Source organism: Hyaena hyaena, unplaced genomic scaffold (genome assembly GCF_003009895.1).
Source record: "Hyaena hyaena isolate Hyena2069 unplaced genomic scaffold, ASM300989v1 scaffold_25, whole genome shotgun sequence".
NCBI lineage: Eukaryota > Metazoa > Chordata > Mammalia > Carnivora > Hyaenidae > Hyaena > Hyaena hyaena.
This window is the reverse complement of record NW_024080657.1, coordinates 2,640,995-2,757,532: the sequence shown is the minus strand read 5'-3', so window position 1 is coordinate 2,757,532 and position 116,538 is coordinate 2,640,995. Positions and strand designations below refer to the sequence as shown.

The following is a 116,538-nucleotide window of genomic DNA, read 5'->3' as shown; positions in this document are numbered from 1 at the left end:
TCCCCTGACCTTCCTCCAGAGTTTCTCCTCCATTTCTCTGCTTATTTTTATAGTATAAAACCTGAAACCAGCTGTCTACACTTGCTGTCTCCAGTTTTCCTCCCATTCTTTCTTGAACGGGTCTGAAGAGGCTGTGCCTCCACTGCTCAACCAAAATCTCTTGTCAAGGTCAGGAGGAGCTCCATGGCACTAAATCCAATAGTCAACTTTCAGGCCACATTCTCTTTGTGTAAACGAGAAAGGAAATATACAACTGTAAAGTGCTTCTTGATAAATGCGATCCAGAAGGGTCCAAGAGAGCACGGTTCTCCAGCCTCTTCAAGACACCAACAAACTTCTGTATATGACAAAGACGAGGACCACAGTCTGGGGCTGTGTGGCCACATAGCTTGTCAATGCCCCTATTGCTGGAAATAAAAAGTGAGAATAAAAAGTGACAGTAAGGGTCTTATCTGCCTAGTGTTGTAGTAATGTGAAGTAGTATAGAGTATTTTACCAGTAGAAGGACTGGGGTAGCGGGGTGGAAGACAGTAAGGCAGGTCGGTGCACTCCAAAAATAGAAGGGCAGCCCTGTTAGTTATACATGTTACCGGATAAACCCTTGAAAGTGGGGGGGGGGGGGGACTCATATACTTATGAGTTATTACAGAGTTCCATGTTATTCTAAAGGGAACATTTGACAAAGTGAAGGTCATTCCCAACCACCCTTCTTTTCTTGAATGTACTGGATTTCACCATCCCCCAATCTAGAAAGACATCCGCTCCGTGTCTGAGCCCTCGGAGCTCCCTCTGCTTTAGGGGCCTCCCAGGAGAGCCTTCTGTGGTGGGGACAGAAACCAGGAGCCCTCCCCTGCCCTCTATTCCGGGGATCATCTCTGTGTGAACTGGACCCAGCATAATGCAAGTGAAGCTCACAGCAATGACCACAGCCACACTAGCAGGTGTTATTAAAAGGAATTTAATAATCTTAATTAAAAACTCTCAACAGTGAATTCTGTCACAGGCCTTGGCAGCTGGAAGCAACCCCAGGGGCATGCCCCTTGGGGGTGTGGTCGAGCCACGGTCTTGGATCGAGGCCCACCACTGCCACGTGGCAAGGAGCTACCTGGAAGTTACTTCAATACAATATCAAAGATCCGCGAGGATTTTTTTTAAAAAAGTTTTAAATATATTAGACTCTCTTGATTGCCATTTTTACACAAAGCTGCTGATACAGTATACAGAGTTTTAACTTTTTTTTCACATAAAATACATTTTTCTTAAGTATTCTCTGTACATCAGTGGCTTCTGGTCTGGTGAATTATTGCGGAGGGCCGGGAGTCTGCGGACTTTTCCTCGGTGCACAGAGCCAGGCCCCACGCTGTGGCACTTGCAATGCCCATGGGAAGCAGGCCCTCTGGCCAACTGGCCAACAAGAGACTCCTGTCAAGGAGAGGTTTACGACTTCTGGCAAAGGGGGTTCACTTCTGCAGCATCAACCACTGACCACATGACCCTTTGCTCTTACATGCACTGGGATGCGGGAGGCTGTCCCCAGGCCACAATAGCAAGAGTTAAATACAGTCCCTCTGAGCATCTCGTAAGAACTGCCCTTCTGGAAAGTGCCCCGGTAACCTACTCTGGGAAGGCAAGTGGGAGAGAGCGCTCAAGACTGAAAGGTATCTGACACCAATTGCCAAAATGGTCTTGTTATGACAAAGTCAGGAAACTGTGGTGGTCTGGGCCAGGGTATGCCCCCTTGTTAGCTTTCCTCAGCCCACTGACACTGGCCAAACAGTGTGGAGCAGTTTGATCACAGCTGCATATTGGATGGAGAATTATGTCCTGAACTCTCCAGCAGACCTGAGCCTAGGGTGTATTCAACTTCCCTGAGCTCCTGGCCAGGAACTATCTGGTGGGAGCCACAATGTTCAGTGGTTTGAAGCAGCCTCCTTTAATCAGCCAGGCCAGACCCAGGTCTCAGAGTGAGCTGAGCATCTGGTATATCTTGCTAGCTTTCTCCTAGATCCTCGAACCACACCTGCCAGAGGGAGAGGCAGGTGCATGAGGAAAGGCTTCAGAGTTAGAGAAGTTCCTCACCTCCCATGATCCATTGGTGGGGCAGGAGGACTCCATAACAAAGGAGCAAAACTGAGCAAGAGGCAATGAGTTTCAGAACCTGAGATAGCAAATTCCAGACTCTTTGTTCTTCTACAAACTGCTCTTATACAATGCCCCAAAGATGCTGGCCTGAAGGCAGCTATCCCTGAAAGTTCCAGACAGATTTTCAATGCTGTCTCCACGGAACTCAAGATCCAGCATCTGCATTTAGTGGCAAAGTTATCCAGGGATGGCTGGGACGGCAGTTTCGCTGCGGGTTTCCTTACTCTAGAAATGCCAGAGCTAGAAACCAAGGTGAAGCTAGACCAGGATGGGGTCACTCTGTCGCAGGTGAATTCGGTGGGGCTCCTGATAACCTCAAGGTATCGGATGCTGGTCTGCAAGGGATCAAAACTGTAAAGCGCAGTCTCCTCACCCTGTTTTGCTCTTCCTTTATCCCCAGAGCCTAACCTAGTGCCTGGTATGTCTCAGCTACTCCGCGAATGACATGAGTGAATAAATGAACGACCCTGACCCCACCATGTCCCTCGACACCAAGGAGACCCATAGGTTGAGTTCTAAAGTACTCGAAGCCCTAACAAGGAAAGGCTTACCCTGACTGGAAACATGAGCTAAAATGCCCGTGAGTCTGCAGTTGGCTCCTGTCGGGAATCAGCTGGGATTTCCGGCCTTCTTTCCGGCTGGGAGATGAATGGCCCAGGAGGCAGGAAGTGAGGGGAAAGAGGGAGTGGCCAGAAGGGCTCAGAGTGGGCAACAAATGCCTTCAGTCTCTGAGCCCTAAGCCTACAGATCCGAAAACCTGCACAGCCCTCTCCTGGGAGCGTATGGCTTCCCTTGGCACTCTTCTGTTTGCAACTTAAGTTGGCTCAAGAGAAGTTCAGGGTCAGTCGAATCTGAACACTATTTTAAAGCCAAAGGTGTGTGTGTTCTGATCATTCCTGCCCCGCTCCAGCCATGGGCCGACACAATGGAGAGCCTGCCCCAGAGGCCAGGGGCGTGGGAGGCACCACGCGTCCCTGCCTGTGGTCTCCTGAGCTGCCCCTCCACCCTATGCTGGATCTGCCCTGGGGTGGGGCTGGCCCACGGCTGTGACCCTTGCTGCTCCCAGGAGCCAGCCACCAGGTGCACAGTGGCTCTGCTGAGCCCTCTACTCTCTGGTCCAGATGCCTTGCTCCTGGGAAAGCATCAGCCAGGCCCCTGGGGTCCAGCTCCCTCTCTGGGTTATGGGGCCATGGAGGCCACACTGGGGACTGGGGCTGATAAGCGGCAGATCCCATTACTGGAATTGTGGCACAAGGGGACTCCTCCAACCCCAGCTCCCCGGCCCAGGTGCCCCTCAGGGAGAATTTCTCATAGGCTCAGAAAGAAGATTAAAGGGAACCCAGATTTGTCCCCCAAGTCCCAGAATCTGGACCTGGGGGGGGTGGCCCTTCAGAGCTCCAAGGAGGTAGTTTTAGGACGAATAAAAGGCGCACAGAGCAGGGAACGACCCTGCAGCTTATTAAGTACACCAGTAGGTTTGGGCTGAGCCTGTGGACAGTACCCAACTCACGGGCAGCAACTTTGAAGGGGCTCTTGAGAAAATGCAGTCGAGAGATGACGGGCAGCTTGGTTTTCCTTCCCCAGCACCAGGAAGGTCAGGGCTATGAGACTGCTGGGCTGCAGTGAGGCCCAACTCTAGCCCCATCACCTCTCTTCTGACTGCAATGCAGGGTGTTGGCCATGGGCACCTTGGATCCACAGCCCTGGGATGTCACCACTCCCGCGAGAGCAGGCCGGGAGCCCCCGGACCAGGCAGGATCTCACAAGGGTCAACTGGCTGACTTGTTTCAGAGAAGGCAAAAGCTGGGCTGGGGGTCCTGAGCATTTCCCCCGGGAGAGGTGGGGGCTCCCAGCAGTCTCTCACTGCTCACTCTGATAGCTCAGTCCGAGGAAGTCTGGCTGACATAGGCTGGATGGAAACCACCTGGATATTCACAAGAATTGGCCAGGGCGCTGGGCTCTGTCAGGTCACCAGAGATGCCTACAGAAATTAACAACACAAACCCACTCCTCACCCTGGAAAACCCTTCCAACCACAGCTCCTCACTTAGCTTCATTTCCCCAACACCTGTCAGTAAAACCTAGTGATCATGATGCTATCCACAAAAGAACGCAAGAAAGCAAATTCTGTTATCTCCCACCGGCAGTTTTATGGCCTAAAAGAATTATTTTATCAAATGCGCTTTTGGAAACACTACCTTTATTCCCCCTCACCTCCAATTTTTGCTAACTTCCATCCAAAAGTAAAATATGATTTGGATTATTCCAGGAATGGAATAGCCTGGTTTCCTACTCAGCCTCTGGGTAGTCACACAGCTGGCCTCTGGCTCGGGCAAGGCCGTGGGAAGGAGGCCATTGCCCATCTCGTTGACCCTATGTGGGTCCCGAGCTTCCTCTGAACAACGAGTGGACCTCCTCTCCTGCCAGATGTGGACGGTGGCCCAGACCCCTGTGTGACCCTGGGCAGGACTGTGGGTCTCAGCTTCACAGGCCCCTCCCTCCCCTGCTACCACCACACTGGCAGTGGGGATGAAACGGAGTCTTAGCCTCAATCCTCTTGGGAAGAGCTCACAAATTCTCAGCCCCACCTGCTTCCCATGAGCCAAGCTGTGTCATTCCTACACATGGTTGAGCGTGTGTGTGTGTGTGTATGTGCATGTGCACGCCGATATGTGATATGCAAGTCCTAGTAGACTTCCAGAGAAGCCTAAACCGACAAGAGAACTGGAATCGAATCCCAGCGCCCCCCCCCCAAAATCTGACAGCAGGGTGAGTTAGGAAGCCACGATGGGCCTTGTTTCTGATGGCAGACAATGCAGCAGGAAGCAAAGCCGTGGGAAGTGGCGACGCTATGGGCCTCTGGGTGAGAGGTGGGCTCGGCATTCCTCTGGAAAGCCGAGCCCACCTCCCCGCCGGCTGCCCTCTGATGTCTCCCCAGCCAAGGGCTGCGGGGTGGGCCTGGATTCCAGAGATCCATCCCTGAAGCATCCCTCTCCTCTGTCACACAGAGACTAGGAGATGCGGCAGCAGCCATGGACCTTCTCCTCCATCTCCTCCATGGGGGCCTTGAACTTCAAGAGCGGGGGATCTCCGCTGGTCACCGTGTAATATACCGAGGTTCCGTTGCTGCTGTAGGGTGAAGTTCTGCCTCCGATCAAGGGGGCCTTGCCTTCACTGCTGCTCTCACCCGTCCTGGCCATGCTGCTGCCCAGGTGGGTGCTCAGGAAGGGATGACTGAGCAGCTTGGCTGCAGCCCGCTGCCGCTTCAGCTCCAGAAGGGTCTGGGGACTCTGTTCCTTGTAGCCACCCCAGGGCGAGGGGGCATTGGCCACGCCGGGGCTGCCATAGGCTATGTTGTAGTCAGGTACCTCATGCACTTTCCAGACATCCCCGTTGGACAGTGCATACTGGTAGGTGCTGACTGGAGCCCGGAGTCCATTCTCCACAGGCCCATCCATTTCACTTCGTGGGATCTTGGTAGAAAATTCGGAGAGCAGCACGGGCTTCTCCAGCCGGGGGTTCTGAGGGGGAGAAGGACAACATTACCAGCTGGTCAGAGGGTCCGAACACACTACCCACTTGCACCTCTCCCGAGGGCCTTGGCGTCTGGACCTGTGCTCCCTCCATTTTCCCAACCGGGCTCACGGGACCCCCCCCCCCCTTCTGCTTCGGACTCGCCGATCTATGCATTTTGGCAGAGCTGGCCAATCCCCATCCTTGCTGCAGGGACTGGAACACGACCCCTGGCATGGCCAGGTGGCAGATTCACTGCAGGAGGTGGTTCCTGGCACACCTGGGAAAGTGAAGTTCCATGTATGCAGAACTCGAGGGAGGCGATGGGGATGGAAGCTGGGGGCTGGGGGGATGGAGTGTCAAAGGGTCTGCTCGATGGTGCCACTAACATAAAGGGAGACTGAAGGGGTGCATCTTGAGCCCCAGCGTCCAGTCGACCTCAGACTTCGCAGTGACATGACCCAATAAATTCTTATTTTGTGTAAGCTGTTTCTAGTTGAGTTTTTGGCCACTCGTAATCTTTTGTCTGTATTCCCAGCAAATATCCACTCCAAACAGCAGAAATTCCAACCCAGAAATCCCAGGGTAACAAGAGCTTTAAAAGGAGCTTCTGCTTAAACACTGGACACTAAAAGGTGGCTGTATTTGGTGACAACAAAAATGTAAGGCATGGCAAAATTCACCATAAATAAAAGTCAAAAGGCACATAAAAGATATTTGCAACATGTATGAGAGAAATGGGATGAATTTCCCAAATATATAAGAACTCTTAAAAGTCCATTTTAAAAAGCCCAACTGCCCAGGGGCACCTGGGTGGCTTAGTTGGTTAAGAGTCCAATTCTTGATTCCGGCTCAGGTCACGATCTCATAGTTTGTGAGTTCAAGCCCTGCATCTGCTGGTCAGGGCAGAGACTGCTTGGGATTCTCTCTCTCTCTCTCTCTCTCTCTGCCCCTCCCCCACTTGCCCTCTATCTCTCTCTCAAAATAAATAAAAACTTTTATTAAAACTTTAAAAATTAAATAAAAAATAAAAGCCCACTACCCAACAGAAAACAACAACAGACACTAATGTGTGGCTCACAGCAATAATAATAATATACACAGCATATAAACACAAGAGAAGATATTCAGTCTCACTAATAACTAATGACATAAAAATTAAAGCAATAAAATATTTTTACCTATCGCACTGACAAATATTTTAAAATTGTGTTATGCCTCCGCATTGGCAAGACTGTGGGAAAACAGGCAGATATATAAACTGCCATAATCTCTTTGGGGGACAATAACCCCCCCCATCAAACAAAAATTGGTTTTATGAATGCTGTGCAGACTGCACCAGCAAGCCCATTTCTAGGACTTCATTTCACAGATATATGTTCCCTTAGGGGAGAAAAGCCTGGAAGTCACCATCAGGCAAAAAGAATGAAGGCAATCTTCATGCGCTGTCTTGATTCCAAGAATCTCCATTTCTTGGAAAGATCTCTAAGAAATATACAATTGGGCTAAAACATGGTACGGTGAGGGGCCCCTTTCCACAGGAAGCTTCTGTGTATGTGTGTATATTCTTTTTGTTTTTAATGGCTCCTTCTGAACAACACAGGCAGATTGAAGCCACATTTGGGGCTTTTTTTTTTGTTTTTTTGTTTTGTTTTTTGCAGCTTGAATTTTTGTGTCTATTGTCTTTACTCCCAGAATAGTCCTGGAAAAAGACCGTTCTTCATTGTCTAAATACGTGCTTCTCTAACTCCATGTGCATATGGGTCACCTGGTGCTCTTGTTAAAATGCACGCTCTGAATCACCAGGTCTGTGTTGGACTTGAATTTTGGTGTTTTTCTAAGAAATTCCCGACTGACGCTTTGAGTAGCAGGGATCTAAAACACGAGTTCTCAGTTACAGGTGCACAATGGAATCACCTGCAGGCTACATAATGTGATTCCAGTTTTAGGACATTCTGGAAAAGGCAAACCACGGAGATGGTCAAAAGATCAGTGGTCGCCAGGGGCTGGGGGAGGGATGAACAGGTGCACCAGGGATTTTTAGGGCAGTGAGAGTATTCTGTATGAAAGATATGACACTGCACATTTGTCAAAATCCATAGAATGCACCCCGTCCAGAGTAAACCCTTATGTAAACTATAGACTTTAGTCAATAATCATATATCCATATTGGCTCATCAATGATAACGTACCTAACTCCACTAATGTAAGATGTTAATCCCAATGGAAACGGGGACATGATGGGGGGGTGTGAAAACTGTGTGTACCTTCTACATGTGTTTTCTATAAACTACAACTTCTCCAAAACATCAAGTCTATTCATTTCTTTTTAAATATATCAGTACAATGCCTGGCCACCAAGCACAAAGACTCAGATTTCATTTGTCTGGGTTGCAACCTAGGCATCAGAATTTTTTAAAAACAAAACCAAAAACACCACCCCAGGTGATTTTCTTTTACAGGTAAGTTTGTGAGCTACTGGTTTGGAGATGGGCTTGTTAACCGTCACTCAGCTCCACCAAAAGTGTGTGGCAAAGCCAGCCTGGGGGCTAACCAGATTGAGTCTTGGCAGAAACCTGACTTGCGGGTCAAGCTGAGCAAATACTCCCCCAGATACACGGTCCTCAAACTCCTGTGTGCATCATAATCCTCTGGAGGGCTAGTTAAAACACAGATTGCTAGTTAAACCCAGAGCCCAGGGTCTGTGATTCAGTACCTCTGGGGCGAGGCCAGAGAATCTGCATTTCTAAATTCATTTTTATTTCTTTATTTGTTTTAGTTTTTTAATGTTTGGTTTGTTTTTTTTTTATTTTTGAGAGAGATAGAGAGCTGGGGAGGAGCAGGGAGAGAGGGAGACACAAAATGTGAAGCAGGCTTTAGGCTCTGAGCTGTCAGCACAGAACCTGACACGGGGCTCGAATTCACAGACTGCAAGATCACGACCTAAGCCGAAGTCAGATGCTTAACCGACGGAGCCCCCCAGGCGCCCCTGAGAAGCTGCGTTTCTAACAAAATCCCAGGTGATGCTGCTGCTGCTGGTCCCGGGGCCACACCTGGAGAACGTCTACCGCAGACACCATCACAGCCTTGTCAGTATCTAATGCCTTCAAGGGGGGTGGGGGGTAAGTAAAAGGAAGGAGCTGTGGGCTTTATAGCTGCACCCTGCCATCTCCCTGGGTTGCCCCGGGGCTGGGACAGGGATCTGGGGCCCTGGGCCCCAACAATTGCCCTTGGGACTAGACGGCTGGGCAACTGGCAGGAAGACAGTCTGCTTCTGAACAATCTCTTTCCAGGACCATTCTGGAAGTCAAGAAAACAGATACAAAACTTCAAGCTGCTGTCTCTCCCCAGGCCTGAAACCCCAGCCCCAGAGACAAAGCAGCCCATTGTTTTGCCTTCAACTAACCCCCCGCCCCCAATAAACTGCAACTGCCTGACCAGGAAGCCAGGAAGCCGTAGAAATTATCAACAGACGCGGGCCACCCCCTCCCATCCTATTCCCTGCAGGGCTAAGGATTTATAGGACGCCGCACCAGCTGAGCACTTGCGGCAGAGTCCTGGGCCTGTGAGATCTGAGCAAACGCAGGGACACATGTGAAGGAGGAAGAGCTACTTCCACAAGTCTTTGAGAGTCTCAGTCTCTCACCCACCAATCAGTAAGGAAAAGATAAGCAGCCCAACAAAAAGGGGCAGAAGAACAGACTTGGCCCAGAAGGAGATAACCAGATGGCCAATAAGCACATGGAAACGTGTTCACCACCATCCGCCGTCAGGGAAATACACATTTAAAATGCGAGGGGCGCCTGGGGGGCTCAGTCGGTTAAGCATCCAACCCTTGATTTCAGCCCAGGTCATGATCTCACGGTTCTTGAGTTCAAGCCCCACATCAGGCTCTGCACTGGCAGAGTGAAGCCTGTTTGGGATTCTCTCTCTCTCTCCCTCTCTCCCACTCTCTCTGTATCTTTCAAAATAAACACTTGAAATGAAATAAAATGAAATGAAATGAAAATATAAAATAAAATGCGAGCTACCACAGCAACCCCACCAGGATGGCTCGGATGGAAAGGAATGAGTACATCAAGAACCAGCAAAAAGCACCCACATTTCTTGAGCACCGCTCAGGGAGTAGATAGGTACTAGCACTCTGGAAAAGTGCTTGGCGGTATGTTTCGTAACCTCCCCATGACTCATTCTGCATTCCTGGGTATAGAGCCTACAGAAAATTGTGCTTGTACCCACCAACAGACATGGATAAGAATGTTTTGAGCAGCTTAATCAAAATAGCCCCGAACTTGAAACAACCCAAACGTCCACCCGCAGGAGAACAGACATGTGCGTTGTAGCCTAGTTAAACAACAGAACTTTCCGGAGCAATGAAAAAGAATGAACTGCCACTACGCGCCTGTACACGGATGAATCTCATAGTCGAGAATGAAGTCAGATGCCAAAGACTATCTGCTAATTGGATCTGTTTGTAGGCAGATGCGGACACAAAACTAACTTTCACCGCTCAAAGTTAGGTAGCGTCTCTCTTTGGGGAGGGAGGACCACAGGAGCAGAGGACATGGGAGCTTTCTGGGGTGATCGAAATGCTCTATGCATTCACCTGAGGGTACACATTTGTAAAAGTCCACTGAAAAACCCATTTAAGATTTGTGCACTTTACCGTACATAAATCCAGCTCACGAAAGGAAAAAGAAATACTGCATAGCTGAAAGACATCTGAAATGTGATTTGATTTCAGTCTACAGCTCTTTTCTCCCCAACCCCCAAGCTTATGGACTAGGCAGAACAAAGCCTCCGAGGTGCCTTCTCTGTCCCCAGCCACGGCCTCAACGGGATTCCCTTCAGTGGGCACCGTCACCTGCTGGTGAGACAAGCCTGCATGTGACCTCTCTGGTCCGGCTGGGAAGCAGGGACCCGCTGAGACAGGCGGGTACCCTGGGCAGCTAATCGTTTCGCATTCCGCCAAAGGCATGCTCTCTAGAAATGTTTCCCGCTGCTCGTGGTTGGTAAAAGAACTAAAAAGGTGGACTGCTGCTGGGACGGTCAGCCTCTCCCTTTTTTGTCCCCAGCAATTCTGCTCTGGCCCCAAACTTGCTGGCCCCACGCAGCGAGACAGCAGCCATGCGTGAGACCTGGGCACATCAGTACTGAGGCAAGTATTGTCCTCCCAAAAGTCATGGCCAGCCCACAGCTCTGAGTGTGACCTTAGCTGGAGGTGGGGTCTTTGCAGAGGTAATACATTAAAATAAGATGAAGTCATACTGAATCAGGGCGGGCCCTAATCCAGCAACTGCTGTCTTTCTACAAAGAGAAAACAGAGACACACACACACAAGAAGACATGGAGACGGCAGCAGAGACTAGAGTCATGGAATGCCTGAGCCCCCGGAAGCTGGGAGAGATGTACGGAAAGACCCCCTTTCAGAATCCCCCAGAGAAAGCAACCCTGTGGTCACTTTGATTGTAGACTTCTGGCCTCCAGAACCGTGAGACGATAAATGTCTACTGTTCTGAACCACCGAGTTTCTGGTAATGTGACACATACAGCGGTCCCAGGAAACCAACAGAGCATCATCCCTTTAATGCCCATCGGGTGCCAGGGTGGCTCAGTTGGCTAGGTGTCCAGCTTCAGCTCAGGTCATGATCTCACGGCTCCTGAGTTCGAAACCCGCGTTGGGATCTCTGCTGTCAACACAGAGCCCACTTCGGATCCTGTTTCCCTCTCTCTCTGCTCCTCCCTCCACCCCCCCCACACTCTTTCAGTAAATAAACAAACAAACATAAATAAAAAAGAAAGAAAGAAAGTTTAATGCCCAGACCACTGGTTATTCCTGGAGCAGGCTTCTTAGAGGTCCTACTAGTACCCTACTTAGTTTTTCAAAAAAATATCTTCCAACCGGATGTGTTCTGCAAACACCATGGTCAACATCTTGTTATTTTTCTCCGCTAAAAAGCTTTAGTGCCTTTAGTTACTTAGGGTTGTTGCTGTACCGAACCTCTCTTCTGGGAAGCCCAGAACTAGGTCAGCTGGAGCATAAGCAAGCACGTGACAATTACTTCCTGTCTGTTATGAGAGCCTACTGTGTGCCAGAGCTCCCGGCTCTGACCCTCACACACACAGCACCCCCCCCCGCCCCCCGGCATCGCCTCACTAACCACAGGAGCCACCAGCATCAGATGGGATCCGGCTGGTTGAAGGGCACTGCCCAGCTGCCCTCCCTCTGAAGGCTCCGAGATGAAGAGGCAAGACCAGGCTGGGGTCCTGGCCACCTCCCAAGTCAGTGGCTGACACCGAGGCAGGGCATGAAGCCACTCACCGGGTCCTTATTCTCTTGGTCTGTCCTGGTCTCCCTGATGTCCCCGTTGTAGGCAGAGGTCCGCTGCTCCTCGGCCGCACTCCGCTGCTGCCACAGTATGGCCTCTCCCTCATACTCCTTCCGGTACAGGTTGGTCCTGTCCGACAGGCTGGCTCGCCGCACCACCTTCCTGAGGGGCGAGAGGAGGTGCTAGAAGGCCATGCCCAGGTGCCACAAGCAGGGGCATCCCGAGGGGGCCCCGGCTGGCCGGCCCTGACTCACCCACGGCTCCCCGCGCTGGATGTCCTCCGGCTCAAGGAAGATTTGTGTCTCAGCTGTGACTTCATGATCACATCATGCTTGTGTTTTAGCTCCAGCAGCAGGACTTTGAACTCCTCCTCCTCACACAGGTCTGAAGGGGCAGAGAAGGCTGCTGTGGGGAGCAGCGCAGGGGCTGGTGGCCCCCAAGGGCCCTTCAGGCCACAGTAGCTGCCACCCCGACACACTGAGAACTCCCAGCATCTTTTGGGGCATCCCGGGAGGAAAGAAAATAATGCCAGCCTTACTTTCTGGGCTACACCCCAATCCTTAGAGGCTAAGAACAGGAACCCCAGGATCTGTACAGTCACAACTCCTAATGTTCCCAGCTATGGGAAGATCCATCCCCCTTGTAGTTTCCAACAGGACTCATCAACTCTCCAGTGATACAAGAAGTATGAAGAGAAACAAGCAAGTACTCTACGTAGCCCAAGCCCAAAATTATATGTCTATCAAATCACATATACCTACCCATTCAATCCACCTAATCATTTCATTCATCTATCTTCTTGTTCACTGACCCATCCATCCATCAAGAGATTCATCTCTACCCACCCATCCACTTATTCATCCATCTATCCAACCATCCAGCCGTCCGTTCATCCATCCAGCCGTCCGTTCATCCATCCAGCCATCCGTTCATCCATCCAGCCGTCCGTTCATCCATCCATCCATCCATCCATCCAACCTTCCATCCATACATTCAACCACTTATCCATACATGTATCTATCCATCCATCCTGCTGTCCATCAGCACATTAATCCACCCTTCATTAATTTATTCATTCATCTTATCCATCCACACACCAATCCATCATCTAGCCAACTGTATATTTATCCAATTATCCCACTATCCATCAAAGAATTAATGAGTACCTATGTGTGTACTAGCTTTTATGCTGAACTTACCTATTGGCATCTCATCCATGGATGTCCTCGCGCTGAGACTGGCCCCATGGGACACCAATAGCTCTGCCATCTGCATCTGAAACACAGGAAGAAGCCCATGTTCCCCTTGGGCTCAAAAAGCCTAGAAGGTACAGGAGTGACCAATGTTTCTCAGGATATGACATAAAGAATGATGGGGCAGAGTGGGTTCCCAGGAAAGGCTCTGCACCCTGGAGCCAGGAATCCTGGCCACACAATGGGCTTGACACCTCCCCCAGCATGTCTGGGCCATGCCAAGGGAGAGAAGGAGTCAGCTATAAATCGAGAGCTGCCAGGTATCTAAGGAGGGATGGCAAAAGTTATAATCAGAGTTTTGTATCTGGGAGTCAAAGGGAGTAATTACTCACATCAGAAATGTAAGGAATTTTCTAATTTGGCAAACTTGATGGTCACCTTCTTAGGACACAACTTGTCAAAGGTTTTTGTAAACCCTCAAGGTCCTTTCCTATCCCACAAACTAGCCGTAGTCAATACCTTAGGTGGGTCTTGTGAACCAGCTGCCAACCCAAAGGACAGTGTGCTGGTCCTGTGTACCCCCACTCCCAGCCCAATGGCAGAGAGCTACCTGTCCCCAGAAGGCAGCTGCGTGCAGGGGCTCCCAGCCATCCCAGTCCTTCACGTCCACACGCACTCCATGGTCCAGTAGGAGCTCGGCCGCCCGCAGGTACCCGTTGGCTCCAGCTATGTGCAGCTGAAGGAGAGGAGGAAAGTGAGCATTCCCTATGGGCACCAGTCCCACTTCTTCCCAAATCCCAGCTCATTCCTGGGGGATGGTGAATGGAATAGAATGAATTGGAAATCCAGGCCCATTACAAAGTATTATTGAGACCACCTTTCATCCCGTGGTGGGGTTGAGAGCCCCTGTGGTTAAGGCAAAAGTACTTACTGAGTCCCTACCATTTGCAGAGCTCTGAGAAAGGGGTTTCAGAGGCCCAACATGGTGGTTTTAAAATGCTTACAAACTCGTTGACACACCTCCCTGAAGAGATGAAGTTTAATTCCTCTCCCCTTGAATGTGGGCCAGAACAAGTGACTCGCTTCTAATAACACATTGTGAAGTCATGGTGTGTGAGTTGTGAGGTGAGGTCATACGAGGCATTGCTGGTTCTACCTTATGCTCTCTTGGCTCAATCACTCTAGGAGAAATCAGCCATCATGAGTGCAGACCCTTAAGCAGCCCTGAGGAGAGGTTGTACAGAGGTGAAAAACCAAATCCTCCTGCTAACAGCACTAACTTGTGAGCCATGTGAGTGTGCCATCTTGGAAGTGGATCTTCCAGCCCCAGTCAAGTCCTCAGATGCCTGCAATGTCATCAGAGGCCCTAACCAGAGCTACCCAGCGAAGCTTTTCCCAATTCCCTACCCACAGAAACCATGTGAGATAACAAATACTTATTGTTGTTCTAAGATGCTAAGTGTTGGGTCGTTTGTTACACAGCAATAGGTAACCAATACATCCAACAAGGGAAAGCCTCATGCTGAGACCACACTTGTATACCCAGCACCATTCAAGGCCTCTGGGGATGGACACCACCTTGCAGACCTCAAATATCCCATCTGCTTGATCTCCAGAAAATATATATAGTGCTTAGCACATGACAAACACTCAGTAAGTGATGTTCTTGGAGGGCCATGAGTGATGGTAAGGTGCATCATGGGAGGAGAAGGAGTAAGGAGATGAGGGGAAGAGAAACCAACTGCCCAGCCAAGGTGGGAGATAGAGGTAAGATGCTAAGGACGCCAGAAGAAGACTGCTAGGAGGAAACCAGAGAGCTTGGTGGGGGGGGCGGGGGGGAGGGGGGATTCAGGTCTGGGGCCACCGAGCTCCAGTCGGTGGGACAGAAAAGGCATGGTCCCAGGAAGTGGCCCTTCAGAACACAGCCCTGATGGCCAGATGCTGCCTCACCTCAGGGTACGGTTGCTTTGAGGTTTGGCAAATAGAGGTTTTGCTTCATTTTTTAATTTGCAGAAGAAACCCAGGGTGCGATCTGGTACAGGCATACATGAAAATTAGAATCATCTGATTTATAAATGTGTGATGTTCACCAGTTGTGGAGAATGACACCAAGCAGGCCAGCCAGACATTATAAATTGTGGGGCCTTGTACTCGGCTGGGGACAAAAAGGGTTAGTGATATAGCTAGTAATAGCAATAGCACTGGGGCACCTGTTAGTTAGTTAGGCATCGGACTCTTGGTTTCAGCTCAAGATCTCACAGTTCGTGGGTTTGAGCCCCGCATCAGGCTCTGTGCTGACACCACAGACCTACTTCGGATTCTCTCTCCCTCTCTCTGCCCCTTCCCTGAGTGCTCTCATTTTCTCTCTCTCTCTCTCTCTCTCTCTCTCTTTCTCTCTCTCTCAGACACAGACACACACACACAGACACACACACACACAAATAAATAAACTTTAAAAAATAATGTTAATCACTAACATCTATGGCGAGTTTAGACTCTGTGCTAAGCACCTATATGCAGAATCTCCCAACCTGGTGAGGAAGGTGCTAGTAGTATCCCCACTTTACTGGGAAGACCCGAGCCCTAGTAGGGGCCCGGCCCATGTGGTCTGGGCCACCCTGAGGCCAGCCTCAGCCCAAGAGGAGAAGGGCCCAGTCACACACCCAAAGGAGCTCCAGCCAGGGTGGGCCATGCCCTGGGGCAGCTTGGCTTTGATTTCATACTGCAGTGTTTGGTCTCACTGCCTGACTCTATCTTTTAGTGCTGGGCTGAGCAGGGACCCAGTTAGCAGGAAAAGTCATGAGGCAGAGGGTGGGGCTCAGGAACCAGGTAGGAGAAGCCCAGTAACCACACCTGGGCCACCAGGTCAGGCCTGAGGGGCAGTGAGGGGTCTAGCTGGTGAGCCCCAGCTGGTGAGCTCAGGATTCTGAGAGCCCTGAGTACTCATGACCAGCACGGACCCCAAGCCTAGGCCAGAGTTCAGCCATCAGCAAGTGGCAGGGGAGAAGAGGGGATGGGTTTCCAAGGCTATGCTCTTGTTTTCAGTTTAGAGCCTCAGAAGCAGGCCCTCCCCAGTACTCGGGTGCATTGTCCTATGAAAGCCTATGAAGAGAGGTCAAGGTTTCCAACCACTGACACAAGCTGAAAGGATGAATGGAGCCCATCAGGCAGATCTGAGAGAGAAGGTTCATCGTTCTAGTTCTGCAAACTCTAGTAAAGCATGTGGCACAGGGGCGTGTGTTGACTGGATGGATGAATGATGGATGGATGAATGAACCAATGGACAGATGGATGAGTGGGGGCTGTGGACTCAAAGGTCAAAGAACCCGGAAGAGAGGCTGTTAGCAGAGAGATTAGGGAGGGCTGATGAGGCAAGCCAGAGGGGCAGGAGAGGAGACCCTCGGGCAGGGGAACGGACGGTGCAAAGCAGGATGGCAGGGCAAGTGGATGAATAACGGACAGTCTCTGAGTGGGAGATACTCCTGGAGGAAGGGGACATAATGAGCTCAGGATGGACACGTGGAGCTTGAGGTAAAGGAGGAAAGTGGACACAGAGCAGCAGGTGGTCAGGAGGGCCCCTGACTTCCAGCCCCAGCTGAAGTGGTCAGATTCTTGAAGGGGCTGCGCCCTGCTCTGCTGACTACATATTCGAGGGCCATCTCTGGCCCCAGAGCAGGTCTGGAGGAGGTTCAAGGCCACGGACAGGCCCCAACTGTATAAGCTTAACCTCCACAGTGGCTGGTCCACTTCAGCCACAGCTGGTCTTGGTTCTGGCACTGACTCCCCCCTCCCTGCCCCCTGCCCAAACCTGGCCCATCTGCTCACCAGTGTGGCCCCCTGGGCATCAATCCAGTCAAGGTCCTGGCCCGCTGCGATCATGCAGTGGATGTCCGCAATCATCTGCTGCTCAGGGGCTGCCCGCATCTCGTTGATTTTCTCTTGGGTGATGCCTGTATAGGGAAGGGGGCACTGAGTCAGCAGCCGGGCCTAGGCCCCAAGGGAGGGTGGGGTGGCCGGGCCGATGGGCGAGGCATAGCTACTGCTCTCCGGGGTCTGCCAGGCAAGGGAGTAGACAGACATGCCCACAGGTCATCGTGTTCCAGGCCCAGTGAACACACACACTGAGCACTGGCCCAAAGACTGAGGGCCATTCCTGCCTGGAGCCCAGCAGGCACTAACATCGGAGTGGTTACTGCTACATATTCTGTTCCTCCACACGGGAGCTCCCTTCCATCCACCTGTCTGCCTGCAACCGCTTGGTCGCCTGGCTCTGTCTTTTCCTGTGGGTCTGGCCGGGATCACCTCCCTTGCTGACGCCCCCCTGCCCAGGCCACCTGTTGGTGGCTCTCTGTTGGTTTCCCTCATCTCTTCCATGGCCGTGCTTGCAGCACAGGGCTCAATGCTTAAGGAATCTGTAACGGGCATGAATGCTTAACGAATATATGCTTTTAAATGGCAAGTGGAGCAAACTGAGGGGGAAGGACCCAGACATTCTATAGCCTGAACCTCTGACTAAAAGTCTAAGTGTTACTGACAATTACTTAACGGTGTTTAAAAAGGCTACAGTGACATGTTCTATAGAATGTCCATTAGATCAAACACTCTTGGGCAGAACTGGGGGGGAGGTCCATAAACTTGAAAGGAGGAAAAAAATTACGTTTCTTCTCACCAACCTTGAAATGAAACACAGCATTACCTTCTATGGGGGACATGGGGAAAATCCACAGGAGAATTAGCAGGTGCCTATGACTCAGTCACCAATAAAAACTGCAGGTATTTTTTTTTTTTTTACTGTTTCACGAATTAATGAAGTTTCTACATAACATGTTTAAAAATATTTTGGTTAGAGGCGCCTGGGTGGCTCAGTCGGTTGAGTGTCCGACTTCGGCTCAGGTCATGATCTCTCAGTCTGTGGGCTCGAGCCCCGGCTTCAGGCTCTGTGCTGACAGCTCGGAACCTGGACCCTGCTTCAGATTCTGTGGCTCCCTCTCTGTCTCCCCCTCCCCTGCTCACTCTCTGCCTCTGTCTCTCAAAATCAAATAAAGACATTAAAAAATGGTTTTTGGTAGCCATGTTTTAACATAACTGGATTCCTTTATAATGCTGGGATTTTGAAAACCACATTTAAAGACACTAACCTGAAGAGGAGCCCCCAGATTTACCAAATTGGTACAGAAAGGAAGCTCCCCTGCAGGAGATGAATAGGGAGAGCCCGGGGCCAGCGACCACATCGGTGGCTACCGCACCAACCGGGAAAGAGACTCAACGGCAGGGTCCCAGGAGGACCCCGGACTGCAGTGGAGGGTCTGGATTTGAGACTTCTTTCCCAGGACGCCTTCGGAAACACGCATTGGTGGTGGCGGGGGTGGGCAGGTCTCTGATTGCTACATTTGTTTCCTCTCTGAAGCTCATTTGTGAGCTGAGAACAGCCCACATCTTGTTTATCCCAGGCCCCTGGCAGCCAGCGTGGTGCCTGGCGCCGAGCGGGCACCCGCCAATGTTCTTGACTCTCGATTATTTTTCCAAATGGGAACGCATCTTTATTGTGAATGTTGACTGAAGTGTCACAGCTGACGAAGAGGAGACGAGGCCAGCTGAGGCCGCCCGCGCACGTGGGTGAGGACATTGCCTCCCCCTGCACCGCACGTTTTCCAGGGGCCTTTTGTGTCCTCGTCTTGCTAAGCACCCGGATCAGAGTAACGCCGAGGACCCGTCCCGCTTCCCGCGCGCTGAGCATGAGGCGGGTGTGCAGCCGGCTGGCGTGGTCGCCGGTGCCCGCGACACAGTGTGCGGCCCCGCCCTTACCCTGGTACGCCATGCATGTCTCGATGACATCCAGGGTGGGCTCATCCTCACAGAGGTCATAGGGCATGTTCCCATCTGAGTTGACAGCGAGTAAGTCGGCCCCACTGCAGAGAAAGAGAGAGTGTAAGGGCCGAGGGAGGGGGTGGCTAGGGTTGGTCTGGCTGCCTCTCCTCCCCCCTCCCCCAGCCTCTCACCCGCAACCCCACTGTGCGCCCCAGCACCCACTACGCCAGCACCTCGCTGGGGCACCCCAGCCAGGACAGCAGCCTCAGGATCCCCGGGGTCCTCGGATGGGAACTCTCAGGGAAGCTGTCCCTAGCAGACCCCCTCCAGCTTCCTGCTCTGTTGGGCCAGCAGGCAGGCACTTGAGGACAAATGTCAAGGTCCTCCTTGGCGCCAATAACACAAATAACACTAATGGCACCACTTAGCATGCATCTGCTTAGAGCCGGGCTTGCTCCAGGCCGTGCACACACACCGTCTTCGTGAATCTCCGTGCTAGTCCTTCTGGGTTGTTATTGTTGACCCATCTCACTCAAGGGGAAACGAAGACTCAGGTAAGTGCAGTCACTTGTCCAAGGTTACCCAGCAAGGATGTGGGAGGGTCAAGGTTGAAACCCCGGCTCTATTTCAGTCCTTGTCCGCCGGCTCTCCCCAACCTTCTCTAAGTCCCGGCCCCAAAGGCTGACAAGACAGGGGCAGGACAGGGCCTTGGGGCTCTGGAAGAACCTGGTTTTTGGCCCAGGGGTTCCCACGCGGGTCCTGAGAGGGATGCCCTGCAGAGGCACCCGGGAATCGCGGAAATACACTGCAGCTTCCTGGGCTCCGCTCAGACCTCCTAAAACACAGTCTCCAGGGGCGGGGCTTCGGATTATGTATTCTGAACCCACGCCCCACATGACTCTGGTACACATCAGAGCTGGGGACCCACCATCCTTGGCTGGCACTCCCCTTCCCTCTGGGCACCATCGCTGATCAGGCTGTGGCCTCTCGATGCCCCTGGCCGACCGAGCACAGCCAGGTTCTCATCAGAGGTGCGGCACAGGCCAAGGACAGTGTTCAGACCTCTCTGAGCTCCTGTGTGCCCTTGGGCAAGCTAATCCACCTCTCTGAGCCAGGGCACCAGCACTGTCACCTCCGTCGCCCCCACGGCCACCTGATGGGCTCCTGCTGCTTTGCCGAGGCTCCTGCAAAAGGTCACCTGCCCTTGGCCACTCTTCCCAACTCCCTGCTTGCCGCGGCCTCCCGGGACCCACTCTGCCCCTGCCCCACCACTGCAAGTGCCACTTTTCCTGCCTGGTTCCTTAGGACCCCTGCACCCGAGTGCCCAGTGCCCAGCTCACGCGCCCGCCAACTGTCAGATGAATTCAACCGAATACACCTGAAACTGAATGTTGTCTTTTCTGTGTGTTTACAGAACCTGAGCGGACTGGAAAGCATCCCAGGGCAGGAAAGGACCATCAGAAGAGCATAGGCATGGCCGAATTCCTAGGAAAAACACTGCCACGTGGTACCCCTCAAGGTAGGTTCTATCCCAAAGAAAAGCACATAAATAACATTTGAGGGGCAGGGCCAAGGAAGTATGCTTTTTTTTTTTTTAAATAGCAAAAAACAAACAAAACTGGCAACGAGACCCAAAGAGAGAAGAGGTGAAGGATATAAATAAATTCATGGACCCACAGAGACCGAGAAAACGAGATTTTAAAAAAAGAGAATGCTGCCCTGATACAAAGCCAGACCAAGACCCTACAGGAAATGAAAACTACAGACCCATATCCATTATGAACACGGATGCAAAAACCCTCAATAAAATACTAGCAAACCCCACTCAGCAGCAGAATGAAAGGATTACACACCAAGACTGATCAGGGTTATTCCTGCAAGGCAAGGACGGTGAAGCTTATGTTGTGTGTAGTATTTTGGGGAAGCAGCAGGGAGAGACAGAATGGGGAGAGACAAGAGTGGGAAAGGAACACAGAGATGGAGGGAGGAAGGAAACCGGGGGCCAGAGGAAGAGAGAGAGAAACAGACACAGAGGTGAGGGGAGGGTGTGGGGAGAAAGACACGAGGCACCACGAGAGGCAGAGAAAGTGGTGCCGCCGGAGGAAAAGGAGGGAGGGGATGCGGATGGAAGGCAGAAACAAGACAAACAGAAAACCACCAAAGGCAGAGGGGAAGCTGTCCCTGGGGAAGAGGGGGTCACGTACTACTGAACGAGGATTTTCACCAGGTTGATGTGGCCGCAGGTGGCCGCGGCATGCAGGGGTGTCCACAGCTCGTTGTCCTTGGCATTCACGTTGGCACCATGGGAAAGGAGCAGCTTGACAATTTCCTCAAAGTTGTCGATGCAGCACTGTGGGGGGTGAGGGGGGATACAGGGTCAACTTCAACAGGGTCCAGGCCTTTGGGGTCGGGGGAGGACACACCAGGTTCCCCTCGAGGCACCACGGAAAGGACAGTGCAGCCAAACTGTCTGAGTTTGGATCAAGCTGCATTTCTCACATGCTGTGTGACCTTGGGCAAGCCACATAGCCTCTCTGAGCCTGTTTCCCCACAAGGAAGTTAATAACACTCAAGAGAAAAATATAAGTGAAATATAAAAAATACAAGGGGCAGCAAGAAAATACTTTGTGAGTGGTGGAAACCAAAGAAAATTCTGAAGCAGGTTTCAAAATCTTATTCTTTTTTAAGCCCCAAGTAACCAAGCCTCCCCCCAATGAACTCTCCTCCACATCAGGGCTCTGGGGACCCGGACAGAGTCCCTGAAAGGACACAGCCATGTGTATGCTCCTGCACATTTAGGTCAGCCCTGGGGAGAGGGAAGGCTCGGGAACCTGTAGCCCCCCAGGGAGACAGAGGCCTGACAGCCACCAGAGCCCCCAAACTCTAGGGACAGAGGGTGAACGATTCCAAGGGGACAGGGCGGGGGGGGGGGGGGGGGGGGGGGGGGGGGGGGGGGGGGGGGGGGGGGGGGGGGGGGGGGGCCTCAAGCCAGGGCCATGAGCAGACAGAGGTGAGGACAGAGGAGGAAGAAGACAGGGAGTCACTTTATAGACCAGGATGGAAAAGCCAGCAGGGGACAAAGCAGGCGTCTATGCTCAGTACTGCCCATCCAGGTAAGGGCTTGGTGCCCGGGCAATGGGAGACATCGCAGAGTTATACTCAGAGGACCAACATAAGCACATTTGTCTTTTTTTTAATCCTTCCTCTGGGTGCATGTGAAGAATAGGCTGCGTGTGAGCACTTTTTGAGGAAGAGAAGGACAGTGAGAAGCTATGTTGAAATCATCCAATTAAGAGATGATGGTGGCCAGGCCTGTAGGACTATCTCTGGCCATGGGGAGAAGTGACTGGATGCCAGCAGAAGGATCAGGGGCACTTTGGGGAGCCCATAGCCCTAGGGGGGATGGGGATGGGGATAGGGTGGTACCATGGCCCCCCACCCCATCCCCAGCAGAGCCAGGGTTCAGTGCCAGGAGGACATGTGGGAAAGGGGCAACCATTTGCACAAATGCCAGAGATCCCGGTTCTCCTTCCAGCCGGTCTAGAGTTGGCCGGGTCTGAGGCCATCGCTCCGGACAGGTGGGGCACTGGTGTGACGCCAGGAGGGGTGTGCCTCGGGTGGTTGAGAACCATGCAATGGCACAGCATGGCCAGCAGAGGGTGCCAAAGGCACCAGAGGGAGGCGGTGGGGACCTGCAAGGGGCCCCTGTCCCTGGGAGGTGAGTCTGGGGAGTCCCTGTCCGCAGGAGGAGCAGGTCAGCCTCTGTTGTCAGGGGGCAGCAGGACCAGAGAACCCACCCTTAGGGCTGCAGAGGATGGGGTAGCGGAGGAGCTCAGGTTGAAAGGGAAGGGGGCTGTGCACCCAGAATTGCAGCCTTACGAGAGGGATGCCCAGGGACTGGACCAGCCTGCACCTGGAAGGCTCAGCCAGAGCAAGGGTGGGGTTTGGGGTGCACGTTGGGGGGGAAGGTGGCGGGGCGGGCAGGCCTCCTCCCCTACATTCCCCAAGGTGGGAAATGGCACCTACAGTTGGATGACTCCTCCCGCCCCCTCGCTTCCCACATCCAGACTCTCATGGGGTGTGGATGCATCTAAGTGGCTGCCCCCAGCCCCACAGCCCTGGTGCGGCTTCGTCATCTCTCCCTGCCTCCCCGTCGCTCCCTTTCCCACACCCTCAGCTCATAGAGCTCCTCGTCAATCCATCAGTCCCAGTTTACAAGCCCCAGAGGTTCCCTGTTGCCAAGGGGAGAAAAGCCACACTCCTTTGCCAGGCATGCAAAGGCGCTTCCAGCATTTGTTGGATGGAGCAGCAGTGACAACAGTAATGACAGCCCGGCAGTAGAGGTAACAGCCTGTCACATTATCAAATAACCCCGGCTAGCGCTTTCTGAGGTGCTCCTAGGGCCACCTTGCTAACTTTTGGCCACGAATCGCCTCTTTCAATGCTCAGAAGAATATTCTGAGTGCCCCACAGCCCCATGAGCCTGCATGGGACATCCCATCAGCCTAGAAAATTCTACCAGACAGAGCTGGCCCTGAGCCTCAGTTTCTTGAGCTACATAATGGGGATAATAATATTTCAAAGGGCTGTTGAGAGGATCAACCTATACTTCACGTAAGTGGCTCTGCACAGAAATGAACAAGGTGACAAATTTCAATAATGACAATGCTGTCTAATATTTATGCAGTGTCAGGAGATGCTTGAAGGGCTGTTATGTGTATTCGTTTAATCCTCACAACAACCCGGTGAGGTGGGTACTTATTATTTTACAGATGAGGAGAGTGAGGCACAGAGAGCTTAAGTAACTCGCCCAAGGTCACACAGCTAGAATCAGTGGATGCATGAAGCCCTGTGGACAGGAAGAGGAGCCAAAAGGACAGATAGGAAGCCACTGGGCTGATGGCTGGGGGTGGGGCTTGCTCCTGGGGCTCATGGTGGGGCAGGAGCCAGTCTCTGGCCATCCCTTCCTGCCCTCATGAGGACATGGAGAGGCTCTCCCAAGCTCGGGGTTCAGGCAGCCTGGGCTGCATTCAAGTCCATCTGCTCAGAAACTTGGGCCAGGGCACCGGGAGGCTTCCGTGCGTTCAAGTCAGCATGCACATATCGAGCACCTACTGTATGCCAGCATGGGGAAAGATGGTAGGACATACCAACGGGCAAGAGGCATGGGCTCTGCCCTCACGAGGCTGTCTGGATAGAGGGAGGCCGCCATCAAATGGCTAAAATGGCTACCGGAGCAGGGGCCCAGAAGGAAGGGACAGTGTGTAACAGGGCAGCTCTCAGGCGCTTGCTGCAGACTGGGGCTAACCAGGGCGCATCCCCACATGCCGTGCGACGTGTGTGCAAGGGACAGGAAAGCCACATGGCTGGAGCCTGGAGAGGCGGGAGGCATGGTCAGGGGCCAGGCCGCGAGGCGCATGGTGGGAGGACGCCAGGGTGGCCCGAGCACCCGAGGGCACTGCGTGAAGGATGAAACACGGCAGGGCAACTGAAGGCCGGGGACCCGCCAGGAGGCTCTCGCAGCGGCCGGCTGGGCGATGACAGCCAGAACAGCCCCTCTCCGGCCAGCGGTGGGGGGCTGGCCCACCGCGCTGCCCTGGAAAGGGAGTGTGCTACCGTGGCACCCGGCTCAGGGCCACAGACCACGGCTGTGTGACCCCAGGCGGGTCACGTGGCCTCCTGTCACTCACCCTTCCCACCAGGGTGGATGGATGCCTGGGTGGGCGGGAGCAAACGTGCCTTGCAAACTTCACGCTCCGAACAAACTTGCCTTGTGTGTCGAGCCCTCTGCTGGGCGGAGGGGATGCCGCGGACAAGGGCTCCCTGTGCGGGAGGCCATGTGTGCGCCGCACGTGCGCGTGCACGGGGGCTGCAGGGGCGTGCTTGTAACAGACACGCGCATCTCCGGAGTAGACAGGTGCCTTTCAGCTGCGGCGGCTCCCCTTCCTCCCTCCTCCCTGAGGGCTCTGGGCAGGACGAAGGCGGGAGGCGGTGGAACCGTTCAGGTGGGGGCGCAGGGATGCCGGGACCCCCGCGGGCCCGCCTTACCTGGTGCAGGGCTGTGAGTCCATCCTCGTTGCACAGATCAGGGCTGACCTTATTCTTCAGGAAGTAGCGCACTGCAACAGAGGGCACGGGAGTGAGCAGGTGTGCGAGGGGCCCAGGTAAGACCCACCTGTCCCCAAGTCTCGATGCTAACGTCCTCTTCACCCTTTACAGCCGGCGCAGGAGACAAGCGGGAACAGCTCCCCACCAGGCAGGTGAGGAGGCTGCTGTGGGGAAACCAGGGGTGACCTGGGAAGGGCAGGGAGAAGGCGGCCGCTTCTGCAGGACGAGTATGGGGTCAGCACCCCCAGGTGGTGGGGGCGGGGGAAAAGACGAGGTCACAGGTGCAGTGGGGCCTGTGGCCTCCGTGGCCCAATGCGAACTGAGTCCACAGGAAGGGAGTCAGAGGCTCCCACCCAGCCTTCTGGCAAGCGGTGGTGTCTCCAGCAGACGGGGGTTAGGACGGGCAGGGGTCTAGGGGGGATATGGTCTCATTCTCTGGAGCTCCCTGTCCACCATGGAACCACCAGCCACATCTGGCTATTACAGCTTTTTAAACTTACATTCATAAGGATTCACAATTCACGTCCTTGGTCACGCTGGCCACATTTGAAGTGCTCAAAAGCCACACGTGGCTACCATATTAGCAAGTGCAGAAAGAGAACATTTCCATCGTCACAGAATGTTCCATTGGACAGCGCCGCTTTGGGGCACTATGAATGGAAATGAGCTCCATCGCCAACTGTTAAAAGCCTTCCGTGGCTCCCCAGTGCTCTGGGAAGAAAGTCCTTCCTCAGACATACAATGTCCGCATGATGGGAGCCCTCCTGCAGGCCTCTGTCTTGCACACTCCAGGGGTCCATTCACACTGCCACCTGTAAGACCGGCACCCCCTGGAGCAGTGCGCAACTTGCTCAGAGGTACATGGTGCTCCTACCTCTCCAGTCTCACTTCTTAAATTCCAAACACTTTCCACAATGGTCTTCCTCAGTCAGAGTCACCTTGCATCCTCTGGTCTCTGAGCTTTCGCATAGCCTGTTCCTACTGCCTGGAAGACTCAATCGTCCATCCATGCGTCCCTGCATTCATCCACACATCCACCATCCGTCCATCCAGCTTCATTCATACATCCACCCCTAACACACACGAGCGCGCGCGTGCGCGCACACACACACACACACACACACACACACCTGCCTCACTCCTCAACCTTCAGGTGCAGCTCAAGCTCCCCAGATGAGGGCGCTCCCCCTGCTACGTACACCCACAGCTCCTCTGCATCTAGTTTATAGCCTTTCACAACCACAATTACATAACTGTCTGGGCCATTAGGGGCGTTGGGTCTGTCTGCCTAGGTGACCTGGCACTTACTGCTCTTTCCCTAAGGCCTGGCACACGGTAAGCTCTCAGCCACTCTTGCTGGACCCTGACCTAATCAGCAGCCCCCTAGCTCAGCCCCAGGACACAGCCTGTCCAGCTCTGAGCAAACCAGATGGCGCTGCAGTCGTGACTCCATGGTGTGCATCTGTCATATGCAGTGCTGCCCACAGGTCCCTCCCAGGATGACCTGGTAGCTGGGCCCAAGAAGACTGACGGCAAGGCCACTGATCACCGAGGCCCAGCCTGCTGGTCCCTGGGCCAGTAGAGATGCCGTGAGGCTGGCAGGTGGCCTTGGGGAGAGTAGGAGCGGCCATTGTGTCCCTGGACAGGATGGATTCTGGGAAGGTTCTGCTCATATGAGGCAAGGGTTCAAATCCCATGGGCAGTGGGGGGTGGGGGGAAGACTAGGTTTCCTGTCCAGAAGACATTCCTGGAGCCAGGAATTAAACACCAGCAGCCAAAAGCACCATCTGTGTGCAGTAATTATTGGGGAGCTCTCTGTGCTGCGCGGGAACCCAAGATGAGGAATGACTCCCATGGCTGGCAGTCATTTTGAGCCCAAGAGGTACGAAGAACTGCCCCATCGCTACAGAGCCCTTCGCATGCACAAGCCAAGGTGCCCTTGGAAGCATGCTCTGCTCCAGCCAGGAGCCTAGCTCCGGGCACGATCACTGGCGCAAAGAGCCCACTACGGGCACCCGGGACACAGCCGGGCCTCTTTGCCTCCGGCTCAGCAAGGAAAAGGATTCTTAATCTACAGTGTCTTCTTCCTGAGCCCTTCCTGTGCCTCCAGGTCTGTCTAGAACCACCCTCTTTCATGGGTTCTTGTCTGTAACTATTCCCCTCATGGAGAAGAGGAGACAAAGGGTCCTAGTCACAGGAAACCAAGCAGAGGAAATGAGACCCCCTGACTCTGAAGCCCTGACTGTTGACTGTGGGGCTGCTCCACTCGGCCCCTGAGGCCTTGTGCAGACAGATGGCGTGGGGAGGAGGGGGACAGGTGAGTGACAGCAGTGGGCTCTGCTTCTGCCAGCACCGGAGGCCCCTGGGTCCCCGGCCAGGCCTCTTCTCCGGCCTCAGGGACCTACACACGGGACAGAGGAAACACTGCAGTTCCGGGGGCACAGTCTGGTCCTTCAGAATCATGTTAAATGTGACTTCGCACCTCTCACTTCCTGTTTAAACCCTCTCGTGGCTCCCCATTGCTCTTAGGATGACGTTCAACAAACTGAGGGCTGATGGGGGTGGGGGGGAGGGGAGGGGGGAGATGGGCATGGAGGAGGGCACTTGTGGGGATGAGCACTGGGTGTTATATGGAAACCAACTTGACAATAAACTATTTGTAAAAAACTGAAAAAATAAATAAAAAATAAAAGAGAAAAAAAAAAGAATGATGTTCAAAATCCTTTTGTGGCCTTCACTGGGGTGGGCAAACTATGGCACACGGGCCAAATCTGGCAGGTACGCTGTTTCTGTAGATTAGGCTGCTTATTGGAACAATAAACATTTCATTTATTTACGTATCACCTATGACTGCTTCCACCCTATAACAGCCCAGTCAAGTAGGGGAACAGAGACCGTATGGCTCACACAGTCTAAAACACTTACTATCTGGCCTTCTACAGAATAGGATTGTACACGCTGGTCTTCGAGGTCCTGCATGGTGGGGTCCCGCCTACAGGGCTGCCACCTCGCACAACTCCAGGGGTACATTCCTCTCATCACAGTCTATGTGCATGGCTTCCTCTGGAGTTGTGCAGTATACAGCTTGCTAAGCTGTACACCTATTCACCCATCTATTTATTAACCAACCTATTCATCCATCCCTTCTCCCTACCTCCCCAGGTTCTCCAAGCACCTTGCACAGTGGAGGAAGCTGGCTTGAGGGTGTCTAAAGGGTTGACTGTGGCTCGGGGAACACAAACACGGGAGGGACATGCTGTCCTCTTTAGCCAGGGGTGTCCACACTTGGTTGCCAACACTTAGGTCGGCTCCCCGCCCCCAAGCTTGACCATCAGTTCGTCAAAGTGGGCCACCTGTTCTTGCACATTTGTTTGGCTGGGGTTTTAAAAGCAAATTATCCCTCCCCTCTGTGCCCTGTGTCCTCAACTGTAAAATGGCCCCTTTGCTGTGAGGATTAAGTAAGAAAATACCTGAAAGTTACTACCACTATTTATTTTTTTTATACTTTATTGTCAAGTTGGTTTCCATATGACCCCCAGTGCTCATCCCAACAAGTGCCCTCCTCCATGCCCATCTACCCCCTTCCCCTCTCCCTCACCCCCATCAGCCCTCAGTTTGTTCTCAGTATTTAAGAGTCTCTTATGGTTTGCCTCCCTCCTTCTCCCCAACTATTTTTCCCCTTCCCCTCCCCCATGGTCCTCTGCTAAGTTTCTCCTAATCCTCCTATACGTGCAAACATATGGTATCTGTCCCTCTCTGCCTGACTTATTTCACTTAGCATAACACCCTCGAGTTCTATCTACGTTGCTACACATGGCCAGATTTCATTCTTTCTCATTGCCATGTAGTAGTCCATTGTATAGATGAACCACATCTTCTTGATCCATTCATCCGTTGATGGACACTTAGGCTCTTTCCATGTTTTGGCTGTTGTTGAGAGTGCTGCTATGAACATTGGGGTACATGTGCCCCTATGCATCAGCACTCCTGTATCCCTTGGGTAAATTCCTAGCAGTGCTATTGCTGGGTCATAGGCGAGTTCTGTTGTTAATTTTTTGAGGAACCTCCACACTGTTTTCCAGAGCGGCTGCACCAGTTTGCATTCCCACCAGCAGTGTAGGAGGGTGCCCATTTCTCCACATCCTCGCCAGCATCTACAGTCTCCTGATTTGTTCATTTTAGCCACTCTGATAGGCGTGAGGTGGTATCTCAGTGTCCCACCATTTATTTTTAAAATACAAATAAAAAACAACCACTAAGTCCTGCCTGATCCTGCCAGGTGCTGGGCGCTGGGGATGTAACTGTCAACATCTTGCATTTCTCAAAAGCTCCCAACCCGGCTGTAAAAGACAGAAGCATCTCTCTCGAGGCAGCTCCATGCATCTGCTGCTTCGAGGACCACAGTGAGGTGGTCCCCACCGCCCCCCATGCAAGCAAGGTCCCACTGAGACGGCAAGGAGGTGGCTCCCGCCCTCCTCTCCTGTATCCCTGCTCCTGGCACCAGCCCTGTCGCTCCGCCCACACCTCCCTGGCAATCTGGCTGGAATCTGGGCCAAGCAGGGCCATCTGCTCCCCTCCATCTCCAGCTGCAGCGAGCGGGGCTGAACCGACCCGTCTCGGCAGGAAGCTGGTGGCGGCTGCCTCTGCAGGGAGAAATTGCTGCTGATAAGTTTGTGACACCCCCCCCCCCCAACACACAGAGCAGACTGCCAGACCTCTAGCGGGTCAGCGGCATGCCACCACAGGTGTGGTGCCTGCTCCCGGCCCAGGATGGAAGGACAGAGGTGTCTGCCCACTGGAGACAGACCTTGGGCAATCCATACTGGCGGAGGAGGGGGGCAGGGGGGCGCTCTGGGGCTGAGGGGCCGCCGCCTGGCCATGTGACTCACACAGTCATGTGTGTGGGGTACACACTCACCGGCCCTCCTCCCCTCCCATCTCACCTCCTTCCCCACCGAGCACCCAGGAACAGGCCACATCCTTCCACTGCCCGAGGCACCACCACCACCGCAAGATGCAGGCTCTGCCCCTCCCAGAAACCCCTCAGTGACTGATTCGGTCAAGCTGGCTTCTTTCATTTCCCAAATCAAAATGAAACAAAACAAAAACAGAGCTCCTCCGGGCTTTTACACACGCAGTTTCCTGTGCCTGGAGCCCTCCTTCTCCTCCCTCTTGGGCCAGCAAACTCTTCTTCAAACTTCAGATTCCAGCTGAAATGGTCACCTCCTCTGAGAGGCCTTCCCTGATCACCCCAGTCTCGGTCAAGTTGCCTGAGGTACCCTCTCCCATGGTACCTTGCATTTCTGCATTTCAGCTATACAGGAGCGCCTATCCCAATCTGTAAATACAGGCTGATTAGTCTACATTATGTTAGTAGACTAACATGTTAGTCTAATGTTAGTCTACATTAATTACATAATTCTTTGTTTCATTTTTTTGGGCTCCATGAGGGAACCTGGCTCCTGGCAGGAGCTCCAGAAATTATTGTAGGAAAAGCACCAGAAATCTACTCTCTCCGTAAATTTCTGGGTCTCAATACAGTGTTATTATTCTTTTTAAAATATTTACTTATTTAAGAGAGGGAGAGAGGTGGGGCGCCTGGGTGGCTCAGTCGGTTAAGCGGTCGACTTCGGCTCAGGTCATGATCTTACGGTTCGTGAGTTTGAGCCCCAGGTCGGGCGCTGTGCTGACAGCTCAGAGCCTGGAGCCTGCTTCAGATTCTGTGTCTCCCTCTCTCTCTGACCCTCCCCTGCTCGTGCTCGGTCTCTGTATACTGAATAAAATTTTAAAAAAGAGAGAGAGAGAGCAGGGGAGAGGCAGAGAGAAAGGGACACAGAGAGAATCCCAAGCAGGCTCCACACTGTCAGCCCAGAGCCCAACAAGGGGCTCAGTCTCATGAACTATGAGATCATGACCTGAGCCAAAATAAAGAATCGGACACTCAACCAACAGAGCCACCAGGTGCCCCAATAAAGTATTAACTGTTGTCGCCATGCTGTGAATTAGATGCCTTTATAACTACAATTTTGTGTCCTTTGACCAATATCTCAAAAAAAAAAAAAAAAACAGGTAACTATATAAGAAGATGGGTATGGGAATTAGCTTGACTATATTAATCATTTCTCTCTATATACCAACATCCTGTTGTACACCTTGCATATATTCAATTTTTATTTAAGAATAAGAATTTTAAAAAGCAAATCTATTGTGTGAATGAACAAAGGAAGGAAGGGAGGGAGGGAGACTTCTTGGGGGGGACCCCACAGAGCTGCTTGCTCCTGGGACCGTGGGACCTTGGGGACATGCGTGTAGCCACACAGACACACCACAGGGACTGAAAAGCCACAGTATGGAATGTGCACAGAAATGAAGCAGCAGATATCCCTCCTTGGGCCCCCACGGCAATACAGGCAGGCCTGGTGGCTGAGTGGAGGAGTCCTTGAGCCCACCCCCAGGCTGTCGTTCCCCCTGCCCAGGATCCCAGCCCTCACTCCCTCCGACCCCTCGGGTGCTCCTTGTGCTTCGCAGCACTAACTGTTTCGGGCACTGTATTAAGCACTTTGTCTATCAATCCATTAGTCTCCTGACCCAGTATGAGGATTAATGACTTGCTGTTATCACCTGCCCGCTATTATTGCCCTCAATGCACAGATGGGGAAACTGAGGCTCAGTCTTGAGCAAGTGAGACAACTTGCCTGAGGGCACGTGTCTGGGAATGTCAGAGCTAGGATTTCTAACCGCAGCTGGCTGTCTTCAAAACTGAACACTTCACTGCTTGGCTAGAATTGTGGCCAAACAAGGGCCCAGGAAGGAATGCAGGCGGCAGAAGGAGGCATGGGGTGAATGCAGGAGACAGTTACAGAAAGGACAAAAAGCTAGAAGGGTCGGGACCATCGCTGATTGTCCAGTGTTCAGTACTTGTTAATAAAGACAGTGATTCCTCATAGTCATCACAGTGACCTTATTAGTACAGTTTACAGACAAGGATGTGGGGGCACCGAGGGCAACACTTAGCCTGAGGTCCGGTGACAGGTGAGTGACAGCTCTGGGGCAGACACACAAGCCCGAGCTCCAGTGCATCCTCTGTCCATCTCCCTGCCGCGCCTCCTTTCTAGGCGCATCCTCCCCACCCAGTGCCAGGCACGCAGTAGGCCCGCAGCCAGCTGTGAAGCCCACATACTGGGCTGCTCCCCTCCTACCGTTTCCTGGGGTCCAGCACATGCAGCCTGGTCACACCAGCTCCCCCTCCCCAGGGCGCTGTCAGGGTGCCAGGGCGCCCAGTCTGCTGCTCAGACAACGCCAGGGGGGCCAGAGCTCTCAGAACAGTTGTCCCGGGCCCCCGATGCACCGCACCTCCAGAATCCCTCCACCAAGGGACTGCAACCTCTCCACCCACCACTGCCCCTCCCTGGAGCAGAAACAACCAGATATAGCTGCTCCCAGGGAGGCCTGGCTGCCCTGAGGCTGGGGATAGAGATCCGGTGAAGTCTAATGGGGGCTTCTGGAGGGGCTGGTGCGGCCCATCCTGCTGCTGGCCCGTTCACCCTGGGAAGCAGGGCGATGACTCAGCCGCGGTGGAGGGCGGGCAAGCCAGACTCGGGCTTCCCTCAAAGTCACAGCCCCAAGTGCAAGCCCCGAGCCAGGCCTTGCTCTTCCCCAGAAAGCCTTTCTCCAGGGCCCATCTGGGGAGAAAAAAGGGCAGACAATAACTGGGCTGGCAAGGAGGAAGGGATTCCAGAACCCTTGTACGTCACTGGTGGGAATGTGAACTGGAGCGGCCACGAAGGGAAAGTCTGGTGGTGGCTCAAAAAGTAAATACAGAGTCACCAAGTGACCCAGGGATTCTGATCCTAGGTACAGACCCAAGAGGAATAAACACAAACTCCCACACAAAAACTCATACACAAAGGTTTATTAGGAGCCGTATTTATAATGGCCCTAAAGTGAGGACACCCAGCTGTCCAGCAATGGATGAGTAAATAAGTCCAATGGGGTTAATTCACAGTGGAATATTACACAGCTATAAAAAAGAACAAAATGCTGACACATGCCCTAACGTGGATGAACCTTGAGAACATCACACTAAGTGAAGGAAGCCAAGTGCAAAAGGCCATGTATTCTATGAGGCCATTTGTATGAAATTTTCAGAATAGGCAAACCATAGAAAGTGGATCAGTGGCTGCCAGGGGCTGAGGGGAAGGGGCCCTGGGGTGTGACAGCTAATGGTACAGGGTTTCATTTGGTGATAAAAATTTTCTGGAATTAGACAGTGGTAATGGTTGTACAACCTTATGAATATGTCAACGACCACAAATTGCACACTTTGATGTTTGTTTGTTTGTTTGTTTGTTTGTTTGTTTTGAAGGGGGATAGCGTGAGCAGGGGAGGAGAAGAGACAGGGGGAGAGAGAGAGAAACCCAAGACCCAAGTTATCACCACAGAGCCTGACATGGGGCTCGATCTCACGAACCACAAGATCATGACCTGAGCCAAAATCAAGAATCAGACACTTCGCTGATGAGCCGCCCAGGCACCCCTTGCACACTGAACAGGTAAATTTTCTGGTATGTGAGTGATATTTCAATTTAAAAAAATAGGGAGGTGCCTGGGTGGCTCAGTCAGTTAAGTGCCTGACTTCAACTCAGGTTATGATCTCATGGTTTGTGGGTTCGAGCCCCACGTTGGGCTCTATGCTGACAGCTCGGAACCTGGAGCCTGCTTCAGATTCTGTGTCTCCTTCTCTCTCTGTCCCTCCCCTGCTGATGCTCTGTCTCTCTCTGTCTCAAAAATAAATAAACATTAAAAAAAAAAAGAGGAAGGGGCTCTAAGGTGGCTTTGAGTGACCGGCTGAGAGCTCATTCCCCTGCCAGCCCGGGGGTTCCATGAGGTCAGGACAGTATCTGTCTCATCCATTACTGTACCCAGGTGTCTAGGACAGTACCTGGTACAATGGGTGTTCGATTCTTACTTAAAATAAGGCAAAGGAAGAAGGAGGCCGCTGGCCACTCAACTCCTTCAGGGCCCTGCATGATTGGGCTTCTGCCCACCTTTCCCGACATCTTCCCTCCTCACCACCCGGACCCTTCCAGGACCACCACGCACCACCCTCTCCCCTGACTCTCACGGCCTACTCACGCACTATCCCTCTGCCTTTCTCAGCCTTCACTTCACAGTTAATTCTTAACCAGGTGTCAGGTTAGATGTCTCAGCTTGAATGTCGCTTTCTTCATAAGGCTGACACCGAGGCTGGGGGAGGGACCCTTCTCAGGCGCTTTCTGTTCCTTCTCCAAAATGCTTAACACAATGATGTATTTGTGTATGGATTTGTCTGTGCCTTTACTAGACCAGGAGGTCTAAGACATGCCCATGCCTAAGATATGTAGTCATGCTGGACAAAAGTTGTTGACAGGGACTCACATCAGCTACCCACAAGCCTCTGCACATGTGTAACTTCTATCTAGTATTAGATGTGTTCAGGAAAAGGGACTGTAGACCCTTTAGAAGGCCAACTCTATGTAGGCAAATCTTGTCTGTCTTCTTCTCTGGAATATCCAGCACCTAGAGTGAGAGCTCAACAAATATTTGTTGAGAGAATGAACAAAAAAAAATTTCTTCTAAGAAAATAAGACTAAAGATACCATGGGGGCGCCTGGGTGGCTTAGTCGGTTAAGCGTCCGGCTTTCGCTTAGGTCATGATCTCGCGGTTCGTGGGTTCGAGCCCCGCGTCGGGCTCTGTGCTGACTGCCAGCTCAGAGCCTGGAGCCTGTTTCAGTCTGTGACTCCCTCTCTCTCTGACCCTCCCCTGCTCACGCTGTCTCTCTCTCTCTCCTATAAATAAATAAAAAAAAAAAAAAACATTTAAAAAGATACCATGAAAATCTAAGAAAAATATGTATATGATCTATATGAGCAAAACTACAAAACTCTAATGAATGAAATCAAAGAAAAATAAACAGAAACATTCTATGTTCATGGATAGGAAGATTTGATATTGTCAAAATGTTAGTTCTTTCCAACTTGATCTATAGATTCAGTGCAATCCCAATCAAAATCTCAGACATTGATTTTATTAACACTGACACAATGATTCTGAGGTTTATAGGAAAAGGCAAAAGGCCCAACACTATATAGAAGAAGAACAAAGTTGGTGGACTGACACCATCTGACCTCAAGACTTACTATAAAGCTACAGTAATAAAGAGAGTGTGGTATTGGTGAAAGAAGAGACAGACAGATCAATGGAACAGAATAGAGGGCCCAGAAATAGACCCACATAAATATAGTCAACGTTCACCCATTGGTGGTGGGAATACAAAATGGTACAGCAACTTTTGATGGCTTCTTGCAAAACTAAACATACTCTTACCACATAATCCAGGAGTCATCCTCCCTCGTATCTACTCAAAGAGGTTGAGACCTATATCCATAGAAGCCTGCACACAAATGTTTATTCATAATAATGCTTTATTCATAATCATAAACACTTGGAAGTAACCAAGATGTCCTTCAGCAGGCAAATGGACAAAGCATGGTACATTCAGACAATGGAATATTTATCTGGTGCTAAAAAGAAATGAGCTATCAGGTCATGAAAAGACATGGAAGAACCTTAAGTGAAAGAAGCCAGTGTGAAAAGGCTGCATATTGTATGATTCCAACTATATGATGTTCCAGAAAAGACAAGATTATGGAACAGTAAAAAAAAAAAAAAAAAAAAAAATCAGTGTTGTCAGGATTTGGGGACAGGGGAGTGGATAACAGGCAAGGAACAGGGGATTTTTAGGACCCTGAAAACACTCTGTATGATACAATAATGATGGATACACATCATTATACATTTGTCCAAATCCACAGAATGTACACCACCACAAGTGAACCCTAATGTAAACTGAGGTTTTTGTAGATTATGATACATCGATGTAGGTTCATCGATGGTAACCAAAGTAGCACACTGGTAGGGGCTCTTGCTGATGGAGTAGACTTCGCATGTGTGGTGCCAGGGGGTGTATGGAAAATCTCCGTACCTACTCTCATTTTTGCTGTGAGCCTACAACTTACAACTGTCCTCAAAAACTCAAGTCTAAATAAATAAATAAACAAACAGAAAGAAACTAGAGAAACCGTGATACAAAAGAAGCTGCAGCCAATGCTCATGAAAAATGCACATTTCTTTCTGAAATGTGGGGGTGGGAGAGGAATAACTTCCTAATGTAGCAGTGGATATTTGTACTAGATTTCCTCAAAGGGAGGAAGAACCACATTTAACTCATCTAATAAGAGAAGACGTGAGTCTGTAAGGCTTCTCCACCAAAGCTTCAGAGGCTGTGCCTGTTTACTTTTTTTAAATGTGGATTTACTTTTTATTTATTCTGAGAGAAAGCGAGCAAGCATGGGATGGAGCAGAGAGAAAGATTGGATAGAGAATCCCAAGCCGGCTCTGCAGCTTAAAGCACAGAGCCCAGTGCAGGGCTCGAACTCAAAAAGCCGCAAGATCATGACCTGAGCTGAAATTAAGAGTTGGATGCATAACTGGCTGAGCCACCCAGGCGCCCCTGTGCCTATTTACACTTCAGACTCAAGGTGAGGGTACTGCCGGTCCAGAAGTATGACCCTGGAACTTCCCTCATTCCATTCATGAACATACTGGACTCCAACTGTGCCAGGTCCTGTTCTTCACTAATTCTGCTTCCAGAATTTTCCCAATATCTCTCTCTGCAGCTTCTCTGGAGATCCAGGAACCAAATCTCCCGTCTGCCCTGCAGTCTTGGCCTCCTGGGAACTCTCCAAGGTACCTGCCCTTTTTACCCAACTGCCCTCTCTCCCCAGTCACCCTGCACTCCTCTTCAGGAGTTCCTCTGGTTGCTTCTCCAACTCTGTCGCTCTCTCACCTCTCTTCCCTGTCTACTTACCTTTCCCCAATTTTTTTTTTTAAAAAACTGTCTAATTATTTCATACCCCCAGGCAAATAACAGATAAAACTATTCCCCACTCTCCAGTCAGGAGCTGCATACACATAACAACTAAAACAGCGTCACAGCCATCATAACAATATCTAACGTTTACTGAATATTTTCCAAGCGTGAAGCACTATGCCCAGATGCTACACGTCTCATCTCAGTTAAGCAGGACAACAATCCTATAACTGAGGTGCTACTATCAACCCATTCAACAGGGAACTTCCATGATTCGCTCAAGCTCACTTAGCTAATAAGAGTTGAGAATCAATACTAGTGTGGTTGATGTCAGGCAGGCACAACTGGTGTGTCAGGCATAACTGGTGACAGGAGGTCCTCACCCAGAGAGCAGTAAGAATAAAACCATCCCTATCAATATTTAGTAAGAGGAAACAAGTTGCCTACAAAGGGGGAAATTCCTCTAGCTCCCACCTGTCCACCCAGAAACTTCTGTCTGTTTTCCCTGGTTCCACTCTACTGTCCCATAACCACATACTATCCCCCTCCCCCGTCTGTCTGGCTGGCTCTCAATTTTCTCCTAAAGACGCTGTGTCTTGCTTCTCTCCCTCAGTGATGTGTCACACAGGACAGCAGCAAATCCCACTCTGGGCTTCCACCTGTCTGGCTGAGGAAATTAAACAAGAGTTTTGAAAATTTTTAAAGTAGCCACTGGAGAAAGTGACATCAGGATTTTGTCTTCTATACCAATCAGAAAGATAAAAGAAAACATAGTATTCATTAAAGTCACAGAATGAAAGAACATAGAAACGTAAGTGTCACAAGGCCTAAGGCAAGATGACCAGAAACCAAGTGTCTACTACAATGAATGAAATCATCTAGCCTCCCCTACAAAGCAGTGAAGATTTGGTTGTCTAAAGAAAAACCAAAAACCATTCAACTCTGAGTTGCTTACAAGAGATATGTCTCAACAAAATAACAGAGAGCATAAAAATAAAGGAATGCCCCAAAATAAAGCAGTCAAATGCAAACACAAAGAAAGTGGGGGTGACAACATTACTATGATGCAGAATATTTTTTTTTAATTTTAGTGTATTTATTTTTCTTGAGAGAGAGCGAGCAGGGGAGGGGAGGAGCAGAGAGACAGGGAGAGAGACAATCCCAAGCAGGCTCTGCAGTGTCAGTGACTGATGCAGGGCTTGAACTCATGAGCTGTAAGATCATGGACCTGAGTTGGTCCATAAAACCACAAGTTGGTCGCTTAACCAACTGAGCCACCCATGCACCCCCTTAGGTTGATTTTTAAAAAAGACATGTCAGGGGCGCCTGGGTGGCTTAGTCGGTTAATCGTCCGACTTTCGCTTGGGTCATGATCTCGCGGTTCATGGGTTCGAGCCCCGCGTGAGGCTCTGTGCTGACAGCCAGCTCAGAGCCTGGAGCCTGTTTCAGAGTCTGTGTCTCCCTCTCTCTCTGACCCTCCCCTGCTCGCGCTGTCTCTCTCTCTCCTAGAAATAAATAAAACATTAAAAAATTTAAAAAAAAAATAAATAAAAAAAAAATAAAATAAAAAAGACATGTCAAAGTGAAATCATAAACAGAAAGCAGATCTGTGGTTGTTTGGGGTCAGTGGTGGGGTGGGGAGAACGAAGTAATTATCAGTCAAGAAACCCCGTGGATCACATAATCCACAAAGCAAAATCCAGTAAAACAAAAACTGTCCACATATAAATCAAAAATATAGTTTTTCTGAGGAATCTCCAGCATATACACATGCTAAAGATAAGAGGAGGGGTGGGGGGAAACGATTTATGACAAAGACGTTCACAGCAGCACTGTTTATATACATTGTTTATAACTGAGAATTACCAGAAGCAACCCAAACATCTAAACAATTGGAGACTGAGTAGGTAAATTATGGAACATTCATAGGATGGAATATTCTGCAGCCTGTACCTCTGAGGAATTTTTAATGATGTAGGAAATTGCTTGATACATAGTGTAGAATGGAAAACAAGCGATCAAAACCGTACATTCAATGCAATCTCAATTAGAAAGGAAAAATGCATTGCACACAGGCACATGCTGCTCATTAGAAAAACAATTTAGATATGAACTGTGCTTATCAGTGATTTTTAGTTTATAGTGGTCAGAATTTTCCAAGCATTTAAAACTATGTGTGCACTGCTTTCATAACCAGAATTTTCTTTAAAAAAATTTTTTTAATGTTTATTTTTGAGACAGAGAGAGACACAGCATAAACGGGAGAGGAGCAGAGGGGGACACAGAATCCAATGCAGGTTCCAGGCTCTGAGCTGTCAGCACCCAGCCTGAACCCACGTGGCTCGAACCCATGAAGTGTGAGATCATGACCTGAGCCGAGGTCAGACTCAACCAACTGAGCTGTCCCAGTGCCCCAGGAACCAGAATTTTCTAATTTCACGAAAAAACAAAATGATACATTCCACACACAATGAGAGCCCAGTGGTTAAGAACTACATCTCTGCAAAATTTCTAGGGCAGAAATGAGGTCTCATGATGGCTGACCCGTTGAAGCAAATGCTAAAGCTGAAGTTCCTTGGTTGGGGAGGATGTGAAATAGAAACAATAATAATAATAGCCTCTTTGTTTGTATTGTGCAGGGATTGGCAAACTATGGTCCAATGGCTAACGCCTTCTAATTCTGAACTGCTTGCAACTTAAGAATGGTTTATATATATTTATATATATGGTTTATGTATATACATATATATATATAGGCAGTTGGAGGAAGAAAGTCAAAGAAAAATCATATTTCATGACACATGAAAATTCTAGAAAAGCCAAAAAGTCAGCGTCCATAAGTGAAGTTTAATTGGTACCCAAGCTCGTTGGTTTATGTACTGCTTTTGCTTGCCTCCTGTCAGAACACAGACTGGATGGCCCACACGGCCAACAGTGTTTCTTACCTGGCCCTTTGCAGAAAAAGTTTGCAGGCTGGTCCCTGGTGCAGTGTTTTTTAGCTAACAAAGCATGTTGAAAACCACAATCATTTCCCTCCCACAACAAAAGCCTCATGGTCCCAGGTAGGAGAGGAGGAAATCAACACACAGCCAAGACAGACCGTCGCATCCTGGCCAGGAGGCGGGCATGGGCAGATGGGGCTCAATGTCTTCACCACTGAGAAACGCGGGGGCACGAAGCCCCAAGAGCCTGCTGTTGCTCCTCACCTCTCCCCTCCCTGGAGCCCCAACTCAGCCACGCAGAGCAGTTTCCTGTCAAGAGCATGACCTTCCAAAACCGGTGTGGTGGAGGCTGCAGTTGCAGGAAGAAGGGTATTTTTATCTGGGCCCGGCTTCCTGTTTGATGGCTGGGGGGTTTCGTGTGCTGCTGTTTGGTTTTGTCACTTCTGGTACAGACGCAGCAGCCTTGCCACCACAGAACAGAGCTGTCTTCTAACAAGGTAGCTGCCTGCCACCCAGGCCCACTGCCCAAGGCCCCTGTCCCATTTCGACACAGGTCTTGGAGCTAAACTGGACCCCAGGTCTCCAGAGCCAGGAGATCTGCAGCCCAGAACCTTCCTGTTTCCTGTTCTGTCAGCACGTCTGGCACCAGGCTCTGAGCCAGGGGCATGAAAGGGCTAGTCTGACCTTTGCTACAGTCATTCCCACCCTGGAGAGAGGACACCAGAATGCACCGTCAGGGGCCAGGCAAGCCACCTAAGTGTGGCACCTGGCAGGCAAACATAGGTGTGGTGGCTAAGAATTCAGACACCTTTAGCCAGTGACCTGATCCCAAGCATGTCATCTCCTCTATCTGGGTCTCAGTTTCCCCCATCTGTAAAAGAGGAGTTATAACCTCATCAGGTTATCTGAGAGAAGAAGTATATCAGTGATGATGATAGTAATAACAGCAATGACAACATGACCTAGGTGGCCCTCCCCACACACCAGCTGCCCCCAGGAATGTGGATCCCAGTGTTCACGCTCGAAGCCACCCAATGGTAGCTCCAGACAGTAAGCACCTCCAGCAGTCTTGTGGGGTGATGGCAAGACAGAGGCAAAGGGCAGTCTGGGTGTGGCAGCCCATCTCCAAACACTGCCCACACCTCCCCTCCTCCCAGGCTTCACACTGACCAGAGCTGACTGGCGTGTGGCACCATGGGAAGGAATGTGGCTTCCAAGGCTGGGTCAGAAAAGATACGATGGGCTCGGTCTTCCTCCTCCGATCACTCACTCTCAGGGAAGCAGCTGCCATGGCGGGATGGCGCATAGGCAGCCCTGTGGAAAGACCACGTCGTGAGGAACTGAGATTTCCTGCTGCCAGCTGTGTGACAGAGCCAGGGTGGGAGAGAAACAGTGAGCCCGGTGAGAGCCACGGTTGGAGAGCCACGGTCAGAGAGCCACGGTCAGAGAGCCACGGTCAGAGCCACAGTCAGAGAGCCACAGTGGAGTGAGAACCTCCACCCCCACTCACACTCTCAGATGACAGGAGCCCTGGTGACATATCAACTACAACTTCCCAAGAAACCCTGAGCCAGGACCAGCCAGCTACCAGCCCAGGCCTTCAGTGCCCCAAGATGAGCCCGCCCCCCAGACAGTCAGATCTCTGTTGACCAGGGAAAGTCTGCACTGAGCCCTGCAGCCGACTGAGGGCTTCTGTTCCCCACCGCCCTCAGTGCTGAAAACAAGTCAGGCATCGCCTGGGTCTCTTTCTTGTTGGAGGGACAAAACCCAGGCGTCCCTACTGTTGAGAATGGAATGGGTCCTGAGGCACCTTCCTGAGCTAAGTACCTGGCTAGAGACAAGTGGGGAGGACACTGCCATGCCCTGCCCCCAGCGGCCACCCCACAGTTTCCTAAATCGCAGACCTGAAGGAGCTTCTCTCCTGTTCAAAAACCTCTCATGGCTCCCCATTGCCTTCACACTGTCCATGGGAAAGCCCCAAGGTCCTCACAGTGTGTATCAGCAGCAACAGCAGGACCGGGGAATTTGCTAGAAACATAAACCCTGTGGCTCTCCCTCAACTGAATCAGGAACCTCAGGGGAGGGTCCGGCGATCTGCAGTTTGACAAGCCTGCCTGGTGATTCGGATGCTCCAGACTCCTCTGTCCTCATTCTTTCCTGTGTCTCCTGGGCTCTAGAAACACCTGACTCCTCCACCCCCGCCTCCCCTCCACAAATATTCACCAGGCACCAACTCTGTGCCAGGTGTGGGCTCCAGCAGTGAACAAGACAGACACCAGCTCCGCCCTCTTCCAGCAATCTGGGCTCCCCTCAGTCTGGAATATTCTTCCCTTCTGCCCACCAGCCAAATCCCTGTGCAGCCTTCACATCACTGTAGGAACATTCAATAATCACAAGATGAAGATTAAATGAGTGAATGAATACAAGACTCAATGTACCACCTCAGTTGAGTCTTCCTTGACCTTGATTCAGGTGTCTACAGTGGACAGTGGGCATCTCATCCGGGGCACCTGTCACCCTGCACCATGGCCCCTAAGGTGCCGTGAGCCCCTTGGGGCTGGGGGGCACTTAATATGTAAATAACCCAGACTGAGATCCACTGTAAGTGTAAAAGGCACTGGACATGGGAGATTTATACCAAAAAAAGATATGGAAAATGTCTCAGTAACTTTTTGTACTGATTACATGTTGAAAGGATATATTGAGTTAAAGAAAATACATTATACAAGCTAATTTCACCTATTTCTTTTCCACTTGAATGTGGCTACTACAAAATTTAAAATTAAGTATGTGGCTCACATTATGCTTCTATTGACCAGCACTGAGCTAGAATGTACTTACTCCCATGACTATGGGCACAGATGTGAGCACCACGATGGTATTTCTGTCCATCTATCCTTCCCTTCCCTCCTTCCTTCCTTCCTCCTTCCCTCCGTCCCTCCCTTGCTGGCTGTCTCCCTCTTTGCCCCTCCCCTCCTTTTCCCCCCAAGCATTTATTGGCCATCTGCTCTTGCACTCCCACCATGAGGCCGGACACAAGTAGGTGCCAGCACCATGTGCTGAATGAATAAACCAACACTCAGAAGCACACTGACCCAGGGACGACCCTAAGGGAGTTTCCCTCCTATTGAATTCCCATACCTGCTTGTTTGAGTGTAGTCTTCCCATTTCATTTCAAAGGAAGCCAAATTCCAAAGATGTCCTTATGTAACTCAGAGCTGGTACAAGCTTCCTCTTGTAAACGGGGCTCAGGTACACTCAGGTCCTGGGGTCAGGACTCTGTGTGCAGGACAAATTCTTCTCGAGGCTCCAGAAGGCTGGCCAGGGCTCTCTAGTGCCAAGCTCACCAGGGAGAGTAGAGCACCGGGCTGAGCCCTACACTGCTCTCCTACCTTGTCCCCCATGAAATTGAAACAATGAGGGTGCTGGTGGGTTAGCATGACTCAAGCTTACAAGTCTTGGGGACTGCACAAGGGTCTCTGTCGGGGTTACAGGCCTGCGTGCTGGAATCTCGGACTCGGTGCCCCTGACAGCGTCCCTCCCTTTCCCCGCCACCTAGCCCTCCAGTTTGAGAGGCTGCAAGACACTGGGATGAGCCACAGTATCTCAGACGAGCTGCCCCTTGGGGCTGGGAAGGCAGCAGGAAGGCCCCTGGGACCCACTCAGAGCTGACGCAAGGTTTTGGCCCCCACACCACGGCCCGTCACCAGCAGTAACATCCCTTATGCTCCCACTGATTCTCCACCTTTCCCAACTTAGCGCTGAACCCCCTTTCCCTGCCTCAGGGCCCTTGCTTATGTGACTGTTTCTGCTAGAACACTCGCCTCTAGCCTAACCTCCTCTAACTTTCTACACAGCTGGCTCCTTCTCATCCTTCAGGTCTCCTCAAGTCCTTGGAAAGAACTTCCCCAACTGGCCTCCCTAAGTACCCACCATGCTCTTGTCCCGACCAAAGTCCATCAGGCAGTTTCAGGGGAGAGGGAGTGAGTGCCACCTAAGCCTTAAAGAGTCATCTCTTCCCCTTTAAAGTCTTCCATGGGCCATGACACAGTGCTTCTGGCATTCAACCATACACCAAATATCTTCATGTGCAGGCTGGAAGAAGCCCCACACACAAGAGTCAATGCTCTTATTCTTTTTTTTTTTTTTTAATTTTTTAAATGTTTATTTTTGAGAGATACAGAGCATGAGTGGGGTAGGGGCAGGGAAAGAAGGAGACACAGAATCTGAAGCAGGCTCTAGGCTCTGAGCTGTCAGCACAGAGCCTGACACAGGGCTCAAACCCATGAACTGTGAGATTATGACTTGAGCCAAAGACAGACACTCAACCAACTGAGCCACCCAGGCACCCCATGCTGTTACTCCTTTTGAATGTGTTCTAGAACAAGCATAACTAACCGTACACTTCACACCCACTAGGGTGGCTATAATCAAAAAAGCAAACTAAACAAACAAGTGTTGGCAAGGATGTGGAGAAATTGGAACGCTCCTGTACTGCTGGTGGGAATGTGATACAGTGCGGCTGTTTTGGAAAACAATCTGACAGTTCCCTAAACACTAAAACACAATTCCCAGATGAGCCAGCAATTCCGCTCCTAAGTGCATGCTCCCAAATCATTGGAAACAGGAACTCAAACAAGTGCACCCTCATGTTCATAGCAGCATTATTCACAATAGTCACAAAATAGCCCAAGAATGAAATAATCCAAGTGTGTACACATCTTTAGTCTTAAAAGGGAATGAAGTACTAATTCATTCTACAATCGGGATGAACCTTGAAAATGTTATGCTAAGTGAGAGAAGCCACACTCAGAAGGTTACATGTCACAGGACTCCATTTAGAGGCCAACATAGACAAGGTCACAGAGACAGAAAACAGGTTGGTGCTTGCCAGGGGCTGGAAGGAGGGGAGAATGGGAAGTGACTGCTTCATGGGTACAGAATTTCCTTTTAAGGGTGTGAAAATGTTTTGGAACCTGACGGAAGTGGTGGTTGCAAAACACTGTAAATGTACTAAATGCCACTGACTTGTGTACTTAAAAATGGGTTCATTTTATGTTATGTGAATTTCACCCCAAACAGACAAACAAACATCTAACCTGTAGTGGTTAAAAAAAAAGAACCATCAGAACAGTACTTGCCAGGGAGCGGGTAGAGGACAGGCTGGGAAGGTGCACAAGAGAACTTTCTGGAGGGTTGGTAATGTTCAAGACTGGCACTGTTCAACAGACATATCATGTGAGCCACATCTGTATATATTTTTAAATTTTCTGGTAGCAACATTAAAAATTAAATAGGTTTTAATAATATATACTTTAACATCTTAAAAATTAAATAGGTTTTAATAATATATACTTTAACATCTTTTTAAATGTTTATTTCTTTATTTTGAGGGGAGCGGGAAGAGAGATAGAGAGAAAACCCCAAGAAGGCTCCACTGTCAGTGTAGAGCCCAGTGCAGGACTCGATCTCACAAACCTCGAGATCATGACATGAGCTGAAATGGAGAGTTAGATGCTTTAACCAACTGAGATACCCGGGTGCCTCTTAATAATAGTATACTTTAATCTTAATACTATATTTTAATCTTAAAATTATTTTAATTTTAATAATATATTTTATTTAACCCACTATATCCAAATTACTATTATTTCAATATGTTATGAATATTGTTAAATTCAGTATCTTGGGGCACCTGGGTGATTTAGTCAGTTGAGCATCCGACTTTGGCTCAGGTCATGATCTCATGGTCTGTGAGTTCAAGTCCTACATTGGGCTCTGGGCTGACAGCTCAGAGCCTGGAGCTGCTTCAGATTCTGTGTCACCCTCTGTCTCTGTCCCTTCTCTGCTCATGCTCTGTCTCTCTCTCTCTCTTTCAAAAATAAACATTTAAAAAAATTCTGTATCTTGGGGCACCTGGGTGGCTCAGTCGGTTAAGCATCCGACTTCGGCTCAAGTCCTCAAGTCAAGATCTCGCAGTTCGTGGGTTTGAGCCCCGCGTCGGGCTCTGTGCTGACTGCCAGCTCAGAGCCTGGAGCCTATTTCAGTCTGTGTCTCCCTCTCTCTCTGACCCTCCCCTGCCCATGCTGTCTCTCTCTCTCAGAAATAAATAAAAAACATTAAAAAAAAATTCTGTATTGGGGCGCCTGGGTGGCTTAGTCGGTTAAGCGTCCGGCTTTCGCTTGGGTCATGATCTCGTGGTTTGTGGGTTCGAGCCCCGCGTCGGGCTCTGTGCTGACTGCCGGCTCAGAGCCTGAAGCCTGTTTCAGTCTGTGACTCCCTCTCTCTCTGACCCTCCCCTGCTCACTCTCTCTCTCTCTCTCTCCTAGAAATAAATAAAACATTAAAAATTAAAAAAAAAAAAAAATTCTGTATCTTGACTGTGGCATTGGTCACACAAATCTCTATCTACATTTGAAACACTGCAGAGCTAAATACACACCACACACACACACACACACACACACACACAGGAAAATTGGCCAAAAAGAAAAAAAAAAAAAGAGTAGGGTTGATGGATTGTATCAATGTCAATTTCCTGGTTGAGATACTACACTATAGTTCTGTAAGATGCTGATAGGACATTATAGTTTTGTAAGATGTTATCACTGGAGTAAACTGAGCAAAGGGTAAAAGGGATATCTCTATCATTTTTTTTCTCTGAAAGGAATCTAAAATTATCTCAAAATAAAAAGGCATGAGGTTTGCTCAAGGGGGCAGGAACTTGAACTCCTGACAAGGAAGGCAGAAGCGGTGTGGGTGTGCAGCCTTCATACAGCTTTCCCAGGCAGATACACTGGGCTGAGCCAAACCAGACTCAGCCCCTGCCTTGGGAGGGGCGGGGTGGTGTCACAGGGATGCATGGTAACAACACGACAGGACAACAAACAGATGGAACCATGTTATGAGGATGCCGGGCAGGGACCAGACCCCGTCAGGGGCTCAGCACCTGCCACAAGCCTGCAACTGTACAGCTACACGCCAACTCACACAGTCAAAGAGTAAGGACAGCTGATGGCTAACGTGCCTTGCAAACTTCCTCTAGGCTGGACACTGTGCTGAATAAAGCAAGGCTTCATCTAGTCCTTGGTACATCCGTTTTGAGAAGGTGATCATATTTTGATTTGGCCAAAAGAGAAACTGAAGCACAGAGAGGTTGAGCGATGTGAATTACCCAAGACTACCCAACAAGCAGCAGAGGTGAGATCTGAGCCCGTACGGTTCCACTCCAAAGCCCCGGGGCTGGCCCGTGTGTTCTGCTGCCTGACTCCCAGGCTGGGCACCTGGTGGATCTTTAACCTTCCCCACCCCCCGGAGCCACCGCCCTCCGTCACTCCCATCAGCACCAGCTTGAATATTTGAGCAGTAATGCGCTGACGTGGCCGGAGGAACCCTGACCGCAGTGCCCTTTGCCCGTCACTGTAGGGGGTGGGCCTTCTGGTGGGCTGCAGAGTGTGTGTGTGTGTGTGTGTATCCCTCTGGGCCCAGCCGTGCCCTCTCCTCAAGCCCCCTTTGAAAAACAGCAGTTTTAGGGGAGCCTGAGTGGTTCAGTCAGTCCATCTCTTGATTTCGGCTCAGGTCATGATCTCACAGATCGTGGGTTCGAGCCTTGCATTGGGCTCTGTGCTAACAGCACAGAGTTTGCTTGGGATTCTCTCCCTGGCTCTCCCTGCCCCTCTCCTGCTTACTTTCTCTCAAAATAAATAAACTTAAAAACACCAGCAGTTTTTTTAAAAAAAGCAATTTCAAATAAAAAAAATAGCAGTTCTCCATCAACCAATGAATAGATAGACAAAATGTGGCCTATCTACTCAAAGGACTATTATCCAACCATAAAAAGGAAAGAAATGTTGATACATGCTACGACATGGATACACCTTGAAAAGATTATTCTAAGCCAGTGAAGTCAGACACCTAAGTCATGTACTGTACGATTCCATTTACATGGAATGTCCGCAGTAGGTAAACCCACGGATTAAGAAAGCAGGTCCTGCTTACCAGGGGCTGAGGGGAGGGAGCTGGGGAGTGACCGCTAATGAGAACAAGGTTTCCTTTGGGGAAGATGAAAAAGTTCTGGAAGAAGGTAGGGGTGATGTTTCCACAACACCATGAATATACTAAATACCAGTGACTTGTCTGCTTTGAAATAGCTAATTTCATGTTATGTGAATTGCACTTCAAATTTTTGTTTATTTTTTTAATTTAAATTCAAGGTAGTTAACATGCAGTGTAACACGGATTTCAGGAGCAGAATCCAGGGATTCATCTCTTATATACAACACCCAGTGCTCATGCTGACAAGTGTCCTCCTTAACATCCATCACCCATCTAGCCCAGACCCACCACCTCCCCTCGATCAGTTTGCTCTCTGTATTTAATAGTCTCTTTTGGTTTGCCTCCCTCTCTGTTTTTATCTTATTTTTCCTTCCCATCCCCTATGTTCAGCTGTTTTGTTTCTTAAATTTCACATATGAGTGAAATCATATGATATTTGTCTTTCTTTGACTGACTTATTTTGCTTCGCATGAATACACTCTAGCTCCATCTGCATTTCAAATTTAAAAAAAAAACAGTAGTTTCCAGACTGCGGGCACTTTAACTCCATGGGCATACCCCGATTTCTGACATAGCCACAGAGAGCAGTGTCCGGGTCAGGGAGGCCTGTCCAGCTGTGCCCTCACTGTGGGAAAGGACCTTCTAGGCCCCACACCCCAGACCCACAGCATAAAGCAAGCAGCCTCCCGTGTGCCGGGCTCCGAGGAGCTAACCACAATAGGAGAGCTGCTGGGAAACTCACTAGGTGGCAAGCGGTTTGCATGGCGTCCTGTTTCATCCTCAGGACAACCGTGAGATACATGATGCTGTTACTGCCATTTCACAGACAAGGCAAAGAGGCTCTGAGATCAAGTTCACCGCTGAAGTTCACCTAACAAGCCCACAGTAGAACTCACAGGCGCCTCCTCTTCCAGCTACACACAGGCTCAGCCGACAGAAGACCGCACACCTAGGGTGTGGGGGCCCCTCTGTTCCACAGCCGTGTGGTGACTCTCCCTCCAAAACCAGAGGCAGGGATCGAACCTCACACACTTCTGAAACACAGGTGCTGAATGCTGTCCTCAAATTAGAGACAGGCTCTGCACGGGGCTGACCAAGGTCGCATGGAAGCCAGAGTACAGACACAGGATGGTGGCAGACCTGGACGGAATCCTGCTCTGCTACTTCCTGCCTGTGCAAATTTGGGCAAGCGACAACTTCTCTGAGCCTGTCTCCTCATCTGTGAAGTCAAGCCCATGTTACAGGCATACAGGTGACGCACAAAAGGGTCCTGGCCCCTTGCAGGGAGTAGTCAGGGCTGGGGCAGAAAAGCACAGGGAGGCAGAGTGTGCCGAGGGGAAGCCCCTCCTTCTCCTCCTTCTCCTCCCTGCACACCCCAGGGCCATCTTGACCTTGCCATGTTGGAGCCAGGTGCTTCCCGGGCTTGGACAAGAGTCATACTTGTCTCACACTCCAAATTGGAAACTCGGGCCATTCTGAATCCAGCCTGGCTAAGGGGACAGAGCCCAAGGGACAGAGAGGCCGATGCAACTAGGGCTGGGGCCACGGGCATGATTTCAGGCCAGCCCAGCCCACTTAATGGTGTTCTCCCCGCCAGAAGGAGGCCACGCTAATTAAGTGGAGTGTGCCCGTCTGCAAATCAATTTCTGCAGCTCCAACTCTGAGAGGGGCCAGCAGCTCCCAAACTGGGTCAGAGACCACTAGTCCCTCAGGGTCCCTGAGAAGCACTGACTTCTTACCTGCACCTCTGCTGGTGCATGTAGGCCCCACACACCCCCACCCTGGTGCCTACGTCCAAGTCACTGACCAAGGTCTTAACCTCCAACTGCCTTGCCAACCCTAATGGGCACTGCACTCCTCTCTGGAGAGGCGGGTTCCTCAGCTACCCAACAATGCTGGGCTCAGAGATCTAGAGTGAACTTGAAGTCATACCTGGGGGTAAGGAGCGTTGGAGGGGGGGATGGAGTGAGGACACAGCCAGGCATCACGGCTGGTTCAGGGTCAAGGTCTCTGGGACTGCAAGCCCAGCTCATGGGCAGGGCCTAACAGAACTCGCTGAGTTCATCAATGAGAACAGAAGGAATCAGCCCAAACAAAGTCCAAACAAAGGCAAAAGGGGCATCTTGGGGGTTAAAGATTACCAGCTGGAAGGCCCAGACAGCAGAGCTCTGACAAGCCCTTCAACAGAAGCCGTCAGCCATGACCCAGATGCATGCTGTGGGTATCCTAACAGTAATGAGAGATTTTATCAGGGGCTTGCTACGTGCCAGGAAGAATGCCCATGCAGGTGATACATTTCTTTATTTAAACCTTGCAGCATCCTGTCGGTGTCCCCATTTTACAGATGGTCAAACTGAGGCTCAGAAACATGGAGTGACTTGCCCAAGGCCAGAACAGACCCCAGGCCTGGCTGACCGCCGAGTCCCTGCTCTCCACTCTTTGCTAATATACTTCTTGACTCATGGGAAAATCTCCCAGCACATCCGTGGTGGCCCACCAGGCTGCTGGGGTCTCACCGAGACTTAGATTCAGACGTGACTCAATCACACTGGCCTATGAGCTCCCTGGGTCAGTGCCCAACACTGTCATGCTGCCAGAGCTGGCTATGTGTGTCCTATGGACACTCCCAAGGCTCGAAGGGGATGCTGTGAGGGTGAGCCTCACAGATGTGTCCGTAGGAGATGAAAGGAGTCAGGTCAGAGGAACCCGGCCAAAGGAACCTGGAGCTTTCGGGGAAGGGTAACCGAGACGCCGGGGGTGGTAGCTGCTGTCCGGCCAAGCCTCCATTTTGCTGAGGGACTTGCAAACTGAGGCTGGGCCTGGTTCCCCGTGGACAGCTGGGGAGATGGGAAAAGGCTGTCAGTGCAGAGGGAGTGTGAAAACGGCGGCTGACAGAAGGCCGGGAGACTGACCCAGGAACCACGCTGGATAACAGGGCGCCCTGTGTTACCACCCTCTCCCCCGTCCCCCCACAGAGCCATCAGTGCCATCTTCCCACAGAGAAACCACAGAGCAGCGGTGCCCCTGACACCGCTCTGGGGCCACAGCCCACCAGGTCCCGGGAGATCTCCTATGACAGGTGCAGGAGGTCCTTATAGGCTGAGGAAGTCCCATGACCCCCTCTGTCACACATACAGTGTGACCCCTGATCGCTACAATGGGGGGCAGCTTAGTGTTGAGACTGAGCATAAGCCAGAATGCCTGAGTTCAGTTCCCTGGTCTGCCACTAACTAGCTGTGTGACTTCGGGCAAGTTACTTTACCTCTCTGTGCAGATGTCTCCACAACCGCAGAGATGAGGTAATAACAGAACCTCTCATAAGGCTGTCAGGAGGAATCAATGGGTGAATCTCTTTGAAGCACTTGTAGTGCCTGGCACATAGCAAGTGCTAGCAAGCTGGATGCCAAGTTAAGCTGTATGAACGAGCCAAGGGCAAAGAGTATATAAAGCAAAGCTTCCTCCCACCTATGCCAGCCCTAAGCAAAGCATACTGACCAGGCCCACCTGCACATAGTAGGTGCTCCAAAACTTGTTTACTGCCAGCGCAGACTCTGCTGCATGTTCCCTAAACTCTGTTTCCTTCCCTTCCCGAGCACACGGCCAGAGGGTCTGCCTCCATCTCCCCTGTAAAGGCGGGACCACACTGGTCCTGGTCAACGGCAGGTGGGCAGGAATGGCATCAGTAGAACCCTGCAGAACCGGACCTGGTCATCCCCACACTCTCTACTCCTGGCCTGAATGGACGGGACCTGCGGGCCTACAGCTGTACCGCCCCATACGGTGCCACACGCCATATGTGGTCATGAACACTCGAAATGTGTCCAATCTGAACTGATGAATGGTGTCAACATACACCAGATTTCAAAGACTTCTATTAAAAAACAAAACCCCGAATGGGGGCTCCTGGTGGCTCAGTCAGTGAAGCGACCGACTTTGGCTCAGGTCACGATCTCACGGTTTGTGAGTTCGAGCCCCATGTCGGGCTCTGTGCTGACAGCTCAGAGACTGGAGCCTGCTTTGGATCCTGTGTCTCCCTCTCTTTCTGCCCCTCCCCGACTTGTGTGTGTACACACACTCTCTCTCTCTCTCTCTATCTCGCCCCCTCTATCAAAAATCAATAAAAACATTAAAACATTTTATGGGGCGCCTGGCTCAGTCAGTTGAGCCTCTGACTTCGGCTCAGGTCATGATCTCGCGGTTTGTGAGTTCAAGCCCCGTGTTGGGCTCTGTGCTGACAGCTCAGAGACTGGAGCCTGCTTCGGATTCTGTGTCTCCCTCTCTCTCTCTGACCCTCCCCTGTTCACGCTGTCTCTCTCTCTCTCTCAGAAATAAATAAAAACATTAAAAAATAAATAAAACATTTTTAAAAAACAGAATGTAAGGTATCTCATTAGTAAGTTTTTATATTGATTGCGTGTTGAGATACTATTTTGGATATACTGGGTTGAAGAAAATACATTAATAAATCTCATAATTTATTAAAATTAATTTCACCTGTTTATCTTCGCCTTTTTGAACGTGGCTACTCTGACAGTTACCATGACACATGTAGCTTGCGTTCTATTTCTCCTGGATGGTGTGGATCCTGAGGGCAGAGCCTCAGGCGGAAGGACCCTGTACAAGGTCACGGCATGGAGGAGGGTTACCTAAAAGGGCCTTTCAGAGTGGGACAACCATCGCCACAATCCATTTTAGAACATTCTAGCACCCCAGGAAGAAACCCTAGGCCCATCAGCAGTCATTCCCCATTCCCTAGGCAACTCCAGCCCTCGGTAACCCATGAACATTCCCATTGGATGGTTACGTGAGAAACACATAAACTTCAAAATGTCACAGCCATTAGCACCTTGTTGCAGATGCAAAGATGGCCACAGACTGTGCGCATCAAACTCCTGTCATCAGGAGGTGAGGTCTTCATCCCTTGTCCGCAAATCCGGGTGGGCTTTGTAACTGTTCCAGGCCTCAAGACAGAGGCAGCTCTGACTTCCTGGGTCTTAGATCACATGCTCTGGGAGCCCTGAGCTACAGTCTGAGCTATAGTCTGACTATACCAAGGCCAACACGCTGGACAGGCCACGTGGAGAAGCCCTCGGACCACATGGAGAGAGAGGGGGCGGGGGGGAAAGAGAGAGAGAGAGATGCCTCAGCAGCTGCACGATGCCCCAGCCCCCACTACGTCAGTCATCCTAGCTAAGGTCTCAGGGAGGATGACATTTCCCTGCTGTGCTCCATCTGAATTCCTGACCCGTGGGAGATCATGATAAAATGGTGGTTGTTTCACACCACTAAGTTGTGGGGGGCACCTGGCTGGCTCAGTCAGTTAAGCATCCGACTTCAGCTCAGGTCATCATCTCTCAGGGTTCGTGAGTTTGAGCCCCGCATAGGGCTCTGTGCTGACAGCTCAGAGCATGGAGCCTGCTTCACATTCTGTGTCTCCATCTCTTTCTGCCCCTCCCCCACTTGCATTCTCTCTCTCTCTCTCTCTCTCAAAAATAAAATAAATATAAAAATAAATAAATAAGGTAAACCACAAAGTTTTGGAGTGTTTTTTTATGTGACAATGGAGAATCAGAACCCCTCGCTGGTAATACAGCTCCCTTCCACATCCCTTCTTCCGTACACCTTGCTGGGTAACTTCAGGGAATTGATCAATAAGTACATTGCCCCCTGCATGGTTTTGCAGCCCTGAATCATAGCCCTGTGCTCAAATCTTATGGTGCAAACAGGGTGTCAACTAGCAGGTCCATTCATTTACCCAGCAAATCAGGTTTGATCTTTCCCTCTGCCTCCCTTTCTTTCCCGCCCCCTGTCGCACCTGACAGTTTTCTTAGACCAGGATTCTCTTCCAAAAATGATACACTCTAATCTGGGGACCCCAGAGCTCTGCCAATCAACCGTGCACTTCCCTTGGGAAGCGTAACCAGCCCTTGGGAATAACCTCTCAGCCTCAGGCTGCCTCTGTGTCCTCCTTGGAAACTCCCTGCCAGCTTCTCCCATTGCAAGGAACCCTCCACAACATCAAAGAAGTTGGCCCTCTGGCCTCACAGCACAAAGTGACTGTGTTCTTCTCAAATTTACACGTTGAAGCCCTAACCCCCAATGCAATAGCATTTGGAGATGGTGCCTTTGGGAATTAGGCATGAAGCTGCCTTTGTGATGGGATTAGTCGCCTTATAGAAAGCACTGGAGGGGCGCCTGGGTGGGTCAGTCAGTTAGGTGTCCAACTTCAGTTCAGGTTATGATCTCACCATTCGTGGGTTCGAGCCCCACATCGGGCTCTGTGCTGACAGCTAGCTCAGAGACTGGAGCCTGTTTCAGATTCTGTGTCTCCCTCTCTCTCTGACCCTCCCCTGCTCATGCTGTCTCCCTCTTTCTCTCTCTCAGAAATAAGTTTAAAAAATTAAAAAATTAATTTTAAAAAAGGCACCGGAGTCCTCTCTCTCTCTTTCTCTCTCTCCCTCTCTCTCTCTCTCTCTCTCTCTCTCTCTCTCTCTATATATATATATATATATATATATATATATATATATATATATATATGTATATAGGACACAGTGAGAAGACATCCATCTCTAAACCAGGAAGATGAGTCTCACCAGAAACTGCCACCTTGATCTTGGACTTTCAGCCTCCAGAAATATGAGAAAATACATTTTCATTGTTTAAGCCACCTGGTCCATGGCATTTTGCTATGACAGCCCAAGCTGACTAAGACAGTCCTAGTGCCTGGCTGACGTCCCCAGGCCATGGCCACCCAGGAGAGACTCGGGGCGTTTTGGCTCCCAAGAGCTATGCCCTGAGAGACACCTGGGTCAGCGCAATCCTCAGTCCCTGAGTGCCGTGACTCAGAAGCTGTTTATTAGCCAGAGCACACCACGACCAGAATATACTTGCCAAAAATGGAGTTTTAAGAAATCTACAGCGTTGTGTGGGCTTTATGAATATATTTTCAGCTGCAGAGACAAAGATGGTGTATTTGACATGTCCTCAAACCTACTTACCGATCTATCTGTATAAAATCCAACCCCCTCCATTAATTAGAGCTTAACCTTAAGCTTCTCTTAGTGAAAAACAATTTCACCAACCAAGAGCCTCTGGAGTGAATGGCTTATCTCGGAACCAGCAGCTTATTAAAGAAGGCATCACGTCACATATGACAGCAAGATTGCACTGCTTTCATGAAATAAGGACAGTCAGGCTCTGCGGGACCCAAATGTAAATTTTTTCTTGAATTAAAACGATTCCCTGAAGCCTGGAGGAATTGCTATAGTATGTTTTGCAAGCACCTGGTGTCAGAAAATGGTGAAAACGTCAGCTGGGCACGACCCTTGACATGCCATCTGTCCCAGGACACGCAGCAAAGGCCAGAAGAGAGAAGGACAAACTCCCCGAGCCCAGGAGCTTTCTAGTCCTATGGCTCAGCCTGCGCAGATGATGGAAATTCACCATGGACTATAAATGTCTAAGTGCAAATGAGGTCTGATCGCCAGTGGTGGGTACACCCTGGGGAAGACAGGTTCTAAATTGTGACTTTATCCAGCAGACCTCATCGGAAATGGCTTTGGAACACAGCCAACAGGCAGCTGCACCCACCCACAGGTGGGGCTCCCGGGCATGTGGCTTGTGTCTCAGGCTCCTCACTCAGGAGGGCTCCCTCCCGAGCCCTCACTTCTGGACCAGACCTTGCTAAGTCCTCTTAAGGAGCGAATGGGGAGAGGGGCGCCCGGGTGGCTCAGTCGGTTAAGTGTCCTACTTTATTTAGCTCAGGTCATGATCTCGTGGTTCGAGGTTCTGAGCCCCGCCTCGGGCTCTGTGCTGACAGCTCAGAGCCTGGAGCCTGCTTCACATTCTGTGTCTCTCTCTTTCTCTGCCCCTCCCCCGCTCACGCCCTGTCTCTTCCTCTCAAAATTAAAAAATAAATAAACATTAAAAAAATTTTAAAAGAAGACTGAATGGGGAGAACTGGGTTTTTGACAAGGGAATAATGCTCCATATGGATGTAATCCATGACTGCAGCGTGAGGCTTAGAGCACGGACAGTGCTTGCTCTGCTGCTTACCTGGGCAAGCAACTAGACCTTGCCAAGCCTCAGTTTATCCACCTGCAAAATGGGGCTATAATCATACTTATTTTATGGAGTTGTCAAAAGGAAAATGAGATAATGCACAGGAAGACATACCACAGTGCCTGACATTTCAATGGCCAATGATGAAGGTGACAGTGAGGCCATGGGGGTTCAGATGTGGGCTCCTCTGAGACCTCCACCAGGCAGTTTCATCCACCCTTTGAGAGGCTGAGAGAAGAGAGAGCCCCCTCCCCAAAAGGAATACATGTGCCATGCCACACTGCACCCACACACCACTGTCACAACACCAGTCTGAATCCTGGAGAGCTTCACCCCACTAGTTTGAGGCAGCCTGGATTTGAGCTAACTGACACACACTCTGATAGAGTTTGTTTCTCCCCAGTAAGACCCAAGAAAGTGGCAAAATGGAGGTGCCTGGAGTGGGGCAGAATGGCCCCTGATCTGGGTCTGGGACTCTTCTATGGTCCCACGGCAGGAACTCCTACCTTGTGTCTTACCGTCATTAACCAGTTACGTTTCCATTCCCAGTTACGTTTCCATTCCAACTAGTCCTTGACGGCCCAGCTACTCCCTCTCTCTCCAGCTACTCCCACATTGCCCAGCTCCTCCCTCATTGCCCAGCTTCTCCCTCTCCCTAGCTACTTTCCCGTTGCCTTGGCTGTTCCATCACTATCCAACTCTGCGTCACCCACTCAGATGATCACTCATCGCCCAGCTACCCTGCCATTCCCCAGCTTCTCCCTCATCTTTGCATTATCTAGAGTTAACATCAGTTTGGAACAATCAAGGGAATCTTGGCTTTAGTCAGGACAAATCTGTCCTGGTCTATATATACATATCTCTGCAGGAAATCATGTCTTCCTGGACCAAGCAGCTGATGTTTAGAGACAGAATGTTTCCTGCTTATTATCTTTGAGGCCTTTGGTCCGGGCTCCTGGGAGTGGGAAGGCAAAGCCCACGTGGTGCAGGGCATGGAATGCTGCCAGGCAGAGCCGGGAGTCCCAGCGACCTGGGGGCGGGGGGAGGGACCCTGGCAGGTTGGGTGGCTTGGTCCTGGAGCAGCTCTCCTGGTCCCAGATGTGATGGTAAGTCCGGAGGCTCCTCCCCCTCGCCAGAGCCCTGTCCGTACCCTCCCTGCAGGTTGAGATGCTCTCTCCTAAAAGCCGGGAGAGCTTCATTATGGATCTGATTAAATCATAAGGAATCTCATCCCAAACTTGCCAGAAAACAAGTTATTTTCAGCATCCGTGGGAAGCAAATGAAGACGAAAGTCATGAGCCGGAAGGAATGACTGTGTAGAAACCTTGCCCATCCACAGGAAGGTTGGCCACCATGTCTCTTTGATAAAACATTAGGTGCCAAGGATCTTGGGAGAAGTTTTGCAAAATAATCTAGGGTACTTTTTTTTCAATGACAAGGGAAGGGATCGTATCAACTCCAAAAGGTTAGAGAAAGCCATTTATAGAAGCTAATTAGGGTCTCTCCAAAGAGATTTTATAATTATAGACAGGGTCTGAACATTCAAATGGCTCAAGCCAAACAACACAGGTATTTGTGGCTGCCTTACAAGGTGACACACGGAAACCAGGAGCTCCCAGGCACCTCGAGCTCTCCAGTCTCAGTCAACCGTCTGACAGAAGCTTTCCAGGGGGTGGGTCCTTCCACTGCAGGGAGTCTGAAAGGACCCTGTGAGGCAAGCATCCTTTAAGTGTCACATCACGTGGGGTGGCCCAGACCTTTCATTTCCCACTGACTTGTGACAGAAGTTGCTGTAAAATGGCTTGATTTTCACACTAACATGTAAATGACTACAATCAGAATACTCTTATATGAATGGCTAATGGGAAGCTAGCACTGGGTAAGTGGAGATAGAGGAAATGGGGTAGTTATAGCAGTGGGGGTGAGAGGAAGAAGGATCAGGAAGAAAACAGAAGAGATGTTAACCTTGCCTCTGGCCCATCATAACCAAGGCTGGCGGCAGATGACAGCAATAGCTACCTGGCTATATCTGCTGTCTAGACTGTATCTCTGTGAGCCTTCTCAACTGCCATCCCCATGGTCACTATTCTCTCTACAGATGAGAAATCCAAGCACAAAGAGATTAAGGCCTTCACCCAAGGCCACATAATGGAGACTAAAACTTGGTTTTGTCTAACTCCATGATAACTCCCAAGGCTCATGACCTCTCTGCAAAGCTTCCCTACCATTCCACCAAGAGCCCTCTTTGATTCAGTTCCCCCTACACTATCCACGTTTTTAAAGATTCTATCTCTTGAGCACTCTGCGTTTGTGAACTAATAACTCGCTCCATCTGGCTGACGATTATTTTTCTGTTCCTGCTTCTGTTTCAACATCGATCCAGACTTTAACCCCAATTACTGAGGGTTCAACATAATATTATGAAATCACATAAATCATTGTCATAGCTATGTAGTTAATAAGCAATAAAATTAAATAAACATGAGAACCATTCCCCAGTGCTGAATTCTGACTGCCACGTGGTTTTAGAATCACTGCAAATCACACAGTCGGCACGCTCAACCCAGGGTCCGGGGTTCCACTGTCTTTGGTTCACCCACTACATCCTTGACGCTGCAGCGTATCAACAACCAGTCACAGCATTTGACCAAAACAACATGCCCAGGGCTACCACACTGGGGTGCTAGAATCCTGGTCTAGAGCAAAGCAAAGGCTAGGGTGTGTGGTCGATTGTAACAACAGCAGCCCCACTGAATCATGCCTTTCAGGACCTGTGCACATGGACAGACTCCTCCCACACACTGACTCTGAGCTTGGCCATGTGACTTACTTTGGCCAATGTGACATCAGCAAACATGACGCAGGCAAAGGCCGGACATAAGCTTGCGCACTGGCGCTTCCCTTCCTGGAACCCTCAGCCCACCATGCTGGAGGAAGTAAGCATGGAAGACCGCATGGAGAGAGAATCCCTGCCATCCCTGCTGCCCCCAGACACTGGCTGACCCAGCAAACAGCTGTAACCTCATACTGAGCCCAGGTAAAACCAGCAGAAGCGCCCAGTCAATCCAAAGGGTCGTTGAGAAGTAAGTTGTTTCAAGCTACTAAGTGTTTCAGGGTGGTTGGTTATGTAACAGCAGGCGGCCGATACAGCAGAGTTCTTGCTGATGAGTCACCTGGAGAGCTGCCACTACTACCTCTGTGACCCCCGGGGAATTGGGGATCCTTAAGCCAAAAAGCCCGTGTCCTTGGGTTTCTCTTAAAGGACTGGGGAACACCGACTACTCCATCAAGATTGGGCTGTATGCAGCTTTTCGTGTGTAAATGATGAAGGGACCATGTCCCACTCCCCGAGGTAGCAACTTTCCTACCTCTTCACTTAGATTTCACCTCTCCTCCAGACCCAACTGTCTCCACCAAACATGGCAGACAGAGGACTGGGTGGTGGGATCAGCTCTGCTTGTTGGCACAAGCTCGGACAGACGTACTAGAAAATTCACTACTTAGAGCTGATTCTGGAACCTTCTTCTATTTGTTAAAACCCCAGCCTTCCTCCACATGGCTACAGAATGACTTTGGCTCTGGTGATTGTTGTAGAAAGGCTTAGGACTTATTCATGTAAAGAGCCTCTGAGTCCCTCTGACAGAAATACTGACCATTTTCTCACTCCATTATAAAGGCAACAGTGGTTGCGAGAAGCCAAGCAAGAATACACCGTGTCCCAAGTATCTCCTCTCTCTCCTCAACAGGGCCAGTTTGGATTGAGCGATGTTAAAGATAGGGTGTGTCTAGACTCCAGCGAGCAGTTGACAGCCTCTCACATCGCTCCTTATCAATATCCGGGGAAATACTTGTTGGGTGTCGCAGTGATTGGGGTCTGAGAAGGTTCCAGGAGCATGCCAGGTGGCCCAGTGCCCCAGGGTTGGCATCAGCTTGGTGACTGCCAGTGTACCAGCCTACCCAAGCAGTTCTCTTGCCCAAGAGTAGTCTCCTACCATCTGAGCATAGGAGGCTGCTGAACAAAACCACAATACAGTCTCACTTGAGAAAAGGAATTGTCTTGCATGCCAGAAACTCACTTAAGCCTGGTCGACTCATTCTGCGCCTGTAGGCAGCCCTGGCTGCAAAGCCAAGTTATAGTCAGAGGGCTGCGAGGAAGTACGCGATCATCACATTTAACACCATTGTGTCAAGATGGATTGAAGTCTCTTTTTTCATAATCACAATGTCTTACCAAGGGGGTGGTGATCTTCCAAAGTTGTTGGTCACAGTACCCTCTCCTCTGGAGAGTATCTAGATGGCCTTGCCCATCAGTGATCGCCTAGCCTCCTTTATCTAGGCATCTGTTCTTGACAAGACTCTAACACAATCCACTCTTCAAATACCGACTTTGCCAGACTCTGAGCTCCATTACGGCCTGAGCCAGTGTCCTGTTCACTACTGAACTGCTGTTGCCAGTCTGGAGGTGTCCAGACTGTGTTCTATGAATGTCTGTGCATGAAATTCTACCCTGGCCCATTACATGTTTTGTTATCATTTAATCCTCAGAGAGAAAACTTCTTCCAAGTTTATATAGGACAAGAAGTCTCTCTTTTTATAGTACAGACTCTTGTTATGTTTCCCACATACCAACTACAGAAACAGTATAAATTCATTTCAGTTAAACAACTATCCCTAATGGGTAATGGTTGACTCAGATACATTAACATGGAGGAGGTCTCTGGTCACGTCCCAGGCTCTGTCTTTGGCGGTAGCCTGCGCAACATTTTTATCAGGGATTTAGTTAGGGTCCAGGATTGTGTTGTCTGATACAGTAGCCTCCAGTCTAGCTACAGGTGGCTACTAAAATGATTTTAAATTAAATGAAATCAAAACTTCAGTTCCTTAGGCTCCAGTCACATTGTAAGTGCTTAAGAGCCACTTGTGACTAGCAGCTACCCTAATGGACAGAGCATTTCCATCATGGGAAAAAGTTCTACTGAGCAATTCTGGGGTAGAAGACAAATGCTGATTTGATTGTGTTTGTGAACGGCATGGAATAGACACTGGTGGTGAATATTTCATCTAAGGTGGACGTATTTAATGATGGCCTGCCCATCATCCATCTTCCCTCCTGCTGGTAACAGCATCACAATTTTCCCTGCGGCAGGTACAACATAGCTCCAAGTGTCAGGCCACCTGTTTTGGGAGGAGCTGACTTCAGGGGCAGGCACATGGTTTAGATCAGACCAATCACAGCATGGCATCCCTGCTCTAGCCCCTGTGATTGGCTCTGGGGTAGACATCTTAGCCAGTGAGATTCAATTCTGGGACCTGCTGAACAGGGGAGACTGTTGGAAAGGAAATTACTCCTAATGAGGTTACTGTAAGGACAAAATACACACTTTGACCTGCTGACAGTGATCTACTCAGAGATACTTTTTGGTGGCCCCCTGTCGCCATGTGTGCTTAAATTAGTTTGAGTTGGATTTCCTGTCCCTGGTAGCACAGAAGTCTTACTATATCATTCAAAGTCCAAATTATTTGAGCAGATGGATAATGGGCTCCAAATTCAACAAGATAAATTCAGAGTCTCAACTTCAGTGTTGAAAATCACCTGTGTGTCCAACGAGGCTTCTAGGTGCCAGCGATGTTCTGTTTCTCAGAGTGAGAACTAGTTACATAGACACACACAACTTATGAAAATGGAACCTGTTCTGTACTTTTCTGTATGAAAAATATACTTCAACAGATAGTTTAAAAAAAACAAACAAACACATCCGGGACACCTGGATGACTCAGTTGGTTAAGTGTCCAGCTCTTGATTTCAGCTCAGGACATGCTCTCGTAGTTCGTGGGATTGAGCCCCTCGTTGGGCTCTGTGCTGAGATGTGGAGCTTGCTTGGAATTCATTCATTCTCTCTCTCTCTCTCTCTCTCTCTCTCTCTCTCTCTCCTCTCTCACTTTTTCTCTCTCTCTCCTCTCTCTCTCTATGCCTTTCCCCCTGCTCATGCTCTCTGTCCCAAAATACATAAAAATAAAAAAATAAAAAATCGCTTGCATAAGAACAGGATGGGGAAGATGTAACTTCACTAATGGGATGCCCACTGGGGGGTTTAGTTTCTTACAAACACCATATGAGTTGACAGTTGACCAAAAAGCCAATGGAAATTTGGGCCATGCTAACAGACACACTCAACCAGAATGAGGAAACTGACAGTTCCATTCACCTGACGGTGCGCCAGATCAGGCTTTGGGAAAGCTATAGACAAAGGAAAGCACAGTCACAAATCTCAAAGTCTCATCTTATAAAAGTCCATAAAAAGAACAGGACATTGTTAGCCTAGAGAAAAGAGGTGGGAACAGAGGTTATGGGCACCACAGCCTCAATGAAACACCAGAATGAACAGATAACCTTATCATATGCAAATGTTATTTTCTACATGAAAGCCCTAAAGGAACCTACTGAAAAAAAAAAGGAGACAGTAGAATGGCTTTCCACAAAATTAATATATAAAAACTTAAAGCCTTCCTTTCAAGAAATAAACAGGACATATGCGGTAACAAAAAACCCTGTAGCTTTTCTAAAGGACATAAAAGAATATTCGTGGGGCACCTGAGTGGCTCAGTCGGTTAAGCAGCTGACTTCAGCTCAGGTCATAATCTCACAACTCAATGTCTTGTGAGTTCAAGCCCTGCGTCAGGCTCTGCACTGGCAGCTCAGAGTCTAGAGCCTGCTTCAGATTCTGCATCTCCCTCTCTCTCTTTGCCCCTCTCCCAGTCATGCTCTGTCTTTCTCTCTCAAAAATAAACATTAAAAAATATTAAAAAAAAAAAAAAAGAATACTTGTCCAACAGACAAAGGTGCCATTTTCCTGCTTAGAAAAAACTCATGAGGAGGAAATCAGTTTGGCCTAAAGGAATTTTTTTCAGTTGTGGTAAAATATACAGAAGATACAACTCACCATATTAGCCACTTTTTAGCGTACAGTTCAGTGGCATTAATCGCGTTCACATTACTGTGCACCCAACACCACCATCCATCCCTACGGCTTTTTCCATCTTCCCAATGGAAGCTCTGTACCCATTAGATGATAACTTCCTTCCCCCCTCCCCTCCCTCCAGTCCCTGGCTAAATTTTGGGGGTTGTTTTTGGTTTTTTAATGTTTTCCCTTTTTTGTTGTGGTAAAATTCACATAAAATCTACCATCTTAATCCTGTTTAAGTGTCCGGTTCGGTGGTATTAAATATATTCATAATGTTGTACAACAACCACCCCATCCATCTCCAGAACTCTGCATCTTGTGAAACCAAAACTCTCCATCCATTTATGATATTAATCAATTCTATTTTTGAGCTCTAGAGGGAAAGTTTGACCAAAAGTTCTTAAATGTCACGTGCACAGCTGAAAATAAACAAGAACATTTTGCAAAAGAAGAGCCGTTTGAAGAAGGACTTGTTCTCTCGTATATTAAGCCACACTAGAAAGCCAGGATCAAAACAGTGTGTAACTGGCACAGAATCCGATTGCTGGAACACAATAAACAGCTCAGAAAGTCATCCTTCTTCACCGATGAGGCTCAGGGTACGAGCATGGCAGCACATACTCACAGGGAAGGGAAGGACGCTGGACAATCGATAATGCCTCAGAAGCAACATGGCGATAGACAGATTTTCATTTACTACTTTACACTAAAATGAGTTCCAAGAGAATTACGTGTCTAATTTATTTACATAAGGCCACAAAAAGTTAGAAGAGCATGTAGGTTAATATACACCACTGGATGAGGAAACACTTTACAGCCAGAGTCAGCAAATGTTTTCTGTCAAGGGCAGCTTTTCACCTTTATAGGTCTTCTGGTCTCTGTTGCAACCACCTGTCATTGTTGTGTGAAAGTGGCCATAGACAATATGTAAATGACTGGGTGTGGCTGTGTTCCAATAAAACTTTATTTACAAAAACAGATGGTGGCATTCAACCCATAGTTTTGTCACCCCTGCTTTAAAGGGATAAAAGAACAAAACAATGAAGAAAAAAAGCAAGTATCATTAGATTTCACTACATAAAAACAATCTATAAACAAAATGTTAAAGCAAACACACACACACCACACACACACACACACACACACACACACACTGAGAAAGTAAGTGCACCACACATAACAACACAGGGTTGCCATCCTCCCCTCCATTTTCATGATGTCTCTCCTCCCTTTCTCTTCTCTGTTGCCCACAAATACTACCCAGTCATTGAAATCAGTAAGTAAAAGAAACAAACTAGTAGAAAAAATGGACACACAAAAAAATAGACAACTCAGAGCAATAAAGAAATGAATGCCCAGTAAGCCTATAGACAGGTATTCAACCTTAAACTTCTTGGGGCACCTGGGTGGCTCAGTCAGTTAAGTGTCCGACTTCGGCTCAGGTCATCATCTCACGGTTCATGGGTTTGAGCCCCACATCAGGCTCTTGTTGACAGCTCAGAGACCAGAGCCTGCTTCGGATTCTGTATCTCTGTATCTCCCTCTCTCTCTGCCCCCTTCCGTACTCGTTCTCTCCCTCTCTCCCTCTCTCCCTCTCTCAAAAATAAACAAACATTTTTTTAAAAACCTTAAACTTCTCAGTTATATATGAATCAAGACAATAGGACTATTTTCCTTATACTGAGTCTGTCAACTTTCTGTGTCATCAGGCAGAGCAAGGCAGAGGGGAGGCAAGCCTGGCACACAAGCTAGGGGGAGGTGAAAATGGACCAAATATGCAATTTTTTTTATGTTTTTTTATTTATTTCTAAGAGAGAGAGAGAGAGAGAGACAGCATGAACAGGGAAGGGTCAGAGAGAGAGGGAGCCACAGAATCCGAAGCAGGCTCCAGGCTCTGAGCTAGCTGTCAGCACAAAGCCTAACATGGGGCTTGAACCCACGAACCGTAGATCATGACCTGAGCCGAAGTCGGCCGCTTAACTGACTGAGCCACCCAGACGCCCCCCAAATACGCAATTATACCAGATGCTTGTATCACAAATCTATGAACCTCAAATCTACCCAAAGTAATCAAAGCTGTGACTAGATACTTTCATACAATGATAATCACTATGGCATAATTTATAGTAGCAAAAATTGGAAACAACCCGAAAATCCAATCATCAGGTATGGTTACGTAAATTTTGGTTCATTCAGACAAGGGAGTATGAGGTTGTCGTTAAAAATCTCTTTGCAAAGACTGTATGAAGACAACATAAAACCGTCGAACTGAAAGCAACATCTGACTCAGCTGACAGACCTTTCCTCTAAAAGCGCCTGCCTCCCTCGGCTGCTGAGATGCCACACCATTCTAGCTGCCTTCCACCGGACAGATGGCTATTGGTCTCCTCCATTCTCTTCTTGGCTCAGCATGTAGCATCTGAGGTGTCCCAGGGTTTTCTCTTGGTTTGGTTCTTTGCTCCATCTACTTTGCCATTACCAAGGGCACAAAGTCATTATAGTTCTTCCGTGTCTGAAATGAAGTGATATCTCATTGTGGCTTTGATCTTCATTTCCCTAATGATGAGTGATGTTGAGCATCTTTTCATGTTGCTGTTGGCCATCTGCATGTCTTCTTTGGGAAAATGTCTATACAGGTTCTCTGCCCATTTTTAATTGGATCATTTGGGTTGTTTGCTATTGAGTTGTATGAGTTCCTTATATATGCTAGATATTAACCCCTAATATACAGCTTGCAAATATTTTCTCCCATTCTATAATTTGCTTCTTCATTTGTTGACTGTTTATTTTGCTGTGGGTAAGGTTTTGGGTTTGATATAGCCCCACCTGTTTATTTTTTCCTTTTGTTGCTCATACTTTTGCTGTAACATCCTCAAAAAAAGTGAACTAAGATTTCTAACAGATAATACATTACATTAAAGGGGGCGCCTGAGTGGCTCAGTTGGTTAAGCGTCCGACTTCAGCTCAGGTCATGATCTCACAGTTCATGGGTTCGAGCCCCGCGTCGGGCTCTGTGCTGACAGCTCAGAGCCTGGAGTCTGTTTTGGATTCTGTGTCTCCCTCTCTCTCTGACCCTCCCCTGCTCATGCTGTCTCTCTCTCTCTCTCAGAAATAAATAAAAAACATTAAAAAATACATTACATTAAAAAAAATAGGTATGGGTAAAAGAGCCATTCAAAATACAAAACCACCAGTGAATTTTAGTGCAACAAAGTAAGAAAAGCTAAAACTTCATATGGTTTCAGATTCCACATTGAAATTAATCTTCAAGAAACTACCATCTATTGGGACACCTGGGTGGCTCAGTTGGTTAAGCATCTGACTCTTGACTTCTAGCTCAGGTCATGACCTCATGATTCATGAGTTTGAGCCCCACACTGGGCTTTGTACTGGCTATGCAGAGCCTGTGTGGGATTCTGTCTCCCCCTCTCTGTCCCTCCTCTGCTTGCTCTCTATCGTTCTCTCTAATAAAAATAAACTAAAAAAATAAAATAAAATAAGAAAGAAATTACCACCTGTTGAGTTTAGTTGAGTATTAAGGAATATCCACAATTATCTGAAAAGGCAATTAAAATATTTCCTCTCTTTTCCAATGACATATCTGTGTGAAGTAAGATTTTCTTCATTTACTTTAACCAAAATAATATATCACAGCACAGTGAAGCAGAAGCAGATTAAAAAAAAAAAAAAAAATCCATCTACCTTCTTTTAAACCAGACCTTACAAAGATTTGCAAAAGTATAAAACAAGGCTACCTTATGTTTGCTGTTTTGAAAAATATCAGTATTTTTCATAAAAATATTTATGTTAACACGTGTGGTAGTTTTGGAACATGTCCACAAATTCTCCTCCCTTCAAGAGGCGAAGCCTAATCCCCCTACCTTTGAACGATTTAGTGAATCATTTCTAATGAACACAATATGGCGGAAGTGATGCTACGTGACTTAAAAGTCTAGATCATAAGAGGCCTGTGGTTTCCCCCTTGCTCTCTTGGATCACTCACTCTGAAGAAAGCCAGCTGCCATGTTCAGAAGACACCCAAGCAGCCCTGTGAGGAGGGTTATATGGTGAGAATCTGAGGCTTCCTACCAAGGACCACTTGAGAGCGCCATCTTGGAGGCAGATATTCGCGCTCCATTAAGCCTTGGGGTGCCTGCAACCTTATGAGAGACCCTAAGCTAGAACCACCCAGCTAAGTTGCCCCCAGATTCTTGATCCATGGAAACTGTGTGAGACAATGTTTACTGTCTTGAGCTGCTAAATTTTGAGCTCATGTACTACGTAGCAATAGATGACTAGTACAACAGATAACGGATTGGTGTTTATGTCTTTTTTTTTTTTTTTTTAACGTTTTATTTATTTCTGAGAGAGAGAGAGAGAGACAGAATGAGCAGGGGAGGGTCAGAGAGAGAGGGAGACACAGAATCTGAAACAGACTCCAGGCTCTGAGCTGTCAGCACAGAGCCTGACGTGGGGCTCAAACCCACAAACTGTGAGATCATGATGTGAGCCGAAGTCGGACACTTAACCAACTGAGCCACCCAGGCACCCTGGTGTTTTTGTTTTTGTTTTTGTTTTATATTTTATTTATTTTTGAGAGAGAGAGAGAGACAACATGAGCAGGGGAGGGTCAGAGAGAGAGGGAGACACAGAATCTGAAGCAGGCTCCAGGCTCTGAGCTGTCAGCACAGAGCCCAGTGAGGGGCTTGAATCCACGAACCGCGAGATCATGACCTGAGCTGAAGTCGGATGCTTAACCGACTGAGACACCCAGGCACCCCCGCCCTGGTGTTTATGTCTTAATGAGTACATGTTTATTTTAATTACTCAGCTTTCATTTCTAATGGTAAATATCCATACAAAACCCAGGTGAACAAAACCTCTTAAGAGTTCTCAGTTTTTAATAATATCAAGGGGCCCTGAAACCAAACAGTTGGAGAACTATTGCCCTAAGCCTTTTGGAAATTGCCCCTTTATTAAACTTTTCTCAAACTACCCCATGTGAGGGCACCATTTCTTTCCTATCAGGGCCCTGAGTAATAGAAAAATACCAAAATATTATTGATAGCTGTTGCGGTTTTAGGTATCTTGATTTTATTTTCTTAATGGTTTTTTTTTCTGTACTTCAACATTTTCCTACAGCAAGGATGAACGATTTTTACAATTAAGAGAAAAGAAACTTCCCCTTTCAAAGTCATCAAAAGTGAAAATCAGATGTGCGTTTCCTTTGGCTGAGTCGACCGTTTAAGCACAGCCTGCAGAGCCCAGGTGTCGGCCAGCGCCCCTGCGTGCAGCGGAGAGGTCTGGGGGGCGGTGGTGGGTGAAGGTCCAGTAGCCACGACACCTGCCCCCCCGCCCCCCACAACTTCAGCCAGACTAGCTCTTCCACTCATTTTACATATTGAGTTTCTGCATAACTTCACACAAAAAGTTTCCATTGCCTAAGAAAAAAAGTTTGAAAACCTTTACCGTGAGAAAAACAGTTAAAGAGTTAAAATTAGGCTATAGAAGAATCACTCAAACTTTTTTGGGAATGTTAACAGAGTTTCCATAAAGAAAATCCTGCACATTCGGAGAGAAGAACAGAAGCCCCAACAACTTAACAAATGTTCGGTGGTTTCGAGAGAGGCTCGCTCGTGTGGCCACGAAAAAGGTGACAGCTAGGGGTGAAGAGCTTGGCCAGGGACCCCTCCAATCCAAAGGGCCCAAGAGGTCCGCAGAAGCAGCAGGGCCTTAAGGCCCCAGGAGAGACAGACCAGAATGACGGGGAAGTGGTTCTCTCATTGCCTTGGGAAAATCCAAAGCGGGAGATGCCAGGACCACACGGGCTTTGGAGACACCAGATCTGGGTTCGAGTCCCAGGTCTGACCCTAAAAACCTAGGCGATCTTTGGCAAGTGCCAGAGCCAGCTCTCAGGGCTCCGATGTCCTCATCTGGAAAATGAGACTTGAAAATGCAAAATGGCGCGACCACTTTGGAACACAGGTTAGCGGTTTCCTAACCGTTAAACGGAAGTTTGCCAAAGGACCCAGCAATTCCATTCCCAGGTAACCACCCAAGAGAAATAAAAACAGATCCGCACAAAGACTTGCACACAAATGTTCTTAGCAGCATTATTCATCAGAACTCAAGATGGAAGCTGTCCAAATATTCCTCAGCCAGTGAACGGCTAAACAAAATGCGGCGGATCCATACGATGGAATACTATGGGGCGATAAAAGAAAAAAATATATGCCTGATACATGTCACGACCTGAAAGCACCCTGAAAACAGGACTCTAAATGAAACAACAAGCCAATCGCAAAAGATCACATATTGGGTGAGTCCATGTACGTGGAACATTCCAGAAAAGGCAAGATACAGAGGCAGAAAACAGATTAGTGATTGCCTAGGACTGGGGACAAAGGGTGGGAACCAGGAGTGACTACAAATGGGTGCAGAGTTTCTTTTTGGGGTGAGGGAATGTTCAAAAATCGGGACGTGGTGATGAGTGCATAACTCTGTAAATGTACTGAAAGTCACTAAATTGTACACTTTAAAATGGGCAAGTTCCGTGATATGTAAATTAAAACTCAAAAGGGCTGTTTTTAAGAAATGGGATTTGACTCTCTACCTCAGGGGGCTGTTGTGAGGATGCACTGAGATAATGTCTGATTCAAAATAAGCACTCAATAAATAATTGTAATGATGATGATCAGTGTATATACTAGCAACGGATTATGTAAGTGTAGACCGTACATCACGCAGAGCTGCAACAATTTATAGCACCTATCTACGCCCTAACATACCACTCCAGATTCAGTAAAGCCGATTTAACCCCAGAACAACTTTCTTCTTTTTTTTTTTTTTTTAACATTTTTATTTATTTTTGAGAGACAGAGCACAAGCAGGGGAGGGGCAGAGAGAGAGGAAGACACAGTAAGCGAAGCAGGCTCCAGGCTCTGAGCTGTCAGCACAGAGCCCGACGCGGGGCTCAAACTCACAAAACGTGAGATCGTGACCTGAGCCGAAGTTAGATGCTCAACCGCCACCCAGGCGTCCTAACCCCAGAACAACTTTCTGAGGTAGGTGTATTAGATCATCTTCATTTTCACAGTGGGGAAACTGAGGCCCCAGAAGTTTAGGAAGCTTCCTGAGGCTGCACAGCCAGGACATGGCAGAGCTGGAATGTGAATCCTGGAGAACTCGCTCTGGAGTGCTTGCCCCTCGCCACGACACTGCACAGCCTCCCAGTAAACACCAGCTGTGTATTGAGTTGCTGCTCTAACTGGTGACGGGGTGGGCTGCAGAGGAGGCTCACAGACAGCTCCCCAAGAATGCCACTCACGACCTAGCCCCTAAGGTTACAGGAGTCAGGGGAAAGAATGTTCCAGACAGAGGGAACTGCATATACACAGGCAGGTAGGTAAGAGAAGACAGTGGGTAGAGGAGGAAGCGGGGCTGGAGACGGCTGGAGCACGGGCTGATGCTGGGCAGTGGGCACCTGAGGGTGGGTTCAGGCAAGCCCCAGGCCAAGGAGGGTCCCTGGTCGCCCAGACGTTAGCCTGAAGGCAACGCAGAGCCAGAGAAGGAAATACAGGGAGTCCCTCCCCAGCGCTGCCTTTCTCTGGGTCGATTCACATTGCCCTGGCAGGTGGAGGAGGTTGACTCAGCCGCTGCTGTGAGCTCAAGGGAGCGGGGGCGCTGCCACCCCCACTCCCATCGCGCTGCGAGCTAACGCCCCTGCAGCCTCCCCAACACCAGCTCCACCAGCACGCAGGCACCATCGCTCTGTCACGCTGCCAGGGAGCTGAGCGCAGCCCGGGGCCAGGCTGCCTGCTGACTGATGGAAGCTTCACACCCCTGCCCAAAGCCAGCCGCCTGAGGACCCCGGGGGACCTCCCGGCCACCCCACAGCCGCCACAGCACACAGTTCCCTGGCCCTCCCCCCGCCCTTGGCGGGCCCCGGGGGCCAGCGCTTCGCTCTTTCAAATTGAATACACATATCCTTGTCTCCAGCTCTTCTACTGTCCCACATCTGTCCCTGATAAACATCCGGCTGTGTGCACAAAACGTCCACTTGCGCAAAAGCAAAACTATTGAAGAAGCCTCCGTGCCTATCGATAAAGAACCAGCTCAAAAATTCTGAGGAAGCCGGGGCGCCTGGGTGGCTCAGTCGGTTAAGCGTCTGACTTCGGCTCAGGTCATGATCTCACGGTTTGTGGGTTCGAGCCCCGCATCGGGCTCTGTGCTGACGGCTAGCTTAGAGCCTGGAGCCTGTTTCAGGTTCTGTGTCTCCCTCTCTCTCTGACCCTCCCCTGCTCACACTGTCTCTCTCTCTCTCTCTCTCTCTCTCTCTCAGAAATAAATAAAACATTAAAAAAAAAAAAATTCTGGTGAAGCCATACCACAGAATACTACACAGCAGTTAAAAAGGATAATACAGATCTATTATTCCAGGGCACGGGCACGAAAACACCTCTAAGACACGTTGTTGGGTGAAAAACAAACTGCAAAGTAATGTATCCGGTGTGTCATCATTTGCATAAAAACAAAACAGAAATGGGCTCCTGGGGTAACACGTCCGACTTCAGCTCAGGTCACGATCTCACGGTTCATGCATTCAAGCCCCGCGTCAGACTCTGTGCTGACAGCTCAGAGCCTGGAGCTGCTTTGGATTCTGTGTCTCCCTCTCTCTCTCTCTGCCCCTCCCTCACTCATACTCTGTCTCTCTTTTCTCTCAAACATAAAGAAGCATTAAAAACAAAAACAACCCCCCCCCTCCCCCGGCAGTCTCTCTATTTCTCCAAGTCTACAAATAGGCAAGTAAGAAAAACTCCTGGAAGGAAGCACATGAGAGTAACAAAAAGAAAGGAGGGGTGGAGGGAGGGACCCTCGGCTCTGTATGCCTCTGTGTTGAGTTTTAGAAGAAGAATGTGTTTATGGATATTTGGGTTATTTAAAAAGTGTGTTAAAAGAAACAGAGGAAAGGCATATTAAAAGGCTCACCACACTGGTGCCGCCTTCAGCGCCACTTCTCAGAGAGCTGTCACATTCAGCATCTTGTCTGATTCTTGCCACACCCCCTTGAGGACAAGGTTCAAAACTCCCTTTTCCAGATCCAGAAACGACCCAGAGAGGTGAAACAGCCACTCAGGATCACACGCAAGGCCAAGGGGGGGCTGCGGCCCTGGCCCCGAGCCCAGGGCTCCTTCTCACCAGCGCGCGTGGGGGTCTGTCAGGGTGTGGGGCCCACGCTGGGGCCGGGGAGGCGATGACATGCTGGAGCAGCTGACAGCCAGCTCACAAAGTCCCTTCAGGGAGGGGACCGGGGCTTTGTCAGGGAAAGAGGGGGGAAAAGATGAGTGGCAAAAGAGGAGCTGATGAACCGCCGCCCACGACAAAAATTAGACATCACTGATGTGCCGCCCACTGAGCAGGATGGGTCCTGCCACGTCACCTGGCAAATCTCGTGGAGGAAGGAGCTTCGCAGGGCAGGTCCCCTGAGCCCGACATTTCAAGCCTGCCTCTCTCTCTCTCTCTCTCTCTCTCTCTCTCTCTCTCGGAGGCTGCTCACCCCAGGCTCTCGGCTGTGCTGTTTCCAGCTGAGTGGTTCCGGGAATGTTTCTGCTCAGTTCCCAGAACACTGTAGCCGGGGCAGAAGTGGGATCGTGCTTCTCAGAAGGTGCTAGAACCTGAGGAGCGATGTGCAAAACACCCAACACCCTCTAGCGCAGAAAGTGTCATCCGTCTTTCAACAACCGCTCTAGCACCACGCGTCCGGAGGGGGTGCAGAGGCAGGAGGCCAGAGGGACCCAGGAAGCATGGCTAGGCCTCTCCGGGGACAGCCAGAAAGGGCTCCTGTACAGGAGGGGACTGGGGTCCGCCGAGGGGAGCACAGGACACATACACACACCTCAGCTGCACAAGGACCCCGCGGGGCCCGTTCGGGGAAGAGAGCTTTGGTAAAATCATGGGTCCTCCAAACATTCCTATAACGGGAAACAAACCCCCGAGGCCATGAGACCATCGACAGCAACTTGAATCCTGTGGTTTCTGGTCCCAGCTCTACCACCTTGGTCAAGGCTCTGAACCTCTCTGGGTCTCAGTTTCCCTATCTGTAAAATGGGTGTTTATTACACCTGCCTTTAGAGTATCATGATACCTGGATCCAGGGACATATAATAACATAATTAAGTAAATGTAACAAGTACGGGGTATCCATAAAATCTGGAAACGGATTCCATGAGTGTGTGAATATATGTGTTCATGTCCAGTTATATGTTCGCTTTATATAGTGAGTGTCCTAGACAACATTGTACATACTGTCCATTTCCAGACTTTACGAACACTCTGTGTATACACACAATTACCTATATATAAATGTTATATTAGGCAAATGTTTTATATATATATACACAAATATGTATATAGCATATATTCATTATATAAATATAATGAAATAAACTATAGTCATAACTTAATAAAACGAAATATACTAGTAACTACTCACACAGTATGAGGGACCATTCGTGCCCAAGAACTCAGAGGTATTACCTAATTTCATGCTCACCGCAAGCCCTTGAGGTGGATACTCGTATTTATCCCCATTTTGCAGAGGTGGGAACTAAAGTACAGGGAGCCGAGGTGATCCGCCTACTGGCCAGAGTCACCCCGGGAATGACCGACGACAAAGCCAGCTTCAGAAGCAAGGGCAGTCTGACTGCTGGCCTGTGCTATTAGCCACCCACCCTGCACCCACCCAGGTCCGCAGCCAAGGCCGGCCCAAACTCAACAGCACACGCAGCGCCCCGTACGGTGGTGTGGCGCCCAAGCCGGGCTCAAGAAACGCAAGAGCCTCTGAGTATCACGCTCCTGGAAGAGCAAGACCAGATCCAATTGGTTGGCCACAAGTGGAATAGTAAGGCTCGGGGCTTTTGGGGCTGTCGGTAAACATTCACAGGAGGGAAGGGAAATTAGTATGGTATTCATTAGCCAAAGGCTAGCATTCTTGTTTAAAAAAAAAAAAAAAGGCTAAGATAATTCAGAGCCCCGCAGGGTAAGCGCCCCTGCTCGCCTGTGCGGGGCTGCCCAAACTTGGGAGTGGGCCAGACCCAGCCCGCACCGCACCCCTCCGCGGCGCAGCCCAGGAGGCCAGCCCGGAGGAGGAGGCGCCCGGGGTGGGGGTAGGGGTGCCGAGGACGGGAGGGCCTACCTTCCTCGGCGTCGTTCCTCAGGGACGCCTCCAGCAGGGCCACGCTGGCCTCGAAGGACACCTTCTTCCGCCGGCCGCCCGCGCTGCGCTTCCGCTCGTGCTTGCGCTTGCGGTGCTGCAGGTCCTGCTCGTACTGCGCCCACTTCTTCAGCTGCTGCGCCCGGCGCTTCTGCGCGGCGCGCAGCCGCTCCAGCGTGGGCACCTTCTCCAGCAGCTGCAGCTCGGTCAGCAGGTCCACGTGGCTGGCCATGGCCTTGGCGCCTCCCCACACCCCCGGCGGCGGCGGGGCGCTAGCGCGGGGCGCCGGGTGCGAGGGGAGCGCGCAGGCTCCGGCGGCGCTGGGGCCGCATGCTGGGGGCCTGTGCGGGGAGAGAGACACAGAGGCACGCGGATCAGAGGGTGTCGCTCACTCTCCCCGGGCCCAAAACGCTTGCTTTTTCTCTTTTATTCATCTGTTTAAAGTTGAGATATAATTGGCCTGTAGCCTTGTGTAAGTCTAAGGCACAGAGCAATGACTTGATACGCTTACCTACGCGATATGATTACTACTGTAGCCTTTGCTACGTGATTACGCCATCAGGCCACATAATTACGAATTTGGGGGGTTGTGTTGTTATTACATAGAAGGTTATTATACTGTTGTAACATATAAGGGAGTTATTGTTATTTTTAAAGGAATTAATACCATATTTTATGTTTCTCGGTATTAATTTTTGCTATGGTAAGTACGGGCAGATATAATCCACAAAAACAAAATCTCTTGGAGATCCTTAATCTTAAGAGCATAAAAGCGTCCGAAGACCAAAAAGTTTGGTAATTGCCTAACTACAGGGGCCTAGAAAATCTTAGAAAATCTTCATGTTTTCTTCTTTGGATGACCTTAAAAATATTTTTTAATCACACTTTTTGCGGGGCGCCGGGATGGCTCAGTCCAGTTATGCCTCCGACTCTTGGTTTCAGCTCAGGTCATGATCTCACAGTTTGTGGGTTTGAGCCCCACACTGGGCTCCAGGCTGACAGCTAGGAGCCTGCTTGGGATTCTGTCTCTCCCTTGCTCTCTGCCCCTCCCTCGCTTGCATGCTCTCTCAGAATAAATAAACAAAAAAAATTTTAATAAACAAATCACCCATCTGTCTCTCATAGATCGCTGGACAACATGAAGTCGACAAAATTTCAGTCCGATTCCAACTGGTCCCTGTCGCTCATTCAGCACAGACCCTATGGGCTCTCACACACACAGGGAAAGAAAGGGTCTTGGCACAGTCACCTGCACCTCTTTAAGCCTCTTTTCCCACCTCTCTAATGTTGTGTCCACCTCCCAGAGTAGATAGGAATAGAAAGAGCTGACCAGAAAAGTTCTACACCTAACAGCAAAGAGAAACAGCTTGGAGGAAGAGCAGAGAGACGTAAATGCAGCCAGCCCAGCTAGGAACCCACAGCAAGGCTGGTGGATAATTACGGGATAATGAACAAAGACTGGCACCGGTCTGCATTTGCCTAATGTGTTAATGCCTGCTGGTCCCAAGGGTTCAGGATGGCCTTGGCCTTCAGGAAGTAATTGCTGATCTTCTGGGTTCTGTGTTCCACTCCCCGGCTGCCCATCCTCCAGAGGATAAAGACGCTTCAGCCCTAGCCCAGACCCTTTCTTGGGAGGTCAGGTTGGATTCAGATTTTTCTCTGGGTCCCTCCCAGCTCCCAGACTGGAGGGTACACAAGGAAATGGGGAAGGGGCTGGCTTGGCCAGGCTCAAAAGGCAAAAGCCTTCAGGGTGGAGTAAACCCAATTCAAATGTAAACAGAAGCTGAAGGCAAGGCTCATCTAAAAAACTGCAGGCCAGCCGCCTTTGGTTACTTTTTGTTTTGGTTTGAATACCATGCAATGCTGTATTGTATTGTATTGTATTGTATTGTACTGTATTGTATTGTATTGTATTGTATTGTATTGTATTGTATTGTATTGTATTTTTTTAAGGAGAGAGAGGGTGCGAGTGAGGGGGAGGGGCGAGAGAGAGAAGGGGGCTCACCTTGGGCTCATGTTTTTACCCAAATCTTTTTACCTGAATCAGGGCTGGAGCTCATCAGAAGTGGGGTGCAAGCCCACCCCAAGCAGGGCTCATGCTCACCTGAAGCGGGGCTGGTGCTCACCTGATGTGGGACTCGAACTCAGCAACTGTGAGATCATGACCTGAACCCAAAGTCAGATGCCTAACGACTGAGCCACCCAGGCACCCACCTTGCAATGCTTTTTAAAGTAATTTACTAAAATTTTTGAGATACTGTAGGTGCACGTGTGGTTGTAGCAAATAACATGCAACGTTTACCTAGTTTATCCCAGTGATAGCATCCTGCAAAACTATCATGGTACAATATCACAACCAGGAACCTGACACTGATACAATCTGTCAATCTATTTAGAATTCCCTGGTTTGGGGCGCCTGGGTGGCTCAGTGGGTTAAGCGTCCTACTCTTGATTCCCGCTCAGGTCATGAGCTCACGGTTTCATGAGTTCAAGTCCAAGTCTTGGGATTCTCTCTCTTCTACGCTCTCTGCCCCTCCCCCATTTGTGCACGCACACTTGCGTGTGCTCTCTCTCTCTCTCAAAATAAATAAGCTTTAAAAAAAATTCGTGGTTTTACAGGTACTCGTTTGTGTGTGTTTAGTTTTACAGTTTCATCATACGTGTAGGTTTGTGTCCACCACCGTGGTCAAGGTATGAATGATGCCTTGACCCAAGGATCCCTAACCCCACCTTCTCAAAGCACTCCCGTCCTTGCCCTTGGCAATCACTAACCTGGTCCCCATATCTAGAATTTTGTCACTTGGAAAATGTTCTGTAAATAGAGCCAGACAGCAGGTAACCTTTTGGGACTGACTTTTTCACTCAGCATCATTCCCTTGAGATTCCCAAGCTGCTGCGTGTACCATAATTCATTCCTCTTTATCGCTGAGTAAGATTCCATTGTGCGGATGTACCACGATGTGCTTAACCACTCACCAAAGAATGTCCGGGCTGTTTCCAGTGTGGGGCTATCACATTCGTGTGCAAGCTTTGCGTGAATACAAGTTTTCACTTCTTTGGAGCAAATGCCCCAGAGTACAGCTGCTGGCCCATATGGTAATGACATAATTAGTTTTATTTTTAAAAAACTGTCAAACTGTTTTTCCAGAGTGACGGTACCAATTTTCCTTCCCACCAGCAATGTATGAGCGATCCAGTTTCTCTGCCAGCATTTAGTGTTGTCATTGTTTTTGTATTTTAGCCATTTAGATAGATATTTTTGGTTGCCTTTTTCAAAAGCGAGGACTTCAGAAGAGCTGTATTCACAAGCCTATCATATCATCATGATGGTCAGAAAGAAGGACCACATATTCACTTCTCCCCATTTCCTCAAGTGATCAAACATTGAATGCATACGGGCTCTGTGCCCTGTTTCAGAGATGGATCACGGACTAGCTCTACCTGCTAGGAAACCCCAGTCTGTCTGTCTTCTGTCTGTCTACCAGTATATCTACAAATTCTTTTAATCCCCCTGGCAATCTAATGAGGTAGGTAGTATCATCATCCCCATTTCACAGATAAGCAAATTGAGGGACAGAGAGATTAAGTAATTCACCTAGCATCACATCCTAGCTAGAAAATGGAAAAGCCAGTTTGCCTGGGGTTATGAGGAAGGCTCTCCAGAGCAAAGGACAACCATTAAAAATAAGGAGGAGAAGGAGGGGGCACCTGGGTGGCTCAGTCAGTTAAGCATCTGACTTTGGCTCAGGTCTCCATCTCAGGGTTTGTGAGTTCAGGCCCCACCTGTCTCTGTGCTGACAGCTCAGAGCCTGGAGCCTGCTTCCAATTCTGTGTCTCCCTCTCTCTCTGTCCCTCCCCTGCTCACACTCTGTCCCTCTCAAAAATAAATAAACATTAAAATTAAAGGAAAAATTAGGAGGAGGAGGAGTTCACCAGATGAATGGGACAGATACAGGCTGAGAGGGAGCTTGGCAATGTTTAAAGGCATGCAGAGGGATGCATCCCATCCACCATGGAATTCTAGGAACCACCGCCCACAGTCATGGCTTGAGGAGAATGGGGCTGCCCAGCCCAGAAAGAACGGAAGGGGCAGTGGGGAGTAATTTGTGGCGAGGGCCCAGACTTCACCAGGAAGCCCCCAGTCCACATCATGTTTGGCTGGCTGGTTGGGTGGGTGTTGGACCACACCATGGTTTACCACATTGTAATGCGTTGCTAAGGTTTACAGCTTGAAGCTTTAATATCCAAAATGGGATCTTCAGGTTTTCTGAGACCATCTCAGCACCCGGCCACATGGGGCTCATAGGGTAGCAATCTGCAGATGCAGAGGAGGACTGTCCCGTTCAGGTGGGGATGCTACCCAGCCCCCGCCACCCCACCTGACCTCCTTCACTAATTGGCATCACTTTGCCAGCTCCTGTGGTCATCTGAGTTCGCAAGCCCCGTCTTCGGCAGAATGAGACAGCAGTCTCCAACTAGGCAGAAAGAAAGGAAAGAGAGTCTAGTATGTCCCCAGGGCAGAACAGGACCCAAGGTTGGGGGGGGGGGGGAGGTGCGCAGTGCTTTGTCCCTGTCCTCCAGAGCCAGCCAGAAACAGTTCAACAGGGGGCTTGTGGTCTCAGGAGACGCCAGATTCTCCATCACTCACTGGAGAACACAGTTTGCCCTTTTGTCAGATCGCCACAAGGTTGCTTTTGGCCTGAACATTCTGTACACAGTGGCTCCTTTTTGCAATATTGAGTGTTTACTGATCACCTACTAAGCGAGAGGTACCAAAAACCTGCCAGGACTAAAGATGAGAAGCATACCAATCACTTGTCCTGTTAATTAAAGCACTCAATCCTTTTCAAAGGACTCCCAGTCATCATCTCAGCCAAGTGCTTCCTGAAGTATGGAAAGAGAATCCACTCCAAGGAAATTTTCAAAAGTATGGGACAAGATTTAACATAAGACAGACTTACAGAAAAAGCAACTTCTCTTCTTCTTTGTTAATCTATCAGATTTTCTCCAGAAGAAAGCATCAGTTTGGTACTTATAGACCTTAAACGTCATTATAACCCAGTCAATCTCCCTGGGAAACAAAGAAAAAGCGGGCCTCACGCTCCTAGCCTCCAGGATAGAATGCAAAAAACATTGCTTTGTTTTCTGTGGATTTGTTTTCACAGTTACTGTTTCTTTATGGCAGTGACATAAAATAAAATTGCCTTTTTAATAAGTCTACTTCGGCGGAAAGCTAGCAAGCTGGTAGCCAAAGATATGAAATGAGGATGGTATTCAATGTTGGCAAAAATTGTCAGTGATTGGCGTTTGGGAAATCTACCTGGCGAGTGATCGTCAATGATCACAGTTTTATAAGAAAAGCATTCACGTGAACTCATGATTTCCCCTGACAAATATTTCCTGGGTATCTCTCCCGTGCCGGGACTGTGCTGACGGCTAGGGGTACAGCAGGGCAAAAGACAGGTACAGTCCCTAACCGCTGGATGGATGGGATCAGCCCCAGGCAGACGGAAGGCACTCATTTCACTGCAGTGCCCTCCCTGGCTAGGGCAGCTCCGGAGAACAGAATTAAGGGCAGTTGCCCAGCCCCCTGGAGCAAGGGGAGGACAATGCCTCCCAAGGGCCAGTAAAAGGGGCCAGAGCACATTTTCCTCTGACTTTGCTCTCCCTGCCAGCCCCTCCTGCCTCGCCCCTCTGGATTCCCTAGAGCTGGGACTCCGGGACACCTCCCTCTTGACTGCTGGTTTTCAGGTGACCTAGTTTCCCCCAATAGACCCACACACCTCCTCCCACCCCCGGCCGAGAAAACCCTGCTTGGTCTAATTAAAGAACTGCCATCGTGCTGCTAACACAGCAGCTGGGCGGCCCCCAAGACAGGGCACTTGCCTGGGTGCTGGGGCAGCCCACAGAAGTCCCAGCCCCTATGGGCCGTGGACCGGCCCCCTCCGAGATCCAGGCACAGCTGTCCGCACTTTCAGAGGAAGCCCTGGGTGGTGACGGGGACACAGCCCACACTGTGGGGACCTGGGAGAGCAATGGCATCATTAGCACTTAAAGGGGATCCCCGAGGAGGACCTCATTTGTAGGAAAACCAGCTCCACGGAGATATACTGAGCCCATTGTTTGTGGGACCATCCATACAGACCACCCTGCAGAGAACTGGGCACACGCGGCCACAAGTCCGTGGCGTGGCCAGGCTGGGGAGGCAGGTGTGAAGAGGGCTGCAGAGGCCAGGATGGGGGGAGAGTGCCCAGGAAGTGTGCGTGACATGAGAAGAGAAAGCAGAAGCAGGGGGAAAGAGGGCAGGGTACTTAATTTTCCCGCAAGCAGCTGTAGGAGGTCTGGGTAGATGAAACAAAATAGCCTGACTGTGGGCAGCAGGAAGTCTGAAGCCGAGCCACTTGACCTCAGTGGGGCAGGACAGGCATTTGGGGTGAGCCTTGATGCGGCCTCCGGATCCTGTTTGACAAAATCAGAACTTTGATTCCTCTTGGTGCCTCCACTCTCCCTTGCTGTCTGCTAAGGGGGAAACCGAGTCCGCACACCTCTAGGGAAGCAGGGGTGGGGGGGGCTGTGCTCCAGAAAGCTGAGCCTGGAGGGCAAAAGGGTGAGGAAGTTGGTTGGGGTGTGGAGGCACGGCGGAGGAGGGGCTGGGAGGACACGCTATAGAACCCCCTCCTCCTTAAAAATAAAAAGACGGTCATTACAGGGGTGTTGCTGGGGAATGAGAGGCCTCTGGGGAAACAAGAGAAGGAAGAAAGGGCTGGGGCCATCGGAAGACACGGTGTGCTGCTGGGCCATTACTCTGCACTGGGCCCTGATTGGCCAGAACCTGTCAGCAACACAGCCCCGCCACGGTGGTTGGCTGGGGGTAGGCACATGACCTAAACCTCCCCAGTCAGTAGCTCTCTTCTCCTACGGCCCCTGAAGTGGAAGCATGAACTGCAGTTGCACCTGGAAACCAGCCTGTGGAAGAAGCCAATAGTTGGGAGTAGGAAGAGGGAAACAGCGTCCTTTAATTTTGGGGCTTCTGGATTCCAAACCAAGAGAACCCCCTTTACTGGTCAAGCCAGTTGAATGGAATGTCATTACCTGTAGCCAAAAGTACTCGGACAGACCACAGTGCTGCTTTTAGGGATGCAGGAATGGGACCTCCAGAAAGGCACTGTTGTCCGAAGCAAGATGACTGGCCTCTTGCTGGGGCACATGGCCGGGTACCTCCCCTGCCCCTTACAAGCGGCCTAAACTTAGGGCTCCTCATGCCCCAAGCTGAAGGCCAGCCTTGAGGAAGAGCAGGTAGGCCAAAGCCAGGTTCTATCAGCACCCACCCCGAGCTAGGAGAAGGGGGACCGGGCCTTGGAACTCCTCAATCCCAGGGGAGAAACTGGCTGACACCTCTTTGGACTCGAGCCTAGCACTTGAGAAAAACAACACGGAGGAAGGTGAATTCAAATTGAAGAGTCTTGAAAACATGAGTCAGACGGCGTCTCAAAGTTCACACCGTTAAAATGTTAAGATTTTTTTTTCTTGGTCTTCAGCTATTCTTCTCCACACAATATTGGCAGTATCCGAGAGGAAGGCCGTGTGTGCTTTCGCCTCGTGCTTCCTGTGCCAGCGAGCACGAGGGAAAGAAGGAAACAAAACAAACAGCCCTGGCTTTCCCTCCTCCTTGGATTTCGCTTGGGACCCACTTTCTCTCCTCAAGGATGTACGCCCCCACCCTCCCACAACACACTTCTTTGAATAACAGCATCACGCACACACACACCCTCCTCCCCTGCCCCGGAATAAAAAAACGCCTTACTCATGACCGAAGAGACTTCTGGCACCCTTGGTGCTCCAAATATCCGAGTTAGAAATTAGCCTTGCCACCCTCAACACCATCCTCATGGGCTGTGATGGGCCCACTATCCTATCCCTGCTGGGACGTAACTTCCAGACCTCAAGCACAGTCATCCTAGACAGACATTCTGGTTTTAAGTCTGTTGTGGGACTCGGGTCCCCAAGGGCCTGCTCCTCAAATCTGCCTCTGCCGGCTGTGCTCCTTCATTCAGACCTCTGAGTGATGGCCGTGGGCTTGGCTCTGACTTGTCACTGTCTCTTGAAGCCCATTTACCATGACCCAATTTGGCAAGACTTTGAGGGGAATCAGGGCAAGGGAGGGTGGCAGGATTCAAAAGCACCCAAATTCAGCAAGAACAAGGAGCAAGCAAGTAATTTGTCCAATTTGAACTTTCTTGGGAAAAGAGTCATGCCCAGCACTGGGGATAATAATAGCCCAGTGGACCTCGGACTAAATTGGTTGGGCCATATTGGCAGGTAGAGGACCAGGCCTTAACAAAAGCTGTGAGTTATTTTCCAGGGCTCTAGATGGCAGAGTTGGGATCATGGACAAGCAAAATGAAGAAGTAGGATCAGCCTGGCATGAGGAAAAACCCGTCTAACATTGACAACTGGACAGAGCCCAGCCATCGCCCAGTGCTGGAGTCTCCATCACTGGGAACTCCAAGGCTACTCACGAGGCTGCTGAGAACGTCTTACCACCCATGTGGGCTGGTAGGTGGGAGGGGCCCAGCGAGCCCCAGTCCTGGCCTGGTAGACAGATCATCCGTGTTAGGAGCAAATACTCCATCACGCACATTTGCAGCCCCAAACTTGGTAACCACCGGGCTAGACAGTCTGTTAAGGACTATTCCAAGCTGACACTGATGGACGATGTTTTGGATTCATTCTGCCTGTGACAGCGAGCCAGCTTTCTCAAGCTCAGCTCCCAGAAAGCTTCAAAGGAAACCACAGCTCGAACAGGTGAAGGAAAACCCATGAACACGTCAGTCTTTCATGCTGAGTTTCTCCCCGTGACCCTGAACCCACCGAGAGGCCCACGTACTTTTGGATAAGAATGTCAAGTGTGGGGGAGGCTACAGGGGCCAGAGGGAAGGTGCCAAGGTGTCACACACAAAGCTGACATGATGTCTACGAACACTAGTCAGTCACGGCGACAGTGCTGCACCAGGGTGCCAGCCTTCTAAAGAAGCTTATGTAAGAGTGAAGCACAGGGAATCAGGAGTCAAATTACACGTACTGTTTCTCCAGGCTGGAGGGGGTGCCGGTCCGCCCCCTCTCTTTGCAGGGAGGGAAAAAGCTCCCTTTGCAGCTGGAAGGATAATTTTCCAAAGGAGGCCACCTGTGTCCACAAAATGCCCTCCTGGGTTACACATTTATTAAACAGAGGATGGCCAATCACACTGGCTAAGCCTAGAGTGGCCTCTGTCTCCTCTGCCTGCTCTTTCCGCATTAAAACCCTGGGGCCACGCTCTTCTCCGTTGTACCAACTCTTAGGTTAGTGATGGCTACTTGGAGCCCTGTGAAGGGAGCGTTTGTGGGGCCGTGTGTGTGACAACAGGAGGGATTAGTGGTGTGATCAATTAGTAATGTCTGCCACGGATAAAGCAGTGGGGAGTGGCAGGCATGCTTACTGAGCACGCACCGCTGGGCATGCTTGCCTAACCTTGGATTTCAACACTTGCCTTCACCCCATTGTTCAAAATCCTTAAACACAAATATCTAGAAAGTTATCAGATTGAGTGGAAGGACCCCTCAAATCCCAGTATATCATCCAAACAACAACACAAAATCATCGTGGCCTCCATGGTAGGCATGGATCAAGAATCTCTTAGGTTCTAGTAGGAATTTCTCTAATTCGTTCTATTCCCTAATAACTTCAAGGGGGTAGAATGAAGAACTATACTCCAAGACTCCATCCCCTTAAATCGACGGGATCCAGATTCTAGGAAGCATGTGCTGAGCCAGCTCAAGCAAAGGAGGGCAGCTGACTGCTACCTCTCTCAGCTCTGTCCCTGGAGAGTAGGAGATACACATTCTCCTGGTAACTGGATGGGCTCCATTCTTGAAGGGGGAGGGGCAAAGTCACTACTACCAGCTAGGGATCACGTTCTCGTCCATTCCAAGCATCATGGGTCCAACACCATGGTCAACATAAAGGAGGAAGGGGACTGTGGTCTGCTTCCTAACAAGACCTCTCTCTCCACTGGAGAAATCAGCAAGCTCTCTCCTCCCCTTGGGCCAGGGGTGTTCCAGGCCAATTGGACGTAGCAGAGATGGGAATTTTAAAGAGTTTTTCATATTGTTTGTTCACTGAGGTTTAGAGAATTTTCCAAGGAAGTGAGGACAGTTAAATAAAAAAGAAGAAGAAGAAGAAAGTCCCACAATGGAGGAAGGAAGAAAGAAGAGGGAAGGGCAGGGGCACCTGGGTGGCTTAGTCGGTTAAGCATCCGACTTTCGCTTAGGTCATGATCTTGCGGTTCGTGGGTTCGGGCCCCACGTCCGGCTCTGTGCTGACTGCCAGCTCAGAGCCTGTAGCCTGTTTCAGAGTCTGTGACTCCCTCTCTCTCTGACCCTCCCCTGCTCACGCTGTCTCTCTCTCTCTGCTAAAAATAAATAAAACATAAAAAAAAAAAAAGTAACAGATTTATACATACAAAGAAATTCCATTATAAAACAGAATACACACTCTTTTAAAAGTGTACATAGAAACTTCTCCAACACAGATCACATGCTGGGCCACAAAATAAGTCTCCATTTTAAGAAGGCAGAAACTATATCAAGTATCTAGTCTGACCAGAACGGTTTAAAACTAGAAATTAATTATAAGACAAAAGGAAAAAGNCCAGCTCAGAGCCTGGAGCCTGTTTCAGTCTGTGACTCCCTCTCTCTCTGACCCTCCCCTGCTCACGCTGTCTCTCTCTCTCTGCTAAAAATAAATAAAACATTAAAAAAAATTAAAAAAAAAAAAAGAAGAGGGAAGGGCAAGGCAGAGAGCAGACACCTTGAGCCATGCAGCCAGTAAGTGGTAGAGTCGGGATGTGAACCAGGTCCGCTTAATTCCAAAGTCCATAAAAGGAGGAGGAGGGGGGGAGGAGGAGGAGGAGAAGGAACTAAGGAAAACTCTACAAGAACCTTAACTGCTTTAAAAGACCCCCCTCATGGGGCCCCTGGTGGCTCAATTGGTTTAGCCTCTGACTTGTGATTTTGGTTCAGGTCATGATCTCACAGTTCAAGAGTTCGAGCCCCGCATCAGGCTCTGCGCTGTCAGTATGAGGCCTGCTTGGCATTCTATGCCTCCTTCTCTCTGTGGCCCACCCTTGCAGTCTCTCTCTCCTCCTCCCCCTCTCAAAAACAAATAAATAAACTTTAAAAGACCTTCCTCATGAAATGCAATATTTCAGAGAATCCACGGTGTTCGTGATCAGGGAGACAGGAGAAGGCTTTGACTAGGAAACCAAACAGCTGAGTCTGTACTAGAACAAACACTTGCTAAAGTCAGTATAAAGTAAAATGTGATGACTTAATGAAACCAAGGCATCGCATCAGAGAGGTTCTAAGATGTGTAGACGAAATTAACCCCCAGGTAAACAATGCAAGGTGACAAGGGCAGCGCCTATCCACGGTGCACCTTCCACACATCAGGCTCTCGCCGCGTAACAGCCCTCGGAACCACTGCACCGACCCTCCTGGTGGAGTTCTTGTTCCCATTTCAAAGAGCAAAAGACTGAGACTCAGAGGTAAGGAACTTGGAAGGAGGGCTGATATTCCGGTTGGTGGTGGCTAGCCTCTCCTCTGATTGGTCTATGCCTGTGCTATGATGGTGAAGTATTTTTAATATCTTCCCTACTTGAAAAGAAAAATTAATAGCCTACTGTCGCCCAGAAGACTTATTGCTAAGATAACATAACATAACATAACATAACATAACATAGGGGCACCTGGGTAGCTCAGTCGGTTAAGTGTCCGACCAGCTCAGGTCATGATTTCACGGTTTGTGAGTTCGAGCCCCGCCTTGGGCTCTGTGCTGACAGCTTGGAGCCTGGAGCCTACTTCAGCTTCTGTGTCTCCCTCTCTTTCTCTGCCCCTCCCCTGCTCTTGCTCTGTATCTCACTCTCTCTCCCTCTCTCTCTCTCTCAAAAAAAAAAAAAGTTAAAAAAACTCATAAGAAACTCATAAAAGAAAACATACTTCTGGAACTGTACTTTATCGAAAAAAGAAATCCACGGATATATAGATCCATGCCGTCAAACCTGTGCTGTTGAAGGATCAACTGTAAACTCACCCTAAGTTTCAGAAAACCTGACTTCCAAACCCCTGTGGGCCCAGTGTTCCCTTTCTCAGTGAGCACTTTCTCATTTTCACTTCCCTCAACAGCTCCTGAGCCAGATTCCCACCAGCAACTGTGCTCTCTTCTCCTCTCCTCTCCTCTCCCCTCCTCTCTGCAAGATGAAACTCCGTAGAGTAAGCCAGGAAGTTTCCAGATGCTCCGCATTTTGCTAAATGACATTTCCATGCATTAGGTGGCCTTTGAAGTCCCTGCGTACTGGGTGTGTGACCTCCCAGGTCAGCCGGCAGCCAGGAGCAGGCTGCATCGGGCTGCCTTTACATTACTTCCCTTCCTCCGCTCTTTAATCGCCAGCCAGCCTCCCTTCTGCTTCTCTCCCCTTGGCTCCTCTGGAGTGAGCAGCACCCCAGGCAGACCTCTGCTTCCCCTCCCAACCAACTGTACTTCCACTGAACACGGTCGGCTCTCCGCAAGCCACAGATTCAATCCCCTGAAAGTGATGTTACAGTCACAGCTGAGTTTGTTGAAAACTCACGTTCCCTTTGTGAGCCACCTCGGTCTGTCCTCGGACATCCGGGGCCCTAATCGCAATCCTCCGCTTAACATTTCCCCCCAGAAAATTACTGACATCCTCCCTGTCTTAAACCTGGTATCACCTGGGTGGAGCCGGTTTCCAGATTTTCTCCTGGCAGTGTCGTGATTCACTTCCTTTTTTTTTTTTTTAATTTAAAGCCTCATGCATTTATTTAATAAATAAATATTTATCACCATCTACTATGTTCTGGGCAGTAAAATAAGGGGGCTCTGAGGGTCCGTTAATGAACCAAACTATTGATCAGAAAGGTTCTGCTTTAGGTAACGGCAGGTAGCTCTTATTGGACCTAGCCCTTCACGTATAATGATTATAAACCACACACACACACACACACACACACACACATCTATCAGAAGGCACTCGGTTTGTTCAACTACAATCATACAGAAAATAGAGGGGAATCAACACCTGAAAGAAGGAAACGATGACTTCCGCGTTTTTATAGGGTTTTCCCCAAGTACAGAGCCCAGTTCACGTTCATGGTGGCTACAACATGGATGGAGACATTTGCTCTTACTGTCTGAGCAATTAGAGGGCAGAACTCGAGTAATTACACCTGGAAAGCAAGGAGACGGGTCTCGGAAAGTAGCCACAGAAGAGTAGCCCCAAATTCTGAGTATAAATTCCACCCAAGTCTCCCTGATTGATGGATGTATGGGGGAAGGTTCCAAGCAGCTCAACTCAGGCCAGAGGAACTGAACAAAGATTTCAGCTGTCGTCCACACAGGGGAAACTGAGTTGACAGTTTGAGTTTGGTCAAGTTAACTGCCTGATTAAACAAATGAAGGAAATCATTACCGTTCTGGGGAACATAATAAAATCAACGGTCTCTTCAAGTCTCACTCACAATGGTTCAGAATGTCATCCAAAATTACTAGGGGAAAAAAACTTAAAAACAAACAGCAAAATGAGGCCCAAAAGAAAGGCAATCGACAGAGATCTACCCCCAGATGCCCCAGATGTTGGGTGTCAACAGATAAGGATTGAAAGCAGCTAATTGTAACTGTGCTCAAGGGTGTAAAAGAAGATAAATGAGCCAATAGAAAATAGCAGCCACAACAGAGATACTACAAAGAAGAAAACCCAAACTCTTCATGAGATTAGCTAAACCCCTACCAATGCCTTCCTCAGCATCCTGACTATGCTTTCCACTGAGGACAGTCACGAAGTTCTCTCATATTGACTCCAGGGACACTTTTTTGAGTACCTTCCCAGTGCCATGTATTGGGCAAGCTCTGAGGAGCAAAAACACCACACAGAATCTTAAACCCTGGTCCCAAAGACCAGATCTTTCATCTGACATCTGTTTAGACCACTAGCCATTTCTCAGCTCCTCCCCTTCTCTTTCAGGTCTTAAAGGCCCGCCATGGCCTCTTTCCAGCTTCCAGATCATTCCTGATGGCACCATGTACCCGACATGAAGAACAAACGTGAATGAGGGGCAGCCTGTCAGGTTTGCTGGACCTCTGTATTCTCCTTCCACAACAAAAGCACACTCCAGTGGCCGATTACACTCATCAGGTCTGTAAAAAAAACTGCGCGCCCCCCCCCAAAATTTTTAAGACAGAAAATAGCTACTGTTGGCAAGAATTCGTATACACTGGGAATATAAATTGGTACAACCGGGGCACCTGGGTGGCTCAGTCAGTTTAGCATCTGGCTTCGGCTCAGATCATGATCTCACAGTTCGTGGGTTCAAGCCCTGCGTCGGGCTCTGTGCTGACAGCCAGCTCAGAGCCTGGAGGCTGCTTCAGATTCTGTATCTCCCTCTCTTTCTGACCCTCCTATGCTCACGCTGTCTCTCTCTCTCTCTCAGAAATAAATAAAAAAACATTTAAAAATTTCTAATTGGTACAACCACTTTTTTTTTTTAATGTTTTTTTTTTTTTTTTTTTACTTATTTCTAGGAGAGAGAGAGAGCGTGAGCAGGGGAGGGTCAGAGAGAGAGGGAGTCACAGACTGAAACAGGCTCCAGGCTCTGAGCTGGCAGTCAGCACAGAGCCCGACGCGGGGCTCGAACCCACGAACCGCGAGATCATGACCTGAGCGAAAGTCGGACGCTTAACCGACTAAGCCACCCAGGCGCCCCAGTACAACCACTTTTAAAAACTGCTCAGCAGTTGTTGTTTTTTTTTTAATTTTTTTTTTTAATGTTTTATTTATTTCTAGGAGAGAGAGACAGAGACAGCATGAGCAGGGGAGGGTCAGAGAGAGAGGGAGTCACAGATTGAAACAGGCTCCAGGCTCTGAGCCGGCAGTCAGCACAGAGCCCGACGCGGGGCTCGAACCCACGAACCGCGAGATCATGACCTAAGCGAAAGTCGGACACTTAACCGACTAAGCCACCCAGGCGCCCCAAAACTGCTCAGCAGTTTTAATCTAGCAATGTCTTTCTTAGAAATAGACCCAAACAGAAAGGTCTATATAGGTCTCCCAAAAGGCATTTATAAGAACGTTAATAGCACTGTTTGTAATTGTCCTAAGGTGTGTAAACTACCCAAGATGCTCACCAACAGTAGTCTAGAGAAGAATTATGGTATAATCACACTAGGAAACATTGTACAGCTAGGGAAATGAGCAATTCACAATTACACTCATCAGTATGGAAGATTCTCACAGTGTTAAGCAAAATAAGCCAAGCATGCTGTATGACTCCATTTATGTGAAATTCCACAACAGGCAATTGAGCAGCATAGTGGTTTGGGGGTAGAGGGGCTTCTGGAAAGGGACATATAAGGGACTGCAGGAATTTTGGTAATATTCTGTTTTTTGAGCAAGATATGGGTTACATGGACATGTTCATCTAGTGAAAGATTCATTCACTTAATGTTGGCGTACTTTCCTATATTTGATTTACCTTAATAAATATTAAAACTAAAAAAAATACTGATGTGTGTGGGTCCCCCCTCGAGAGATTATGGTTTTATTGGTCTCGGGTGCAGTCAGGCATTGACGTATTTAAAAGCTCCCTGGTTGGGTCTAACATACATCCAAGAACCACGGTGATAGAACTTGCCAACCCTCACTACTTCTTGGAGCAAAAAGTGTTGCTGCTTCTCCAGAAAAGTCTAAAGCAAGATGTTTTCTGTCGAATACCAGCAGCTCCAGAGATGGTTAATAGGTATTACATGGAGAATGGGTTTCACGGTCAAATGTGTAATTTTTAAAAATCTGATGATCAACTTTTATTGAGCATTTAGTGAATTCCTAGAGCTCAACTTCTTGCTTTATCTCCACTACCTCATTTAATCAGTACAACAAGGGGTGTCTGGGTGGCTCAGTCAGTTAAGCGTCTGACTCTTGGTCTCAGCTCAGGTCTTGAAATCAGGGTAGTGAGTTCAAGCCCCATGCTGGGCATGGAGCCTACTTAAAAAAAATTAATCATCACAACAAGCCTAGGAGGAGGGTACTGTTAATCCTCCTTTTATGGAAAGATTGACTGCAGCTCAGTGGGGTTAAGAGACTGCCAAGTTTACACAACCAGTAAGCAACAGGGCTAGGATTCACATCCACATTGGCCTTGACACTGAAGCCCCTGCTCTGAACCACTGCTCTTAATGTCTCTCCAGGAAGTGCTTGGCTGCAGAACTTACTGGAACTTTTACTAGGCTAATGTGAGTGATGGGTGGGCAAGACAGGATCGAGGAATGCAGCGTTTCCCAAAGCGGTTTCCTTACCACAGACACCACTGGCAGAGTGGTCATTCTGAAACCAAATCTGATGCAGTAGCACCTCCCTTGTAAGGAAGCCTTTAATGGCTCCTCATTGCCTCCAGAGTCACATGTCTACTCCTCACCCTCACAGCTCACCCGGTATCTGGCCTGGACATTTTAGCTTTATCTCTGGCCATCGCAACCTTGCTCCCCATCCCCAACCTGCTAACACTCAATTTTCCAGCCAAACAGAACCAGACTGATGGCTTCACACCTCGGCAATGGTAGTCCTCACGGGCTGAGACTCTGCTATGTGCCCGCTACCACACACAGCTTCACTGCGATCCCCACAACCATTCTTTAAAAACAGATTCGATTACCCCCAATAAACAGATTAGGAAATGGAGGCTCATCTTGACATGCCCAGAGTCACAGCTAAAAAGCGGCAGAACTGGGATCTGAACACAGACCCAGGCTTCTCTGCCACAAAGCCCGCAGTTTTCACTACGCCACAGCCTCCTCCTCACCTTCATTCCTTCTGCTCCACGGGGTGGTTTCACCCTTCTTTCCCTTCGCCTGGCAAACTCCTCGTTCTCTGAAAGCGTTTACAAGTGCCGGGATCACATCTATCATGCCCGAAGTGCTTTCCAGGCACCATGCTCAACACCCGCTTTGTCTCATTGACACAGCATTGTCTCAATGCTCCTTTTCTTCCCTCTGGGTTGTTCTTTATCTGCCCTGTGCCAAATGGGTTTCATCTCCTCCTCTCCAGTTCCAAGGCACGTGACCACATCTCTCCTGCGGCGCTCAACCCTCTGGAGTAATTGTTAGTTTCAGATCTGCCTCTTCCCTTGGACGAGATGCTCTCCAAAGGCAAGGGGTACGCATCATTCACCTTTATGTCCCGCCTCACAGCCGCCCCAGCACATGGTAGGCATTCCATGGGAGACAGTGGACAGCGAGTCAGGAGACCGAGAGTGGGAAATTCAGAGATTACTCCATCTGTGCGTCACAAGGAGTGATTCTGGCTTGGAACCGGTGTTGGAGAATCAAACCAGACAAATAGATTTGGCTGATGGGGGAAGAGGGGGGGACACTGAAGACCCGACCCAGGACACCCCTTCGGGGCCCCTGCCTTGCATTCCACGGAAGGGCGGGATAGGATTGCCCCTAGCTTCACGGGCTCTGTGTGCCCCCGCTTAGGCGATTTGTTGTAAAACGATGCTTGTGTTCATCTCACAGCGTGGTTTCAGATATTCAACTGCTCCCCACCTTGTGTCTCACTTAAACCATCCCAAGTGAATGAAGAGACATCGGGACAGTGGCCCAAAGAAAATATACAGCTACAGCGTGGCTCCCCACAGGTTGGTAGACTAGGTGATCATACCCCTTTCTAAATGGTTCTGTTCTTTTTGAGTCGGGGCCCTTCTTACAGGACAGAGACGTCTCTGTTGTCCTCTCGTTCACTGAGTACCCTTGCTGGGCATCTACCCCACAGTGGGTACCATCCGGAGCTTGCCTCCTCCTAACTCCTGAGGGAACCGCCCACTCCTGCCACCCATGGCCAGCCTCTGTGAGTGCCAGGGCCATGGGTATCCGAATCCAGCTTTCTCCTCCTTTGCTCTCACTCTTTCTGGACTAATGTGCACATTTGCCCAGGTGTGGGTGATTGGTAATGAGTGCTACAAACTTGGGGATTCTGCACCGCCTCTTTCAGACTCATGGGTTTCCATTAGTAAACCCGGAAATCACCAAACAGACTATCTGAAAATTACCTATCTCCCCACCTTCCTAACTGCCTGCCTCTTCTGCTGCCCCCACTAGGGGTAAGCTGCAGGATTTTTTCTGCCTCTCACCAAGTCATTTTCTTTTGAGGATGTCAAATACCCATTTTCCCCGCAGGACAGAGTGTATTCTGTATTTTACAAGCTCATCTGTGATGTTCATGAAGTTAGAGTTTATCGAACAAAAGTTAGCCTCGCTTCTGCATTCCTCTGGTGTGCTTGGACCACACTGCTTAGTTTTTATTCTATCTTTCCACGTGTCTGCTTCCTGCAGGAGACAAGGATCAACCTGAGGGCAGAAACTGGCTTCATTTAATTTGAGATCTCTAATTCCAAGCTTACGACCAGGTAAAATGTAGTTCTTGAATATTTAATGATCCTTATGTGGGCAGAGTCTAAAAGGTTATAAAATCAGAATTAATGTGGCCCCTGGAACATTCTTTTCAGTTTATTCCTGTCGGACTAGCAAAAATCATAGTTGCGGGAAGGGGATGGGGCAGAGGCATGTGTACAAACTGTTTAGGGAACAGAAAGTGGTCTGGCCTCCAGGGAGGACAGTTTGATGATGCCCGTCATCGTTCACTGCATGGGGAAATTTCCACAGGGATCACATCATGCCAGCGCCCGAAGGGATATGCTGGACCAGCAAGGATGCCATGGGATCACAGCTCTAGCCGGAAAAAAATTGGAAACAATCTTAACTGTCAGAAGGAACTAGAAAATCCATTATGATACATGCTTATTCCTGGAGTACCACAGAGCCCTAGAGGCACAGGCGTATGGCTCTACTGTTGACATGTGCTAAGATAAATTAGCTGAAAAGGAAGGTTCAGGAGAATGCTACAGAGGTGTGTTAAGAAAAAGGGATAGATACATAAATGAATATGGGTCTGTATGTATGTCTATGAGACATTTATGGAAGATTCAAGAGACATCCAGGGGTTTCTTCTGGGGAAAAGAAGTGGCTGGAGATGATGGTTGGGACATTTCATGTTCTGCTGTCCACATTTCTGTCCTATTCGGATGTTAATAATGATTTTGTATTTTTTTTGTAATTCAAAAGCATAAAATACAGCAACAAGAAAACAAAAGCTTGGCTTTATCTGTAAAAGAAGAAAACTAATTACATTTTAGAGAAAATCTTCCCTATTTCTTTATAAAGCAATAGACGATGTCTATAAAAGCAACAGTGGCTCTCTGTCCAGCTCATGGGGGGCCGGTGAGGTCTAGAGAGTTCCAGAAAGGAACCTGGAGACGGGGACAGTCACCGAGAAGGGCCAAGAGCCCTGAAGGAAATAAGTATGAGAATGCGTGCCTTTAGTTGCTCTTGGATGACAGGAAATAAAGCCAGTTCTGATTGAGACTCCAAATCAGTCTGGGAGCCAAGAAATTCTGAGAACTCACCAGGCTGGAATGGACATGGAGCCTCTGACCAGTGCCAAGAAACAAAGCCTAGGGATGCCTAAGTAAGTAATAGACATAAATAACTAATCTGGGTGAACTCGGGCCCCAGGGACATAAATGACACAGGGTCCTGCACTCCTATCCCCTCTGTTCCAAAGGGATGCTCCCAGGGCAGCCATACTAATGCAATAAGTATTGCTGATATTATCGAGTACATCCTCTATATGGAGCTAAATGGTTAATCATACCATCTCATTCTATTATTGCTCCCATTTGATACATGGGGAATTGAGGCTCAGTGGGGTGAAGCAAGTAACTTGCTCAGGATTACAGTAAGTGCTAGAGGTGGAGATCAAACCCAGGTGTGACTCCAGGGGCAGCCAAAGTCACTGTCTGGGAAAGAAACAGAAAAAGCTACTTCCTCAGAGTCGGGATAGCCCCTTGAAGCACAACAGCATTTTTGCCCAGAGAAAAGCCAGAGAATATAAGGACTGAAACGCAAGAGCATTGAAGCCAGAGGTCCTGTATTCAAATCCTGACACCCACACTTAATGGCCATGTGACCTAATGCAAGTTATTGAATCTCTTGGTGCCTCGTTTTCCTCAGCAGTAAAATCGGGGTCGCAATAATGCCCCCTCTACTGTTTGGTAGGAAGACAAAAAGGGTTAAATAAACAGTGCTTGCCTTGTGGTAAGTACCAAATGTTGATGATTATTCCTACTATTGAGAAAAAGGTGTCCTCCCTTCCAGGCAGATGCAGCCCTGCAGGGTGCAGAGCTTCGCCAGTGGGACAGGCTAGGTTTCTGCCCCCTCCCTGGGCCCATCGGGTGGGACACAACTCCCCTCCCTTACATACCATGCCTGCTAAGCGATTCACTTCCACACGCAGCCACTCTTTCCTCCGGCTTCCCCTCCACCAGGCTGGCTGTCAGTCAGAATCACCTGGCCCACTTTTTTTTTTTTTAATGTTTTTTATTATTTCTGAGAGAGACAGAGACAGCATGAGCAGGGGAGGGTCAGAGAGAGAGGGAGACACAGAATCCGAAACAGGCTCCAGGCTCTATGCTAGCTGTCAGCACAGAGCCCGACGCAGGGCTCAAACCCACGAACCGTGAGATCATGACCTGAGCCAAAGTCAGACGCCTAACCAACTGAGCCACCCAGGCGCCCCCTGGCCCACTTTTTAAAAACACAGCTTCCCAGGGCCTGGTCAGTCCGGCTACAGGTGGGTTGGGCCAAGTAGGGCCTGAGGATCTATATGTTCCACAAGCTCTGGGTGATCAGGTGACGCAGGAATAGTGTGTCCCTGGACCCACATCTCTGGAAGCACTAGACATCCCCACCTGTTCCCGCTGCCGGGAGCAAGCAGCCTCATTCTCATGTCTGGTCCCAGGCCTGGACCCACGGAGAAGGGGAACGAGGAACATGCACCCCTGCAAGCCAGGCGGTGGAGCAGACGGCGGGACCAACATGATAACAAGCTGAGTGATGTTATGTTTGCCTGGGTTACACCAGGGACCCCTCCCTGCAGACCCCGGCTTCCCAGACCCTTGCTACTCAAAGTAGCTCACAAACCAGCAGAACGGCTCCCCCTTGGGAGCCTGTTGGAAATGCAGACACTCAGGACTCAGACCCACTAAATCAGGGTGTGCATTACAGGAACCCCCACATGATTCATAAGCAAGTTCAAGGCACATTGTCCAAGATCGCTTTCCCCCTGCCCCCCAGAACGAGTTCTAATCCACGTGCACCTCTCCCCTGTCCAAGCAGCCTCTGGAGCCAACCTTTTCCTTTGGACTCCCAGAGAGCCCCAGAAAAAACAGCTTGTCACAGCCCAGATCCATGCTCAGTGAACCTCTGCTTAAACGAGTTACTTACTTCTGAGTCGGCCTGCAAATAAGCCTTCCCAATGAATTGAAAAAGACAACTCCAGCCTCTAGAATTTGGGGGTGTAAAAACGTTCCCATCTTTTGTACATAGGTGTGACCCCCTGCTTCCCTGGCCAAAGCCATCCAGAGATATCAAATGTCCCAAAGAAAACAAGCCATGTTTTCCTGTTGGCCCAGCGTCAAGTTATCAGGCAGATTTCACACTGGAGCTCGACCTCATTAATCCAAAGCCTATCACATTGCTGTAAATGTCAGTGGAAAAATAGCCATTCAGTGGGTTTCCTTCATTCCACCAGAAAGGGGAAAACAGGAAGGCAACAGCAGCTGTGGCCCAGCTTGGCAAATCCCAAGGGCCCAGCTGACAGGGCGTTCCTTGTCAGCATCTAGCGCCCCCGCCCCAGCCGGCTTGTCCAGATAAAGGTGGTCCTACATGCCCGTGACGAAAATGCACTGGCGACTGCAGCAACGGTGCAGATCATTTGCCCCCACCCCCACCCCCCACACCTGCTTGAAATAGCTTGGTCTGAATTCCTTTGGCCTGCATCACCGATTGCCCATTTATCATTCAGGTTCATCTAAATCTCTCCTGCCCATTCAAAACGTCCTACAAGCCAAACCTCTCGGACTCCAGGGGACACAAGGCCTTCCAAGTCCTCATTCATCCCTTTAATGCATATTATTGCCTCCCGTGTACCGGGGTTCCATGCTGGGCAACTGGGGACACAGTGGTGAACGAATTAGACACAGTCACTGACCTTATGAGGCTCACAGCCCGGTGCAACTTTTCTCAGCCTCGGCACTATTGACATTTGGGTAACTCTTTATGAAAAGCTGTCCTGTGCAGTGTAAGAAATTCAGCAGCATCCCTGGCCTGTCCCCAATAGACGCCAGTAGCACTCTGTCCCCCTCTGCACCTCCCCGGCTGTGACAACCAAAAATGTCTCCAGACATTCCCAAAGGACTCCCGGGGCCAAATACTCCCAGGTAAGAACGGCTGGTCTAGTGAATGAGACAGACTAAAAGAGTAATGACCACATGTAACCATATAATCACAACTACAAAAAGTAACACGGAGGTCAATGTTGTGGATATTATACTGATATTACGTACGACATGGAAGCCAGATATTCTTTGTATGATCACAAGCCTTTGTGACAACTCTGAATTATATATATATATGTATATATATATATATATATATATATATATATAATCTGTATTTCCAGAAGAAATTGTGGTTCAAGGAAGCGAAGACACTGCCTAAGCTCCCAAACATAGTGGAAGGCAAAACCGGGGTTGGAGCCCTGGCCCTAAACTCTGCCTCCTATCAAAAAGGAAATTTGAGCCTTTGCCTTCTGAAAACAGGTAGGGTCATGTAATGCGCTGACTAGCCATCCTAAAAGACTCATTCCTTCCTAGGGGTCATGGTAGAATTTAACCACCACCATTGGGGCGCCTGGGTGGCTCAGTCAGTTGGGCATCTGACTTCGTCTCAGGCATGATCTCACAGTTCGTGGGTTCGAGCCCCGCATCGGGCTCTGTGCTGACAGCTCAGAGCCTGGACCCTACTTCGGATTCTGTGTCTCCCTCTCTCTCCGACCACCACCCCCCTCACATTGTCTCTCAGAAATAAATAAATAAATAAATAAATACCACCACCTATCATCTCAATCAAGTTACAAACTGCCTGCCTCAAGGCACGTTCATGGGACCCCACAATGTCACCCTGAATTCCGAGACATCCAAGAACACCTCCTCTCCTTCGCCAAATGCCTGCCCACGGGGCCTCCCCAAAAATCAGGGCAGGGAGAGAATGGAGCAGCATGCAGGTGCCCAGAGCCCACTCGCCATGACCCATCTCCAAGGTGCCCACTGCCCAGCATCCAAGAGTCCACAGAGAAAAAAGCCAGACTCTGCAGCAGTGAGACACTTCACTATTTAGAAGGAGCAGGAGGGAAGCAGTACAGGGCAGCACATGGAAGCTTTGGAGACCTCCCCCCCCACATGAGTTCCTGCCACTCAGGAGCTGCAGACCCCTTAGCAAATCGCCTCACCCTTGCTGCCTCAGTGTTCCCTTCTGTGCAACAGGGATAAGCGCATCCACTTCAGTAAGTCAGCATGATGACTCTATGGCATTGCAAGCAAAGACCCTGGACAGTGAACAGCCACCAGGAAGTGTGCCAGCACTTGGTACAATTATTATAATCAATAAGGAGCCAGATCACGGCACTTCCTCCACGTACATCCCCTTCCTTCAAATGGGTGACTGAGTCCCAGGAAGAGAGAAACAGGTGAAGAAACAGGAAAAGCATCTCAGGAAGGAGGGAGATCTCCCGTGCCTTCCTGGTAGAAGGAAGAAGAAGGGATGGCTAACATACTGGCAGATGAGCCCGGGCCAGCCCCCACTCCCATGCCAAAGTTAATCCTAGACTTTCCCAGGTGTGCAACCGGACAACCCTCCACAGGCCGCAGGATGCCTGCTTCGGGTCAGCGAGCGTTTAATCATTTGGGACCCCTTGGCAAGGCAGGATGGCCTCTGCCCCACTCCCTGGCCGCGCCTGCTGCCCCTGTGTCCGTCACGCCCTATGGCGACGGCGCTCCAGCTGCGGCCTCTGCTCCCTGCTCTCAGAGACGCCAAGCGCTTCCAAGCCCCTGTGCTGTTGCACAGGTTGCGCTCTCTGCTCAGCCTGCCCAACCCTCTCTTACCCGCCACCTGGGAAACTATCTCTGAAGACCTCCAATGCGCCCCCACAGCTAAGCTTTCCCACCTGTTACCGGTCATCATAGACTCGTAATAATAGCAACTAGCCTGTGCAAAGCCCTGATTAATATCTAAAAGGCGGTGTGCTGAGTTTTTTGCTCAGGCGTCTGTCCATCACCAGCCAGCAGCAAAGGGGCAGATTCAGGAGTGAAACCTGGGTTGGTCAGCCCAGGCCACCTGTCCCTCTGCCACTCGGCTCTCCTCTCCCCCTGTCGCCAGTGAAGCTGTTACCGCACAGTGTCCTCACTGCCTGTCTCCAGGCCTGCTCTCCCCCGCAGAGGGGAGCCCTGATTGCTGCTTGATTCATCTCGAGATCCCTCACTAAGCACAAGGTCTACAACAGAGTAAATATCTATTGAATGAATCCACAAATCCTGGAAAATGGCAGCCAGATGTGAGAGGCTAACTCCCAGGCTTCCAGGGGACAGGTCCATATGCTGGACCCCAGTTCCCAGGAGTCAGGCCTCCCCAACCAAGAGGCTTTCCCTGTCCTCAGGGCTAAAGGCAGAAGAGGTCTGACTCCCCCAGACTTGAGGTGGTGGGGCCCTTTTGACAGCCCAGGGCAGAGCAGGAAACGGTGGTGAGGGTGACGATAATCATTTCCTGCATTCCTGCCCACACCAGGTGCTGTACTAAGCACTTTCTGTGAGTTATTGTCTCACAGCATCCTCCTGACCCTGCGAAGCAGACAGTACTATTGCTCCCATTTTACAGATGAGAAAACCAAGACTCAGAAAGAGTCAGTAATTTACCTGCCATCACAGAGCTTTTAAACATAGAGCTATCATTTGAACTAAACCTGCCTGGTGCCCTTGCTCCTCAAACTCTGTAGCTTTCTGCAGGAGGCAGGCTTGTCCAAGCCCTCTCTGAGCCCAATCTCTGGGATGTGCTCAGGATAAAGAAGGTTTGTCCTAGTCTCTGCTGGAAGAATGCCATGTGGGACCCGCTATAAGCCAAATGGTTCAAGTCCTAGGTGCAGGCAGGGTGCAGGCTGGGGCAGCTAGTTGGGGGAAGGCGGCAAGGTTGGGTGGGATTCTTGAGAGCCAAAGCACAGCCCAGGAATCCAGGAATGTGCCTTCCGCCATCTGCAAAACCAGGCTAGCTGCAACCTCTGTTGGCCAGAGAAAGGTCACTATGGGGATGGGGCTGGTTTTGAAAAGAAGCTGAGGCCCTGGTTTCTAAAGAGTCCAAATGGGGCTCGGCTGAAAGGTTCTTGCCTTGGGGGAAATCCCACCTTCCTGTGTCAGCGTCTCCGACCCCCTGTCACCCAGGCTCCCAAACAGACTTAGCAGCTTGATTAGAATTTAACCTCCACTCCAGCACCAGGCACCAGAACGAAGTCTGAACATACATGGGCCCGCGTGTCCATCCAGGACGCAAGGAGCCTCGACACACTAACCAGACAATGTGCAGGTGAATGTCCCTGTGGGAGGAGGTTGACAGAGGGACAGGAAGGGTCACCTGGTCTTCCTGCAAGTGACACTGCAGAGGCTGGGACCAGGAAAGGGGTCAGGAAGATTTCAGGGTAGGGGCGCCTGGGTGGCTTAGTCGGTTAAGCGTCCGACTTTCACTTAGGTCATGATCTCGCTGTTCGTGGGTTCGAGCCCCGCGTCGGGCTCTGTGCTGACTGCCAGCTCAGAGCCTGGAGCCTGCTTCAGATGCTGTATCCCCCTCTCTCTCTCTGACCCTCCCCTGCTCACGCTGTCTCTCTCTCTCTCTCCTAGAAATAAATAAAAATATTAGAAAGAAAGAAAGAAAGAAAGAAAGAAAGAAAGAAAGAAAGAAAGAAAGAAAGAAAGAAAGAAAAAGAAAAAGGAAGAGGAAGATTTCAGGGTAGGCGACACCACTATGTAGGACGCCAGCTGACCGGAAGGTGCCAAGTTGAATGTCCAGAGCGGCGTCAGTGACATCTTGCCCCCAGCATCTTGCTGGCAGGTGGGAGAGAAGGGGCTGGGGGGTGGGGGGGCGGGAATCTGTGTGGGACGGCCCAGTGAGCAGGCAACGAGCAAAAAGGACTCACTCACCAGGGCCCACAAGCTGCCTGCAGGCTAGAGCGTGGTGACCAAGCTGAAGGAAGATGTGGAAACTTCCCCAGCCCCTGCAGAACCACCCACCAGGACTCCACCGCGGCTCCTGCCTAAAAGAGACACACCCCACTCAAAACCAGTAGGAAAGGCGTCCATATTTACCTAGGGGCATTCCTCCTGTCCCGCTCCACAGCTCCACAGCACCAAGCACTTCACGTGGGCCCCCTCACCACCGCTGCCCACCGCCTGATTATTAGCCCCATGTCCTAGAGGCAACTGAGGCTCCCAGAGGCCAAGTGCCTTGCCTTCCAGCGGAGCGCCAGCCGCTGGCTGAGCTAAGAAGCTTTATTACCAACCTAGGGGGAAGCCTCCCAGATGCAGGGTTTTTCCCCTCTGTGTCTCACCAGCCGCAGGAAATGGCAGGGCACTCAGGAAAGTACCCCCGCGGGCTCAGGCGGCTAATGACAGGCTCCTTCCAGAGAGCCCTGCGCGAAAGGGCGCCTGGTACCCCGGGGCCCTGGGTCCTCCACAGAGGGCGATTCAGAGGCGGCACCTGGTGCCCGCGGCCGCGGGGAGCTGGTGGGCGCTTCTGACGCCGAGAACAGGGGCCCATTATGTGGAATCCAATCACATGGGCGCGCAAGCAGCTCGGCTTTCGGTTCTGAGAAGCGCTTATGCAGCCACCTCTCGCTCCGCTCCCGAGGTGCCCGGGAGCACTGGGTCCCAGGCTTTGCGCGCGGCCCTCCCGGGAACACCGGATTCAAAGCTCACCTCGGCTCAATCATCCGCTCGGGGCTGGGAGCTGCATCAGCAGCAGCTCGCGAGGAGCCGGGTCCCGACTGGTGGAGGAGGAGGGAGGGAGGGAGGGAGGGAGGGAGGAAAGGAGTCTGCATCAGGGAAGGAGGCTGGCAGCGGGCGCCTCCCCCTCCCTGCTCTCTGCTTGGGCGGTCTGGGCAGCTCAGCCTGGGCGCTCTGGGTGACCTTGGGCAGACCCCTCCGCGCGACCTCTCCGGGGAGGGTTGCACGGGTTCTGCCCATCCCAGGCTCTCGGGGGCGCTCCTCGGGCCAAAGTCGGGGCGCGAGACTCGGGAGGAGAGGCGCGCTCCTGGCTGGGGGGACCCAGCAGCCCGCGCACGGCGGCCCTTTGGAGAGGCCGGGCGCACCTCCCGCGGGAGAAAAGCGCGCCGGGTCTCCCGGGGCTGGCGGGCGCCGTCAGCTGGAGCCGGCGGCTGGGCGGGTCCGCACGCGGGGGCGCCCGCCCGGGGGACCTTTCCCGCCCAGGCAGGAGCGCTCCCCGCGGGGACCTGGCGCCGCCACGCGAGGGGGCGGCGCCCCCACGCCGGGCCGCGAGGCTGCACGTCCTGGCCGTCTGATGCCGGTTGTGGCTCCCGCTTCCCGGCACTGCGCCCCCCGGCAGAAGCAGCCGAAATCCCACAGGCTGCCCCCACATCGGGCCACGGTGGCCGCAGCCAACAGCCTGCCGATGCGCCCCCTACCCCGGCCTCGTCGTAGGCGCGCCAGACCCGGAGAACGCCCCCACCCCGGCGCGACTCCCCGGCCTGCGCTCCCGGCACCCGCCGTTCCAGTGCCCCCTCCCCCAATTACCTCCAGTCGCCGGCCCTTGGCCCACGCGCCCCACACACCCCCAACCAGACCTTCCGCGGCGGGGACCACCTCCCCGCCGCGGTCCTCATCCCCGCCGGCTCCAGCCGGGGAGGGGCGGCGCCGCCGGGGGAACTCACCCGCTCTCCCTAGCCCGGCCCCGAGCGGCTCCGGCCCTGGCTCTGTCAGTCCGTCCCCGAGCCGCAGCTGCCCGTGCGGCGACAGAAGCTGGCGGAGCGCGGCCGCCGGCCTCCGCGCCGCCCCTCGGCTCCTCCCCCTGGGCGGGGCCTGAGCTCCCGGGAAGTGGGTGGGCGCGCTCGCGCCGCGCCTCCGGCCGGCCTGGGAGCTCGCAGAAGGGTCCCAGCACCCGAGGGGCGCGGGCCCCTCCACGGAGCAGCGGGAGGCCGAGGGCGAAGGACGCGGCCGGGCTTCAGAATAATCCTCCTTATCGTCCTCCCCTCCCCCCGTCCACGCCCCCTCCTCAACCATCACCCAACGCGGAAAGGGGGAAGCCCAGGACTGTATTCCTGCTCCCATTTAATGGAAGGGCATCCTGAAGCCCAGAGGGGAGCAGTCGCCCGCCCGAAGTCACACAGAATCAGTACCCCAGTGCCCGAAATCCGGGTCTCCTGCCTTGAAGGCCTGCGCAGCCTGAGTCTGGAGGCTTTCCTGTACCTCCAGGAGCCCAACTAGGCCTTGCCCTGGGGACAGGTTTGTGGGGGCAGGTTCCCCAGACGGGGCGGGGGTGGGGGGGGAGCAGAGATCAGTGAGAGCTTGAGGGCTGTGGCCTGCGACCTGGACTCTCATCATTTCCTCTTCCTGCAAAGAAAGGAGGCCAAGGGAAGGAGGAAGGAAGTGGTCGTACCTCCGGCTGACGTCTGTCACTGAGGTGTGCAGGGTCCAGAAAGGGCTGCTCTCCGGCGATTTAGTGGTAAATACGAAAAGCGAAACACATCGACGTGGCTTCCATCGTCGAATTCAAGCCTCCTTCCCGGGCCCAAGGCCTCAGCACTCTGAACGCCATCTTTTTTTTTTTTTTTTTTTTTACAGGATTTAACTATTTTTTTAATCTTTCTACTTGCATATATTGTTGAATAAATATCATTTAATGACTATGTTAGGATTTAACTATTTTTAAGTCGCTGTAAACCTCCCCATCCCATCCCCCCAGGAAGGGAAGAGAAAGTTAACAAAGGGAAAAAACCCTGTACCAAAACATTCTCTGGAATCCACACTGCCGGAGCACTGGCTTTAGAACAATAGCATTCTCTCGTCCACAAAGGGCCTTGTTTCCTGAGCTTTCTCCGCCTCAGCTTAGAGCCCTAGGCAGCCCAGGGCCAGTCAGGGATGGTGCAGACAAGGCTTAGGTTTGGGGAGTTTGGGGGTGATGCACAGTTTTTCAGCGCCCAGCAGTCCAGTTTGAAGAACTGTTCTTGGCCATCACATACTTGCAATGTCCTTTTGAGGTGGACAGTAGGACCTGAATTTAGTGACTTCCTGTTTGCTAAGGCAACGCCATACCCTTCCTTGGGGAAAGTGAAAACCTCAGGGCTGAGCTTGCTCCAGGCCCTCAGGCCCCTCAGGTCCTCTGAAAGCCCCCTCCCTCATTCACACACACACACACACACACACACACACACACACACACACACACCGGCTCCCTCTTAGTTCATTAATAATCCAGTTGTGAATGACGCAGTCGCTGTAGGAGCGATTAGAGAGCAGGGCAGGTGGGGGAGACATAAAGCGATGTTTAAAATAACCCAAGGGGATCATTGTTCTCCACAGAATGTTTCCATTGATTTAGCATGAAGAGCTGTGGGCTGAAAGGGCGGGGATACATCTCTCTAAGGCAGGTGTTGAACTTGGAGCCTGTGTTCCTGACATGAAGCCTTGAGGATGGGCCCAAATCCCCAGGTTGTAACTGTTCACACCTCTCGCCGCATTTGATACCAAAGTTCCATGCACTTGGAATAAGGTGGAGAACTCACGCCTCCTGACTTCAAAACTTGCTACACAATCTACACAGCTACACAATGGAGACACTGCAGTATGGGTATAAGGACAGACATATATATAATGGGGAAAAACTGAGAGTCCAGATATGTTTATATCCTTCTGCTTATAACCAATGCATTTTCAACAAGAGTGGCGACACAATTTAATAAGGAACTGATAGTCTTTTCAGCCAAGGGTGTGGGATTTCGCACAAGTGAATTTCCCCATGCAAAAGAATAAAGCTGAACCCCTACCTCACACCATGTACAGAAATTAACTCAAAATAGACCAGACTGACATGTAAGAGCTAAAGCTGCAAAACAGTCGTAAGAAAATGAAGGCATAAATGTGACCATGGATTAAGTAATGGTTTCTTAGATGGGGCACCTGAAGCACAAGCAACAAAGAAAATAATAGATAAGCCAGACCTGATTAAAAAAAAAAAAAAGTTTGTGCTTCAAAAATGGAACATCATCAGGGCGCCTGGGTGGCTCAGTCAGTTGAGCATCTGAGTTCCACTCAGGTCATGATCTCGCAGTTCGTGAGTTCAAGGCCCGTATCAGGCTCTGATGACAGCTCAGATTCTGACAGTTTCAGATTCTGTGTCTCCCTCTCTCTCTGCCCCTCCCCTGCTCGCACTCTGTCTCTTTTCTCTCTCTCTCTCAAAAATAAATTAAAACATTATTTTTTTTAATTTGGGGCACCATCAAGAAAGTGAAAATATAATTGTTATGGGCTGAATTGTGTCCCCCCCAAAATTCACATGTCTAAGTCCCAACCCCTAGTACCTCAGAATGTAACTGTATTTGGAAATAAGTGTTTAAAGAAGTGATTAACTCAAACGGAGGCCCTTAGGATGGGGCCTGAATCCAATATGACTAGTGTCTTTATAAATGGAGGGAAGGACATCATGGATGCACACACAGAGGGGAGACATTGTGAAGACACAGACTATCTACAAGGAGAGAAACCAACTCTGCAGACACCTTGATCTTGGACTTCCAGCCTCGAGAGCTGTGAGAAATAAATTTCTGTTATTTAAGCCACCTGGAACATGGTATTTTGTCACAGCAGCCCTAGCAAGCTAATGCAGTAACTCACAAGATGGGAGGAAACATGTGCAAATCATACATCTGATAAGGTCTTGTATCTAGAATCCATAAGGAACTCTTACAACTCAATAACAAAAAGGCAAACAGTAAAACCTTGGTCTGCGAGTGTTCTGCCAGATAAGCAAATCTTTCTAATAAACTTTAGCTTGATTAAACAATCGATGTCTTGCAATACGAGTAGTATGTGACGCCAAACGTCACATGATCACAATTGAGCCACAACTGAGCGCTCTCTCTCTCTCTCTCTCTCTCTCTCTCTCTGCCCCCCCCCCCATGGGATTGTGAGTGATTGTCTCTCATGCTCAAATTCTTGGTCTTAGGCCTCAGTGTTTGGCAGAAATCAGTGATTTTTCAGAATGTTGAAAGGTGCCCACAACTGGCACTAGTGTATTTTTTGTCCCTTCAAAGCACCAAGGGACAGTCCTTTGCTTTTCCATACAAGAGGAAGCTTAGGAAGGCTTTGCTTCCCTCTAGGTCAGGCTGCCTGCAGATATAGACCTTTTCCTCTGCTGCCTTATTGCCAGTTACATTAAATACAGTAGATGACAAGACTTTATAATACTGCACTGTAGTCAACATCCGTGCAAGTGTATACAACGGCCCCCATGCAGAAAAAGATTCTGTTGAGCCAACAGATAGCAGTGATTCAGTTAGTAATAGTGAAAGTTGTCCTACACAATAACCCTCCTCTCTCTTGTCTCCTGCACACCAGCCAGGAAGGTTGCGCCTGGGTGGCTTAGTCAGTTAAGCATCCGACTTTCGCTTAGGTCATGATCTCGCAGTTCGTGGGTTCGAGCCCCGCGTCGGGCTCTGTGCTGACTGCCAGCTCAGAGCCTGGAGCCTGTTTCAATCTGTGACTTCCTCTCTCTCTGACCCTCCCCTGCTCATGCTGTCTCTCTCTCTCTCTCTCTCCTAGAAATAAACAAACAAACAAAAAAAAAACATTCAAAGGTAAGTACAAGTTAATTTGTTTATTTTTCTTTACACTTTGTATTTTCTTTATTATTTTGTTTTACATTACAGTATTGCAATCATTTTTATGTGAATATTTTTGGGTCGTGGAATGAATCATCAAGTTTCCATTATTTCTTGTGGGGAAATTTGCTTTGATATACAAGTGCTTTGGATTACAAGCATGTTTCCAAAACAAATTATGCTCGCAAACGAAGGTTTTGCTCTAACTCAATTAAAAATTTGACAAAGAATCTGAATAGACATTTCTCCAAAGAAGATATATAAATGGCCCCTAAGTGCATGAAGACATACTCAATGTCATTAGCGATGCAGGAAACGCAAATCAAAACCATCATGTGATCCCATTTCAAACTTAATAGGGAGTCTATCATCAAAAAAACAGGCAATAACAAGTGTTGGCAAGGATGTACGGACTTAGAAGCCTCATACATTGCTGATGGAAATGTAAAAGGGTGAAATTGCTTTCAAAAACAGTCTGCCTGTTCCTCAAAATGTTAAACATAGAGTTGCCAGATGATCCAGAAATTCTACTGGTAGGTATGTAGCCACAAGAAAGGAAAGCATACCTCCATACAAACTTGTCCATGAACCCTCACGGTAGCATTCTGCATAATGGCCCCAAAGCAGAAACAGCCCAAATGTCCATCATATATGTCACATGAAAGAAGCCAGACAAGAGACCACATATGGGATGATTCTATTGGTAGGTGATGTCCAGAACAGAATGTCTGTATAGAGACAGAAAGTAAATCAGTGGTTGTCAGGAGATGGGAGAGGGCTCGGGGCACAAGCAGAGCAGGATTGATAAAAGGCACTAGATTCCTTTTGGGGTGATTAAAATATTCTAAGACTGTTGCAGTGATGGCTGCCCAACAGTAAGTATGCCAGAACCCACTGGATTGTACACTTTATTTTTTAAAAATTTTTAATGTTCATTTTTTTTAAATTTTTTTTTATTTTAATGTTTTTCATTTATTTCTAGGAGAGAGAGACAGCGTGAGCAGGGGAGGGTCAGAGAGAGAAGGAGTCACAGAATCCGAAACAGGCTCCAGGCTCTGAGCTGGCAGTCAGCACAGAGCCCGATACGGGGCTTGAACCCACGAACCACGAGATCATGACCTAAGCGAAAGTCGGACGCTTAACCGACTAAGCCACCCAGGCGCCCCTTAATGTTCATTTTTGAGAGAGAGACAGAGAGTGAGCAGGAGACGGGCAGAGAGAAAAGGAGACACAGAATCCGAAGCAGGCTCCAGGCTCTGAGCTGTCAGCACAGAGCCCAACGTGGGCTCGAGCTCATGAGCCGTGAGATCATGACCTGAGCCGAAATCAGACACTTAACCCACGGAGCCACCCAGGTGCCCCTGACTGTACACTTTAAATGGGTGAATTGTGTGGTATATGTATCACAATAAAGCTGTCACCAAAAAAAAAGCTAAACTGGTCCCTTGAAAGTAACCGGAGGACTGTATCCTCTCAGCCTGTCCCCTGTCCCCACGCAGGAAAGCCCTGCCCTATATTTTGAGCTTGTCTGCAGTCTATGAGACATTAGGATACAGTCCAAGGCCAATGAACATTCTAATAGTTGGTGGGAAATATCTGAGGACCTAAAAATAAATAGATCGGCCCAACATACAAAGTCTAAAATGTCGGTGCTTATAAATACAGAATTAAGTATCTACATAACTTTTCACTAGTCAAGTAAACTCACAGTTATATAAAAATTACGCAGGAGGTAGAACCGGGGTGCATTATATGGTTGCTGTGAGGTAAAGCAAGAAGAAAGGCCCAGAGGCTCCTGGGTCTGTGGGAAAATGAGCTAATCCAGCTCAAAAGGATTCATTTTCGTGGTTATTTGAGCCACTGGTTCTTAATACGAGCTGGTGGGCAGGTGCCATGCTGGCTACATTTATGCGTTCAACAAATACCTCGTCTGATGCCTGGCCCCCAGTGAGCCTTGCTGGGAGGCTGGTGCTGCGGGCCAGGCCCAACCACCAGAAGTGCAGGGGTGCAGAGGTGGGCTCGGGGGGAAAAGGAGCCTGAGCAGTAGAAAGGCATGCCGGGTAAGCATCCCAGCTCCTCAGTGAACTTGCTGGGTGGTCATTTCCCCTTCCAGGGTGTCAGTTTCCTGGTCTGTAAAACTCCTTTTGTGCAACACTTGCATGGGTGTGTGTGTGTGTGTGTGTGTGTGTGTGTGTGTGTGTGTTTTCCCACGTCCTCCTGCTTTTGAGGGAAGTGACCTTTGTTCGACCTCTTTTGTAAGCTTCCCAAAGGGCAGAGTCAGAAATGTGTGCACACAGTGGGAGCCCCTCCGAGGTGTGCAGGGAGCACTAGATGTTTTTGGCTAGCAGGTGAGCTCTGTCCTGGGATTCTGTGAGTTTCAGGGTGACTAGGGGAGGGGGCAGACGGGTGTTCATTTTTATATTCCGTTTACAGAGAACTCTTGTAACCCAGTGGCTCTCCATTTTGGCAGTACATGGGAATCACTGAGGGAGCTCCGGAAAAGATGGATATCAGCCCAGGCTTCACCCCAGGCCATTTGAATTGGACTCTGGAGGTGGGGCTCCTAGTTTTAAACCACGCTTATTGGGGCGCCTGGGTGGCTCAGTTAGTTAAGCATCCAACTTCAGCTCAGGTCATGCTCTCACGGCTCATGAGTTCGAGCCTGGCATCAGGCTCTGTGCTGACAGCTCAGAGCCTGGAACCTGCTTCCAATTCTGTGTCTCCCTCTTCCTGTTCCTCCCCCGTTCACGCTCTACCTCTCTCAAAAATAAATAAACATTAAAAAAAATTTTTTTAATGCAATGTGCATCCAGGTTACAGATCATCACCTAAGTCTGTGTTTCTCAAAGTTCACAAAGCACAGAATCACCTAGGGGAAGGGGAGGAAGAGGGTGTTAAAATGCTGCTTCCCAGGCCTGTCTTTGGCACCCCTTTCTCATTCTTCAGTGTAATACAGTCCTAGGAATATGCATTTTAACAGGTCTTAGCTAATGCCTCCACCTGCTAGTACAATAGTGACATCTCTTTCTCCTGTAACTCTGACCTTGACTTAAGCAGGGTTTCCCAAATTTACTTAGTAAAAGAATCACCTGGAGCACTTATTAAAAATGCAGATGTCACTGCGTGGTCACCACTATAATAACATTTGAGGAGGCAAGGGTCATCAACGGATGCCAGAGCCACGGAGTAAAAAGTTGCTGGGTAACAGAATGTTCACGTGGTTCAAATGATCACATCCCAAACTGTGTACTGATTACAAAGGGGGGCATGTGCCTTTACAAGAGAGAGATCCAGAAGTCCGCACTCTAGCCCAGTGACGGAACCCAGCCTCGCCAAGAATGGAACAAGCTGACATTGTGTGTGTGCCCTGATGTGACGCAATGTGACGTACGCGTCACCTTCTATGGTATATTCTTGCCAAAAATACTTAACCTGATTTTAATCATGAGGAAAATTAGACAAATCTAGAATGTGGGGCATTCCACAAGCCTGGACTCCCTTTTGAAAAGTTAATTTGTTATTGAAGGTGGGGAGATATTCTATCTAGATTGAGAGAGATTAAAGGGACATCAACGAAAAATATATGAAGTGTGGACCTGGATTGGATCCTGGGTTGAGAGAGTGAAGGGCTGCAAAAGAATTTTGTAGACTACAGAGACTTTAGCTCTTGGTTGTATATTAGATGCCATTACTGAGTCGACGTTAATACCCTGAGATGTGATCATGGTGGCGTGGTCATGGAGGACAGCGCCTTCCCTCATCCTTCGGGGATGCCTGCCAAGGAGAGGGTCAATGAAGAAGAAAGAAAAGCAGAAATGTGCCAAAATGTTCACCATCGGTGAATCTAGGTGAAGGGTGTTCAAGGGTTCCTTGTACTTTGCTTTTGATTTCTCTGCAAGTTTGATATTTTTCAAAATAACAAAATCTGGACAGTGGGAAGGAATGCAGATCCCTGAGCCCCATCCCTTGAAGGTTCGGATTCAGTGAGCCTGCAGTGAGGCCCAGGGTCTGTGTTTTTAAGGGGTGCCCCGGTGATTTTTGGCTGACGCGAGGCCTCACCATCCCTGGAGGTCCCCCTGCTGACAGCCTGCCCCATTGGCTGCCTTCCAGGTTCCCCTGCAAGGTACTCCCGTCTCCCCGCACATCCTGTTCCCTTTCTCTACTGAAACCCCACATATCTCCCAGTTCTCAGCCCCAATGTCACTTCCTCAGTGAAGGCTTCCCAGAAGCCTCTGCTCAGTCAAACCCTCTGGCATTGGCTCTCATGGTCCTCGGGACCACAGCTATCATTTTGCATATCTTTGTAACCGTTGGATTAATACCCACCTCTCCTGTTTGGACAGTGTGAGGGGCTGAATTGTGTCTGTCCCCCACCTGCCTCCGTATGTTGCAGTCCTAACCCTCAGGACCTCAGAATGTGACTGCATTTGGAGACAGGGCCTCTAAAGAGGCGACGAAGGTAAATGAGGACACCCAATATGGCGGTGTCCTTAGAGGAATGGATTAGAGGCAGAGAAAACATCATGAAGACGCAGCCCCAGGCCTAAAGGTCTCTGAAGACCGGACGTCGCTGATACCTTGATCTCGGACTTCCATCCTTCAGGACTGTGGGGAAAAGAGTGTCTGAAGTTTAAGTTCCCAGTGTGTGTCTCTCGTCAGGGCAGGCCTAGTGGATGGGTGGGTGGTGAGTGCCCCCAGCAGGCGCCGGGTCTGTTATGTCTGCAGGAGGGGCCCAGGGAGGATCTGGCGAGGGGATGAAGGGATCTTGCTTTACAAGGTGTGGGAACAGTTTACGGAGGGAAAACCTACCCCTGGTCCCACCTCGCTCTGGGGTTCAATAAACAGCTCCGGGATGCGGTAACTTTTTTTTTTAATAGTTTTAGTTTCTTTATTTTTGAGCCAGAGACAGAGCATGAGTGGGGGAGGGTCAGAGAGAGAGGGAGACACAGAATCTGAAACAGGCTCCAGGCTCTGAGCTGTCAGCACAGAGCCTGATGCGGGCATCGAACCCACGAACCGTGAGATCTGACCTGAGCCGAAGTCAGACGCTTAACCGACTGAGCCAGCCAGGCGCCCCGCAGTAACATTTTAGAAATTGGGCAGCTTCAGGTTTTCCTCCCTCGATTTGTGTTTTGTTGTTGCTGCTGTTGTCACCTTCAGCTCTGTGTCCATCCGGCTGCCGTCCCTCTCTGCCTCTGCGGGAGGACAGATACCACCCGGAGCGAACAAAGTCGTTTTCCACTCTGGAGTGGTAGCTCCCAAGGCCCAGGGGGCCCCGGAAGGCCAAAGCGCTTTTCACGTGTTAAGGGCTTGTGGAGTGCTAGAAATCTAGGCTTGGAAAGAGGAGCAGGCATCGCTTATCTCCGCACAAGAGGTTGGTTGAAGCGTGCTCGGCTTCTGAATCCTTGGGGAAACGCAAGCAAAGCATCTGGGAGAGAAAGGTTGACGGCCGGCAGAAAGGCAAAGCAAGGCCTTTTAAGTGAGGAACAGCCCAGGGACATGACACAGGAATCCCGTGGAGTGAGGGGGAACCCAACGCGGGTACGGCCACTGCGAAGGGAAAGTTTGCACCTGTTTGGAAATGTTGGATATGCATGTCCTGTGACCCCGCAACTCCACTTTTAGGAGTACCTGGCCTGGAGGAAGGCTCCCATCTGTGTAGGCAAAGAGAGGTCTAAGAATGTTGATCGTAGCTCTATTTGTAACAGCAAAAGATGCGCAACGTTCTGAATATCTACCAGTAGGGTAACAGGCAAAGGACTATTTTATTATGATGGAATTCTAAACAACAGAGAACACGAACTAAAATAGAGCTACCTGTATCAACCTAGATAAATCTAGAAAACAAAATGTGAGTGAGAAAGAAACCAAGTTACAAAGGGATCCTTGCAATGGGATGCTTTTATATTTAACCACACAGCAGCATCCAGTAATGATATATATACCTGCCACCAAAGTATGACACGGGGTAGATCTTTTCTCCGGCTCTGCACCGCTGTGGGTTAGGCCATAGGGATTCCCTCCTTCTCTGGCTTCTCCTAGAGTTTAAACTAGAGTTTAGTCAAAGGGAAGCAGGATTTGGAACACTGAGGAAACAAGGCCCTGTGATGCGGCCGTATCCTTCGGCTGAAGCCCACGGCTCCCTTTGGTGGCCCTCTCCGTGCTTTGGTAACTGCTCACTCCCCTTGCCTCAGTTTTCCCATTCATAAAATGGGGATGATAAAAATGCCTACTTTCTAAGTTCATTGTGTGGACCTGGTGAGCGGAGGCACTCGACACAGTGCCTGCCAGGTGATGAACACTCAGAAAGTTAGCTTTTATTATTATCAGTCATCCTTTCTCTATGCCTACAAGGAAGTACTGCCCACTTTCTTACACTTTAAGATCTCCTGGCTTCCTTTAACGTTACTTGAAATTTCAAAATACAAGTCTGCAAGGAATCTCTTATCTGAAACCATGGGGACAAAATGTACTCTGGAATTCAGGCTCTGGGGTTTGATAAATGTACTGTGGCGCATACACTCTGTATCCATGATTCTCATACTTGAACATGAACCAGAATCACCCTTAGGGGTTGTTAAAGCACAGATGGCTGGACCGCATCCCAGAGTTTTTGATTCAGTAGGTCTGGGGTGGGGCCTGAGAAGTTCCATGTTTGACAAGACCCCAGCTGATACTGATGCTGCTGGTCTGGGGACCACACCTGGAGATCTATTTAATAACACCTGTTATTAAATAACACCCCTAGAGGGAATCCAGGGCAGTACCCCATAATCACACCCTAGTATTTCCGCTGTGAAATGTTATTGAGAGAGGATGCATGGCCTTATGTCAGTTCAGATCAGGTCTAGCTACTGAGCAGGCTTTTGCAAACTGATGAAAACCTTTTGCTTTTCAGAGAATTTTTTATTTTGGAAGAAAGTTTAAGGGTTTGGGGACTTGTAAATGAAATCTCGTGACCAAAGACAAATGCATACAAGAAACAGAAGTGTTAGACTATGCTTTTTAATGTTTTTTTAAATTTATTTTTGAGTGGGGGGCAAACTGGGGAAGGGCAGAGAGAGGGGGACGGACAGAGGTTCCAAAGCGGGCTCTGGGCTCTGCGCTGACAGCAGCAAGCCAGAGGCGGGGCTCAAAGTCACAAACTGTGAGATCATGACCTAAACCAAAGTCGAGTGCTTAACCGACTGAGCCACCCAGGTGCCCCAGATTATGTTTTTTAAAAACTACACTTGACCCACCACCATCAGGTGTTGTGAATGTCTGAACGGAGTAAGAATAAGCTTCTCTTAAGGGAGAACAGTAAGACTCGCATTCTCTATGCTGGCCACCAGGTGGCAGCAACAGCTCCGCATCAAGGCTGGGGATCACTTTGGATGGAGAGAGGGGGTCCGTGCCTTTATGTGACAGAGCCGGGCTCACGATAGCTACTCTAGAAGACACTTTGGGAACTAATGGTGCTTTGTTAACTAACTACCCAAAAAACATAATGGGGTAAACAACCATTTTATTATGCTCATAAATTCTGTGGATCCCAAATTTGGAAAGGGCTTGTCTGTTCCACATGTCTGGGATGTCGGCTGGGAAGACTCAGGGGCTGGGGGTGACTCAACAGCTCGGAGCGGGAGTCACCTGGAGGCGTCTTCACTCACGTGTGTGATGACCAGTGCCGGGTGTCAGAGGGGACCCCAGCTAGGTCCTCAACAGGAATGCCTACATGGGGCCTCTCCACCTGAGCATGGACTTCCTCACAGCATGGCAGCTTGCTTCAAGTGTGAATGTCTCCACCCGGCTTCAAGGGGAGAGAACATGGACCCCCACTGGATGGGAGGAAAGTCAAGGTCACCGGGGTAACTTGCTAGGGCTGCCATAACAAAATACCACAGACCGGAAGGCTTAAATAATAAAAATATACTTCCAGTTCTGGAGGCTAAGTCCACGATCAAGGTGTCAACAGGCTTGGTTTCTCCTGAGATTTCTCAGCTTGCCGATGGCGTCCCTCTTGCGCTATTCTCACAGGTCGTTCCTCTGTGTGCCCACCTCTGCGTCTCTGTGTGTCCAAACTTCCTCTTATAAGCACACCAGTCAGACTGGATTAGGGCCACCCTAATAGCCTCATTTTCACTTAATCACATTAAAATTTTTTTTAATGTTTATTTTTGAAGGAGAGAGTGACAGCACGAGCGAGGGAGGCGCAGAGAGAGAGAGAGACTCAGAACCTGAAGCAGGCTCCAGGTTCTGAGCTGTCAGCACAGAGTCCGACGCAGGGCTCGAACTCACCAGCCGTGAGATCGTAACCTGAGCTAAGTCCAGCACTTAACCGACTGAGCCACCCAGGTGCCTCCCTTAATCACATTTTTAAAGATCTTATCTCCACATGCTGAGGTGCTAGGGTTAGGGCTTCAACATACGAACTTGGAGGGGTGACTCAATTCAGCCTGTAACAGTCACACTGTCAGAAGAGCACGTGGGATAGGAGAGAGTCTTATGGCCATCTTGGGAAAACACAATCTGGCGGCACCTCGGTGGCTCAGTCAGTTAAGCATCCGACTTCGGCTCGGGTCATGATCTCATGGCCCATGGGTTCGAGCCCTGCATCAGGCTCTGTGCTGACAGCTTAGAGCCTGGAGCTGGCTTCTGATTCTGTGTCTCCCTTTCTGTTCCTCCCCTGCTTGTCTCTCTCTCTCTTGGACTCTCAAAAATAAAGAAACATTAAAAAAAAAAAAAAAGGAAAAGAAAACACAATCTGCATGGCCCCCCTCCTCCCGTGGCACCAAACTCTCCAATGGCATCACACTTTGCTAAGCATATTTGACTCATCCTATCCCTGTGCCTTTGAACATGCTGCTCTGTCTGCCCAGGATGCCCTCACCTGACCTGCTTTCACAGGCTGCTCCCATTCACCCAACCAGAGCTCACCGCCCATCCAGAGCATTGCAGACCTCGGTCCCCAGTCATTGCTGACCACCCTTATCTTCACCACCACTCTCACTAGCCCGGCCCCAACCACTGCCATTCATGGACCACTTCTCTGTGCCAAGCCAAGTTCTACTGATCTCATTTAATCCTTCTAACAACCCGTGAGGTCAGTTTTCAAGATGAAAAGGCCAAAGTGGGGAAGCCACCAACCCAGAGCTATGAACAAGTAGGTGGCAAAGTCAAGACTTGATCTCAGGTCTGCCTGCCCCAGAGCCTGTGTTTGTCACTTCTTGGCCTCTTGGGCCTCTGATGGCCTCCTCTGTGCCACCCCCACTTTGGTTTTACCTTCCTATCATAGCACCAATCCCCTGCAATAATTCGGACTGCAGCTGCTCCGGTCCTGTCTGCTGGTCTCACCGGCTTATGCTCTGCCTGCCCCAGGGAAGGTCTCACCTCGGGCTGTGAGTGGGCCGAGGGCCAAACAGGCCTTGCGCGTTCCATTGTCCGTTACATCACAGTGCTGTCACAGTAACGGTTCCCCATGAACCGCAACTCTCCACATCCACGCCTCGGTGTAGCCCCCTCCCACGTGGACTTGGGACTGGTCCCCGTGACTTGCTGTGGCCAGGGGGACATCAGCAAATCCAATGCAAGCAGGCGCTCCAGCGGCATGGATGCCCCAGCTTGGAACCCTGCCACCTTGTGCACAAAACCGGAATAGACCTGAGGATGAGAGACCCTGGGCAGAGAATGACCCGGCCACCCTACCTGTCCCAGGAATCCCAGCTGGGGCCTGGACTTCCCAAGCTCATAAGCCCACGTGCATCTTTTTGTCTCAGATTTGCCTTCTTTGCTGACCTTTCAACCTCAGGGACTGACTTCCTTTGCCCAAGTTCACACAGCCTGCAAGTGGAGGACCCAGCATTCCGGCCCAGGTCTGGCCATCTAGAAAGCAATGATCACGGCAGCAATAATGACAATAATTAATAAATAAACATCATAACAAAATATGAAATAAGTAAAATTACATTTAAATTAAAATCATAAAAATAAATAAGTATAATAATAAATATGCTATTTTACTGTTGTAATATTACTTTTTTGCTATATTCCTCTACTTAATATCAAGGACATTATAGATTTTAACCATATTTGGTGTGTTTTTATCACCATATTCTTGTTTATATTTTCAGGATAGCACACTATTCTTTGGTTAGAAAGCCGTGATGTTGGGGCGCCTGGGTGGCTTAGTCAGTTGAGCGTCCGACTTCGGATGAGGTCATGATCTCATTGTTCCTGAGTTCAAGCCCTGCATTGGGCTCCTTGCTGACAGCTCAGAGCCTGGAGCCTGCTTCGGATTCTGTGTCTCCCTCTCTCCTTGCCCCTCCCCTGCTCACACTCTGTGTCTCTCTCAAAAATAAGTAAAACATTAAAAAACCAATAGCCAT

General features: G+C 49.8%; 1 protein-coding gene across 1 annotated transcript; it reads right to left on the bottom strand.

Moving 5' to 3' along the window:
* Positions 1-940: 940 nt before the first annotated feature.
* On the bottom strand, positions 941-102,273 carry PPP1R16B (protein phosphatase 1 regulatory subunit 16B). Its single transcript, XM_039227169.1, has 11 exons — positions 102,227-102,273; positions 74,223-74,581; positions 25,034-25,104; positions 21,190-21,335; positions 18,983-19,086; positions 17,003-17,127; positions 13,788-13,913; positions 13,184-13,259; positions 12,239-12,368; positions 11,978-12,146; positions 941-5,663 (listed from the first exon to the last, which is right to left on the bottom strand). Exons 2-11 carry the CDS (start codon positions 74,470-74,472, stop codon positions 5,154-5,156), a joined length of 1,707 nt encoding a protein of 568 aa, XP_039083100.1. The 5' UTR covers positions 74,473-74,581; positions 102,227-102,273; the 3' UTR covers positions 941-5,153.
* Positions 102,274-116,538: the final 14,265 nt, after the last annotated feature.

What these genes read in the sequence shown, in the direction of transcription:
- PPP1R16B (XM_039227169.1), bottom strand. Translation starts at nt 74,472, where the DNA reads ATGGCCAGCCACGTGGACCTGCTGACCGAGCTGCAGCTGCTGGAGAAG. An exon ending in GACTCACAGCCCTGCACCAG is followed by an intron (nt 21,336 to 25,033) that starts GTAAGGCGGGCC and finishes CACCCCCCACAG; the next exon opens with TGCTGCATCGACAACTTTGA. An exon ending in ACCAAGAGAATAAGGACCCG is followed by an intron (nt 5,664 to 11,977) that starts GTGAGTGGCTTC and finishes TCTCCCCCTCAG; the next exon opens with AACCCCCGGCTGGAGAAGCC.